Raw genomic sequence first — 141,872 nt, forward strand, 5'->3', positions numbered from 1 at the left:
AAACCACTGTCTTTATGTGTTACCAAATCAAATTAGTGTGGGTTTGTCTGGGAAAGTAAATACAATCCAACAGAAAAAAAAATATTAGGGACTGGGGAGAAGGCTCAGCTGTTAAAGGAGCTTGCTGACAAAGCCTGCTAGCTTAGGTTCAATTCTTCAGCCACCCATGTAAAGCTGGATGGGCATTCATTTGGCATGGCAAGACACCCTAGTATGCCCATATACACATGTGCAAATTAAAAAATTAAACCAGGCATGGTGGTGCATGCCTTTAATCCCAGCTCACTATGATTTTTCTTTTAAAAAAAGAAATATATTTAGGATTAGATAACTAGATAACAACATAAATAAAATAATCAAGAAAATTCAATTTAGGGCTGGAAAGATGGCTTAGAGGTTAAGGCGCTTGCCTGCAAAGTCAAAGGACCCAGGTTCAACTCCCCAGGACCCACATAAGCCAGATCCACAAGGTGGTACATGTGTCTAGAGTTCATTTGCAGCAGCTGGAGGCCCTGACATGATCATTCTCTTTCTTTCTCTCTCTTTCTCTCTCTCTCTTTCTCAAATAAATAAATAAATAATCACTATGTAGTCTCATGGTGGCCTTGAACTCACAGTGTCTCTCCTACCTCTGCCTCCCAAGTACTGGGATTAAAGGCATGCACCTCCACACCTGGCAAAATTAAAATACTTTTTTTAAAAAAGAAAGAAAATGGGCTGGAGAGATGGCTTAGTGATTATGGCAGTTGCCTGCAAAGCCAAAGGACCTCAGTTCAATTCCCCAGGACCCATGTAAGCCAGATGCACAGGGGGCACATGCATCTGGAGTTCATTTGCAGTGGCTGGAGGCTCTGGATTACCCATTCTCTCTCTCACTGTGTCTTTCTCTCAAATAAGTAGATAAAAATAATAAAATATAGAAAAAAAGAAAATCACACAGGCAGGCATAGTGGCGCATGCCTTTAGTCCCAGCATTCAGAAGGCAAAGGTAGGAGGGACACCGTGAGTTCGACACCGCTCTGAAACTACATAGTGAATTTCAGGTCAGCCTAGGCTAGAGACTCTACCTCAAAAAAACAAAACAAAACAACAAAAAAAAAAAGAAAGAAAATCAATTTAATTAATGTTAAACACTTTCTTTTTCATTTGATCTAAATAAAGGATTATAGGAGTATTTTTTTTTTTTTTGAGTTTGCTTATAGGTTTTGGGGGAAGGGTTATTGCTGCTTGGGAGGGTTGTTTTGTTTTAAGGGGGAGGTATTTGGGGATTTTGTTGTTGTTTTAAGACAAGGTCTCCCTATATACCCCAGGCTGACCTGGAACTCACAACATCATCCACACTGGTCTCAAACTAGTCTTCTGAGCAAGTGCTGGAATAACAGGTAAATCACCGTGTTCAGCTTCCTTTTTCCTACTGATGGTAAAATGTAAAACCTTGCTTCTACATTGCTGCAAGATAAGTCTTCACAAAGTTTTCATGAGAATAGTGATTAAGAGCAGTAAGATTTGTAATCTGACTAGCTGATTTCTAACTAGTTCTCTATAAGTACATTGCACTACTGTGTAACTGTGACCAAAATTACATAATCTCCGAGTCTTAGTTTCCTTAACCATAAAACAGGAAAAACTGTACCTCTCTCACAAGACTGTTGTAAAAATTAAAATACATTAAAAATTAAAACAAAATTAAAATTGTGGGGTTAGGCCGGGCATAGTGGTACATGCCTTTAATCCCAGCACTAGGGAGGAAGAGGTAGGAGAATCCCTGTGAGTACCAGACCACCCTGAGACTACAGAGTGAATTCCAAATCAGCATGAACTAGAGCGAGACCCTACCTTCAAAAAACCAAAAAAAAAAAAAGTTGGGTCGGGCGTGGTGGCACACACCTTTAATCCCAGCACTTGGGAGGCAAAGGTAGGAGGATCCCCATGAGTTCAAGGCCACCCTGAGACTACATAGTGAATGGAGTGAGACCCTACCTCAAAAAACAAAAAACAAACAGACAAAAAAAGTTGGGCTATAAAGATGGCTTAGTGGTTAAGGCACTTGCCTGCAAAACCAAAGGATACACATTCAATTCCCCAGTACCCATATAAAACCAGATGCACAAGGTAGCACATGTTTCTGGAGTGTGTTTGCAGTGGCTAAAGGCCCCAGGCGTACACATATTCTTTCTCTCTTTTTCTCTCTCAAACAAAATAGAAAAGAAAAACTGAGGGACTAGAGAGATGGCTTAGTAGTTACGGCACTTGCCTGTGAAACCTAAGGACTTAGATTTGATTCCCCGGTACCCATGTAAACCAGATGCACAAGGTAGGGCATGTGTCTGGAATTCATTTGCAGTGGCTAAAAGGCCCTGGAGTGCCCATTCTCCATCTGCCTCTTCCTCTGCCTCCCCCATCTCTCAAATAAATAAATAATTATTTTAAAGTGAATTATTAGCCAGGCATGGTGGCGCACTCCTTTAATCCCAGCACTTGGGAGGCAGAGGTAGGAGGATTTCCATGAGTTCGAGGCCACCCTGAGACTCCATAGTGAATTCCAGGTCAGCCTGGGCTAGAGTGAGACCCTACCTCAAAAACCAAAAAAAAAAAAAAAAAAAAAAAAGTGAATATTATTATGAACACTATCTACCCTCTACACCAAAATATTCAGTGACTTGCCAATGCCCAAAAATAGCAACCCATGGAACATCAATAGAGTGAAACATGCTTTGAACGCATGATGACCTCAATCCTCTAAAAATTGCCATGGAGGGGCTGGAGAGATAGCAGTTAAGGCATTTGCCTGTAAAACCAAAAGACCCAGGTTCAGTTCCCAAGATGAAAGCCAGATATACAAGGTGGCACATGTGTCTGGAGTTTGTTCGCAGTGGCTGAAGGCCCTAGCACACCTATTCTCCCTCTCTAATAAATAAAATTAAATAAATTTTTTAAAAACACCATGGAGGGGCTGGAGAGATGGCTTGATTAAGTGCATATCTGTGAAGGACCCTGGTTTGAGGCTCAATTTCCCAGGACCCACATAAGCCAGATGCATAAGTGACACATGTATCTGGAGTCTGCTGTCAGTGGCTGGAAGCCCTGGCGTGCCCATCCCCCCTTTTCTCTGTCACTCTCAAATTAATAAATAAAAATAAACAAAAAAATATTTTTAAAAAACCACTATGGATAGAGTATTGCCAAAGCTCAGCAAGGTGAAGAACCTTGCCTGGTTTCATTTGCTAAGAAGCAAATCCCTCTATCAGAAACACAAGCTCTTTCTATCACCTCACACTATAGCAAGATAAATACCTAGTTGCTTTCAAGGTACCTTCTTGCTTTCATTCTAGTAACACTTTCCAATCATAATCTGACCTTTTCTTATCTATGTAACTTGGAATTCCACTCCTTAGCGTGAAGATGCTCACAAACCAGGCTGAGATAATCATCATCTTCCCCCTCATATTTGGTTAAGGACCAAATGTGCATCACAGCACTTGTTTGATGTGATTCAAGGTGTTTTGGTTGTTGTTGTTTTGAGTAGGGTCTTGCTGTAGCCCAGACTGATCTGGGATTCATTATGTAGCTCCTGGCTGCCCTCAAACTCACAACAATCCTACCTCTGCCTCCTGAGTACTGGGATTAAAGAGCATGTGCCACTATGCCTGGCTGTTTCTTGAAAGCTTATTTAATTCTGATGAAAATATTAATAGGGATTATAATATTCACATTTTCCTTGCACTTCTGCAGAATTATCAATATTGGTATTCTACCTGCCCAATCAAGCCTACAGTAACATATGCCAAAACAAGCATTGTTTTGCCCTCTCTGTTTTCCTTACTTGTTTGTATTGTGGCTGCTGTTAACAATATCTAAAATCGTATCTTCTGTTGCTAAATTTTATGTCTTTTCACAAACTTCTTCCTCTTAAAAACATGACAACTGCAACTGAAAATGTCTTCTGTTTCTTGTTTCTTTTTTCATCTTAAGAGCAGAGGCTTCAAACTAAGGGAAGATTACCTCATTTAGAAATATGCTCCTTAATGCCTTTAAATCCTTTTAAAAAAATGGCACTGGGGGCTGGAGATGTCTCAGTGGTTAAATGTTTGCCTGCAAAGGCAAAGGACCCAAGTTCAATTCCCAGTCCCCATGTAAAGCCAGAGGCACAAGGTGGCACGTGTGTCTGGAGTTCGTTTGCAGTGGCTGGAGTCCCTGGAGCACCCACTCTCTCTCTCTCTTTCTTTCTCTCTCTCTCTTTCTCTCTCCAATAAATAAAATTATTTAAAAATATTACTAGGATCCGGGTAGTGGCACACACCTTTAATCCTAGCACTTGGGAGACAAAGGTAGGAGGATCGTTGAGGGTTCAAGGCCACCCAGAGATTACATAGTGAATTCCAGGTCGGCCCAAGCTAGAATGAGACCCTAACCCCTACCTCAAAAAAAAAAAAAAAAAAAAAAAAAACACCAGAGCTGTGTTGGTATGTGACTTTAATTCCACCACTCAGGAGGCAGAGGTCGGAGGATCACCATGAGTTTGAGGCTACCCTGAAACTACAGAGTGAGTTTCAGATTAGCCTGGTCTAGAGTGAGACCCTACCTCAAAGAAAGAAAAAAAAGATACTAGGGATAGAACCCAGGTCCTCCTGCATTCTAGCTAAGTACTCTACCAGTGAGCTACACCCCTCCCTGCCCTCAACTTTTTGGGGGAAATGTTAGATATCAGTAAAAACATATTTGAACACCTGTGTTTTGGCTGTTTTTTATTTGCAAGCATCTGGGTTTACATGGGTACTGAGGAATCAAACCTGAGTCATTAGGCTTTGCAGGCAAGCGCCTTAACTACTGAGCCATCTCTCTAGCCCATTTTTTTTAGGTTTTTTTTTTTTTTTTTTTTGGTTTTTCGAGGTAGGGTCTCACTCTGGTCCGGGCTGACATGGAATTAACTCTGTCATCTCAGGGTGGCCTTGAACTCATGGCGATCCTCCTACTTCTGCCTCCCAAGTGCTGGGATTAAAGGCGTGCGCCACCATGCCTGGCTTTGGTTTTGGTTTTTTAAGGTAGGGTCTCTAGCTCATGCTGACCTGGAATTCACGATGTAGTCTCATCGTGATGTGGCTGGTATTAAAGGCCTGTACACCACGCCTGTTTTTTGTTTTTTTTTGTTTGTTGCTGTTGTTTTGTTTTGTTTTAAGAATTTTCCTTTTACCTTCAGTTGGTTTCAGCAGGAGCTGCACCATTTCCTTTCACCACACTTTATCACCAATGACTTTGGATTTGGCTATTTTCACCTAGAGCTGGACTTCCACCAAAGAGTAGTACTCAAAGCCATCCTAAATTCTAGTGCATGTGGGAAAATAACTGCTGACCAGATTTACATCATGGATTGACGTTCTCTGAAAATTTATTTATTTGTTTGTTTTAATTTTGTTTTGTTTTGTTTTTGAGACAGTGTCTTACTTTATACCAGACTGACCTGGAATTCACTATGTAGTCTCAGGCTGACCTTGAGCTCATGGCAATCCTTCTATCTCTGCCTCCTCGGTGCTAGGATAAAAAGTATGCGCCACTATGCCTGAAAAATTTATTTAATTAAAAAAAAATTTTTTAGCCAGGCATGGTGGCGCACATCTTTAATCCCACCCCTCGGGAGGCAGAGGTAGGAGGACTGCCATGAGTTCAAGGCCACCCTGAGATAACAGAGTGAATGTCAGGTCAGCCTGGACCAGAGTGAGACTCTACCTGGAAAAAAACAAACAAAAAAAATTTTAGAATGCTCATTCTTTTTTGTCGTTGTTGTTGTTGTTGCTTTTGTTTTATGTTTTATGAGTCCAGGCAGACCCGGAATTCACTATGTAGTCATAGGGTGTCCTCGAACTATGGTGATCCTCCTACCTCTGCCTCCCAAGTGCTGGGACTAAAGGCGTGTGCCACCACGCCCAGCCACAGAATGCTCATTCTTTTTTAATATTTTATTTTTATTTATTTAAGGTAGAGACAAATAGGCAGGGAGAGAGAATGGACCCTCCAGCTGCTACCAACAAACTCCAGACAATGTGCGCCCCCTTGGGCATCTGGCTTACATGCGTTACTGGGGAATCAAACCTGGGTCCTTTGCTTTGTAGGCATGCACCTTAACTGCTAAGCCATCTCTCTAGCCCTATTTTTTAAAGATTTATTTATTAATTTTTGATTTTTCGAGGTAGGGTCTCACTCTGGCCCAGGCTGACCTGGAATTCACTATGGAGTCTCAGGTGGCCTTGAACTCACAGCAATCCTCCTACTTCTGCCTCCTGAGTGCTGGGATTAAAGGCGTGTGCCACCACGCCTGGCTCATTTATTTTTCAATATCATCCCAGAGAACAGCTATTTCTAGTCAGGAACTGTGCTAAATAAATCATTTGTGAAAGGACACAGGAGATCACTCCACATGAATATTACCACAACTCGCTTTGATAACCACTTCTCAAATTGGGATTGGAGAGGAATCAGTGAAAAAGAATTCAGAAACTAGCCCAATGATGGTGGGGGAGATAGCTCAGAGATTCAGAGTGTTTCCTACACAAGAATATGGGCCTTGGGCTGGAGAGCTAGTTTAGCAGTTAAGACACTTGCCTGCAAAGCCAAAAGACCCAGGTTCAATACCACAGGGCCCATGTAAGCCAAATAGATGCACAAGGTGGTGCATGTATTTGGAGTTCTTTGTAGCGGCTGAAAGACCTTGACGTGCCTACTATCTCTCTCTCTCTCTCCCTTCGTCTCTGCTTCTTTAGTTCTGTCAAGTAAATAAATAAGAATAAAGGTATTTTTTAAAAGAATGAATGTGGCCCTGAAGGAGGCCTGAGACCACTGAGTTTGACTCCAAAGCAACCATGGATATAGCTGGGTGAAGCCATACACCTGTAAGTCCAGTTCTGTGGGGAGCAGACACTGGGGAGTCTCTGGGCTCACTAAACCACCAAAGATCGGGAATCTGTGAAGAGACCGGTCTCAAGGAAACAAGACGAGTGATGACAGAAATCACCCGAGGTTCTCTTCTGGCCTTCCCATGGCCAAGGTGCACACATCTGCACACACACATGCAAGCACCACACATCTCCTACATGAGCACACGCAAAAGAGAGAGAGAGAGAAGCTAGTACAATGAATGAGTTCAAACTTCCCTAGCTTCAGCAGATATCTATGTGGGTTAAAAATACGAGTGACTTCCTCCATGAAGCCTAGACTGATTCGCAGCCTTTTCAAGGAGAACTCAGAGATGTTCTTCAACTACCTTGGGGCTGCCTTATTTAGGGGTCTTCATCCTGTCACCCGTGTGTTTCGAGACAAGACAGATGCCAGGGAAAAGGCCTCCCGCGCGACCCCTCGCCCTTACCTCTGGGCACCCCGCCATCTTCCCTCGGCCTCAACCCCCTCGAGACTCAGCCTCCAGCCAAAGCGCTTCTCCTCCTCTGATTGGCTCTCCCAGGGACGTCTGGCCAATGGGAATGACGTATCCTGGCGGACGTAGGCCTTGGCACGCAGAGGAAGAAAGTCGTCGGGCAGCACGACGACGACGTACTAGCGCGAGGGTGGCCGCGCGCGGTGAGTGGCCCGCACCGCGTGGACTGTGGCTCTCGTCACCACCACCCGGTGCATGTGGGTGCGGGAGACTCACGGTGGTACGAGGACGTCCGGGGAGACTGCAGAACCCGCGTGGGCAGAGCCGGAGGTATCCGTGAGGGTGAGCCCTGACGTCGGGCCTTCTTTGTCTCCATGCTCCATTCCCAGAAACCTTCGCGCCAAAGGGTTCTCCTCAAAGAAGTTGGGCCCGGGTGCCCATTTTTGCAGGGCCTTCTCTGACACCCTGTTTTCTCTGCCAGCCCTCATTCCTTCGTTTCTGGGCCAAAAGGAGAACCTCTCAGCCTCTTGGCACGAGGCTGGACATTACGAGGAAGCAAGGCACACCGCACAGAGGACCCCGAGAAGACAGACGGGACAACAGGAGCAGATCCTGCTGCAAAACTGCCAGGTTAGGTCTGGAGGAAAGGCCAGTGTTTTGGAAAGCTTTCCTAGCACCCTTGAAACTGATGTCTATGTCATCCACGTGTCACATGTCATATGGCTGGGAATGTCATATGGCTGGGATGGGAATTGAGTCGTCTGTTTTTCCCCGTAGTTATGAAACGCAGGCGTTCCTCATACATGCTAGGCAAGTGCCATATCACTGAGCATGTACACCATCAGTTTCCTTTTTTTGTTTGTTTGTTTTATTTGGAGGTGGAGTCTCACTAAGTTATCCCAGAGTGAACAGGAGTTTTCAGTCCTCCTGCCTCAGTCTCCTGAGTAGCAAATCCAACTGACTCTGCCCTTTCTTACCTTTCTCTTTTTTTCCCCAATAGTTTTAACATCAACTTTTTGGACCCTCAGTGCCACCTAACAGAAAACTTCATGCCAAGAAAAAGAACACAGCTGTGCAGTGAGTAGCCTCCTGTGTATGTGTGTGTGTGTCCGCGCGCGAGCACTTGCAAGGGGGCGTAACACAAGCTCACTTTGATGAACTACATTTGAACCAACGATTTCAATCTTCTTATTTCTTTTCTTTTTTTAATTTCCTACTTATTTAATTTATTTATGAGAAAGTCACTCCACTCTGTAGCTCAGGCTATAAAACTGCATAAACCAGGGTGCCCTTGAATTCATGTTGATTCTCCTGCCTCAGCCTCTCTAGTGCTGGGATTGCAAGTGTGAGCTACTCAGTGTCCTTATTCCTGTGTGAGATCTTTCTTTATTGTGCACCCTCTGCTGGTTAGCATGGTAGAGTGAGTTTAGAGAAAGAAGGTGTTCTAGAGACAGTTTTACAGCCAGCATTGTCTTTTTAATAGTGTTAAATTGAGGGTAATGCACTGGAATGTGGTGCTCAGGAAGAATGTGAGCTGTTTGCACTTTAGGAGTTGAGTCTCAGGGTTAATATGAATGAGAGAAGTGGAAGGATAATAGTAAAAGTTTCCTGCCATTTGATGAACATAATTATTTAGTGCTAGGCCATCCACTGTGCTACGAATTTTGCCTCTACTGAGTTATTTAATTCTTTTTGCATGTTTGTGCATGTATGCAAAATGCGTGGAGTGTGTGTGTATGTGCATGTGTGCAGATGCCCACACCCTTTGAAAAATGTCTTCTTCTATTGCTTTCTGACCATTATTTCCTTGAGACAGTCTCACTGAACCTAGAGCTCCCTGTTTTTCAGGACCAGGGAGCCCCTGTAATCTTGTGTCTCGTCTCTACCCCCTCCACCTTGGGATTTCAGGCATACACAGCCATACCTAGCTCAAATCCAGGTCCTTATGTGTGTGCAGCAAGTGCTTTTGTTCACTAAGCTATTTCCCCAGCCCCTAATTTCGGTTGATTTTATTTTGGTTCTATTTTTTGTTGTTGTTGTTGTTGTTGTTGTTTTTCTGTTTTCCAAGCTAGGGTCTCACTCTAGTCCAGGCTGACTTGGAATTCACTATGTAGTCTCAGGGTGGCCTCGAACTCAGGCGATCCTCGTACCTCTGCTTCCCAAGTGCTGGGATTAAAGGCGTGTGCCACCACGCCCGGCTATTTTGGTTCTATTTTTAAAAAATATTTACTTATTTTTATTTATTTGCAAGCAGAGAGAGACTAAAGAGACAAAGCGAGAGAAAGAATGGGTATGCCAGGGCCTCTGGCTACCACAAATGAATTCCAGGTGCATGCTGTACTTTGTGCATCTGGCTTTATGTGGTTACTGGGGAATTGAACCTGGGTCATTAGGCTTTGCAGGCAAGCAACTTAACTGCTGAGCTCTCTCTCCAGCCCCCAACTTTTTTTTGTTTTTTCGAGGTAGGGTCTCACTCTGGCCCAGGCTGACCTGGAATTCACTGTGTAGTCTCAGGGTGGCCTTGAACTCATGGCACTCCTCCTACCTCTGCCTCCCAAGAGCTAGGATTAAAGGCGTGTGCCACCACGCTTGGCCCCCAATTAATTTTTAAAACATATTTTATTTATTTGTTTATTTGAGAGAGAGAAAGGGAGGAGGGGGAGAGAGAGAGAATGGCCTCCAGCCGCTGCAGACAAACTCCAGACGCTTGCGCCCCCTTGTGCATCTGGCTTATGAGGGTCCTGGAGAGTCGAACCAAGATACTTAAGCTTTGCAGGCAAACAAACCCCTTAACCGCCAAGCCATCTCTCCAGCCCCCCAACTTATTTTTTAATAAATATTTTCATTTATTTATTTGTAAGCAGAGAGAGAGAGAAGAGAGATAAACAGAGAGAGTTAATGAGCATGCCAGGGTCTCTAGCCACTGGCCAGATGCATGTTCCATTTTGTGAAGCTGGCTTTATATGGGAACTGGAGAATCAAACCTGGGTTGTTATGCTTTGCAGGCAGGTGCCTTAACCACTGAATAATCTCTGTAGCCCCCAACTTATTTTTAATATTTTATTTATTTATTTGCAAGCACAGAGAGAAGAGAGACAGAAATTTTTATTTATTTAATAGAGACAGACAGAGAGAGAGTATGGGAGCACTACAGCTTCCTGTCACTGCAAACAAACTAGAGATGCATGTGCCACTTTGTGCATCTGGTTTACATGGGTACTGGGGAATTGAACCTGGGCTGTCAGGCTTTGCAAGCAAGCACCTTAACTGCAGATCCATCTCTCTAGCCATATGTGTGTGTATATATATATTTTTGGTTTTTCAAGGTAGGGTCTCACTCCAGCCCAGGCTGACCTGGAATTCACTATGAAGTCTCAGGGTAGCCTCGAACTCATGGCAATCCTCTTTTTTTAATCATGTCTAAGTAACTTTATTCAAGATTTTGACAAAAAGAAAAAAAAAAGATCCCCAAAGTAATATAAATTTAGACACTCTTAAAAAGTTTGGATGTGCTGTGCAATTTCTAAATAAAACTAATTTCAGTTTCAAGTCAGCATTAAGTAAAAAACTGAACAAATTTTGTAAATCATAAATACTGTTTTCCTTAAGTTCATGATATTTTCTGAGACATGTTAACAACTTAGCTTTCTTTTCTTTGATACTAGTATTTGAAATAATTTTAGCATGGTTTACATCCATAAGATCTAATTTTATACTTATCCTGAATATCTTATTGTAATTAAAATAAAAACTCAGAGGCTACATCCCAATTATTAAAGGTAGAAGTGAGACTAATTGAAAATTACCACAAAAACACCACAGTAACTGTCACAAGGTAAGATCATGGCAATCCTCTTACCTCTGCCTCCCGAGTGCTGGGATTAAAGGCATGTGCCACCACTCGTGGCTTACCCCCCATATATATATATTTATTTTAAAGATTTTGTTTATTTTTATGTATTTGAGAGCGACAGACAGACAAAGAGGCAGATAGAAAGAATGGGCGCGCCAGGGCCTCCAGCCACTGCAAACGAACTCCAGATGCATGCAAAATGTACATCTGGCTAACGTGGAGCCTGGGGAATCAAGCCTCGAACAGGGGTCCTTAGGCTTCACAGGCAAGCGCTTAACCGCTAAGCCATCTCTCCAGCCCCCCTGCCCCTTATATTTTTAAAAAATATTATTTATTTATTTGCAAGCTGAGAGAGAGAGAGAGAGAGAGAATGAATGAATATGAATGGGTACACCAGGGCTTCTAGCCACTGCAAACAAACTCCAGATGCATGTGCCACTTTTGTGCATCTGGCTTTACATGATTACTGGGAAATCTAACCCAGGTCATTAGACTTTGCAGGTAAATGCCTTAACTGCTTATCCACTTCTCAGTCCATTTTTTTTTTTTCCCAAGCAGAGAGAGAGAATGGGCTTGCTAGGGTCTCCAGCTGCTGCAAACAGACTCCAGATGTGTGCTCTATTGAGTGGTTTTATATGGATACTAGGAAATTGAACTCAGGTCATTAGGCTTTGCTGAAAAGTACCTAAACGGCTGAGCCATCTCACTAGCCCTATTAGGGTTCTTTTGAGGGTTCTTTTACCCTAGCCCAGACTGACTCAGAACTCACTGTGTAGTATAGGTTGGTCTCTAACTCAGCTAAGGATCACCCGAACTCCTTGATCCTTCTGCCTCCACCTCCCAGGTGCTAGAGTTACAAGTATCCTCCACCATGTCTGACTCACTTAATTTTTTTTTCAAGGTAGGGTCTCACTGTACTTACCCTAGCCCAGGATGACTTGGCACTCTCTACTCACAGGACAGCCTCAAACTCACAGCTAGCCTCCTACCTCTGCTTCCCAAGTGTAATGCTGGAATTAAAGGCATTTATGTGCCACCATGCCCTGCTTTTTTTTTTTTTTTTTTTTTTTTTTTTTTTTTTTTTTTTTATGTAGGCTTTCACTCTAGCTCAGGCTGACCTGGAATTTACTATGTAGTCTCAGGGTGACCTCATGTTCATGGTGATCCTCCTACCTCACTTAATTTTTTTTAAAGTCCTACAAGGTAAGTACCATATTAGTCACATTTCTTGGATGAGAAAAGTGGGACTCTGAGAAGTTAGGTCACCTGGATGAGATTATATAGGTAGGTTAGGTTCAAGCCTAGATTTATCTGAGCTCCTAAATAACTACCATGGTAATATTCTTTCTTGAATAACTTATGGACTAATGTTTCTTCAACTCATGCTATTATCTTTTACCTTCAAAATTTCCCTTCCATTTTACAGACAAAAAACAAATTAGGTGTAGCTACACCTCTGAAATATATTTTCTCACCCACAGGAATCTAATCTGTGAAAACCTAGAAGGTTTAACCAAAAACAACATGTGCTCTCCTGCTAGCTCTAAAATCCTGTACAGGAACCCCAGGTTCCTCCGGGTGGCTTTTCTGCAGCTTCACCACCAGCAGCAGAGTGGTGTGTTTTGTGATGTCCTTCTGCAGGCAGAAGGTAAGAGTGGGGATTCAACTGAAAACTTGAGAATAAGATAAGGCCATAGGTGAACAACAAAACCAAGAAAATGCCGGTACCTTCAGAAGTTGCAAACTGTTTGGTAGAAAGCTATTTGTTTACAGGACTTTTAGTTTTGGGGATAGGGGAGAATTGGGGCCTTCAAACCATTATGTAACTGAACATACTTTGAGTTTACCCTTCTACCTCTACTTCATTTTTTTTTATTTGAGAGAGAGAGAATATATGGGTGTGCTAGGGACACCAGCTTCTGCAAGTGAACTCCAGATGCATGTGCTAACTTGTGCATGTGGGGAATAGAACCGAAGTCATTTGGCTTTGCCGGCAAATGTCTTAACCACTAAGCCATCTCTCTAGCCCTAAAGATTTTTTATTTATTTATCTATTTTTTTAAAAGTTAATTATTTTTTAGCAACTTCCATGACTACAAACAATATCCCATGGTAATTCCCTCCCTCCCCCCACTTTCCCCTTTGAAACTCCATTCTCCATCATATTCTCTCCTCCTCTCAATCAATCTCTCTTTTATTTTGATGTCATCATCTTTTCCTCCTATTATGATGGTCCTTTGTAGGTAGTGTCAGGCACTGTGAGGTCATGGATATCTAGGCCATTTTGTCTCTGGAGGAGCACATTGTAAGAAGTCCTACCCTTCCTTTGGCTCTTACATTCTTTCCACCATCTCTTCTGCATGGACCCTGAGCCTTGGAAGGTGTGATAGAGATATTGCAGTGCTGAGCACTCCTGTCACTTCTTCCCAGCACCATGATGCCTTCTGAGTCATCCTAAAGTCACAGCCATCTGAAAAGAGAAGGTTCTCTACCAAAAGTAAGAGTAGCATTAATATATAGGTACTAACATTAAGAGAAGTGCTTACTGGCCAGTTTGATGAGTATAGTATATACATTTACCCAGACAGCAGCAGACATTACACCCCTAGGGTTCATAACTACCCCTGTTGTAGGTTTTTAGTATCAGGGATGTATTCCCTCTCATGGAGTGGGCCTCCAGTCCAATTAGAGGGCAGTTGGTTTCCACCATGACAGACATGCCTCTATTGTACCCATTCATCCCTAAAGATTTTTTGTTGTTGTTGTTTATCTTTTGAGGTAGGGTCTCTGGCTGACCTGGAATTAACTATGCAGTCTCAGGGTAACCTCAAACTCACAACAATCCTCCTACCTCTGCCTCCCAAGTGCTAGGATTAAAGGCGTGCACCACCACATCTGGCTGCAAGCAAGCATCTTTAACCACTGAGCCATCGCCCCAGCCCATGACTAGTTATTTTTGTTGTTGTTGTTTGTTTGTTTTTTTCCCACTAAAAAATAAAAGTGAGCTGGGCATGGATCACTGAGAGTTTGAGTCCACTCTGAGACTACATGGTCAGCCTGGGGCCAGAGTGGGACCCTACCTTGAAAAACAAAAACAAAAACAAAAAAAAATCATCAAAAATAAAAGTAAGGGGCTGGAGAGATGGCTTAGCTGGTAAGCACTTGCCTGTGAAGCCTAAGGACCCTGGTTTGAGGCTCGATTCCCCAGGACCCACGTTAGCCAGATGCACAAGGGGGTGCATGCGTCTGGAGTTCATTTGCAGTGGCTGGAAGCCCTGGTGCGCCCACTCTCTCTTTCTCTCTCTCTGCCTCTTTCTCTCTGTGTCGCTCTCAAATAAATAAATAAATAAATAAATAAAATAAAAATAAAAGTAATCTGGGTGTGGTGGCGCACAGTATTCTGAAGGCAGAGGTAGGAGGATCACTGCAAGTTTAATGCCAGTCTGGAACTTCACAGTGAGTTCCAAGTCAGCCTGGGCTAGAGTGAGATCCTACCTTGAAAAAAAACAAATATATAAAATACATAGAAGTAGCTGGCCATGGTTTTGCACGCCTTTATCCCATTCGGGAGGCAGAGGTAGGAGGATCTCTGTGAGTTCAAGGCCAGTTTGAGACTGCATAATGAATTCCAAGTCAGTCTGGGCTAGATTGAGGCCCTACCTCTACCAAAATAGGCTGGGTGTGGTGGCGCATCCGTTTAATCCCAGCACTCAGGAGACAGAGGTAGGAGGATCACCTTAAGTTTGAGACTACATAGTGAATGGGTCAGCCTGGGCCAGAGCGAGACCCTACCTCAACACAACTAAACAAAATAATAATAAATAAATAGTAATAATAAAAATGTATAAGTTGGGCATGGTAGTTCATGTCTATGATCCCAGCATTTAGGAGTTTGAGATAGAAAAATCACTATAAGTTCAAGGCCATGGGTCTGGGGATAATGCTCAGTGGTTAAAGGTACTTGCTTGAAAACCTCCCAGTACAGGTTCAAATCTCCAGGGCCCATGTAAAGCCAGATAACAAAGAATGGTATACATACCTGGTATTTTGTTACAGTGGCAAGAGGCCAAAGGCCCACACATATATGCCAGTAAATAATATTTTCTTAAAATTCAAGGCTACATTGTGAGAGCCTGTCCACAAAAAGCAACTTTAAATTTTTATTATTTATTTATTTATTTATTTGAGAGCAACAAATAGAGACAGAGAATGGGCATGCCAGGGCCTCCAGCCACTGCAAACTCCAGACGCTTGCACCCCCTTGTGTATCTGTCTGGAGTGGGTCCTGGGGAATCAAGCCTCAAACCGGGGTCCTTAGGCTTCACAGGCAAGCGCTTAACCACTAAGCCATCTCTCCAGCCCAAAAAGAAAATTAAAAAAAAAAAAAAAAAGCAAGCAAGCAAGCAAACCAACAAACCTAGGGGCTGGGGAGATTGTAAAGTACTTTCCATGAAATCATGAGAACCAGAATTTTGATCCCCAGCACCCATGTAAAATCTGTACACAGCAGTGCACTTTTTTTTTTTTTTTTTTCTTTTTCGAGGTAGGGTCTCACTCTGGTCCAGGCTGACCTGGAACTAACTATGTAGTGTCAGGGTGGCCTCGAACTCACAGTGATCCTCCTACCTCTGCCTCCCAAGTGCTGGGATTAAAGGCTGCGCCACCACGCCCGGTTTAGCAGTGCCCTTTTGTAATCCCAATACTGGGGAAAAAATAGATGATCCCTGAGGCTTGCTAGCTAGCTAGTCTAGCCACATCCATAAGATTCAGTGTGAGACCTGGTCTCAAAAGGTCAGTTGGGGGCTGGACAGATGGCTTAGTGGCACTTGCTTGCAAAGCCAGAGACCCCAGGTGTGACTTTCATGTACCCACATAAAGCTAGATGCACAAGATGGTGCATGCATCTGGAGTTTGCATTGGCCAGAGGTCCTGATACACCCATTCTCTCTCTGCCTCTCTCTCTCTCTCTCATGTATATATATATTTTTGTTTGTTTGGTTGGTTGGTTGGTTGTTTTTCAAGGTAGGTTTTCACTCTAGTCCAGGCTGACCTGGAATTTGGAATTCACTGTATAGTCTCAGAGTGGCCTCAAACTCACAGTGATCCTCCTACCTCTGCCTCCTGAGTGTTGGGATTAAAGGCATGCAACACCACACCTGGCTCTAAATAAATTATTTTTTAAAACATAAATTGGGAAGGCACTTGCCCACAAAGCATAATTACCCAAGTTCAATAAGTGGTGCATATATATGAGTTCATTTGAAGTGGTGTGAGGCTCTGGCACGCCCATTCTTTCTGTCTCTCTTTATCTCTCTCGGCTTGCAAATAAATAATTTTTTTTTTTTTATTTGAGAGCGACAGACACAGAGAGAAAGACAGATAGAGGGAGAGAGAGAGAATGGGCACGCCAGGGCTTCCAGCCTCTGCAAATGAACTTCAGACGCGTGCGCCCCCTTGTGCATCTGGCTAACGTGGGACCTGGGGAACCGAGCCTCGAACTGGGGTCCTTAGGCTTCACAAGCAAGCACTTAACCACTAAGCCATCTCTCCAGCCCTAAATAAATATTTTTTAAGTTGAAGACTGATTATGGCAAACACCAGATAATGACTTCTGGTATCCATACATAACACATGTACACCCATATGGCATATATGCTCACCACACATATGCAAAAAGAAAAGAAAAGAGAAAGAAAGAAGGAAGGAAGAGGGAGAGAAGGAAAGGAAGAAAGAAAGGGAGGAAGGAACTAAGCTTGGTCGTGGTGGTTTACAGTTCTAATTCCAACAGTCAAGAGGCTAAGGCAGGAGGATTGGGAGTTTGAGGCCAGCTATATAGCTAGACCCTATCTCAAAATAAACAAAAAATAACTGTAAAGTTTAAAGTTTTGTTTGTTTTTTGAGGGAGGGTCTTGTTCTAGTCCAGGTTGACCTGGAATTCACCATGGTGCCCTCTAACTCAGGGTAATCCTCCTACCTGGGCCTCCCAAGTGCTGGGATTAAAGGCCCAGCCTAATTTGTGTGTGTGTATGTATGTGTGGCAGATGTGCTCACCCCATGTACATGTATGCAGATGCCAGAGGAGGATGTTGGATATCCTCTATTGCTCTTCCACCTTATTTCCCTCAGTCACTCACTCACTAAACTTGGAGCTCTCCATTTTTCAGTTAGACTGATTGACCAGAGAATCCAGTGATCCTCTGGTGTTCACCCCTCAGCACTGGGGTTATAGGAATGCACAGGTATTGAACCTAGTTCCTCATGCTTACACAGTAAGAAGCACAGAGCCATCTCCTTAGTCATTTGTTTTCTTTAAACAGAGTCTCATGTAATCCAGGCTCCTCTTGAGGATGTCCTTAAACTCCTGATCCTTTTAACTTTATCTTTCAATTCCTGGGATTACATGTATGCCCCACCTTGCCCTGCTAGGACAGGGCTTTTAATGTCCTAGCTACAGTGTGTTACTGATACTATTACATTTCTTTCGTTTTTGAGGTAGGGTCTCACTCTAGCTCAAGCTGACCTGGAATTCACTGTATTCGCAGGGAGGCCTCAAACTCTTGGCAATCCTCCTACCTCTGCCTCCCAAGTGCTGGTATTGAAGGTGTGTGCCACCATGCCTGGTCCGTTTTCTATTTTTCCTTTTTTTTTTTCAAGGTAGGGTCTCACTCTGGCTCAGGCTGACCTGAAATTCACTCTGTAGTCTCAGGGTGGCCTCAAACTCTCAGCGATCCACCTACCTCTGCCTCCCGAGTGCTGGGATTAAAGGCGTGCGCCACCACGCCCGATGGGCAAGATATTTTTTAAAGGATTTTATTTTTATTTACTTGACAGAGAAAGAGGGAGAGTGAGAGAGAGAATGGGCATGCCAGGGTCTCCAGCTATTGCAAATGAACTCCAGACACATGTGCCCCCATGTGCATCTGGCTAATGTGGGTGCTGGGGAATTGAACATAGGTCCTTTGGCTTTGCAGGCAAACACCTTAACCGCTAAGCCATCCCTCTTCTTTTTTTTTAATAGGATCTTACTCTAGCCCAGGCTGACCTGGAATTCACTATGTTGTCTCAGGGAGGCCTTGAACTCAACGGCCATCATCCTACTTCAACCTCCCAAGTGCTGGGATTAAAGCGTGTGCTACCATATCCGGCCTTCATTTTTTTAAATTTTCTTTTATTATTATTATTTTACTTTGGCTTTTCAAGGTAGGGTCTTAACTCTAGCACAGGCTGACCTGGCACTCACAATGTGGTCTCAGGTTGGCATTGAATTTACAGCAATCCTTCTACCTCTGCCTCCTCCAAGTGCTGGGATTAAAGACATGTGCCACCATGCTTGGCTTCTTTTAATTTTTATTTATTTGCAAGGAGAGAGGGAGGGAGGGAGGGAGACAGGGAGGGAGGGAGGGAGGGGGGAGATGGAGAATGGGTTCATTAGGGCCTTCTGCCACTGCAAATGAACTCTACATGATGCGCTCCTCAGTGCATCTGGCTGTACATGAGTATTGAAAACCAAACTCTGGTCGCTAGGCTCTGCAGGCAAGTGCCTTAACTGCTGAACCATCTCCCCAGCGTGCTCTTTTTTTGTTTTCTGAGGCACAGTCTTGCTGTAGCCCAGGCTAACCTGGAATTCACTGTGTAGTTTTGCGGTGGCATCAAATTCACAATGATCCTCCTTCCTCTGCCTACCAAGTGCTGGGATTAAAGGCATGCACCACTACACCCGGCTTCCAGGCCTCTTTAAAATTTTTAAAAATATTTGAGAGGAGAGAGAACATGGCACAGCAGGTCTCCCACTGCTGCAAACACAAACTCCAGACATATGTGCCACTTTCTGCATCTGGCTTTATGTGGGTACTAGGGAATCAAACCCAGGCCATCAGGCTTTGCCAGCAAGCACCTTTAACCACTGAGCCATCTCTCCAGCCCCATGTAGTCCAAGCTGGCCTCAAACTCATGATCCTTCTGACTCCGCCTTCCTCCCAGTGCTAGGATTATAGGCATGTACCACCACACCCAGTTTCAGTAGTTGGCTATTGTATGCCAAACACCATGCCACCTTACACATCACAAAAATAAAGTCATTTAGCAGCTGGGCAATTAAACCCAGGTAAGCAGGCTTTGTTAGCAAGTCATTTAATATCTGATCCAGCCTCTTAATTTTCTTTTCTTCCTTTTTTTGGGGGGGGGTAGTTTTTCAAGGTAGGGTCTCAACTCTAGTCCAGGCTGACCTGGAATTCACTATGTAGTCTCAGCGTGGCCTCAAATTTACGGCAATCCTCCTCAAGAGTGCTAATGCTGGGATTAAAGGCATGCACCACCATGCCTGGCTTAACTTAATGTTTTGAGACAGGATCTTATCCTGTAGCCTTTGCTCTGATCCTTTTGCTTTAGCCTGACAAATGTTGGGATTATAAATGTATGCCACCATGCCATCTGTGACCCCTGTTTTGTCAAGTATTAGATACATACGTCAGTAAAAAAAAGTCTCATGGTCCCTATTTTCACTAAGCCCATGGTGCAAAGCAGGCAATTCCAATACAGATTAGTACTGTGATCACCACAGAACACCTTTCTGTGCCCAGGAGCACTTAACTCAGACTTGCAGTGGGCTAAGAAAGGTTTTCTGAAGGAAGTAATGTGTAAGTTAGAAAGTTAGCTAAGCCAAAGGTAATGGCAGAAGGTTCCAGGGAGACCGAAGAAACATTTTTCCATAGAGGCAAACTTTGGGTAGTAGCTTATTCTTAGTTCATGAACATCCTAGTATGCTAACAGGTATGTGTATTTCCCTCCAGGTGAAGCAGTCCCAGCCCACTGCTGCATCCTGTCTGCCTGCAGTCCCTTCTTCACAGAACGACTGGAGCAGGAAAGGCCAGTTCAGGGCTGTAAGGTGGTATTGGAGCTTGGAGGCCTGAAGATCAGGACACTTAGAAAGTTGGTGGACTTCCTGTATACCTCAGAGATGGAAGTATCTCAAGAAGAGGCCCAGGATGTACTTTCTGCTGCCCGGCAGCTCCGAGTATCTGAGCTAGAAACCCTTCAACTAGAGGGTGGAAAGTTGGTGAAGGCCCCACAGGGCCGAAGACTAAACAGAGAATGTTTACAACCAAGTGTTGCACCAATCTCTGCCAGAGTGGTGGCACCTGGCCGCCGCCCACGAACTCCACTGCCTGTTACCCAGACTCCCTGTCCTCTTGGGACAGTGAAGTTGAAGTCCTTAGGGGAGGAAGATGAGCCCCATAAGACCAGTCTACCAAATGCAGATAACTTATCAGAGAGTCTTATGATGAAGAAAGCCAGAGCCTGTCCAGTTGTAAAAAAAAGCTCATCTCCATCAAGCCACAATGTGGGGCCTAAGGAGAAGAATGACCCTGCACTAGGTCCTACAGCACTTTCCCCTCCTAGCCTGTACCCTTCTGTGAATGAACGACTGTTGCCCAGAAAGATCAGGCTAAGTCGCTCAAAGCCATCTCCCCATGTCTGTACATCCAAGCCTTCCAGCACAGTAAGTGGACCCGGTTGTGCGCCCCCACCCCCAGGGAGGCGTCTTTGGAGGCAGAGGAGTGTAAGTAAAGCCACTCAGGGAGTAGAGGAGAAGTCAGGCATAGCCAATCCTTTACAGAGCACTCCAAGCCCACCAGGCATTGGGAAGACAGGTGGGAACAAGAAGCGCAGCCCTGAATTCAGAACACCCAGCTCAGACTCTGCAGAGGAGGGGCAGATTGGGAGAGTGAAACTTCGGAAGATTGTCAATGGAACCTGCTGGGAGGTGGTACAAGACCCTCCTCTCAGAAACAATCAAGACAGCCCTCAGATCTTAGAAGAGCCTCCAGGAACTCACTTCTCTTCAGTTAATGAACAGGAACTATCTGATCAAATACATTTGTGTCAGGATTCCCCTGAGAGCTCTCGGCTACAAGACATTCTGCTGTCTGCTAGCCACTCCCGGGAACACCCTGCTAAGTCTGAGTTTGGGTCCAGTCCAGGGCTAATTGGGAAGGAATCCTTGTTGAATATTGACTGTGGAGAGAGCTATGCATTTGATATGACTCTGCTAGGGCAGCCCTGTGAAGCTGAGGAGTATCGAATCACAAGTGCTGCAGCCACCAGTGAGCTGGAAGAGATCCTGGACTTCATGCTGTGTGGCTCAGATGTTGAGCCAGCTGTAAGAGCTCTGGAGAGTCCTGGGCCTGAGAGCTGCAGGACCCCTAGTTATCACCTGACAGAACCAGGAAAGAACTGGATTGAAGAGGAAGAATGGTGTTTGCCAGACATGGACCTCTGGCCTAGAGAGCTCACAGGATTGGAAAAGGAACCTGTTGGTGAGAACAAAGAGCCAATTGAGCCCTTCAGTCCCCTTGTCATGACTTCTGAGAACAAAGAACCAATTGAGCTCCTCAGCCCTCTTGTCATGCCCTCTGAGGTGAGTAGAGAGGCACTTTCATTGAGAAGCTCTTGGACTCCAAACCTTGAAATCACCAACTCCCAGCCACTGGATGGTCAGGGAGATAAACTTCTCCACTTTGTCTCCCATGACCCTCCCCAAAGGTCTTACGATCTCTCACCTCCATGTTCAAACTGGGCAGAGACTGGGCTAGACATGTCCTTAAGCATGGATGAGGTATTGTACCATGCTCCTAAGGCAGGAAGTGAGGTAACTGGTAACTCTGAGCTGCTGGACCCACTTCCTGATAGCCCTGAAGATGAAGAGATTGATGTGGTGGACTGGACAGCAGAGGGGAGGCTGGGGCCTACTCCCTCTGTGTGGCCTGACCCTTCTTCAGAGTCAGAAACAGAGGTAGATATACTAACATAGTGGAGGCAAGAGGTTCAAGTTAGGGACCCTCAGAGGGTGAGGAGTGCTGGCCAACAAAAGGCTTAAAAGCTAGCATGTGTACTCTTTGGCATAAAAGGTAGGTGTACCCCTGGCTTTTTCTAGGTTCCCTTCCCTCCCCAGGCCTCAAAAAACAGGTGGTTAAAAAGCAGTACCATGGGTAGGAAATTATGAACTTAAGCTATCCTATTTTTTTGTAATTATTTTTCAGTTAAGTGACAAGTGAAATAAATTGTGTGGTCCCCAGCTACAGTGAGTGAGGAGGAGTAAAGTCCAGGTCTCTCCATTCATGAGCTATCTAGTCCAGGCAAACTCAGGAAAACCTAAAACACAATTTGTGGTTGGGTTTTGTTTAAAGATGTTCCAAAAAGTGACATTACATTAGGTAAAATACTTGTATGTGTGAGAATGGAATCATACCAAGTTGTTCAGGCTGACTTTGAACTTTCAATTCTACCTCAGCCTCCTGAGCAGCTGGGATTATAGGCTTGTGCCACCAGGCCCAACCTATGGGGCTTATCATTGCCAGTATGGGAAGTACAGAAAAAACCTCCAGACGGGCCAGGAAGATGTATTGCCATCATCAATTCCAGGAAGTGAGTTGAAGATAGTCTCTTTAAAAAAAAAAAAAAAAAAGATTTACTTTGCATCCATACTATCTGTTTGCTTTTTTTTCTGGCTTCACGTGGGTACCCAGGAATTACATATCAGCCAGCAGGCTTTGCAAAAAAGCGCCTTTAACCACTGTGCTATCCCTGTTTCATCCGCTGTTTCTGTGTTTTACAAAGGTCTCATATACACAAGAATGGTCTTTAATTCTTGACCATCCTGCCTTAGCCTTTAGGAGTGCTGAAATCAGACATGCAGCATCACACCCAGCAGTTTTATAAATTTTTCGTGTTCTTTACCAGCTCCAGACTAAATGGTAACTCTGGCCTATGAAAAATACAAGAATCATTAACCCCACGAGGCTAGTTTTGTATCTCTCTTAACACGAAATTTCAAGTTTACTCTTACTCAGATATTTTATTTCAACTTTTATTAAACCAGATGTGAACACTTTCCAATGCCTTACTGGAGAGTTGCCTCACAACTGAACCATCTTTTCTGGAAAGGAAGAAACTAGGGCTTCAGGTACATAACTGAAGTTTGGTCATGTCCCGTCATACATGCTCCAACATCACCAGGGACTGAAAGCTGCAAAAAGGGGAGAGTTTAGTGAAGGGGAACAGAGGTCGCTTCCGGTACCTATCCCGTCCCATTTCGAACCTCAGCGTGAGAACTTCAAACTCCTCTAAGAAAGGCACTTCTTCAACACTTCCACTACTTCTTGAGGGTCGGGGAATTTGAGTTTTCGAGGGGGGCCCCTCTTAATCCCAGTCCAGAGCTCGGTACCTGAAAAAGCGCAGCACATACCCGATTACCTCCCCGAAACCAGCAGCTGAAAGTAGCGCTTCCCTCCAGCCCCAGCCGGGGTGCCCCACTCACGGGTGCCGTCCGGCCGCAGCAGCGTCACCTCGAAGCTGCCTCTCCGGGGCCGGGAGGGGTTCACCCTCACTGCCAGCTCCGGGGCCTCCCCGCGCAGCGCCTGGCTCACAGCAGCCGCGTGGCGCCCGTACACGCGTCAGCTCGTGCTACCGACAGACAGACGAGGGTTGCGGGTGGGGAGTCCCAGGTTAAGACGCCGCCCCCGGCCCCGCGACACCCCAGACACCTCACCAATGCTCAATGACAACGACCGCGCCTTCCGCTTCCTCCCCGCCGTTCGCCAGCTTCTCCCGCTTTTCCGAGTTCGCTCCCAGGGCGGCCTCGACCTTCCGCTTCCTCCTGCGAGGAGCCATGGTGCTCAGAACCGGAGGCAGGACGGTAGAGACTGGAGCGTTAAGCCAGAAAGCGGGTTGCTGAACCCCAAGGCGCAGCCCCTAAGCTTAGTAAAGAAAGAGCGGAAAGCGTGGCCCGCTGCGCCCACGTGGTCTGGAGGCGGGACCTTCGGTCACAACCACTCTGCCTTCGCAAACCGGGGGTTACCAGAGCAAACCATTTGCCTCGGCTTGAGATGGGCACACACCCAGCACAGGGCTTAATGTTCTGTAAACAAGCCTAGTTTAGGGTTTCCCATATTTACGACCCACCCACCAACCCTCTTCTCTGAAATCTGCGGTTTAATCCCAAACCTACTTCCATGCAATTTATATGCACAAGATTACATGCATGAGCTAACTCTCACCAATTTTACTTGGTGAAACCTAACAGAATGGCCTATGATATTAAGTGGGCTTTGAACCACAGACCCATTAATGGTGTTAGGGAAATTGGTGTTATTCTATGCCAACGCACCGATATTTTAGGGGTGTCCCCAGTCTTATGAAGTCAAAGAATTAACATTCAGAGACCAAAGGGTAAAATTTATAGGGTTTGTTTTTTTTTAAATATTTATCTGGGAGAGTGGAGAGAGAGAAAGTGCGGGCCAGGGCCTCCAGCCACTGCAAACGAACTCCAGATGCTTGAGTCACTCTGTGCATCTGGCTTACGTGGGTTCTGGGAAATCGAAGTGAGGTCCTTTGGCTTTGCAGGCAAACGCCTTAACCACTAAGCAATTTCTCCAGCCCCCTATAGGTTTTATTATGGATAAAACTTACAGGCTGGAGAGATGGCGTGGCGGTTAAGGTGCTTGCCAGTATCCACACAAGCCAGATGCACAAGGTGGCGTATGCATGCCCATTCTCTCTCCCTTTCTCTCAAAAAAAAATTTTTTTTGGATTTTTAAAATTTTTTTAATTTTTATTTTTATTAACATTTTCCATGATTATAAAAAAAATCCCATGGTAATTCCCTTCCTCCCCCCTGCAACACTTTCCCCTTTGAAATTCCATTCTCCATCATATTACCTCCCCATCTCAATCATTGTACTTACATATATACAATATCAGCCTATTAAGTACCCTCCAACCTTCCTTCCTCTTCCCTTTATGTCTCCTATTTAACTTACTGGCCTCTGCTACTAAGTATTTTCATTCTCATGCAGAAGCCCAATCATCTGTAGCTAGGATCCACATATGAGGGAGAACATGTGGCACTTGGCTTTCTGGGCCTGGGTTACCTCACTTAGTATAATCCTTTCCAGGTCCATCCATTTTTCTGCAAATTTCATAACTACATTTTTCTTTATTGCTGAGTAGAACTCCATTGTATAAATGTGCCACATCTTCATTATACACTCATCAGTTGAGGGACATCTAGGCTGGTTCCATTTCCCAGCTATTATAAATTGAGCAGCAATAAACGTGGTTGAGCACGTACTTCTAAGGAAATGAGTCCTTCGGATATATGCCTAGGAGTGCTATAGCTGGGTCATATGGTATCTCTCAAATTTTTTTTTAAATTTTTTATTTATTTATTTGAGAGCGACAGACACAGAAAGACAGATAGAGGGAGAGGGAGAGAATGGGAGCGCCAGGGCTTCCAGTCTCTGCAAATGAACTCCAGACGCGTGCGCCCCCTTGTGCATCTGGCTAACGTGGGACCTGGGGAACCGAGCCTCGAACCAAGGTCCTTAGGCTTCACAGGCAAGCGCTTAACCGCTAAGCCATCTCTCCAGCCCATCTCTCAAATTTTTAATGCCAGTACTCAAGGTAGGAATATCACCAGGAGTTTGAGGCCACCGTGAGACTACATAGTGAATTCCAGGTCAGCCTGAGCTACATGAAACCCTACCGGGAAAACACAAAAACAAGCCAGGCGTGGTGGCACACACACCTTTAATCTCAGCACTAGGGAGACAGAGGTAGGAGGATTGCCCCGAGTTCAAGGCCACCCTGAGAGGACATAGTGAATTCCAGGTCAGCCTAGTCTAGAGCAAGACACTAATTCGGAGGGGAAAAAAAAGAGCTCATGCCTAAAACATGAATGGGATTGCCAGAAATGGGGAATTCCAGAATTTAAGAGAAATACGGAATGCAGAGCTCAAGCCCAAAGAGGCAAGAGGACGTTTGAGAAGCCAGAACTTCAGGAAGGAGTAGTACAGACAGCTCTTGCCCCAGAGAAGGCTGGAGTGGGTTGAGACCCAAAGAAGAACCTTATCAAGGTTCTGGATGGAGCCTGAATTGATCAGCCAACAGAATTCTCAATGGCATCTCAAGAATCTCAATATTCTAGACAGGGTGCAGCCTTCTCAGAAGGGGGCAATTGTCCTGGGGAGGGACTCAAGTTGAGTTCAAGGACAGAGAATGGAGACTCCTCACTGCAAAGAAAGGCATTTGGGGGCTCTATCACCTTAAATTGCCTTAATGGGAGGGGGGAAAAATTAAGGAGCCACGCACAGTGGCAAGCACATGTAGTCGCGGCTACTTGGACAATTACACCGGCTTCTGCAACAGAGCAAGACCCTCTCCTCCAAGTTTTTAGTTGTGGTATAGTTTAGCATGTGGAGACCCTGGATTCAATTCTGGCATCAAAATATACGAACAGTTCCTCTGAAGTTGCATTTTTTTTTCTATATACAATTTTTATTTTTTGGTCGGTTTGGTACCTGCACTGTGTGTGAAGTGTATACACATGCATGCAGTTATGTACATACAGATGGAGGCTAGGAAAGGATGTTCAGTGCTCGCTACTACTTTATTTCCTTACAACAGTCACTGAATCCGGAGTTCACCATTTTTCAGTTAGACTGGCTAACCAGTGAGCCCGAGATCCTCCTGTTTCTGCCCTCCTTATTGCTGGGGTTACATGCATGCTTCCACAAAACAGATTTTTACAAAGGTGTTGGAGATCAAACTCAGGTGCTCATGAGTGCACAGCAAACAAGGCTCTTACCCACTGAGCCATCCCTCAAGTTGTAACCTGACTTTTCTAATACAAGAAAAACACAGAGAAGCAATCAAAAGAAAAACGCTGGTCCTCTTTATTATGGCAAATGATCAACTGGACATGAACAGTGACAGAAGAAGACAACTGTCCAGTCCAGGGGCTCTCTCCTCCAGGTCCGACCAAAGGAACATCTCAAGTTTTCATTCCCCTTTCTCTAAATTTCCACAATATAGGAAGATCAATCAATACTATTTTCAGTGATGAAAACTCTGGTTGATGGCATCTGCTTGGGATCAGTGGTAAGTTTAGGATCGAGTTTCTTAATGAATGTCATAGATCAAGCCAGAAGGGCCTAAGGAAAGCAAGGGTCCTTGAGAAGAAAACCTTAGTGCTCTGTACTCTGGCATCTAACATTAAGAGTTTTAGTCTAGGTTTCATAGGTCTACTAGGAGGAATACTGAAACCACAGATTTGAGGCGACCACGTAGTGGACAGCAGTTTACACACAGACTCAACCTTGAAAGGACCATTTCCATTTCCATCATATGAGATTTCTCTCTCAGAGAAACAGTTGGCCAGGGCAGATCAGGCCTTCCAGTAGAGTGCTTGATGATTCCCCGAGAATGCCTCTTCAAAATCAGAAGCAGGACCAGGCCTCACCCTGGCACAGCCAAACAAAAGAAACAAACAAAAGGCTGCCGCCTCTAGGCAGGCTTGTGGTAACAGCAGGGGCAGGGCCTCTAAGGTGCCCAGCATTGACTGGAGAGGAAGCAATGACAAGGTGGGGCTCCTATTTGTCCTTCTTGCTTTGCTCGTCCTCTACTGGCTGCTCCTCTTGTATATTATCTCCACCTTTTGATAGCTTTTTGGCTCTTTGGTATAACTCATTCAAGTTGAATTCCCGAATCACATTTTCCTGTGCAGAAGAGATGCTTTCGTCAGGGTCTGGGTTGAAAAGCAAAGTTCAGAGCTTGAGAATAAAAAGTATTTAGACAATGTAAGAAAGGGGGAAAGAAGATGGGAGAAATATGCTCAAATAACTTGTACCTAACTGCCCACAGATGAAAAACACCCACCTTAGAGAGAGACTGTGTCCTTTTCTTCTTAATTTTAGTTTTGGTTTTGTGAGGGAGGTTCTTGCTCTAGCCTACGGTGACCTGGAATTCACTATGTAGTCTCAGGCTGGCCTCAAACTCATAGCGATCCTCCTACCTCTGCCAGCCAAGAGTTGGGATTAAAGGCATGTGCCACCACACCTGCCTTTTTTTTTTTTTTTTTTTTTTTTTTTTAGATAGAGTCTCATTGTAGCCTGGGTTGTCCCCTATGTAACCAGGATGATCTTCTTTTTCAAGGTAGGGTCCCAGTCTAGCCCAAGCAGATTTGGAAATCACTATGTGTCTCAGGCTGGCCTCAAATGAACTCATAGCAATCCTCCTACCTATGCCTCCCAAGTGCTGGGATTAAAGGCATGTGCCATCAGACCCAGGGTATGGAGTGATGGCAACTGAACCCAGGGTTTCATGCATCCTAGGCAAGCACTCTACCAACTTAACTGAGCTATATTACCAGCAAAAATTGCATGTTTACCAATATTTATTCTCTAGTCCAGCAGGTCTGCATATAAATTTGCTGAAAGAGCTAACTAAGAATAAGGTATAGTAACTAGTCTCTATTTTCAAAACTAGTGCACATCTGGGTGTGGTGGCACATGCCTTTAATCCCAGCACTCTGAGACAAAGGTAGGAGGATCCTACAGGTGAATTCCAGGTCAGCCTGGACTAGAATGAGACCTTACCTCGAAAAACCAAAAAACAGCTGGGCATGGTGGCGCATGCCTTTAATCCCAGCACTCAGGAGGCAGAAGTGGAGGATCACCATGAGTTCAAGGCCACCCTGAGACTACATAATGAATTCCAGATTAGCCTGGGCTAGAGCAAGACACTACCATGAAAAACCGAAAAGAACAACTAGTGCATAAATGACAGATCTAGGACTCAAATCCAGATTATGCTTAAAGCCCACGAACTGTTTTAGATACTTCTTTAAACCATGACCCATTTCTTTAGGTACCTCAGAGAAGGTCCAAGAGACAGCTCGTCCTTTCTTATCAATCTGTGGCCGCCGCATTACCTCCTTGCCACCTTGGAACAGGATCAGGGTAGGGAGTTGCTTGGTGAGGGGTGATGTGCTTACTTTGTACCTACAGAACCCAGAAAAGACTCTGTAAATGCACCAGTATACACTGCTATATGTAATTCCCTGCTCAGACTGACAAACCCAGGTCTACATACCTTGTACTAACATCAGTGTAGCGTCCAACATCCACCTTCCCAAAATTTAGCCCTGTACAGTTGTACCTATGAAGAATATATTATTTAGCATACTTAAAAATGAAAGAAAGGAAGAAGTGGAAATATAGATATCTGGAGAAGGAATGGGAAACAACTTTGGTTATCCAAATTTAAAGCCAAAACAGAAAGAAGCTATAATATTTTATTTCCACCATGTCTCCCTTTGCACTACTCACTTGAGGGAGAGGTCAGCATAAATAGGAGCAAATGATTGGCAGTCATTAGACCAATTGGCAAAGAACTCCACAATCCAAGTGACTCTCTTGTCCCGTTCCAGTTCTTCCTGCCAAACAATGGGAAGAGTGTGGGCTGGACCACATAGGTATCTGGGAAGGTTCATATCCTTATCCTGGCTCTCCCCTGGCTCCACAATAAACCGTGGTGTCAGTGCCTCTAGTCTAACATTTTATTTTTTCTTTCTCTTTTTTTTTTTTAATTTTTTACCATACTGGGATTGGGCCCAGGGCTTTGCACATGCTAGGGAAGCACTGTACTATAAGCTGCATCCCCAGCCTTTTATTTATTGTTTATTTTGAGAGCAAAAGAGGCAGAGAGGAAAAGAATGGGTGCACCAGGGCCTCTAGCTATTGCAAATGAACTCCAGATGCATGTGCCACCTTGTGTATATGGCTTATGTGGGTCCTGGGGCATTGATCCTGAGTCCTTAGGCTTCACAAACAAATGCATTAACCACTAAGCCATCCTTCTAGCCTTTTTTTGGAAAAGAGGTCTATGTAAACTCTGACTGCCTGGAACTCATTATGTACTTTATTCTAGCCTCCATTTGTGGCTATCCTCCTGCCTCAACTTCCTGAGTACTAGGATTACAGGTATGCACCACCACACTCAGCTGCTGACTTCCACTTTGAAGCACTGTTGCTACTCCTGGCTGATGAACACAGAGTGCAAAATCACAAACTAGGAACTCAAGAAACAAACAGAAGGAAGGACACTCACATCAATGGTTTTATCATTGAAATACTTGATGTACTCAGGACCCATATACAGAGGGGGTTTGCAGGTCATCAGGAACACTGAACAAAGAAAAAAGATGTCAGAGAAGAAAACACATAAGGCCTTTTACAAATTTACTTCTGAACCCATTCAGACATTTCAGCTGCCAAAGAGTACTCATTTTGTGAGCATATATAGAACACTGGCAAATTGTCTCCCCCCAGACCCAAAATTGCCTGGATATCCATGACCTTACAGTGCCTGACACTACCTACACAAGACCATCATAAGAGGAGGAAAAGATTATGACATCAAAATAAAAGACTGATTGAGATGGGGAGGGGATATGATGGAGAATGGAGTTTCAAAGGGGAAAGTGAGGGGAGGTAAGGCATTACCATGGGCATTGTTTACAATCATGGAAGTTGTTAATTAAAAAAAAAATTGAAAAGAAAAAAAAAGCAAATTGTCTTTTTCTTTATAGTTACAATTTAATACTTTTTAAAAATTTATTTGAGAGAGAAAAGAGATATAGAGGAGAGAATGAGAATGGATGCACCAGGGCTTCCAGCACTGCAAACAAACTCCAGATGCATGTGCCACCTTGTGCATCTGGCTTACATGGGTCCTGGGGAATCAAACTAAAGTCCTTTGGCTTTGCAGGTAAATTCCTTAACTGCTAAACCATCTCTCCAGCCCATATTCCTTCTTCTTAACATGCAATTTCTTCTTTTAAACACAAAAGGGCAGGATATTAGTGGGGGAAGTGGGATGGGAGTGCACAGAGGAGCTGGGAGTAAGAGGGGGAGAAGAATAAAAACAAATTGTGAAAAAAAAATTTTAAAGGACTAGAGAAATGGCTTAGTGGTTACGGCACTTGTCTGCAATGCCAAAGGACTCAGGTTCAACTCCCCAGGACCCATGTAAGCCAGCTGCATAAGGTGACATGTGTCTAGAGTTTGTTTGCAGTGGCTGAAGGCTTTGGTGCACCCATTCTCTCTCTCTCAAATAAATAAATAAATAAAAAAGATTTAAAAAAAAAAGAGAGAAAAACTATGCTTTAAAAAAAATAAATCAAAAGAGTCAGGTGTGGTGGCACACGTCTTTAATTCCAGCACTCAGGAGGCTAAGGTAAGAGGATCCCTATGAGCTCAAGGCCAGCCTGGAGCTAGAGTGAGGTCCAGATCAGCATGGCCTAGAGTGAGACCCTATTTCTAAAAAGCAAAAAAAAAAAAAAAAAAAAAAAAAAAGAAAAGAAAAAGAAAAAAGGGGGTCTGGAGAGATGGCTTTGCGGCTAAAGCAGTTGCCTATGAAGCCTAAAGACCTATATGGTCAACTCTCCAGATCCCATCTTAGCCAGATGCACAAAGGTGAGGCAAGTGCAAGATTGCACATGCCCATTAGGTGGCATCTGAATTTTTATTTCAGTGGCTGAGGCCCCAATGCACCAATTCTCTCTCTGTTTCTCTGTCTCTCTCTGAAATAATTTCCTTTTAAAAAAGGGGGGGGGGGCTGGAGAGATGGCTTAGCGGTTAAGTGCTTGCCTGTGAAGCCTAAGGACCCCGGTTCGAGGCTCGGTTCCCCAGGTCCCACGTTAGCCAGATGCACAAGGGGGCGCACACGTCTGGAGTTCCTTTGCAGAGGCTGGAAGCCCTGGCGCGCCCATTCTCTCTCCCTCTATCTGTCTTTCTCTCTGTGTCTGTCGCTCTCAAATAAATAAATAAATAAATAAATAAAATTAAAAAAAAATTATTTAAAAAAAAAAAGGGGGGAGGGCTGGAGAGATGGCTTAGTGATTAAGTACTTGCCTGTGCAGCCTAAGGACCCTGGTTCAAGGCTCAATTCCCCAGGACCCACATTAGCCAGATGCACAAGGCGGGGGGCATGCATCTGGAGTTCATTTGCAGTGGCTGGAGGCCCTGGCGCGCCCATTCTCTCTCCCCAGGCCCCCTTTCTATCTGCCTCTTTCTCTGTCTGTCACTCTCAAATAAATAAATAAAAATGAACCAAAAAAAAAGGGAAGAGAAAAAGGGCTGGAGAGATGGCTTAGTGGTTAAAGTGTTTACCTGTGAAACGTAAGGGCCCAGGTTTGATTCCCCAATACCTACGTAAGCCAGATGCACAAGGTGGCGCAGGCATCTGTTTACACAAAATGGAACATGCATCTGTAGTTCATTTGCAAGAGATGCTGGCACACCCATACCCATTCACTCTCTCTATCTTTCTCTGCTCACAAGTAAGCTAAAAGACTATTAAAAAGGGGAGAAAAAGGGATGTCTTAGCAGATAAGGTGCTTGACTGTGAAGCCTAAGGACCCATGTAAGCCAGGTACACATTGTGGTGCATGCATCTGCAGTTTATTTGCAATGATTGGAGACACTGGTGCGCCCATCCTCTCTCAAAAACAAAAAACAAAAAGCACAACAACTGATAGTTATCTCCAAATCAGAAATGTGCTAGCATATGTTGCCCACCTACAGTCTTAGTGCTCAGGAGGATGAGGCAGGAGAATTGCTGAAAGTCAGTTTGTGCTGACTACATAGTGAATTTCAGGCTGGCCAAGGATACATACCAAAACTATGTTTCTAAAAGAAAGAAAAGAAAGAAAGAAGGAAGGAAAGGAAAGGAAAGAACAACAAAAAGGTAACATTATGATGTTTTTTTCTGGTGTACATTTTTGATATTGTATGCATTTCTTCAATTAATGTGTACTCCTCTCATATTAAAAAATAAACCAATTTAAAAAAAAACACAACAACTGGGTATGGTGATGCACACCTTTAATACCAGCACTCAGGAGACAGAGGTAGGAGGATTGTCATGAGTTTGAGACCACCCTGAGACTACCAAGGGAATTCCAGGTCACCCTGGGCTAGAGTGAAACCCTACCTAGAAAAATAAAAAAAAAAATAAAAAAAAAAAAGCCAGAATGAATGATACTTAAATCTCTGTATGGAATAAAATATAGTCTCTATAGATTCTTATCACCTGAGCTACACATATAATTAATTAGGTGCAAGATGAGCATTCACTTGCAGCAACAACAGACCCTGGCATACCCATAAACACATGAGCACGCGTATGCAGAAAATAAGCCAGGTGTAATCACCCTTGGGAGGCAGAGGTATGAGGATCACTGTGAACTTGAAGCCAGCCTGGGGCTACAGAGTGAGTTCCAGGTCAGCCTGGGCTATAGTGAGATCCTGCCTCAAGGGGAAAAAAGGAGGGGTGGTAAGGAGAAACCTTGTTTGGGGTTGGCATTTGGTCCTCAAAGTAAAGTCTTTATCAAGAACTTTATTATTTTGATTTTCTGTGGTTAAATTTTTATTCTTCTACTTAAGCATGTGTATGTATGTATGGGCCACCAAGGTCTCTTGCCACTGCAAACATCCATCCAGCTTTATATGGGTAACTGGGGAATTGAACCTAGGCTTTGCAAGCAAGTGCCTTTAATAACTAAGCCATCTCCCCAGTCTGTATTTTGATATTATTATTATCAAAGAACCTAAATATAACAAGGGCAGTTTCCTCACCTATGCAGAGTGTGATGTACAGCAGACCCATGCGAACATCCAGACGAAAGAAAAGAATTGCATTGGCCACTTTACTAAACATGAAGATGTTGCCCACATGTTGCTCCACAGTGACTGAAACACAAGAGATGTCACAGGTCAAGTTGGTTATAGGCTCCTGAACCTCATTCCCCATTTCCTGAGATATTTTGAAATGGGAGTACGAAGATGACAGAAGTCCAAGTTCAAACTTAGCCTTCACATGAAATGTGGGATGGGTTCACTAAATAATGCTCCTCCCATAACATAAAAAAAAAAGGTACCTCCACAGGGCAGTAGACCTAACCGAGTCACTGAGAAGCAGTTTAAACTTACTGGATCTGCGGTTCTTCATCATCACAATGGCACTGAGGAACATCAGGATCTCCACTTCTCTCTGGAATATAATCAGTGACAAGAATGCTGTAAACACAGCTGATGGGAGACAAGGCAAGAGAACCAAATTGGTAATGGGAACAATAAAAAAGTAACTGGCCGGGCGTGGTGGCGCACGCCTTTAATCCCAGCACTAGGGAGGCAGAGGTAGGAGGATCGCCGTGAGTTTGAGGCCACCCTGAGACTATATAGTTAATTCCAGGTCAGCCTGGGCTAGAGTGAGACCCTACCTCGGAAAAAAAAAAAAAAAAAAGTAACTGGAATTGGCTAAGGTAACACTGGAAAAGCAACAGAAGAGCTAGGTTTACTTCTATCCTGACCAAAATGGCTGATGTCTTTCAAGAAATCCATTTTATGATTTCTTTTCTTTTGCTTTTCCTCGTTTTGCTTGCTTTATGTTTCTGGTCTTTTTTTTTTTTTAAGGCATGACTGAGTGCTGGGATTAAAGGCATGAAATACTATGCTGGGTAGTTTTGTTTTAAGACAGGGTCCCACTCACTCTGTAACCTGAAACTATGTCACTGAGTAGCCCAAGCTAATTTAAAACTCAATGCAATTTTCTTCCTATACTTCCTGAGTGCTAGGATTAGCACCACACCCACCTACTTGGGAAGCTTTCTTAATCCAGTAATACAGTATATGACTATCCATTTGAAGTTAAATAATTCTGTCCACCCACATTTACAGTGATGATCCATGTACTTCTGTTATAATTCCAGAGCTGAAGAGGCTTTCAGAGCAACTTGGCTTATAGATCATTCTCACCTTCTAGAACGTAAGTACCAAATGAGCAAGAGTAAAGGTTGCAAGAAAGAATAGTTAGGATACTGGAGAGAAAATGCATGGGGCGAGGGGATACTATGGATATATATGCACGTTTGTGTACACATGCAGCGTGCAACAAATAGCATGGGTCTATTTTTTTTCTTTTCTTGAGACTACTCTCTTAACTCACTCTAGCCTCCAATTCACGTCAGTGCTAGGATTACAGATATATACCACTACACCTGGTGAAACTTACAAACACATAAGAGAACTAGGCTTGGAGGCAATTCTAGATAATTGAACAAATAAGTGTTCCTTGAGGGTGGTATGGGGTCTCCACACCCAATCCCCCATAACTCCAACCTATACTTCCCTCTTCACCTGTATCCTTTATAATAAATCAGTAAATATAAAAAAGTTTCCACTAAGTTCTGCAAGCTACTCTAACAAATTAGTCAAACCAAAGAAGGGATACTGGGAACCCTAAATATAGTCAGTCAATCAAAAAAGTATAAGTGCTGGGCTGGAGAAATGGCTTCCTTAAGGTGCTTGCTTGCAAATCCAAAGGACCCAAGTTTGATTCCCCAAGACCCATGTAAACCAGATGCACAAGGTGGCATATACATTTGGAGTTTATTTTCAGTGGCTACAGGCTCCCACGTGCCCATTCTCTCTCAAATATATATATTTAAAAATGTACAAACAACAATGTATTACTTCTGATTGGTATCTGATATGCAGGCGATCTTGTGGACTGAGCCTTCAACCTATAGAATCTGACACTCTTCAGGAATATAATACTTAAAGTGAATTGTATGAGAGGTCATCCAGCTAGTATCTGCTACAGAAATAACCAATTGTTGGTAAGAAAAAAAATCATTATATACCTTTTGTGATGGTTTGAATGAAATGGACCCATAGGCTCATGAGTTTTCAATACTTGTTCCTCAGCTGCTGGCAGTTTGGGTGGAGTCTTGCTGGAGGTATGTTACTGAGGCAGACCATGAGGTCTATTAGTTTAGCCACACTGGGTATTCATAGACTAGCTCACCTCCCAGGTGGTGTGACAAGATGTGAGTCCCAGGCTCTGTTCTATCATGCTTTCCCTGCCATGCTGAAGTGTCCCCTTGAGACTATAAACTGAAATAAAACGTTTTCTTTCCTTCATCAGCTGCTTTTTAAAAAAATTTATTTTATTTTGAGACAGACAGACAGAATGGGTACAGCAGGGCCTTGGGACCCATGTAAGCTAGATGCACATGGTGGCACATGCGTCTGGAATTGTTTGCAGTAGCTGAAGGCCCTCCCACCAGCTGTGTTTACAGCATTCTTGTCACTGATTATATTCCAGAGAGAAGTGGAGATCCTGATGTTCCTCAGTGCCATTGTGATGATGAAGAACCGCAGATCCAGTAAGTTTAAACTGCTTCTCAGTGACTCGGTTAGGTCTACTGCCCTGTGGAGGTACCTTTTTTTTATGTTATGGGAGGAGCATTATTTAGTGAACCCATCCCACATTTCATGTGAAGGCTAAGTTTGAACTTGGACTTCTGTCATCTTCGTACTCCCATTTCAAAATATCTCAGGAAATGGGGAATGAGGTTCAGGAGCCTATAACCAACTTGACCTGTGACATCTCTTGTGTTTCAGTCACTGTGGAGCAACATGTGGGCAACATCTTCATGCTTAGTAAAGTGGCCAATGCAATTCTTTTCTTTCGTCTGGGTGTTCACATGGGTCTGCTGTACATCACACTCTGCATAGGCTCTGTCTGCCTCTTTCTCTTTCTGTCTCACATGAACAAAACAATTTTTTTCTATCAAATAAAGCACTAAAACTTTCAGGTCTTCTCCATTTACTAAAATATTTATTATTATTCCCTTATAATTTTGAATCCCATTTTCTTTAAAGTGAGAAAACATCACATAAGGCAGCATGATGGTGCATGGCTTTAATCTCAGTACTTGGGACACAGAGGTAGAAGAACAGCTGCAAGTTTGAGGCCAGCCTGAGACTACATAGTCAATTCCAGGTCAGCCTAGGCTAGTGAGACCCAACCTCAAACAACAACAACAACAATAACAACAAAAATCATATACCAATTGGCTAGAGAGATAGCTCTCATTAAAATACATACATACATACATATGTAATTTTTTTTTTTTCAAGGTAGGGTCTCACTCTAGCCCACGCTGACCTGGAATTCACTATGGAGTCTCAGGGTGGCCTTGAACTCACGACGATCCTCCTACCTTTGCCTCCCCAGTGCTGGGATTAAGCTCATTAAAATAATTTTTAAAGAAGGCTGGAGAGATGGCTTAGTGGTTAAGGAGCTTGTCTGCAAAGCCTAAGGACCCAGGTTCAATTCCCCAGAACCCACATAAGCCAGATGAACATGGTGGCACATGTGTCCAGAGTTCACTTGCAGTGGTTAGAGGTCCTGGCATGCCCATTCTCTCCCCTTCTCTCATAAATAAATTTAATTTAGTTTAATTTCTTTAAAGCAGTTAAGTGCTTGCCTATGAAGCCTAAGGACCCAGTATTGAGGCTCAATTCCACAGGACCCATGTAAGCCAGATGCACAAGGTGGCGCATGCATCTGGAGTTCATTTACAGTGGTTGGAGGCCCTGGTGCACCCATTCTCTATCTGCCTCTTTCTCTCTCTGTCACTCTCAAATAAGTAAATAAAAATAAAACCATTAATAAAAAAATGGGATCTTTTTTGATTTTTTTTTGTCTTATCAACATAAGTTATTTAATAAAAGCAAGCTACTGAGCAGGATTTATTTTTTTTAATTTCATGCTTCAAACTCACATTGTATGCATTAAGTAACCCCATCATTTCTTTTGAGGACCTCTCCCACTCTTGGAAGTCTTCCTTGATTTCTTTAATCTACTTTTGCCTTGCTTAATAAGATTTCCACATTGCATCAGAATTTGGAAAATTACAACTTAGCTAATTTTCCTTGTCAACAGCAAAATACAGGTATCAAATTAGTAGCATCAACAGCTATTAGTATTTTCACCCTTTAGGTTGAGATTACACCTTTTCCCTTAGTCTCCCTAAATTGCACTTAATCACCAAAAGCATCAGAGCCACTGGAACCAAGCACTGTCTCATCAGGATTGGTGAAAACAAAAATGAATCTTTGGGTTTAAAGACTGGGGAATAGAGTGGAGATCCTGTACTAAATTTTAAATCTCAAAAATAGGAAATGTCCTAGCAGCTTAAATCTTTTAATATAAGCTTAATATTAGGTTTTACTTTGATATGTAGCTTAAAACCAAATCAATTGTACATACACTGGCACTTTAGCATGAGGATAAGCTTCTTTAAAATAATTGGGGACCTTTAAAATTAGGCCCTTGTAGAAAAAAGTCCATGGTCATACATCCAGCAAATTCATACTAAAATAAGTCTTTGTAGGATGAAAGAAAACGTTACATATGTTACAAGCTTATTATATGTATTTACATGGCTCTTTCTTCTCTAGGTACTTAAATCAGTTTAAAAAAAATTAGTCCGGGGCTGGAGAGATGGCTTAGCGGTTAAGCGCTTGCCTGTGAAGCCTAAGGACCCTGGTTCAAGGCTCGGTTCCCCAGGTCCCACGTTAGCCAGATGCACAAGGGGGCGCACACGTCTGGCGCGCCCATTCTCTCTCTCTCCCTCTGTCTTTCTCTCTGTGTCTGTCACTCTCAAATAAATAAATAAATAAAAACAAAAATTAAAAAAAAAATTAGTCCGTCTGCAGGCAGATGCATATCCACTATACTTAAGAAACAGACAAAGCCAGGCATGGTGGCACATACCTTTAATCCCAGCCCACTTGGGAGGCTGAGGTAGGATCACTGAGTTCAGGACCAGCCTGGGCCAGAGTGAAATCCAAAAAACAGGGCCACTTGGACATAGACTGTTTTATTCTAGCAAGCCTGACTGACCTTCACACATACACCAATTAATAAGTACAATTTAGTAAAATGATAACTTTAGTAAAAATTCATTTTCTTTTGGCAGTTAGGTGCCTTTAGGACATTTAATTTCCTAATGTCTACATTTTTCAGTCAGCTATAACCTGACTGACTGTAAACTACTGTCTCCACAATAGACAATTTTAAAAGTGCTATTTCCCAAATCAACCTGAATTGTTCACTTGTATCAAGTACAATTATTTAAATTGCACTGATATGTCACCATGCAAACAGCACATAAATGATAGTCTTGATTATACTTGTAAATTACAAGTTTTACCTCTTTAAGTCAATTTGGTTCAGACCAATTCATGACTATGTAAACAGTGCTAAATTTAAATATTAGTACTTCATCTTAAACTTGTACTTTAAGTAAGATTTTAAGTTGAAATGTCATTATTTCCTTATCTGAAGGATTAAATGAAACTGGAACCCAGTGGTTTGGTGGCTTGGGAAGAACACTTGGTGATGGTGGCTCAATAAACTTGGCTCCAGCATAGTTCTGGTTAGTTTGAGATTTAAAAAGCAAACTGGGACTTGATAGACTAGAGTTCCAATTTGGATTATTAGAAAAATTGTTCTTCCTGCCAGGTGCTTGCTGATGATTTGTAACTATGTCCTCATTCTTTTTTCTTGTGAACAATCTTCATCTGGGAATTCTGATCCTTAGTCTTCTGTCTAGTAAGCTGCTGTTGGTTCTTACTAACGTTTCTAGATTGAGGGTCTGGAATGTTATACCTCTCTCCACCACCCATCATTCAGCTTCTATGTCACCATTCAGTGTGGTTTTCAGATTGCAGGAATTCCACTACTTGTCCTCTTCCTCGCTGCCAAGCCCAGGATAATAGATGCTGCTTTCTGTCAGACCCTAGTTTTCATGAGCCAATCTGCTGAGTTCAGCCTAGGAGCTGAGGCCAACATCTGAGTCTCCTCAGCACACAAGTTTGAGAGAAGTCCTAGCAACTTCCAGCTGACTGCCACGTGGAGGGGCCAATCCAGGAAGCCTCCCTCCCTTTCCAGGGAGAGCCAAGGTTCCGATGGATCGCAGCCCACCAGCACCTCCGAGCTAGCGAGCAGGCCACTGAACTCTCCTGTGTCTACCAACAAAAAATGCAAAAAAATGGGATCTTTTGATGCAGAATGTGTGGTGATACACACCTTTAATTCCAGTACTCAGGAGGCAAAGGTAGGAGTATTGTAGTAAGTTCAAGGTCAGCCTGAAACTACACCGTGAATTCCACTTCAACCTGAGATATAGAGAGACCGTATCTCGAAAAGAAAAAGCGGGATAGTGGTGGATCTTTTGTTGTTGTGGTGGCACACACCTTCAATCCTAGTGCCTGGGAGGCTGAGGTGGAAGGATCTGTGAGTTCGAGGCCAGCCTGTAGCTACACAGTGAGCTCCAGGTCATCAGGGGCTAGAGTGAGACCCTACTTCAAAACAAAAGACAACTGCCTTGTTTGATCATCAGCATCTCAAAAAAAAGAGTAAACTAAACTAAACTAACTAACTAAATAAATAAATAAATAAAGTTGCCTGTAATCCCAGCACTTGGGAAGCAAGAGATGATCATCACAAATTGGACCCCAGCCAGGATTAAATAGTGAGACCCTACCTCAAAAGGAAAAAGAGGGAGCCGGGTATGATGGCACATGGCTTTAATCCCAGCACTCGGGAGGCAGAGGCAAGAGAATTGCTGTGAGTTCGAGGACACCCTGGGACTACATAGTGAATTCCATCTACCTTGAAAAACAAACAAACAAAAATGTGTGAAAGGGAGAGAACGAGAGTGTAAAAGCAAAGGAAGGGGGTGGGAGGGACGGAGGAAGGGGAAGTGTATGCAGGTAGTTTCAAATTTCACTCACTAGTTGAGTGACCTTGGGCAAGTCACCTAATTGCACCGCGATCAATTTGTTAAAATGAATGGATATACTACCATTCGCCTAGTCGCCCTCACTGGCTCCTTGGAAGGCTTTCAGGCCTGTCCAACCCGCGGCACAGGACAGCTATGAATTCGCCCAACACCATTAACACGTTATGTGACTTTTTTTTCCTTTAGCATTTTCTTTTTTAAATAAAAGGATCGTGCGGTTCTCAAGCGAGAACTCTAGATGACAACATCGTGTCGCAGTGTCAAAAGGTTGGCCTCGCCTGGAGGGTCGCTGCAGAAGGCTGTAGTGGTACTTAAAACTTGGTTGGGCCATGGCAGGAATGAATGGTGCGACAGACAGAGGCGTGGGCTGCGTGAGAAGACCCTGGGCAAAGCGGCACAGCCTCGACTAGTGTGGTCCCCGTTTCTCCCACCTTAAGCACTGATTCAGATCGGTCCCGGCCGGGGCTCTCCGCTCGCGTCTGAGAGCCCGCTCCACCCCAAGCCCCAGCCCCAGGCGTCCAGGAAGCTCGTGCGGGCAGCACCCGCCGGCGCCGGGCCTGTCAAGGTCGTGGGCTGCGGACGCGGGCGCTCACCCAGTCAAAGTCACACGGGTTGCCATCTTCGCGCTGCGTGGGGAGACCGTGGCAGAGCGGCGGCAGTTTCCTCACGAGAAGAAAAGCGGCGGAGAGTAGGGCAGACAGGAGACAGTAAGGTCGGGCCAGCCATCGGGAGAGCCGGGGCACGGAGTACAACAAGGCAATCAGAGGCGCCAGGACCGCCATCTTTTCCAGACGCCTGGTCCCGCCTCTCTCACCATGGAGACATCTGTCGGGCCAAATCTCAGCTGCAATACCCTGGACCCGGATGTAAATCTCATTGGCCGCGCGGTAGGTCAGGAAAAGCCCTTGCTACTCTACTGGTCAATAATCTAGCCAGTCGTCTCATTGGGTGTGCGAGCTGTCAGAGAAAGACTTTAGCGAGCCCTTTCTGGACGCACTCAAACAGCGACGGAAGTAGTTTCCGGAAGGAGGCGGGTGGGGCCTCACTCCTCCAATGGCAGCAAAGTCTCAGAGGAGGGCAGTACCCTGTAAAACTGTTGTCCAATAAAGTTCATTAACGCCCCATACCGAGGCCTCGCCGCAGTGGCGGTACGATGGAGAATTTCACGGCGCTGTTTGGGGCTCAGGCTGATCCCCCACCACCCCCAGCCGCCCTAGGCTTCGGCTCAGGAAAACCTCCACCCCCACCTCCGCCTCCAGCGGGTGGGGGACCCAGCACGGCTCCGCCCCCAACTGCGACCTCGGCCCCTACGGGCGCAGAGAAGTCTACGGCGGGTGGTGGCCCTTTCTACCTAATGCGGGAACTGCCAGGTGAGTGGTAGGGTCTAAACCAGCTAGTCAGATCACAGATTAGATGATGGGTGTGGCTATCAGCCAGCTGTCAGGATACAAAGTAACCTAAGCAATTTGTGGCTGGTTGATGCTGGTTGAAATCGGAAGGATTTGGGTTCACAATCTAAGGGATGACTTGAATTCTTAGGGATGGATTGTATATGGCTGGGTGAGTGTCTGTGATCTCTGGGAACGGGCTCTGTTCCCAACGTTTGTGACACCACACACACACACACACACACACTCACACTGAAACCGTTTTTGGAACTCAAATTTAACATTCCTGGGGGACCTATTAGGATAGGATTTAATTTAAAGCCTGCCACAAGCTTACTGGTTTGTGGCAAGTTCCCTTCCTTGTTGAAAAGTCAAAGAAAGGATTAAAATTAAATCGATTTTTTTTTTGTTTGTTTTTAGGGGGTAGAGTCTCTAGTGCAGGCTGACCTGGAATTCGCTATGTTGTCTCAGGCTGGCCTCGAACTCAAAGCCATCATGCCCGGCTCAATTCTTTCATTCATACAGTTATTTGGAAATTGAGTTGAGTGTCAGTGGTAGCACAGTTGCCTCACATCTATGAGCCCTTGTTTTCACTGCAAGTGCAGGAAAGACAGTGTGTAGAAGACTGATAAAATACTTGACTTTTTAAAGTTTACATTTTACTAGAGGAGCTAAGTATAGACCAAAAAAAAAAAAATAGTGATTAATCCTGTGAGATAACAGGATAGCTAGAGTGATGACAGAACTTTTTCTGAATAGATAACGATTAAACATAAAGTAGCTATGCATGAATAGGAGATAGCTACTTCTACATAAAGAAATGAGATTGGGCTGGAGGGTTGACTTAGCGGTTAAGCGTTTGCATGCAAAGCCAAAGGACCCAGGTTCAGTTCCCCAGGATCCACGTTAGCCAGATGCACAAGATGGCACACGTGTCTGTAGTTTGTTTGCCATGACTAGAGGCCCTGGTGCACCCATTTCTTCTCTCTCAAATAAATAAATGTAAAACAAATTTAAAAAGAAAAACAAGCATAAGAACAAGTGCCTTAACTGCTCTGCCCTCTCTCCAACCCGAATGAAGCATAAGGAAATGATCTTGCCTAGCGTATTCTGTTTATATTTATTTAGATCAACCAGTCTGCATATATTTGCGGTGAGACAAGGAGCAACTAGTAAGCCTGGTTATTAAGTGGCTTATTTTCATTAGGGATGCAAAATATGTGTCCTAAAGATAGTGTTATTTCCTATTTATGCCAGTTTCATTACTTTGTGGTCATGACTTGTATTAGCAACTGTGACTTAGGGAGCAATATTAAGAACTACCTGAGCCGGGCATAGTAGCGCACGCCTTTAATCCCAGCACTCGGGAGGCAGAGGTAGGAGGATCGCCATGAGTTTGAAACCACCCTGAGACTACATAATAATTTCCAGGTCGGCCTAGACTACAGTGAGACCCTACATTGGAAAAAAAAAAAAACTACCTGATGTTTTTGTTGTTGTTTTTGTTTTTTTGAGATAGGGTTTCACTCTAGCCCAGGCTGACCTGGAATTCACTTAGTCTCAGGGTGGCCTGGAACTCACAGTGATACTCCTACCTCTGCCTCCAGAGTGCTGGGATTAAGGGTGTGCACCATCACACAAGGCTTCCCTGATGGTTTTTTTTATTTATGAGAGAGAGAAAAAGGGAGAGAGAGAGAATGGGCGCACCAGGCCCTTTAGCCTCTGCAAAGAACTCCATACACATGCACCACTTTGTGTATCTGGCTTACATGGTCCTGAGGAACCGAATCTGGGTCCTTTGCCTTTGCAGGCAAGTGCTGTAACCACTAAGCCACCTTTGCAGCCTTTATTTACTTATTTATTTATTGGTTTTTCAAGGTAGGGTTTCATTCTAGCCCAGGCTGACCTGGAATTCACTATGTAGTCCTCAGAGTGACCTTGAACTCATGGCAGTCCTCCTAACTCTGCCTCCTGGGTGCTTATTTTATTTTTTACTGTCTTCACTAAGACATCTCCCCAGCTTTATTTTCTGATGGTTTTTAAACTGTTTTCTTATCCAAAATGACAGCAAAAATAAGATGCAACTTGAACTGAACCTTGAAGAATTCATATAGGTGAAAATTAGGAAGAACCTGAAAGGAAATAGGGTAAGGATTTTTTTTCCTAGGAGATACAGAGACATACTTGCATGGGTTAGGAATTTTGCATAGAATAATATTGATTAGGCTCCAAAACTAAGTCGAAGTAAAATATGATGAGGCCTTAGTGGCAACAGAATTTGAGCTTTTTTTTTTTTCTTTCTATACTGGGAATCAATCTCAGGGCCTTGCACATGCTAGGCCAGCACTCTACCAGCCCTATCGAGATTTTTTAAAATTATTGTTAACAACATATTTCGTATGGACACATGTGTTGGTACCTTCTTTTCCCTCAGCCCTGCCCCATTCCACTGGGAACCCTCCTCAGTGAGGTATTCCTGTATAGGGTTGCGGGTTATGTGTTGTCGGAGCAGCAGAAAGTTATTTGGGGGGAGGGATGCCTCTGGGCATGATGTCTCAAGCGGTGGCTCCTACAATCTTTCTGCTCCCTCTTCTGCAAAATTCCCTGAGCCATGGTGGGTAAGTTTTAAGTCTATATCAGTGATGAGCTCTTAGGAGCTTATGGATCTCTGCTCTGGTAGGTGTTTTTTGTTTTGTTTTGTTTTGTTTTTTCAAGATAGGGTCTCAGGCTAGCCCAGGCTGACCTGAAATTCACTATGCAGTCTCAGGGTGACTTTGAACTCACAGCAATATTCTCTCTGCCTCCCAAGTGCTGGGATTAGTGATATGTATCACCATGTCCAGCTTTTGAGATTTTTTTTAACTTTTTTTTTTTTTTTTTTGAGGTAGGAACTCACTCTGAATTAGGCTGACTTGGAGCTGTATAGCCCAGGCTGGCCTCAAACTCACCAGGATACTCCTTCCTCACCCTTCCAACCGCTGGGATTAAGATTTAAAAAAGAAAAATTGGAGAGAGAGAGAATGTGAATGAATGGATGGATGGATGGATGTGCCAAGGCCTCTTCACTGCAAATGAACTGTAAGTGTGTATGCATCTGGCTGTACATGGTACTGGACAATCAAATCCAGACAGATGGGCTTTGTAAGCAAGTGTCTTTAACCACTAAGCCATCTTCTCAGCCCAGCAAATGAGATTTTTGAAACAAGGTCTATTGCTTTCTAAAAATACCTAGAGAATGAGTGCCATATATTGAAATAGAGATAAGGGCAGGATTTAGTGTTTCAAGAAAACCACTCACCAGGCGTGGTGGCACATGCCTTTAATCCCAGCACTTGGGAAACTGAGGATGGAGGATCACTGTGAGTTCAAGGCTACCCTGGAACTACATAGTGAATTTCAAGTCAGCGTGGGCCACAGTGAGATCCTACCTCAAAAAACAAAAAACAAAAACCAGGAAGTTGAGCTCTTATTTTTAAAATACATTATTTATTTATTTGAGAGAGAATAAGAAAGAGGCAGATAAAGAGAATGGGTGCACCAGCACTTCTAGCCACTGCAAACGAACTCCAGACACGTGTGCCCCATTGTGCATCTGGTTTACGTGTGTACTGAGGGTAATCAAACCTGGGTCCTTAGGCTTTGCAGGCAAATACCTTAACCACTAAGCAACCTCTCCAGCAACCCCCCCACCTCTTATTTATGTATGTACATTTGTATGTATTGATTACAACAGGACTTCATGGAAGTCAGGATGGCCTCAACCTTTTTTTTTTTTTTTTTTGCTTTTTCAAGGTAGGGTCTCACGCTGGTCCAGGCTGACCTGGAATTAACTATGTAGTCTCAGGGTGGTCTTGAACTCATGGCGATCCTCCTACCTCTGCCTCCTGCGTGCTAGGATTAAAGGTGTGCACCACCAACATTCTCATATATGACAATGACCTTGAATTTCTAATCCTCCAGCCTCCACCTCTAAAATGCTAGAATTACAAGGATGTACTACCTTGCCAGGCTTCAACTTTTTTAGAGGTCATAAAAAGCAGTAAGTGCAAGTGGATGGAGTAAGACCTGGATATAGAGAGAAAGTACCTACTTATTTAATAAATATTTATTGAGCAGTTACTTTGTGTACTGTGCTTGGCAGTAGCAGTACACGAACAAGATATCATCTCTGTGCTCACAGTTCAGAACATGAAGTGACTAATAGTAAAGAAGTCACTTTTGTTATTTCTACCCTGTCCATAATAATTACTAATGAAGTTATTAGATATTTCTACTTGCTTTTTTTTTGTTTATCTTTTTTATTTTGTTATTTCAAGGTAGGGTCTCACTGTAGTCCAGGCTGACCTGGAATTCACTATGAAGTCTCAGGGTAGCCTCGAACTCACAGTGATCCTCCTACCTCTGCCTCCCGAGTGCTGGGATTAAAGGTGTGCACCACCACGCCTGGCTAGATATTTCTGCTTTTTAAATATGCACATGTATGCCTGGTGTAGTGGTGCACACACGCCTTTAATTCCAGCACTCGGGAGGCAGAATCGCTGAGTCCCAGTCCAGGCTGGGACTATAGAGTGAGTTTCGGGTCACCCTGGGTTAGAGTGAGCCCCTACCTCAAAAAGATCTTTTAAAATGTGTGTGTTAATGTATATGCACAGGTACATGTGCATATGTAATACACCTATTTTTTTTTTTTTTTGAGACATGGTCTCTCATTGGATGGGAGCTCACCAATTAAGCTAGACTGGCTGGCCATAAAACCCCAGGAATCCCCGTGTTTCCACTTTCTCAGCACTGGGATTACAGGGGCATGTTACTATGCTGGGCATTTCTACATGGATTCTGCATTCAACTCAGGTATGTGAGACAAGGTCTTTACCAGCTGAGCTACTCTGTAGCCCCTAGATTTTTCTGCCCTTGCTCTTTGGTATTTGTTAAGTTACTAATACATATTTGAAAAAGTCAGTCATGGGCTGGAGAGATTTCTTAGTGGTTAAGGCACTTGCCTACAAAGCCTAACAATCTGAGTTGGATTCCCCAGTTCCCACTTAAAGGCAGATGCACAAAATGGTACATGCATCCGGAACTTGTTTACAGTGGCTGGAGGCCTGGTGTGTCCATTCTGTCTCTGTTCTGGGCCTCTTTTCTCTCTGCTTAAAAAAAAAAAAGCCAGGGTTGGAGAAATGGCTTAGCCATTAAGGCACTTGCCTGAAAAGCCTAAGGGCCTGAGTTTAGTTCCCCAGAACCCACCTAAACCAGATGCACATGATGACACATGCACCTGGAGTTGGTCTGCAGTGGTTAGAGGCCTTGGTGTGCCCATTCTCTCTCTCCTGTATTTCAAAGAAATATATATATATTGAGGTAGAGTCTCACTCTAGCCCAGGCTGACCTGGAATTCACTATGTAGTCTCAGGGTGTCCTCAAAGTCACAGTGACCCTCCTACCTCTGCCTCCCAAGTGCTGGGATTAAAGGTTTGTGCCACTACACCTGGCTTGGGTTGGATATTTAAAGAAACAGGTGGGGGCTGGAGAGATGGCTTAGCAGTTAAGCGCTTGCCTGTGAAGCCTAAGGACCCCGGGGTTGAGGCTCGATTCCCCAGGACCCACTAGGACACTATAAAGTGCATATAGGGGCTGGCAAGATGACTCAGCAGTTAAAGGCACTTGCTTGGAAAGCCTGATGATCCCGGTTTAATTCCCTTATACACATGTAAAGCCAGATGCACAAAGTGGTGTGTGTATCTAGAGTTTATTTGCAGCAGCAAGAAACCTGGCCTGCTCACCCCTTTCTGTCTCACACACACAAGTAGTTTTTTTTTTGTTTTTGTTTTTGTTTTTGTTTTTAAAAGCACTTAGGCCAGGCATGCCTTTAATCTCAGCACAGGAGGCTAAGGTAGGAGGATTACTGTGAGCTTAAAAAAATAAAAATCTGGGCGTGGTGGCACACACCTTTAATCCCAGCATTTGGGAGGCAGGAGTAGGAAGATTGTCGTGAGTTTGAGGCCATGCTGAGACTACAGTGAATTCCAAGTCAGTATGGACCACAGTGAAACCCTACCTTGAAAAACAAAAACAATTTTAAACTAAAAAAAAAGTTCTTAGAACAGTGTGTCATGCAAATTATTCTAATTAGTCTAAGGAAAAATGTTTTTCTTCTGTGGGCTAGAAGAACAATCTCCATTTTTGCCCTACTTTGCTCTTTTTCTTGTTGATTCTTACTTTCTTTTTACTATTATTTTTGTGTATGTGTTTGTTAGGGGGAGGGTAGTGTTTGAGACAGGATCTAAATAACCCAGTCTGGCTTTGAACTCACAACTGTCCTGCCTGATTGCTGGAATTACTAACGGGTGTGTACCATCACATCCAACTGGTATGTCATTATAAGTTATGTTCCTCATCTCTGAAGTGCTTAGGACAGGAATGTTTCAGATTTTGGAATATTAGATTTTTTTCAGTTGAGTATCTCTACTTCAAAAATATGATTTGTTTTTTGTTTTGTTTTTTTGAGGTAGAGTCTCACTCTAGCTTAGGCTGACCTGGAATTCAGTCTCAGGGTAGCCTCAGACTCACAGTGATCCTCCTACCTCTGCCTCCCGAGTGCTGGGATTAAAGGTGTGCACTACCACTCCCGGCAAAAATCTGATTTTGTTTTTTTGTGTGCTGGAGTCAAGTATTTTCAGGTTCTCAGATTAGGATGCTAAACCTGCATTTCCTTTTGGTGCTTCTTCATAAATAAATTAAGAATTATAAAAGATTATTTGCATTAAGCAGTAACAGTGATTCAGTACCTCTGGCACTAACCTCTTCATTTTGTTTTCTAGGCAGCACAGAACTGACAGGCAGCACCAATCTGATCACACACTACAACTTGGAACAGGCCTATAATAAATTCTGTGGCAAGAAGGTGAAGGAGAAGTTAAGTAATTTCCTGCCTGATCTGCCAGGCATGATTGATCTGCCTGGTTCCCATGATAACAGCAGCCTCCGCTCCCTCATTGAGAAGCCACCTATTCTTGGTGGTTCTTTTAATCCTATCACAGGGACAATGCTGTCTGGCTTCCGCCTCCACACTGGCCCGGTGAGTTCCCCTCTTCTTCGGGAAGGTGGTAAATGGGGAGGCCTAAATGCATGGAGGTAGTTTTCTGTCCATATCTGTTTCTTCCTAATTTATTTAGCCTAACAGATGGGAGTAAAAGAATTCCCCCCTCTGCTCACCTGGGCCTTCCTTTGGTTCCTTCAGTTGCCAGAGCAGTGTCGTCTGATGCACATTCAGCCTCCCAAGAAGAAGAATAAGCATAAGCACAAACAGAGCCGTACCCAGGACCCTGTTCCCCCAGGTAAGCAACAGCTGTCTTCAGAGCAAGGAAACTGACCTGATTCTGGGGTATGGCCGTCACAATTAAATCTAGACTCTCAAATTCTCCTGTAGAAGAAAGTAATGCATTGGAGTCTTTTGGACATATAGGTACTTGGCACAGCAGGTCTGTCAGCATTTTTGCATCCTTTCTGGCCACAGAGGAAAAAGCATTTGCCCCTGAGGAGAGTTTCTGTGGGGCCATAAGATTTCATAGCAGAAGATTTTGAATTCAACAGGTGATAGATGCCTAATGTCTCCTACAGAAACACCATCTGATTCAGACCACAAGAAGAAGAAAAAGAAAAAAGAGGAGGATCCTGAACGGAAAAGGAAAAAGAAAGAGAAGAAGAAAAAGAAGGTAAATGGATGCTTGTTGATAAAGCTAAGTGAGTCTTCCCTCTGCAATTTTTTTTTAAATAAAAAGAACTTTATTTTTCACAGTTGTAGAGGTTGATTTCATGTGTTCCTACATAATATCATCTTAGGTATTTGCTTTATTTTGATTATTATACTAGGTTACATAAGGCTATTTTCTTAAGTATATATTTTAATCATTTTTATTTACTTATTTGAGACAGAGGGGGAGAGAGAGGATGGGCGCACCAGGGCCTTTAGCCACTGCAAATGAACTCCAGGTGCACGTGCCACAATGTGCATCTGGCTAACGTGGGACCTGGAAAAATCAAACCTGGGTACTTATGCTTCTCAGGCCTTAACAGCTAAGCCATCTCTCCAGCCCATACAAGGCTATTTTCATGCAAGTATGTAATGTACTTTGAGTATGTTTGAGTAGTCCTTTGTCTCAAGTTGGACCAAGCTTAAAAACTCAAGAGGTTTATTATAGCACTGACTAAGGCTAGTTCCTGTGTTATGGTTTCTTTTTTTTAATTATTTTTTTATTTTCAAGGTACTTGAGATTTAACTAGGGCCTTACTCATGCTAGGCAAGTGTTTTATCACTGGGCTAAATACATAGCCTTTTAGTTGTGTTTGAGCCAGGGTCTCACTCTAGCCCAGACTGGCCTGAAACTCATAGTCATTCTCATACTTCAGCCTCTTCAGTGCTGGAACTAAAAGCGTGTGAAACTACGCTTGGCTCACAGCCCTGTTTTAGAAAAAAAAAAAAATTTTTTTTTTTTTTGAGGTAGTCTCACTCTAGCCCAGGCTAACCTGGAATTCACTCTGTAGTCTCAGGCTGGCCTTGAACTTAGCCTCTGGAATACTGGGATTAAAGGCGCCACCATGCCCAGCTGAAAAAGAAATTTTGAGAGGTGTATCACTGTATTGCCCTGGCAGGCTTTGAACTTGGTAATCTTTCTAACTACCTTAGCCTTCCAAGTAGCTGACGTTACAGGCTTGACTCTTTAGTTCCTAAATTTTCTTACTCTTTGTCTCCTCTAGAACCGACACAGTCCAGACCACCCAGGGATGGGCAGCTCCCAGGCCAGCAGCAGTAGTAGCCTCCGTTAACAGGACCACTGGACTGCAAGGATGGCTTTTCCTGTTTTACTGATGAACCTGCTGACAAAGTTATCTTCCAGGCTCTTGGACATTGCCTTGGGGCATCGGCAGCTGGGACAGGACCAGCTCCTATTGAGCCTGATTGTTATTAATACACATTAGAAGACAGAAGGCCTGCCTTTTTAAGACTCAGCCCAGTTGGCTTTCTCATGGACATTCCTATTCTCCCAGAAAGCTGTTCTTTTTTTCCTTTCCCTGTTTTTTGCAGTTTGTCTGATTTCAGGACTTGTTAGATTTTTTTCTTTTAAAAAATTGCATTTATTGAACTGGCTAAAGTGTGGCTCCCTGTTAAGAGGTAAGTGCCTTTCTATGAGAGTCAGGGTTTAAGAGAAGATATAAGGGATACTCAACAGGCAGGGAAATCATCAAAATAAGATTGGGGAATATGGTCTAAAAATGAGACATAGCTTGATAATACTTTTACACAGTAGACATAAAATAGCTTGCCCATAATGTTCAGAACCAAGTGCACGGATAAGATAAACACTTCTCTTATTCAAGAAAATGAAAGCTGGGTGTGGTGAAACACACCTTGAATCCCAGCACTTGGGAGACAAGAGGTAGGAGGAAGTGAGTTCAAGGCCACCCTGAGAATACAGAGTGAATTCCAGGTCAGCCTGGGCTAGATAAGACCATCAATATATATATATATATATATTTGGATTGTTGTGGGAAAACAAGCTTTCTCTTGTTTTTGGACAGGGTCTTATGTAGCCCATCCTGGCTTCTAGCTTACTGTGTAGCTAAGAACCTTGAACTTCAGATTCCCCTACCTCTACCTCCAAAATGCTGGAATTGCAAAATGTGAGGCACACATCTGATTGGGCCTCAGTCAAGATACTGTTTCCACTGGGCGTGGTGGCACATGCCTTTCAATTTGAGTTCAAAGCCAGCCTAAGGCTACAGAGAAAGTTCCAGGTCAGCCTGGGCTCCAGTATAAAATATATTTCCAAACTTCTAAGAAAAGTAACAACAAAACAAAAAAAGAAGCCGAAAGCAGCTATCAAAATGTAAAACAAACTGGACATGGTGGTTCATGCCTTTAATCCCAGCAGAAGTAGGAAGATAGCTGAGTTCAAGGCCACCCTGAGACTACATAGTGAATTCTAGGTCATCCTGGGCTAGGGTCCCTTGGTTTTGCTGGCAAGCACCTTAACTGCTAAGCTATCTCTCCAGCCCTTTTGTGGGTTTTCAAAGTAGGGTCTCCCTTTAGCCCAGGCTGACCTGAATGTAGTCTCGGGGTGACCTCAAACTCAGCAATCCTCCTAACTCTGCTACCTGAGTGCTGGGATTAAAGGTGTGGATGACCATGCCCAGTTTTCAGGAATTTTCAAATTAAACAAAGACCTGCTGGGCATAGTGGTATATGCACCATTGATCCCAGCTCTGGGGAAGCAGAGGGTAGGAGGATCACTCTGAGTTTGAGGTCAGCTTGGACTAAAGTGAGAGTCTACCTTGAAAACAACAAAAACCAACAAAACCCATTATTATAAGTAATTAATTGCTTAAAGATGGGCTGAGATCAGAGATGAAGTTTTCCTTGTGATTACTTTCCACCAAAGATATTCACCAGCTTTAACCAGATAACACAACACAAGTCATGGGGAGCTGGTTAGATCAGGATTTCTTTTTATTCCTTGTTGGTTTAAAATGGCTAGTCAGAATAAAAAATAATAGGACCTCTATCTAGAGGCTGGGGTCTTCCCTATTTAGAGATTAGAACCCAGGTACTCCCTCTACCCAGCACCATACCGAGGTGGGCTAAGGGGTAACTCCCCCAAGGGACTATTGGAGGGGCAAAGGCCTGCCACTCCTTCTCTCTATCCCATTTTTGGCATATGATGAATATTGCATTTTGGATTCTCTCCTGGCCTTGGATTTTAATATAGCTGAAAGCTATATAGGAAGTGTTGTAAGGGGTCACTGTAATCCCCTTTACAAGAATGGGGACTGCCCAACAGTTTAAGCTAGGCCAAGCTTTGCTCCTGATCCACCACTACCACCAATGTCATACAGCTGTGACCTCTTTTTCCTGGGAAATTAGATGCCAATGAGCCTCCCCTTATCTGACCAAGACCACAGACTCACCTCTCCCCAGGTTTCTTTCCTAATTACATAGCACCAACAGGGGGTGCTATTTCCTTAGTTGGTAACTGGGACAAGAGAGGGAGCCATGGGAAAAAGGAAGACTTCAAAGTCTCTTTTCCTGCTGGCCTGAGGGAAGGGGAAAAATAAAATCTCCCTCCTTATACATATATATATGTACATATATGTATATATACATGTACATATGTATCTCTCCCTCATTCTCCCATCCCAGGATAGATATATAATTTCTTTGATATTTATAATATATATATATGTACACACACACCTTGTAACGCAGAAGAGGAAAAAAATAGATTCCGTAACAATAATAAAAAAAATTATTTCTGGTTTAAAAATGATCTGGTTCCCTCCAGGGCGAGCAATTGCACAAGTGTCCGCTGAGTCTGGTCCAGGGATTAAGGGAAGGTCTTAAAAGGTCAAAGGGGGTTGCTACCCCAGTCTCAGGGCCCCAATTCTCCAACTCCCCAGCCCTGTGGCATTTTATAAAACACTCCTCATTCTCTTGGAATCAGTGGTTTAGAAAATGTCCATGCATGGTAGGGGAGCCCCTTGAGGGAAGGAAGGTGGCCATCTGGGGCCCTTTGGTGTAGGTGCAGAGGCATGGGGGAGGAGAGACATTGAAGGCTCACACGGAAATCTCATAGGTGGTACCACCCACCCCTGACACCTTCTTGACTCCTCCCCTTGTGGGACTACTAAGTGGTGGCTGGCCAGGGGAGGCTGAGCCTATATTCTTGGGCTGCCCGTTGGATTTGCTGTAGGTGGTCTTGAGCTGTATTTCATCTCTGGGGAGAAGAAAGAGACAAATGTCAGGAAAAAGGGTACAAAACACAGAGCTCAATACATGCTTTTATATCCAAATATCTCACTTGCTTTGTTGCCATACTTAAAGTAAGCCCAATTGTCCCCTCCCCAATTTATTCCCAACAGCAGCTATCTCGCAGACTTAAGTCTAGGGCAAACAATACTTTTAGGAAGATAGCATTAGAGGAAAAGTATTAAGCTTCTATCTCTGCAGAGGAATTGCCCAAGAAGCCTAAGAAGCCCAAGAAGGCAGTTCCCAGGATGCCATGGATCTGCCTACACTAGAATGATGTACACTCAAAGCCCTGATGTCTTCGAGGGAGCATGCTAATTTAAGTTGGCCAGGATTGGACAGATACTTACTTGGGTGTCAATAATGGCTGCAATGCAACTTCCTCTGTCTCAGAGACACCAGGTGGGGCTTTTTGGCTGCTGTAAGACATTGATCGGCCCAGATATGGGGCAGTTGGGCCTGGTTCCGGTGACCCTAGTCCCCGGCCCCTTAGCCCATCTGGTTTGCCAAAACGGGGAACAGCTGGGCGTCCCAGTGGAGTCTTGCCCAAGGGCGATCTCTTCGAATCATCTGAGGAGGAACTAGTACGAGGGGCATGGCCTGAGCCTGGAGTTGACTGAATGCCCGAGTCCCCCAAGCCTGGTTCTTCCTCATGGCCCGCAAGTGGGGGTGACTGTCGTAGCAGCTTCTCTCGTTCCTGAAGGGAGGCCACAATATGGCGTGACAGATTGTCGTAACGGACTGGTGAGGGCTCCCGGTGTGTTGGACCGGTTGGCACCAAACGTGGGTGCCGCTCAGCTTCCCGTTGCTGGGCCAGCCGGGCTGAGAGGAAGGGAGAAGTATATCCTAAAGGTGGATCTGGCTCAGGCCCTGCCTGCACTGACTCAAAATCAGGGCTGTCTGAAGGAGTGAGTAGACTGTCATATGACAGGCTTCCATTGCGTGTCTGATTGGCCAGGCTCTTATAGGAGGTGGAAGTGGTGCCCTCTGAACGAATAGACTGCAACTGGCCCAGCTCAAAGCCTGTGCCCTGGGCTGACTTGAGGCTGGAGGAGCGTGAGCCACTGGATAGTGGATCAAAATGAAAACTTTTGCCAAAGGTGGGAGATCGGAAGCTCTCTGGCTCCAAGCTTGGCTCTGAGCGGTAGCTGGGATGGCGGCTGCTTTCTGCAATTGAGGTTGGCTCCTTCAAGCTGTCCCCACGACTCAACTGAGGAAAAGAGTAAACAGTCTTAGTACTCTTCTTGTGACAGTCATTAGGCCCCAGAGTCTGAAGTCAGTCAAGAACAGAATTACAGGCCAGTAGCCCATTTCAAGCTTTGATGTTATGTGGTTTAACCCTTAACAAAAATTTGTAAGTTGGAACAAGTATCTCATTTTAAGATGTAGAAAATAAGCCTTAGAGTACTATAACTATGGCAGCAGAACTGAGTTTTGAAATCAGGTCTGACACTATAATTAGTACTTTTACCTATTATTCTGCACTGTTTCTCTTTTGATGAAGACTACAATACCAGGGCAATTCAAAGCCATGAATGGCATCAATCAGTAAAATGCCCTTGGTTTTCTTCCCTTCTGCTTTTCCAGTCCATCTAGCTTCTTTTTCCCAAGAGTTGGCATATGTTATGGCCCCACTTCTTAAAAATACCTTGGCGCTGGAAGAATGAGGCATGGCGGCTGATGTACTGCTGCTACTGTAACCTGGCCGATACTTGTACATGGTCGGTGTGGGGGGGCTGTCCTTCCCCAGAAGGCTACTATCTGCAAGGGAGAAAAATGCCCAAGAGTACTTCTTTTACAAGTTGCTCTTTATCTTTCTGAAGTATCATGAAGGGACAAGATAGAAACAGACATATCCAGCAAAAGAAAGTGAAAGTAAGATTTTGCTACAATACAATAAAGGCCAAAGATTCAGCTGGGCCTGGTGACGCAGGTCTATAATCCCAACTACTCAAGAGGCTAAGGTACAATGACAAAGTTCAAGGCCTGCTTGGTCTACAAAGTAAGTTCAAGGTCAGCCTGTATGGTTCAGTAGAGTCTGGCTCAATAAAAATATTATGTATCCATACTCAACTTTACAGATGCACCTTCAGAAATTGGAGTCAGCACACAATCCTCAGCAAATCTATTTCTCAAATGATGTGTTATGTGATACTCTCTTTGGAAACAGCTGCCAACTGGTGACTATAACAGCCATGCCAGTCTCATTGTTATATCTGTGAATTCAGAAATCATCCTTACATTTTTGTATCTGCTCATGTGCATCCTGGAAAGACTACTGCAAGTTGGGTTATGAACAGAACTTTGGAGTATCTCATGAGTAATAACCCTGCTGCTCAATACTTACGAGAATCCTGTATTTTAAGAAATTAGTCCTGCTGGGCATGCTAGCGCACGCCTTTAATCCCAGCACTCGGTAGGCAGAGGTAGGATGATTGCTGAGAGTTCAAGGCCACCCACCCTGAGACTACATAGTGAATTCCATGTCAGCTTGGGATACAGTGAGTTGCCTTGAAAAAAAAAAAATCCTATGCTAAATCCTGATGGTGTCATCAATGGAAACCACCACTGTTCTTTAAGTGGAAAGGATTTAAACAATAAAAGAAAAATTATATAAGGCAAGGGGTAGACCTTGAGTGCTTGCCTACTATGCGTAAGGGCCTACGTTCAATCCCCAGCACCATCAAAAAAGACTAATTTACAACTTATGGTGGGTGAAATGCACCAAACACACTTAAAAATTTTTCTGGTCTGAGGCTGACAGTTTTGCTGGAAAAAATTGCTGTTAAATGGCAAGCCTTTTCTAGTTCTACAAAGAAAACTGCTCAAGTACCGCCTGCTAGGCACTTTGAGCCACAACACAAATGTCATCTCCCAGCCCTTGCCTATCTTTTCTTTACTGTGTGTGATGTGTGAACATGTACTTGTAGATACACATACCCCATTTGTATGTGTGCCAGAGACTATCAAGTCTCCTTCTGTATTACTTTTCCACTATGTTTCTTTGAGACAGTGATCCTTACTAAACCTGGACCTTATCAGCAATCCTGTCTCCACCTCCCTCAGCACTGGGATCACAAGCATGCATGTAGGTGTTGGTGATCAAACTCAGGTCCTCATACTTGCATAGCAAACACTTTTACTGATGATTCATCTCCCTAGCCCTCCTGCCTGTCTTATGTTGTGGTGTGTGTGTGTGGTTTTTTTTTTTCAGTTTTGGAGGCAGGATTTTCCTCTAGCACAGAATGACTTGGACCTTACTAGGTTACTAGCCTCCCAAATTCTGGGATTAAAAGCAAACACCACTACACCCAGCTTTCCTATCTTTATTACATCTGACAGGAATAATCTGCTTGTTCTTGCTTCTAGGATCTCGCAAATCAAGGCAGCCCTTACCCTCATTAGTAGCCAGGCTTAGGTGTGTTCGCAGCCCGGTGTAACGGCTCAGGTCTGGCTTAGGAGGAGGCGGAGGTTCTGCATCTGCAGACTGGCTCTCTGTTATCTCTAGGCTTCCTTTAGACTAAACAGAAAAGGGAGGAAAAATCAGATTTGGAAAGCTATGAATTAAGGCAACATTGAGTTGGTATAAAAGAAGTTCTGGGCTGGAAAGATGGCTTAGCAGTTAAGCGCTTGCCTGTGAAGCCTAAGGACGCCGGTTCGATGCTTGATTCCCCAGGACCCATGTTAGCCAGATGCACAACGGGGCGCACATGTTTGGAGTTCATTTGCAGTAGCCGGAGGCCCTGGCACGCCCATTCTCCCTCTCTCTCTCTCTCTATCTGCCTTGTTCTTTCTCTGTCACTCTCAAATAAATAAATAATATATTTAAAAAAAAAAGTACTGGAGAGTCAATTGTTTCTAAACTGAAACTGGAAGATAAGGCATAATAATAGTTTATAGCTTTACTTCCCTAATTCCTCACCTTAGTTCTCCTCAGTTCTCCCTGGATGCCATTATCCATGATCTTCACAGTTATCTGCCCGTCTGACACTTCTGGTCGAAGGAAAGGAGGTCTGATTACAATTGTCTTCTCTTTCTTTGGTCTCCCCAAATACCTGAGTACCAAGAATGAGAAGGTTTTCATTTATTCATTTCATTCAGAAATGTCTACTACCTGCCTGAGTGTAAGCATTTTACAAACACATCCAATCATGAATTGAAGTATAACTCAGTAATAGAGAGGAGGACTCTGGGTTCCATTTCCAGCATCAAAAAACGGTCCTTTTTGGGGGGCAAATGGCAGCAGATTCCAGGGAGACTCAAACTCACCAAAGTGCTGACATTAAGTGACTGTTGAGTGCTTAGCATTAAATGAGGCATCTCTATCACACCCTGAAAGGTTCAGGGAACACTGGAAAAGCGGGAATAGAAAGAATATAAGAGCCTCAGAGTGGGGAGGGGTACTATGGGGCACTATCCTACGAATAACCAGTGCATTCATTACACCCACAAGACCTACACAATATGGAGCTCATCAACACTTCAACATGGGGAGCTAGCTGGAAAGCAGTAGTTCAGTGGGATGGGAGAAAGAAAAAACAAGTAATGGGAGGGAATTATGATCAAATTAAAGCATGTGCATATATGGAAATTCCCAGTAAAATAACTCCTAGTTGCATTAATACCTAAGCATTTCTAATTAGAACTTGTTAAATTTAAGAATAGGACTGCAGGGGTGGCTTAGTGGTTAAGGCATTTGCCTACAAATGACCCAAGTTTGATTTCCCAGGGCCTACGTTAGCCAGATGTACAAGTCTGGGGTTTGTTTGCAGTGGCTGGAGGCCCTGGCGCACCCATTCTCTCCCTCTCCTTTCTCTGGCACATAAATAAATAAATAAAAATAAAATATTTTAAAAAATAAATATAAGAATAAAGTCATTTAACTTTTTTGTTTGTTTCTGTTTTTCAAGGTAGGCTGGACCTGAAATTCACTATGTAGGCTCAGTGTGGCCTTGAACTCATGGCAACTGTCCCACCTCTGCCTCTGAAGCACTGGGATTAAAGGCATGCGCCACCACACCTGGTGTCAGTTAAATGTTAAAAAAAAATTGTGGTGCACACCCTTAATGCCAGCACTTTGGAGGCAGAGGTGAGAGGATGAGGATCACTGTAAGTTCGAGGGCACCCTGAAGCTACACAGTGAATTCCAGGTAAGTCTGGACTAGAGCAAGATCCTACCGCAAAAAATACCCCAAAATAAAATTTAGTTAAAAATGTAAAGACAATCCTACCAGGCTACTATAAATGTTAGCATTAAACTAATTTGATTTCATAAATATATGCAGTAAGACTAGATCTTTATAGGCAGGTCCCTAGCTCAAGGCACCATGGAGTAAACCTGCTAAGCCTGAAATCTCAAAAGATATTTAGCCATACCTAAAGAGTACAACTGAATTCACAAGGCCCACCAAAGAATGGGCATTTCTCTTCTTTGTAGCACTTACCATGCTAAACAAATTCCTACAATGTTGTTTCCCAGTACACTTCCCCCATCCAGAACAAGCCCAAAGGACACAAGTTTGACCAAGCATGGATACTGGTCTCAAAGGGTGGATTACCTGGGTGCTGGAGAACTGCAAAGGACACGGCTGACGTTGTTACAGCAGCCATTGGTGAAGGGGTTTACACCTCCTCGGAATTTACCCGTAACCTAAGAGGAAAAAAAGAGCCAGATCCAACCATAAGACTTTGACTTCCAAAAACCAAATTCAAAGTAATGTCCACCCACTGTTTGGAGGGTACAAAAATGAATACAACACAAACCTACCATCCAGAACAAAGAATCAGGATAGTTCACTTAAGTGCATTTCCTGCACAAGCATGAAAGCCTGAGGAGGCCAGAGACCACCTGAGTTTAAATCTCCAGAAAAGTAGGTGGGCATTACTACATGCACCTGTAACCTCAGTAGGGGAGCTACTGAAAAAATGGCAAGCTCCAGGATCACTAATTGATTCTGAGTAAAACAAGAATGGATGGAAGAGATGGAGTGGGATACCCAATGTTCTGCCTCGGCCAACACAGGTGAGCACACCCTGCCACAATAAGGGCACGAGGACCTACACCACACAGAATGCACAAACTACACACACACAACCACCTGGGTGTGTTGGCTCACACCATTAATTCCAGGACTTGGAAGGCTGAAATAGGAGGATCACTGTGAGCTCAAAGCTAGCCTGTGCTACAGAATGAATTCAAAATTAGCCTATACTGAGTGAGACCCAAGCTCTCAACAAATAAAAAAAAAAAGAAAGGACTCTAGAGTCAGGGTCTTCTTCAAATACTACCTTTACCTCATGGGAACTGATGTTCAAGTCCCTTATATAAAATGGTACAGTATTTTCATATAACCTACATACATCTTGTACACTCCATTTCTCTATTACTCACACCTCACATAATGTAAGCATTATGTAACAATGTAAGTATTATATAAACAGTTATAGGGAATGATGCCAGGAAAAAATTCTATACATATTCAGTATAGATACAACCCCCCGCCCCCCACCCAAGCATATCTGGTTTAATCCATGGATGCAGAACAAAAAGACAATAGAAGTCTGGCTATACAAATAAGACACTGCAATTACAGTCAGCTATGATTATGTGTACAAAATTAATCTTTCTGTAAGAATTACTACAAGCCTCCTACAGTTTGTCCCAACTGTTATTATTTCCATAATTCTGAATATAAGTTGTATAGTATACAGTGAGCATTCAGTAAGTATTTGTTAAGAGGTGATGGGGCTGTACAGAGGACTTAGTGGTTAAACACACTGTTGCAAAGCCTAATGGTCTGGATTCAATTCCCAAGAGTGTAAAGCCAGATGCACAAAGTTATGCATGCATACGAAGCAGTAGTAGGAGGCTCTGGTGCACCCATCTTCCTTCTTATTCTTATCTCAAAACAATTTTTTTAATTTTTAATTTTTATTTATTTGAGAGCGACAGACACAGAGAGAAAGACAGATAGAGGGAAAGAGAGAGAATGGGCGTGCCAGGGCTTCTAGCCTCTGCAAACGAACTCCAGACGCACGCACCTTCTTGTGCATCTGGCTAACGTGGGACCTGGGGAACCAAGCCTCAAACCGGGGTCCTTAGGCTTCACAGGCAAGCGCTTAACTGCTAAGCCATCTCTCCAGCCCTCAAAACAATTTTTTTATTTAAATATTTTTATTTATTTGACAGAGGAAAAAAAGGGATACATAGAGAATGGGCACACCAGGGCCACTAGCCACTGTAAATGAACTCCAGACACATGCATCACCTTGTGGATTATGTGAGTGCTAGGGAATCGAACCTGGGTCCTTAGGCTTCACAGGCAAGCTCCTTAACTACTAATTCATCTCTCCAGCCTAGAACTCACATTTTATTACTGTACATCTCAATTACATTCTGATACTAAACAGATGAAGTTCAAACAAATTTTTTAAAAAATGGACTTAACCCATATTTTCTTCTCCCCCCTCCAAAAAAATAGGGTCTTATTATGTAGCCTCAGGCTGGCCTTTAACTCCCAATCCTACTGCCTTAGTTTACTAAGCCAGGATTACAATTGTGCACCACCACTCCTAGTTTTTTTATACTGAGGACCTAGGCCTAGTTCACCTACTACCCCTAATTTCTACATCATCATATAGATTACTGATTAAATTTCTATTTATTGAAGTATTATGCTCTATGCAGATAAGGGCCTCAGATATGCCCTGCTTTTTAGGGTTTTCCTATCAGTTCTCCATTACCTGTTCATTGGTTGTGCGTCCCCTAGCCACCAGCACCACATGAAATCCTGTGAGGCCAGCTACAGGGATAAAGAATAAGCCAGCCACACACATCACTGCCATTCTGGTGCCAAATAGTCAAGGAGAAAGAACAATGTCATCTCACCTTACCCACACCTATTGCAGCCAATTCCCATTTGATCTTTTTCATCACCTCCCTGCCCCAAACTCAAAGGCTTTGAAGGATACGTGACAGCTGTGCAGACCCCTGAGAGTTCCTCAATGGGGTAGAGGACATAGAGGAGGCCAAAGCCAAACACACCCATGATATGGGCTGTCAGGGAAAGGAGGAATAGGAAGAAATAACGATAGTTCCGGCGACCAATACAGTTGTTCACCCAGGGGCAGTGATGATCAAATTCCTAGGAACAAAAAGAAACAGGCTGAAAGGAATCCTTGGATTCATTTCAGTTGAAAAGAATAGAACTTAAGTTTTAATTTTAGCAATTTATGGTCATATTACTAACCACTTAAGTGGTTAAGGCATTTGCCTGTAAAGCCAAAAGATCCCAGTTCAATTCTCCAGGGCCCACATTAGCCAGATGCTCAAGATGGCGTATGCATCTGTAGTTTCTTTGCAGTGGCTGGAGGCCCTGGCACACCCATTCTCTTTCTCTCCCCCCCCACAAATAACTAAGTAAATAAAATATATTAATGAATGAATGAATAAATAAATACAATAGTATTCAGTTCTGGCTTTCATTTTACTTCATTGTTAATACCTTTAACCAAGCTAGACAACAAACAGACTAGTGAGCCAGGACTACACTTCTTTTAAAGTCAAGAATCTTGGGCTGGAGAGATGGCTTAGCAGTTAAGCACTTGCCTGTGAAGCCTAAGGACCCCGGTTCGAGGCTCGATTCCTCAGGACCCACGTTAGCCAGATGCATAAGGAGGCGCACACATCTGGAGTTTGTTTGCAGTGGCTGGAGGCCCTGGCACACCCATTCTCTTTCTCTCTATCTGCCTCTTTCCCTCTCTCTGTCTGTCACTCTCAAATAAATAAATGCAAATAAAACTAAAAAATAAAGTCAAGAATCTGATTTGTAATTAAGAAAACTTGGGTTGCACACTGAATCTTACTCCATGAGTGAGTGATCTTACCTCCACACAGTTGTCACAGACACTGCAATGGGAACATCTGGGAGGCCTATAGAAACGGCAGGTGGCACACCATTTCATGCGCACCTGAATGCCTTTGATCTCTACTGTTTTGTAAAGAGGAGCTCGGAAATCATCTTCTTTGTCTTCATCCTCCTCAGCTAGAGAGAGAGAAAAAATTAAAAACAGTGATACCAAAACTGTAGTTGGCACTAGAAACTTACTATTTAAAATATGACTTCTAGGGGCTGGAGAGATGGCTTAGCAGTTAAGGCATTTGCCTGTGAAGCCTAAAGTCCCAGGTTCAATTCCCTAGTCCCCATGTAAGCCAGATGCACAGGGTGGCACATGCACCTGGAGTTCGTTTGCAGTGGTTGGAGGCCCTGGTGTGACCATTCTCTCCCTATCCTGCCCACTTGTCTCTCTCTCTCAAGTAAATGAATAAATAAAATAATTTCAAATAAAATGACTTCTAGGGCTGGAGAGATGGCTTAGTAGTAAAGGCAGTTGCCTTCAAAGCCAAAGGACCCAGGTTCAATTCCCCCTCACCCATGAAAACCAGATGTACAAGGTGGTGCATGGTCTGGAGTTTGTTTGCAGCTGCTGGGGGCCACAGCATGCCCATTCTATCCCTCCCTTGCCCCTTTCTCTCAAATAAATTTTATATATAGTATGTGTTTTTGTTGTTTTGTTTTTTGAAGAAGGGTCTCTGTATCAGGCTGACCTTGAATTCACTATGTATTCATGCCTGGCAAATAAAAATATTTTAAAAAATGAAATAAAATATAACTTCTTGCTAGGTGTGGTAGCCTGAGACTACATAGAGAATTCCAAGCCAGCCTGGGCTAGAGTGAGAACCTATCTCAAAAAAAAAAAAAGGAAAAAAGAAAAGAAAAAGGAGCCAAGCACAGGCATGCTTTTAAATCCCAGCACTCAGGAGGCAGAGGTAGGAGGATTGCCATGAGTTCAAGGCCACCCTGAGACTACATAGTGAATTCCAGGTCAGCCTAGGCCAGAGTGAGATCCTACCTCGAAAAAACAATACAAAACAAAAAAGTAAAATATAGCTTCTGAGCCAGGCATAGTGGTACACACCTTTTTTTTTTCGGAGGGAGGGTCTCATTTTAGCCCAGGTTGACCTGGCACTCACTCTGTGGTCCCAGGCTGGCCTTAAAACTCTTACCTCTGCTCAGAAGGCTCAGAAAAACAAAAAATAAATAAATAAATAATATATATATATATATATCTTCTGCCTTTAAGGAATTCAGTACAGTGGATGAGAGACTAGGAATGTGTAACTATAATACTGTGAGAATTGCTTTGTAGGCACTGTGTGAACACAGATGAGAAGTACTTTTGTTTGTACTGGCAAGTGAGGTTCAAGAGAAAATGACTTAAGAGAAAGTGGCATATATATGCTGATATTCTTTAGTTTACTTATTATGAATATATCTTTTTGTTGTTGTTGTTGTTGAGGTAAGGTCTCACTCTAGCTCAGGGAGACCTGGAATTCACTCTATAGTCTCAGGGTGGTCTTGAACTCACTGCGATCCTCCTACCTCTGCCTCCCGAGTGCTGGGATTAAAGGCATGCACTACCACACGCAGCCTGATTATATCTTTTTAAAAAAATATTTATTTGCAGTCAGAGAGACAGAGAAAGTGGGCATTCCAGGGCTTCCAACCACTACAAAGGCACTCCAGATGCATGTGCCACTCCATGCATCTGGTTCCATGAGTACTAGGGAATCGAACCCAGGTGTTTTAGGCTTTGCAGACAAGTGCCTTAACCCCTGAATGATAATTTATGTATCAAAATACATACACAGCATTTACACATAATACTCCAGTCTCTACAACTATATGTCTCTAGGGAACCAGAAAGGTAACATCAACCAAGGGTTACTTTTAAGATATGATCTCTTATAATCTGGGCAGGCTTCAAATTCTAGCTGATGACAACGTTGAACTCTTGACCCTCCTGCACATAATACAGGCATATACCACCATGACTGTCACATCAACCTTTGTCTATCCCCCATACAAATATGGTACTTCAAATAGTTTTCTCTGCCCTTAATCCTTTTTTATTTTAAGCCAACTAACCAGGTTCCCTCAGTTTTCAATTACAACTATCAGAATCCATCCCATTTCAAAACTTAAGAGGAGGGCTGGAGAGTTGGCTTAGCAGATAATGCACTTGCCTGCAAAGCCTAAGGACCCAGGTTCAGTGCCCCAGAACCCATGTAACCCACTTGCACATGGTGTTGCACACATCTGGAGTTCAAGAGGCCCTGGTATCCCCATTCTTTCTTTCTAATAAATAAAAGTTTTTTTTTTAAAAAAAAAGAAATTTAAAAGGACATTATTTTCCCCCTTACATACAATGAAGTTTTGTTTTGTTTTGTTTTGTTTTGTTTTGTTTTGTTTTGTTTTGTTTTGAGGTAGGGAGGGTCTCACTCTAGCCCAGGCTGACCTGGAATCACTTTTGGATTAAAGGCATGTACCAGCACACCTGGAAGTTTATAAAATAATTTATCTAGAGGCACTGGGGAGATAACTCAGCAATTAAAAGGCACTTGCTTACAAAGCCTGCTGGTCTAGGTTCAAATTTCCAGCCATCCACATAAAAGCTGGACACAAAAAGTTGCACAATATTGCTGGAGACTCCACATGCTTGTGTTGCAAGGTCACTGAGAAATCAAGTTAGAACTGAGTTGAAAACCTCCTCCCTGTAGACCAGCTGATAGAAAGCTGGAAAAAGCTACACTGCATGCAGCCCTATGGGAGAAAGAAGCCATCAGTGGAGACAAACAACTGTGGGTACTGCAAGCCAGGACAAATGAGCCAACAGGTGCAGTAATCTGTTATGGGGTAAACCAACTACTCACTAATTGGACTGGAGGCCAACTTCACCAACTGATATAGAAACCCTATGATGGGGAGGTCATGAATCCAGGGGTATAACACCTAATGGTGTCTGGCTAAACAGCCTGGTAAGCACTTCTCTTAACATTCATATACATATATTAATGCTACTATCACTTCTGGATAGAGAAACTTCTCTTTTCAGATGACGGTGACCTCTTGGATGATTCAAAAGGCACCACAGTGCTAAGAAGAAGTGACAGAGGAGTGTCCAGCACTGAAACATCCCTATCACATCTTCCAAGGCTCAGAGTCCACTGCAGAATAGCAAAAGAATGTAACAGCCAAAGGAAGGGTAAGACTCCTTCAATGCAATCTTCCAGACACAGAATGCCTTGATATTCATGTCCTTGCAATGCTTGGTACTACCTACACAAGACCCTCATAATAGGAGGAAAAGGTGATGGCATCAAAATAAGAGAGACTGATTGCAAGGGAAAGAGGTATGATAGACAGTGGATTTGGAAAGGGACAGAATTATCATGGTTTATTATCTACAATTATAGGTTGTCAATAAAATAAAAGGTTTGTCTGGTGTTTGTTTACAGGAACAAACAAGAAGTCATGTACACAAAAGAAGGTTAAAAAATAAAAATGCTAGGGCCTGGAGAGATGATTTAGCTGTTAATGCAAAGACAAAAGGACCCTGGTTTAATTCCCCAGTACCAAGTAAAGCCAAATGCATAAGGTGACACATGCATCTGAATTTCCTTTGCAATAACTACAGAATGTTGCAGGCCCAATCTTTCAATCTGCCTCTCTCTCAATTAAATAAAAATAAAATAACCAGGTGTGGTGGGGCACACCTTTAGTCCCAGCACTTGGGAGACAGATGTAGGAGGATCGCAGTGAGTTCAAGGCCACCCTGAGACTACAGAGTGAATTCGAGGTCATCCTGGGCTAGAGTGAAACCCTACCTTAAAAAAAAAAAAAAAAAAAAAAGATAAATAGAAAACTGGCAGAGTGGCACAAGTGCCTTACCTGCTAAGCCTGCTCTCCAGCCCAGGCACATGCCTTTAATCCCAACACTCAGGAGGCAGAGGTAGGAGGATCGCCATGAGTTCACCTAGTGAATTCCAGGTCAGCCTGAGCTGGAGTGAAATCCTACCTTGAAAAACTGAAAAAATAAATAAATAAGTTTTCTGGGCTGGAGAGATGGCTTAATGGTGAAAGCACTTGCCTGAGAAGCCTAAGGACCAGGTTTGATTCCCTAGTACCCACATAAACCAGAGGCACAAAGTGGTGCATGCATGTGGAGTTCCAGATGCATGCACCACCTTGAGCATATGTACGACCTTGCGCATGTGTCACCTTGTGCATTTGGCTTACATGGGATCTGGAGAGTTGAACATGGGTCGTTAGGCTTTGCAGGCAAGCACATTAGCCGCTAAGCCATCTCTCCAGCCCTCTAAATACTTATCTTTATATTCATATATCAGTTCTGTTTTCAGCCCTGGTCAGAAAAGCATTTATTTGTTTCTCTGTGAGTATTCTCTACATGTGATGTGGAGGCCAGAGGAAAACTTTAAGGTACCTAGCAACATCTCTGAGACAGAGTCTCTTGCTGCTGCAAAGGAAACTGCCAGACAAATGTCTCTGAGCATCACATCCCATCCACCTTTTACATGGGTGCTAGGAAATTGAATCTGAGCTAGCAAGATTTATAAGCAAGTACCTGTAACCTCTGAGCCTTCCCCCTAGCCCCAAAACTTTTTATTTTTCTTTTCCTTTTTTTAGGTAGGGTCTTGCTTTAGCTCAGGCTGACCTGGAATTCACTATGTAGTCTCACGGTGGACTCGAACTCATGGCACTCTTCCTCCCTCTGCCTCCCCAGTGCTGGGATTAAAGGCATATGCCACCATGCCCAGCTCAGAAATGTTTTATTACTTTGTCTTTTTTCTTATTTGGCAGTGGAAGGCAGTCTATGCAGAGAAGCATAAGTAGTCAAGTGTGGAAAATAATTAGAACTGATGAGTGTTTGGCCTTATGAGGGACATACATCATCCCCTTAGGGCACAGGGAACATTGTGGAAGATACAATGGAAAGAACGTAAGAGTTGGAAGACAGGGAGGAACACCCTACAATACTGGCATCTAGACAAGACAAGGTCATTGCACTCATGAACTCATATTAGATATGGTTACCTGCACAAGATCTGCATATGATGGGGCCAGTCAGCACTCTGTTACTAAGTGTCTTAGAAGGCTACTCTCCTCCCCATTGAGCAATTAACAGATAGAAGCCACCAGGGAGGAGTAATTCTCCTCTGTGGTATAAACCACTGGTAGATGAGAAGGATTACAGAGAGACAGAGGGAGATATGGGAGGAAGGCAATAAGGACACATATAATCATAAAGTAATTTATGAATGAAAATGTCAAAAAATATATTTAGCTAGGTTGGTGGCACAAGCCTTTAATCCTAGCACTTGGGAGCCTGAGGTAGGAGCATTGCCATGAGTTTGAAGCCACCTATAGCTAGAGTGAGTTCCATGTCAGCCTGCGCTAGTGAGACCCTGCTTCAAAAAAGAGCAATTCGTCGGGCATGGTGGCGCATGCCTCTAATCCCAGCACTTGGGAGGACTGCTGTGAGTTCAAGGCCACCTTGAGACTACATAGTGACTTCCAGGACAGCCAGAGCAAGAGTAAGACCCTACCTTGGAAAAAAAAAAAAAAACTAACTAACAAACAAAACCACCAAGCACTCGGGAGGCAGAGGTAGGAGGAGAATCACCATGAGTTTGAGGCCACCCTGAGACTACGTAGTGAATTATAGGTCAGCCTGGGCTAGAGTGAGACCCTACCTCGAAAAACAAAACAAAAAAGAACAATTAAAATATATGTGCTTATGGGTTTTTGGGGGGGATATTTTGGTATTATGGCTCAGTTAAAAGATCTTGGATTATGGGGATGTTTGAACATCACTGGGATTGATAAAAACTACAGGGACTTTTAATTTGGACTGAATGCATTCTATTTTACATCATGTATGGATATCGGTTTATGGGGTCCAGAGGCGGAATGTGATGGTTTGAGTCAGGTGTCCCCTATAAACTTAGGTGATCTGACTGCTAGGTTCCCAGCTGATGGAGATTTGGGAATTAACGCCTCCTGGAGGCAGTATATTGTTGGGGGAGGGCTAAGGGTGTTATAGCCAGTTTCTCCATGCCAGTTATTTGGCATGCTCTCCTGGTCCTGTTGTCCAGGGGGTGATGTCCACCCTCTGCTCATGCCATCATTTTCCCTGCCATCATGGAGCTTCCCCCTCGAGCCTGTAAGCCAAAATAAACCTCTTTTTCCTACCAAAACAAACAAACACACACACACTCACACACCCTGGGCATAGTGGTGCATGCCTTTCATCCCAGCACTCAGGAAGCAGAGGTAGGAGGATCACTGTGAGTTCAAGGCCACCGACTACAAAGTGAATTCCAGGTCAGCCTGAGCTAGAGTGAAACCTTGCCTCGAAAAACAAAACAAAACAATAACAACAACACAAAAACTTAAAAATAATGGAAGGAAATAGACCATAGTATTAGAGTAATTATCACTGGGCTTTGAATTTACAGATGACATATCTTTTATGTGGCCAGATAGGGGAAGGGGCAGGGGCCTATCGTATACATGCATGTGGAGATGCATGTGCCCTGTACACACATGTACAGAGAAAAATGTAAGGTGATCTCCTCTTCTCAACTTATCTGCCTGTTTCCTTGAGATTTTCTCACTCAGCTCAGAGCTTCTGCTTTTACAATTTTCTCCATCAGCAAACCCCAGCAGCTCAGTGGTTAAGGCACTTGCCCATAAAGCTTAATGGCCCAGGTTCGATTCCCATTACCCACATAAAGCCAAATGCACAAGGCGGTATATGCATCTTGAGTTGTGGGCCCTGATATGCCCATTCATTCTTTCTGTCTTCTCTCTATCTCTGTTTGTAAATAAATTAATAAAAATATTTTTTAAAGTAATAAGAGGGCTTATTGGTTACAGCACATGCCTGCAAAGCCTAAGACCCATGTTCAGTTCTATGGGTCGCACTGTAAGCCAGATGCACATGGTGGCACATGCTTCTGGAGTTCATTTGCAGTGGCTAGAGGCCCTGGTGCACCCTTTCTCACTCACTCTCTATCTCCCTCCCTCTCTGTCTCTAATAAATAAATAAAAATAAATCTTTTTTAAAAATTAAAAGAGTAGTTTCATAAACAACAATTATTTCATCTGGGCACAGTAGCTCACATCTGTAATCCCAGCACTCAGAAGGATGAGGCAGGATTCTAAGAATAAGGCCACAGAATGAGACTCTGGGTCATCCTCTCTTCCCCCTTAAAATTTAATTTAGTGACTGAAACTATGGGAAATTTTAATTTATCATACTGCCAATAAGTCAAGTTACTTGATAAATTTTAATTCAGATCTGTCCCACATGTTCCTCCAACTAACCCTTCCTGTTCCCCCTTGAATGTTTTCTTTTTTCTTTTTTTTTTTTTCTTTTTTGGTTTTTTGAGGTAGGGTCTCACTCTAGCCCAGGCTGAGCTGGAATTCACTATGCGGTCTCAGGGTAGCCTCGAACTCATGGCAATCCTCTTACCTCTGCCTTCCAAGTGTTCGGGTTAAAGGCATGTGCCACCATGCCCAGTTTGAATTTTTTTTTTTCCTTAATAACAGTAAAGATCAATCAAGTCTGATCTTGTTTCTTTTCTAATCTCACTCTACTTTCTCTAGATAATCTCACTCTTGTTGCTTCAAGTACCACATGGCTAAAGACTTCTGGGGCTGAGGAGGTAGCTCAGTCAGTAAAGCAATAAAGCATGAGCACCACAGTTTCAGCTCTAACACCCATGTAATATACCAGGGATAGCAATGCATGTCTGTAATCAAATGCTGGAAAGGTAGAGACAGAAGGACCTCTGGAGCTTGCTGGCCACCAGCCAATCTAGCTAACTGAGTTCCAGGCCAATGAAACCCTGTCTTCAAAGGAGATGGTGCTCCTGAGGTTGTCCTTTGGCCTCCATACACACAAAATTTTAAAAAGACTCCCACATCAAGGTCTCTGACTACTCACTTCCCCACTGGGTAACTCTACCTACATGATTCCTAAGTATCTTTTTTTTTTTTTGGTTTTGAGGTAGGGTCTCACTCTAGACCAGGCTGACCTGGAACTCACTATGTAGTCTCAGGGTGGCCTCAAACTCACAGCGATCCACCTACCTCTGCTTCCCAAGTGCTGGGATTAAAGGCGTGCACCACCACGTCCGACTACCTAAGCATCTTAATTCAATGCCTGTGTCTCAAAGTATAGCTCAGTGGTAAGAGTCCTTGCCTAGCATGTGTTAAGTACCTGGTTTAATCCCCAGCATGAAAAATAAATTTAAAAAGCACAGCTAGGGAAGATTGCTCAGTGGTACTTGCTTGCAAACCCTACCCACCCAGATTCAATTTCCTAGTACCCATGTAAACTCAGACACAAAAAGTGGTGCATACATCTGGCATTCATATGCAATGGCAAGAGGCCCTGGCATAATCATACACATATACACATGCAAATAAATTTTTTTTAAAGCAAAAACTCAAGTTTGTCTTTAGAGTATTCTGTCTTGCCCCAGAACCTGTTTAACACTCATAGTTCATGTCATAGTTTATAAAAATCAATATCTAACTTATTTTACAAGTTAAGAACTCTGAAACTACCATGCAGTAATTACATCACCTTCCCATCTAGGTACTAAACAGGCCCCAAAGACAAGATCAGGCATGCTCACAGTAGTGTGGCAACAAATTTTTTTCACTCTTTGCTCTGCCTATTAAGCTGTCATGTTGACTGTACTTTTTAAAAAGCTGTAAAGGTAGCTTTGAACTCAAAATCTTTCTTTCTTTCTTTGTTTCTTTCTTTCTTTATTTTGCCTTTTGAAGTAGGGTTCACTGCAGCCCAGGCTGACCTGGAATTCCTACGTAATCTCAGGCTGGTCTAGAACTCAAAGTGATCCTATCTCTGCCTCTCAAATACTGGGACTAAAAGGCGTGCACCACCATGCCTGGCATGCGCCACCTTGTACATCTGCCTTATACGTCAATGCTGGGGAATCAAACCTGGGTCCTTTGGTTTGGCAGGCACGCACCTTAACCATTAAATATCTCCAGCCTGAATTTAAATTCTTACCTGGTTTGTATTATTGCCACAACCACACAAAAGCTATTGTCTACAAATTAGGAAATTTGACCTCAGCTAAAGATTTCTTAGTGTCAAAGAAAGAAACATTATCTATTTATTTGAGAATTAATCATTTAGATTTAGCAAAGAAAGTCCTTTATGACTGGACTCTCGGTATCTCTTGTCTCTTTTGTCCTACCATGCACTGTATCTTCTAGACCCACTGAGTTCTCCATTTCATAGCTACAAGCTTCAAAATACATTTCTTTTGCCTAAAAATGGCCCTCTCAGCCAGGCATGATGGTGCACACCTTTAATCCCAGCACTTGGGAGGAAGAGATAGGAGGATCTCTGAGTTCAAGACCACCCTGAGACTATATTGTAAATTTCAGGTCAGCCTGGGATAGACAAGACCCTAACTCAAAAAAAAAAAAAAAAATTACCTTCTTTAATCTTCTACTTGTTAAAGTCTTTCTCACTAACTCTGAGCAGCATGTCACCAATTCCTCTTGGTAGGTACAACTATACCTACAAAACCTAATTCATGCCTCCACTGTAGTTTGTACCTCTATTATAACTGTCTAATTCATTGAGTATTACTATACCTAGCAATATCACCTAACCTATATGCTATAAATAAATTTCTGCTGAATAACTAATAATTAAGTTAATTAAAAGTCAAAGTGTAGGCCAAGTGTGGTGGCACATGCCTTTTAATCCCAGCACTCAAGAGGCAGAGGTTGGAGGATCGCCGTGAGCTCAAGGCCACCCTAGGACTACGGTGAGACTCTACTTTGAAAAACCAAAAAAAAAAAAAAAAAAGTCAAAGTGTCATTACATTAAAAAGTATACAATAATCCTAGGATCCTATACAGGCCCCAGGTCAAGTGTATCTGCCCAAGTGATATTGTTTTTAAATGGCAACAGGAACTTCTAAGAGAGGAAAAGAATGACCTTACCTCGAGGAAAAATTCCTGGGTCCATGAAGGTGGCCATGCTGAAGTTGGCCAGCACAAAGAGAAACATAACCGCATTGTAGATGGGCACTGCAGGTGACACATACAGGCTTAGTCCTGGACACCTGTAGGCAATAAAGAAAATGAGGGCTACAGCTAGCACTATGAATATAAGACAGACATCAGTACAAATTGAGCCCTCATACCCATAAATAAACCTTGTGTGGTTTATCTTTGTTGCCCCAAATGACACTTACCCTTCCAACTAAGATGCCCACTTTCCTACGGAACTGCTCATCTCACAACATAGGAGAAACTGCTGGGTGTGGGGGCGCACACCTTTAATGCCAGCGCTCAGGGGTCAGAGGTAGGAGGACTGCCATGCATTAAGAGAGTTAAGAGGCTACCCTGAGACTACAGAGTGAATTCAAGGTCAGCCTGGGCCAGAATGAGACCCTACCTCGAAACACACACAGCCCCCCATATAAAAAAAAAAAAAAATGAAACAAACAAAAAGATATGAGAAGCTGGTCACAGAAGGAAAGGTAGGAAATCACTATGAGTTCAAGGCTTGTCTGGTGCTAGAGTTAGTTCCAGGTCAGCTAGAGAGAGACCCTACCTTTGGGGGGGGGGATATGATCTAAGACACAGAATCTCTCCTGTATTAAGCATGTACATGAACCTTTCATGTCTAATCAAATCAGACCTGAAAATTGGGGACTATGTAACTGACACCAGTAGACATACTCCTTCAGTCAATGCTCCTTCGCTGGAACAGCCTGAGGTTTCAGGATCCCAGTTATATCCCACTGACCTGTACACTGGCTCAAAGCATATGGATACTACCTGCCTTTCTAGTTCTCCTTCCTCGTTCTCACCTGGCTTTGAACCATACTCAACAGCCTAAAGTTTCTTCACTCTGTCAGATTTTTTTAAAATTTTTTTTATTTATTTATTTGAGAGCGACAGACACAGAGAGAAAGACAGACAGAGGGAGAGATAAAGTATTATTCACCTAGAAGCTAATCTAAAGATAAGGAGTTCTCTTTTTTCTTTTTTTTTTTTTTTAAATACCTTTTTGGAGAAGGGGAGAGAAAGAGAGAGAAAGAATATGAACGAGTATGGTTGCACCAGGGCCTCCAGCCACTGCAAATGAGCTCCACATGCATGTGTCAGTTTAAGCATCTGGCTTTTATGTGGATACTGGGGAATCAAACTCAGATCGTTAGGCTTTGCAGGCAAATGCCTTAACTACTGAGCCATCTCTCCAGCCCAGGAGTTTTAAAAAACAGAGTTAAGGATGAATTTCAGGACACACAAGAAAGATCAGCATGGTAATGCACACCTAAAATCCGAGCACATAGGTAGCTGAGCATAATTCCAAGTTTAAGAGCAGTGTGGACTACACAGGAAGAATTTTTCTCCAGAAAAAAGCAGCTCACTTGGGTGGCACATATAGTCAAAATTTGAATGATACAGGAATTAGCATAGTCCCAAATGATCTATATTAAAAAAACAACAACAACAATAAAACAGGGCTGGAGAGATGTCTTAGTGGTTAAGGCACTTGCCTGCAAAGCCAAAGGATCCAGGTTCAACTCCCCAGGACCCAAATAAGCCAGATGTACAAAGGGGTGCATGCATCTGGAGTTCATTTGCAGTGGCTGGCACACCTATTCTTTCTCTCTTTCTCCCCATGCCTTTGTTTTGTTTTGTTTTTCAAGGTAGGGTCTCACTCTAGACCAGGCTGACCTGGAATTCACTATGTAGTCTCAGGGTGGCCTCAAACTCACAGTGATCCTCCTACCTGTGCCTCCTGAGTGCTGGGATTAAAGGTGTGTGCCACCACACCCGGATCCATCCCTATTTCTATCTCTCTCGCTCTGAAATAAAAAAATAGTAATTTTTTTTAAAAAGCAAAAAAACAAAGGCAAGGAACTAGACTTCCTTTGACACCTAAAACTGAAGCAAATGGGGAGCTGTGGAGATAGCTCAGTGTGTTAAGTGTTTGCCTCATAAGCATGAGGACCTGAGTTTGATCTCTAGTATCCACACAAATACTGGACATGGTTGCTAGCATGCCTGTACTTCCAGTACTGGGGTGGCAGAGATAGGAGAATACATGCAGCATGCTGGCCAACCAGTCTGGGTTAATCAGTGAGCTGCAACCAACAAGAGACCCTGACTCAAAAAGGTGGACAGCATACCTAAGGAGAACACCTGGAATTGTCCTCTGGCCTCCAAAGGCACCTACACACCACTCACACATACACACAAACAAAATGAAAATACAGCAAAATAATAAGAGGAAGAAATAGAAGATATCAGACCAAATAAACCCTAAATCCTGTAAGAAAATGAAACTGGCCACATATACCCTGTGTTGATAGCATAGCACTTAAGAGTCATGCTCTACATGTGGCAGCACACACCTTTCATCCCAGTACTCAGGAGGCAGAGGTAGGAGGATCGCTGTGAGTTTGAGGCCACCCTGAGAATACAGAATGAATTCCAGGTCAGCCTGGGCTAGAGTGAGGCCCTACCTTGAAAAAACAGAAAACAAAAGGGAGGGAGGAGCCGGGCATGGTGGCGCACGCCTTTAATCCCAGCACTGGGGGGAGTGGGGGGCAGAGGTAGGAGGATTGCCGTGAGTTCAAGGCCACCCTGAGACTACGAAGTGAATTCCAGGTCAATCTGGACTAGAGTGAGACCCTACCTCAAAAAAACAAACAAACAAACAAAAAAATTTAAGGGAGAGAGGAAAGAGACAGAAAAAGAGTGCTCATGTACAAGGTTAAGTTCTGGTTCAAGCTCTTTTAAAATAGAAGCCTAATTGAAAGGTCTTCCACAGCTTTTCCTTTTACTTCTGGAAGAGATGATATCCTAGGAGTTTGAAGCTTTAGCAGAACTTCTGATGTGTACCTATCTTCATCAGTATTATCAACTCTCTCTTGTCTCAGCTCTAGGAAAACTTCCCAATACAAGACAGAAGCTAAATACCCTAATCTGCTTTGTGGCTAAGAACTAAATCTCCAGAATCAGGACAGCATCTGTCCTTGTCCCTTTTATCAGGACTGTCAGAAGACAGGAGTAGTTTAATGAAAGAAAGAAAGACTGACTGACCAGGAGAACAAGACAGTTTACACGTCTAGAAGACTAATCCATAGCATTCCTGAATTGTCAAGAATTCACATGACCAGTTCTCAATAAACAAAATGCACAGCCCTAAATAGTTATTCAAGACAGTTTGGAGGCACTGGGATTCTTAAAGATATAAATAAACACAAAAAAAGGTACAAATCTTTATTGCTACTATCCAATTTTTCAAATCCAGCCATTCATTTAAAAATGTACCAAGGAAGCTGGGCATGGTGGCACATGCCTTTAATCCCAGCACTTGGGAGGCAGAGGTAGGAGGATTGCCATGAGTTCAAGGCCACCCTGAGACTACATAGTGAATTCCAGGTCAGCCTGGGTTAGAGTGAGACCCTTCCTCAAAAGATAAAAATAAAATAAAAATACACACACACACACACACATACATTTACACACACATACTTAAGTATGTACCAGGTTTTACAGGTGGTATGGTGGTTTGATTCAGGTGTCCCTCATAAACTTATGTGTTCTGAATGCTATGTCCTCAGCTGAGGACCTACTGAAGGTGATGTATTATTGGAGGTGGGCTTATGGGTGTTACTGCCAGCTTCCCCTTGCCAGTGTTTGGCACACTCTCCTTCTGCTATTGTCCATCTGATGTTGACCAGGAGGTGATGTTCACCCTCTGCTCATGCCATCTCTTTTTCCCTACTATCATGGAGTTTCCCCTTGAGTCTGTAAACCAAAATACACCCTTTCTGCCCACAAACTGTTCTTGATTGGGTGTTTTCTGCCAGCAATGTGAAGTTGACTACAACATATGGCAAAGCTTTATAGATGGTAAATATCAATTAACTCTTTGCTTCCCTTGATTAAACTGTATACAACTGGGAGAGGACCTGTTTTGTCAAAAACAAAACAGACAGACGTGCAACCACAGTTCTACATGATCATCAAAGTCCTGTATAAAGCCCCTTCTTCCTTTGTGAATTTTTTTTATTTATTTGTTTGCAAGCAGAGAGAGATAGAAGAGATAGAGAATGGGCACTCCAGGGCTAGAGGAAAAGAACTCCAGACTCATGTGCCCCTTGTGCATCTGGCTCACGTGGGTCCTGAAGAATCGAACCTGGGTCCTTTGGCTTTACAGGCAAATGCCTTAACCGCTAAGCAATCTCTCCAGCCCCAAGAATCTTGTTTGTCTCACTCACCACCAATGCCATCTTTCCAGGCCCCTTTGTGAGTTCCTTAGTTCAATAAAGATGTCCCTTGCCGGGTGCAGTAGAACCTGCCTTTAATCCCAACACTCAGGAGCAAAGGTAAGAGTACCACTATGAGTTCAAGGCCAACCTGAGACTACATAGTGAATTCCAGGTCACCTGGGTTAGAGTAGACCCTACCTCGAGATTATGAAAGAAAGAAAGGAAGGAAGGAAGGAAGGAAGGAAGGAAGGAAGGAAGGAAGGAAGGAAGGAAGGAAGGAAGGAAGGAAGGAAGGAAAGATGTCCCCATATCTTAGCATGGCTTGAACATAAGAAGAACGAGTCCCAGCACAGCCCCACCCCAAAGCTTGACTTCCCAGGTTCCTCAGGAGGGAGGGAGAGAAACTGAAAACCAGTCATCCAGGTCAGAACCCCTCCCTAGTAGTTAAGCTGCCACTTCAATTTCCGCCTAAGGAAGAAGAGAAAGGGTGACTCACTTCACTCCTACAGCCTGGGAAGATAATTAGAAGGGAAAAATAAATTAAATCTTTAGAACACAGAGGTGTCCATGATTTAAAATTCCTAGAACTGGCCACTGTGGCATCTTGAGCATCTGAAATAAACAAGCAAAGCTACCTTCTATCCTAGAGGAAATCTAAAATGATAAAGATTGCCAGATTCTCAGCTCATTTCATAACCCAGCCACTGATTTCTTTTTGGTCTTTTAGATAGGGCCTTATTATGAAGCCTAGAGTTCCAAGCTGGCCTGAAACTCACTATGTAGCCCAAGCTAGCCTGGAATTCTTGATATATTTGCCTATCTTTAGCCTCAGGTGCATGGGAATTACATACATTTGCCACCCCGCCCAGCTCAGCTATGGATCCTTCAGATCCTATCATTTCTTCAGTTTTTTTGTTGTTGTTGTTTTGTTTTTTGAGGTAGGGTCTCACTCTAGCCTAGGCTGACCTGGAATTCATTCTGTATTCTCAGGGTGGCCTCAAACTCACAGCGATCCTTCTACCTCTGCTTCCCAAGTGCTGGGATTAAAGGCATATGTCACCATGCCCTGTCTTTCCTTTCTTCAGTTTTTTTCTTCAGCTTCATTTCCAAAGGAAATATCTCACTCAATTCCTTGCATATCCTGCCAACCTACCCCTGGATGATAAACTTTTCCTCTGAACTTTCTATCAGCATATCTCAGTGAAGTATGTAACTGTGGAAATGAGCTCCAATATCTACTGCCAAAATAAAGGCTACCCTCATTGTGGCAGAAATCTACAAGTGATTCAAACAATTCAACTTTGTGAACCTCCTGCTTCTAGCTGTAAACTCTGGTTGAAGGAACACTTCACCAGAGGCATTTGTAAGCATAGCCTGTTCCTGCCACATCCCATATTCTGCTTGACTTGAGAGGCTTTCCATTGCTGTAGTTACTTTTAGAACTGTGCCAGGTTCTTAGGTGACTACCCCAAATGGCCTGTTTGAATCTGTTGCCTTTGATGGAGAGAGATGCAGTCAGAGCTGAGGAGGAGTTAGAGCATGTCCTCAGTCTATAGCAATAATCACAGAGCACAGCAGCTTAGGGAGTGGCCATAGCCCAGAAGGCTGACTGACTCACTGATGGGATTCCCAGACGTAAACCATCTCAGGTAGAACAGGTTCTTCTGCCCACCATTCAGTATTCCTATTTTCAAGGCCACATAAAATTGGAAAGGGGGATTTCAATATCCATATTTCTGAAACCCTGTTCCCTAGCATTCCTTAATTCCTACTATTAAGACAACAAAGAGGTTTAAAGAGTCAAGCAATTGTAGGTTCTAAACCTGTCTCAATTCACATGAAACTTTCAAGTTTGACACTTTAGTTGTACAATATAGATATGAAGATAAAAGAGAATGTCTGAAAAGATCCTAGAATTCTTTTTAAATCAACTAGCTTAATATTCAAAATTCACTAGACAGAAGATACAAAAAAAATATTAAAAATCACCATAATCAAGCATTCGGGAGGCAGAGGTAGGAGGATCACCATGAGTTCAAGGCCACATTGAGACTACATAGTGAATTCCAGGTAAGCCTGTACTAGAGTAACCCTGACCCCGAAAAACCAAAAAAACAAACAAAAATCCCCACCATAATCAGGCTGGAGAGGTTAAGGGACTTGCCTGCAAAGCCAAAGGACCCAGGTTAGATGATTCCCCAGTACCCATGTAAGCCAGATGCACAAGATGGTACATGCATCTGGAATTCATTTGCAGCAGCTAAAGGCCTTGCCACCCCCATTCTATCTGCCTCTATCTCCCTATTGCTCTCAAATAAGTTAATTAGTAAATTTAACAAAAATCACCATCAATTATCATTCTAGCTCCACCTTTTTTTTTTTTAAAGTTTTGAACTACTGATTGGAATGTGTCCCATCAATGTTATTAGCAAGTTCCTGAGCCTTTATCTTTGCTTAGTTATTTATTTGAGGGAGAGAGAGAGAGAGAATGGGTGCACCAAGACCTCTAGCCACTGCAAACTAACTCCAGACACATGCACCACCTTGTTCATCTCGCTTACATGGGTACTAGAGAATCAAACCTGAGTCCTGAGGCTTCACAGGCAAGCACCTTAACCATTAAACCATCTCTCCAGCCCCGTCCACCTTCATTCCTTTAAAAAAAAAAAAAAAATATATATATATATATATAATTTATTTATTTATTTGAGAGAGATAGGCAGGTAGAGAGCAATACAGCGGAGAAAGAATGGGCATGCCAGGGACTCCAGCTGCTATAAAGAAACTCCAGAAGCATGTGCCCCCTTGTGCATTTGGCTTATGTGGGTCCTGGGGAATTGAACCTAGGTCCTTTGGCTTTGCAGATACTAGCATCTTAACCACTAAGCCATCTTGCTAGCCCTCCATCTTCATTCTTTTTGTTTGTTTGGTTGTTTTTTTTTTTTTGTTTGTTTGTTTGTTTTTTTGGTTTTTTTCAAGCTATGGTCTCCCTCTAGCTCAGGCTGACCTAGAATTCACTATGTACTCTCAGGGTGGCCTAGAACTCATGGCCATCCTCCTACCTCTGCCTCCTGAGTGCAGAGATTAAAGGCGTGCACCACCACCATACCCAGCATGTACCTTCATTCTGAGGGATTCAAGGATATTCTAAAAGAAGCACTGAGCTCCTAAAGAACAGGTCTATGCATTCCACTCATGCCAAGTGTATTACTTGAGCATATGTTTAGTGTTTCTTTTTTGTTTGTTTGTTTTCTTTGTGGGTTTTTTTGTTTTGTTTTGTTGTTTTGTTTTTTTGAGGTAGAGTTTCATTTTAGCCCAAGCTGACCTGGAATTCACTATGTAGTCTCAGGGTGGCCTTGAACTCATGGTGAACCTCCTACCTCTGCCTCCCTAGTGCTGGTATTAAAAGCGTGTGCCACCATGCCCAGCTTTAAATATTATTTTCATTTATTTATTTATTTGAGAGTGACAGGGAGAGAGAGAGAGAGAGACAAAATGGGTACACTAGGGCCTCTAGCCACTGCAAATGAAAACCAGATGCATGTGCCACATTGTGCTTCTGGCTTACATGGGTACTGGGGAATTGAGCCTCAAACCAGAATCCTTAGGCTTCACAGGCAAATGCTTAATCACTAAGCTATCTATCTCTCCAGCCCATGTCTAGTGTTTCTTGATGAGAAAGCTGGAATAAATGTCCAATTTCCTGCCTAGGTTTTCATCTAGAACTGCTTTCTTTAAAATTCTATGAGAGGGCTGAAGAGACAGCTCAGTAGTTAAGGCACTTGCCTATGAGGCCTAAAGACCCATGTTTGACCTCTCCAGATCCCACGTAAGCCAGACACACAAGGTGATGCAAGTGTGCAGTCACACATGTACACAGGGTGGCACATGTGCCTGGAGTTCAACTGCAGTGGCTGGAGGCCCTGATGCACCAATTCTCTCTCTCATAAAAAAAAAAAAAATCCTATGGGAAACAATTTCTCTTAAAACACTTGATCTGTGCTACTTTTCTGTAACCCAGACTTTACAGCAGCTGAACTATACACGTAGAACTGGGCACTTATTCTCAGGTGAGAAAACCATGTGGGAAGGATAGGAACAACCATTGCTCAATTAACGCCCTAGATCATGAGGCTACTCCCACTTAAATCAGGTGCTAACACCCCTGCATTTATGAAGGAAAGAAGAGAGAGCAATTGAAGTTGCCCATCTGTGTGGGTGAAAAGGTTGGAAGGAACCAGAGGCACAAAGTGGGAAGAAGCTAGCTATATCACGGATCACTGGAAAGACTTTCTGGGATTTCTAGTTTTGTTTTGTTTTGTTGGTTTTTTCCTGAGGTAAGGTCTCACTCTAGCCCAGGCTGACCTGGAACTCACTTTGTAGTCCCAGGGTGGCCTCAAATTCATAGCGATCCTCCTACTTCGGCCTTGCAAGTGCTGGTATTAAAGGCATGCACCACTAAGCAAGGCTGACTTTCTGGATTTCCAAGTGATCCTAAGACTAAGAAAGATGGCTCACCAGTTAAGATGCTAGCCTAAACCACCCTAATCTTTACCCTTTAGAGAATAACCTAAAGCAGAGCTCCTACCCCTGCTTCCTCTCTCTGTCCACTTTAAAACAGAGTTGACTAACTTGGTGCTAGAATAAACTTTTAAAAACCTCAATTTGATGATTTCAAATGGTATTGCTAGGAGCCCAGGAAGGTAAAGGAAGACACCAAATGCCTGTAAACATCAGCCTCATTAGAACCACAGCATTCCTACCTTTATGTTTTAGGCATCTTTTTGAGTAAGACCCTATCTTGAACTTTCCTACACCCCTCCCCCAACCAAAAAAAAAGTCTAGTGCCAGTCAGGTGTGGTGGCACACACATTTAGCATTTAGACCCAGTACTAAGGAGGCTGAGGTAGAAGAGTAACTGGGAGTTTGGGCCATCCTGGGCTAGAGTGAGACCCTGCCTGGAAAAATAAAAGTCTAGTACGTAACTGGGATGAGGTAGGTTAGTTTAGTAGATATTTTCCTATCCAAATAATGAGAAGAGAAATAAAATAAGATTCTCACCATTCCTGGTTTTTTTGTTTTTGTTTTTGGTTTTTCAAGATAGGGTCTCACTCTAGCTCAGGCTGACCTGGAATTCACTATGTAGTCTCAGGGTGGCCTCAAACTCATGGTGATCCTCCTACCTCTGACTCCCAAGTGCTATGATTAAAGGCATGTGCCACCACACCTGGCTCCTGTTTAGTTTTAATACTGGACAAACTATGACCCAGCCCTGGGGAAAAAGGGCTAAACTGTTTCTTTTCTAACTTCTCTAAATCCTTGGCCCTTGGCAAACCCATTCTCTTCCTCTCTATCTGCCTCTTTCTCTCTCAAATAAGCAAAATTTGAAGAAAAAAGAATCTGTGACTGGAGGAGACTAGCTCAGTGGTTAAAGGCACTTGCCTGCAAAGCCTGCCTGCCACCCACTTACAGCTACAATGGGCCTTCCTCTCCATTTATGTTGGACAGGTGCTCATCTGCAGCAGCAAGAGACCTTGGTATGTCTATACACACATACACATAACACATACATACAGGTACAAATAAATAAAATTTAAAAATATAAATCTAAGATTTGTACTAGGTATGGTGATCTGTAATCCAAGTGCCTGAGAGTTGGAGGCAGGAGATCAGGAGTTCAAGGGCAGCCTGGCCTACAAAGAGACCATATCTCAAAAACAGAATCTGAGGCTGGAGAGATGGCTTAGTAGTTAAGGCACTTGCCTGCAAAGCCTAAGACTCATGTTTGACTTTCCAGATCCCAGAAGCACAATTATGCAGTGCACAAGGTTTGCACAGATGCTGTACATGTCTGGAGTTCAACTGCAGTTACTGAGGCCCTGGTATGCCAATCCTCCTTCCCTCCCCCCCCCCCTCTCTCGTATTAAAAAAAAAAAGGCCAGACTGTTGGGCTTGACTCAAAAAAAAAGGCTAGAGAGATGGCTTAAGTGGTTAAGGAAGGCACTTGCCTGCAAAGCCTAAAGATCCAAGTTTGATTCCCCAGGTCCCACATAAGCCAGATGCACATGGGGATAAATGCATCTGGAGTTTGTTTGCAGTGGCTAGAGGCCCTGGCACACCCATTTCCCCCCCCAAATAAATAACAATGAAAGTTATGTTAAAAAAAAAATCTACCATAAACAAATGATCATAAATGTTAGCAGGGATGTGGAAAAAGAGGAACCCTTCTACACTGCTGGTGGGAATGCAATCTGGTCCAGCCATTGTGGAAATCAGTGTGGAGGTTCCTAAAACAGCTAAAGATTGATCTACCATATGACCCAGCTATAGCGCTCCTAGGCATATATCCAAAGGAATCATCTCATTTCCTTAGAAGTACGTGCTCAACCATGTTTATTGCTGCTCAATTTATAATAGCTGGGAAATGGAACCAGCCTAGATGTCCCTCAACTGATGAGTGTATAATGAAGATGTGGCACATTTATACAATGGAGTTCTACTCAGTGGTAAAGAAAAATGAAGTTATGAAATTTGCAGAAAAATGGGTGGACCTGAAAAGGATTATACTAAGTGAGGTAACCCAGGCCCAGAAAGCCAAGCGCCACATGTTCTCTCTCATATGTGGATACTAGCTACAGATGATTGGGCTTCTGTGTGAGAATGAAAATACTTAGTAGCAGAGGCCAGTAAGTTAAAAAGGAGACATAAAGGGTGGAGAAAGGAAGGGAGGAGGGTACTTAATAGGTTGATATTGTATATATGTAAGTACAATGATTGAGATGGGGAGGTAATATGATGGAGAATGGAATTTCAAAGGGGAAAGTGTGGGGGGAGGAGGGAATTACCATGAGATTTTTTTTTATAATCATGGAAAATGCTAATAAAAATTAAAAAAAAAAAACAAGCATAGAAATATAAGGATTGGCTGGGCATGGTGGTGCACGCTTTTAATCCCAGCAGTGGGGAGGAAGAGGTAGTAAGATCACTGCCTGAGGCCAGCCTGAGACTCCATAGTGAATTCCAGGTCAGCCTGAGCTACAGTGAGACCCTACCCTGGGGGGGGAGGAGGAAAATAAGGATTGTTAAATTCAAAGCCACCTTGTATTGCACAGTGAGATCCTGACTCAAACAAACAAAAAATTGCTTGATGCTGGGCATGGTGGTGCATGCCTTCAATCCCAGCACTCAGGAGGCAGAGGTAGGAGGATCATGATGAGTTCAAGGAGGCCACACTGAGACTATAGAGTGAATTCTAGGTCAGCCTGGGCTACAGTGAGACCCTACCTCCAAAAGCAAAATCAAAAACAAAAACAAAAACAAACAAACAAACAAAAAAAACTAGCTTGGACTGGGATGCAGCTTAGTGGGTAGAGTGCTTGCCTAGCATGCATGAGGCCCTGGATCCAGCCAGCACCACATAGAATGGGGAGGGAGCAGGGAGGAAGACAGGAGTGTATCAACACATTTTGCCCACTCTTTTAGCAAAGTGGCCCACACTTAGAAATCATTTTGGCATCTGAAGATCAATTTGGGGTTTCTCCTTCCTTTAATTTCACATTTATTTTCTTTTAGTTTTTTGCTCTAATTCAGGTTAATCTGGAATCCACTGTGTAGTCTTCAGGGTGGCTACGAACTCACAGTGATCCTACTTCTGCCTCCTGAATGCTGGGATTCCAGCGTTTCACATTTATTTTCTGTGTAACAGTTCCCATTCCAACAATTCCTGCTTTATAGTACAAATGGTTTTAGTTTTCTACCACTTGAGTTTCTTCCTCTTTCAAAAACCTTCCATATTCTGAATAGCACTTAGCCATCTGATATGAGCCTGACCCTTGTCAAAGTAAACTTTCCAGAATATCTGGCATGCCCTGATCATATCAAGAGCTAGCTGCAAATGGAGCATTAACTCACTGACTAAAAGTACAGGCTCTGAAGGTATGGGCTCATTTATAAACTGGAAATAGAAAAGATACTTGCCAGGAGCTCAACAACTACATATAGGGAATAAGAGAAAGGGCAAATCACAATCTCCTACAGTAACAATAGATGAACAGTCTTTAGTCTACTTAGAAATATTGTAGATCCTATTTCATAAAGGAATAATCTTTTACTGTTAACTACTTTTCCCAAAAAATTCAATGAATAGAAGTACTCATTTTCTTCAGCAGGAAAAAAAAAAAATCTGGGACTAGAGAGATGGCTTAGTGGTTAAGGTGCTTGCCAGCAAAGCCAAAGGACCTAGGCTTGATTCCCCAGTATCCATGTAAAGCCATATGCACAAGGTGGAGCATGTGTGTGGAGTTCATTTGCAGTGACTGGAGGCCCTGGCACACTAATTCTCTTTACCTGCCTCCTTCTCCCTCCTCCTCTTTTTCTTCTCAAATAAACAGACAAAAATTCTGGCCAAGATAGAAATGGCCTAGATATCCATGACCTCACAGTGCCTGACACTACCTACACAAGACCATCATAATAGGAGGAAAAGATCATGACATCAAAATAAGAGAGAGACTGATTGAGAGGGGGAGGGGGTATGATGGAGAATGGAGTTTCAAAGGAGAAAGTGGGGGAACAGAGGGCATTATCATGGGATATTTTTTATAATCATGAAGTTGTTAATTAAAAAAAAGTTTGGAAAAAAAATAATCCAGCCAGGTATGGTAACACATGTCTGTCATCCCAGCCCTCAGAGAATATAGGGCCAGTCTAAGCTACATAGTGAGAAGCACTATCTCAAAATAAAACAAAAAGATCTCAAACCTAGACTAAGATATCCTAAGGAAGTATTATTACTATTTGATTTTTTTTCAGGGGGGGTCAGGGTCTCACTCAGCCCAGGCTGAAATGGAATTCACTATGTAGTCTCAGGATGGCATCGTACTCACAGCCATCATCTGCCTCCTGAGTGCTGGGATTAAAGGTGTGCGCCACACCTGGCTAAGGCTGGCTTTTTTGTTTGTTTGTTTTTTGAGGTAGCCTAGGCTGACCTGAAATTCACTAGGTAGTTTCAGGGTGGCCTCGAACTCTCGGCAATCCTACCTCTGCCTCCTGAGTGCTGGGATTAAATGCATGCGCCACCACGCCTGACTTAAGGCTGGCTTTTAACTAATGGAAATCCTCCTATAGGTTTGAGCCATCAAGCCTGACCTCCCTTTACTATTTGAAAAGACTTTAGTCAATTCTGTTTTACAGAATTCCTACTTAGGCAGTTTTAAGCATCTCTGAAGGTTTCTTTCTACTTCTTTCCTAGCTGAGGATCACCTAATGATGGAGCTGGCTAGAAAATCATGAGGATGTCAATGATTCAAAAAAAAAAAAGGGAAGCAGGACAAAGGAGAGGACTCAACAGAATAAAATACATAATTAGGCTGAAAGGATATGCCTTTTCTCATTTTTCTTCTCTATTTCTGGGATACTGATATGTCTCTATCAGAAATCAACCAGAGAGAAAGCCCAGTCCTTCACCTCCCATGGATGCCCCACCCAGACACTTCATGGGGAAAAAACTCACGTGAAGGCAAAGAAGAGTGTTGTAGCTCCCACTAGGAAGATGGCAGCTGCTGAGACCGGTACATACTTGCTGGGTTTGAATCTCTTTCCAGACTCTGAGGGCATGTTGGAGCTCTGATGAAATATCTGCCCTGCCGCATAGCCCAGGCCCACACAGCGGCAGAACAGACAAGAAAATGGGAAGAGGGAAAAAGAGGGAGGAAACTGGGGAAAACAGAAAATATCAAATTATCACCCTTCCCCCTCCCAAATAAAAATGAAAGTCAAAAGATCTCAAATGAAGGAAAGCACATGGGAGGGGGAAAGGTGATTTCTACTGATGAATTACTACCTCCCCAGAAAAAAGTAGAAGGGGAGATTAAGAAACGCAACTTGTATAGTTTAAAAATTGGAGATAAACAATAGGCTGTACACATGCAAATTGCAGGTGGAGACATGGAAAGTCAGACAAATCAAGGTATAGCTCATGGATAGAGACAAGTCTTCGGAAGTTAAGGAGACAGTATCAGGGTAGGGCAGAAACCTCAGAAAAGGGACAATTCCTCTGAGATACAATAGTACCCCCACAACAACCACACTTCCACAAAATATGAGCTGCACCCAGAAGTGGCGTGCCCTAGTTTCTAATTTTATCCAAGAAGAAACTTGGGACCCCTTCTGGCTTTAAAGAGAAGCTGTTTTCACTAGTCCTTGTCCCTTTTCAGCAGTCTTCTTAATGCCACCACGCTCACACCTTGACTTCACCAGAGCTGGTAGTATGACAATGGTGTTTAACTTTTCTCTCTTGATGGCCACAGTTGGACAACAGCTGCTACAGGACTGAGTTGTTAACCCTTTTCTTTGAAGGCAGAGAGAAAACAGACAGCAATACTGTCGTTTTCAATCTCTTCTTGTTATTCCCAAGCCCTTTAGGGGCTCCGTTTCCCATAGAGTTCATGCAAAACTAAAGGAAAATGTAAAATCCTTGAAGCCATGTTCTTCCCAATAAGCAGAATAAGATGAATAAATTCCACTTGATAGTTTAAATGATCATTGTGGATAAAAGGAACATCCCAAAGATGTCCCTGTTTCCAGGTGAGTCAAAGTCTCTGATCTTCTTCCTCAGTCTTGGGCTTCCTGGATGCGGAGCTCAACCAGGTTATGGTGTTTCACCTAGAGAAAACCAAATAATTTTTATCAAAGAAATACTTTCAGGGCATTTCTTACGGACACCAAGACTAAAACCTTACAGGCCACTCTGTTAAAAAGTACCTTCTGAGGGTTGGAGGGATGGCTTAGCGGTTAAGTGCTTACCTGTGAAGCCTAAGGACCATGGTTCGAGGCTTGATTCCCTAGGACCCATGTTAGCCAGATGCACAAAGGGGCGCACGCATCTGGAGTTCATTGCAGGGGCTTGAGTCCCTGGCATGCCCATTCTCTCTATATATTTATCTGCCTTTCTCATTCTGTCTGTTGCTCTCAAATAAATAAATAAAAATAAACAAATTTTTTTAAGTACCTTTTGAAAGAAAAGACTATCTTCCACCTCACTTATATATATTTGAGAAAGAAGCCTAAATGGGGATGAAAATGGATTCAGAGTCCTTCACCTGTTAAAGTGCTGTTCTGATTGTTAGAACATACTTGAGCTAAGGTCACCAAAGGAGTAGCTCTTATAAGGAGCCCTTCTCTCAACAAAAGGGCAGTAACAAATACAAATAATATAAAAATCTAAAAACAAACAACAGCACTGCAGTGAAGGACAGTACAGATTTCTCTTTCAACAAAGAGTATTTATTGCTACAATGAAGAAAGTAATCTCAAAATTATGACAGCAACTCTCATTCATTTCTATGTGTCTCTTTCTATGTCTATGGTTTTTAGCTATAAACTCAAAGAAGCTAAATTTTTGGCTTTCTGCAATCACCCATTAAGGGATGTGGGCAAGAAACAATTTTGCATTAAACAAATGAACTAGGTACATCACAGGAATAGGTCCTTTTCTTCCCAATTCAGTAGTTTTTAATTCTTAACATAGGCCTATTAGTAAGTAAGCTGAGTTCTACCTAATCTAATAAGTTTAAGAATAACAATTACTTTTGTTGCTCATAGTAACAAAATAACACCAGTACCTATATCTTCATGTTACAGTATGCTTTTCATCTAGTGATCTCAAAGCATTTTACTCACATTATCTGGTGACAGCATCTCTTATTCCAACCTGTAAATTGAAGGCTAGAAAATGCTTGAGGCCATTCCACTCAATTACTTGAGCAGCCAGGTTCAGGACCCAAGAGTTCATAAGCCCCTTTGCTGACATAAACCATTTCTTTCTACCTCGTTCTTATCCACCATACTACATGCCCAGTGATAATTTGGAATCTGCACACTAACAATTTCACTTAAGTGAAGAATTTTTTAGAAAGCAGTTTTAAACTGGGAGTGGTGAATCATGCCTATAATCCCAGCACTTGGGAAGCTAAGATAAGATTGTTCATGAGTTCAAGACCAGCCTAGGTTAGAGTCAGACTTCAACAACAACAAAAGAGCTGATCATTTGCCTTTAATCTCTGCACTCACTAATCTGAGGAAAGAGGATCCATGAGTTGAGGCCAGCCTGGGATTACACAGTGAATTCTAGTTCAGCCTGGACTACAGTGAGACCCTACCTCCCACCCCCAGAAGGGGGTGTGCTGGGGAGATGTCTTAGCAGTTAAGGTGATTGCCTGTGAAGCCTAATGACCCAGGTACAACTCCCACAGAACCCATGTAAACCAGATGCACAGGGTGGTACATCCATCTGGAGTACCTTTGCAGTGGCTAAAGGACCTGGCACGCCCATTCTCTAATAAATAAATAAAAATATTTGTAAAAACTGTTTTCCCTTCAAGTAGTCTACTATTGGATATTAAAAGTATCTAGGGCTGGAGAGATGGCTTAGTGGTAATGGCACTTGCCTGCAAAGCCAAGGACCCAGGTTTGAGTCCCCAGGACCCACAAGCCAGATGCACAAGGTGGTGCATGTGTTTGGAGTTTGTCTGCAGTGACTAGAGGCCACAGGCTCATCCTCTCTCTATTTGCCCCCCCCAATTAATTAATTTAAAAAAAAAACTAGTGTCAGTTAATGAACTACAAATGTGCCCTAGAATTTATCACTTCCTCTTACCTGTAGTAAGAAGGCAAAGAAACCAATCTTCAAGACTCATTACCTCTTTAAACAGTGTTTCAAAGAGCCAAACAGAAATGCATGAAGACCCAGAGATGACAAGGTAGTTTTACAATCCTAAATAGATCTTTATTCCCTGATTTTATGGCTAGTTCTGTTTCCTATAAGAAACAAAGTCCAACCTTTCAAATCTAGGCCTAAGTAACCTTGTTAATGGGAAGAAGCAATTTCTTCATCTACAGACAGTACTCTAAAGGCAAGTATTCCCCTCAAAATCCCCAAAATTATAAAATATGGTAAACTATACATCTGGGGTGTGGAGAGACAGCTTAGCAGTTAACATGCTTGCCTGCAAAGCCTAAGGTTCGATTCTCCAGTAAGCCACGTAAGCCAGATACACAAGATGGCACATGTGTCTGGAGTTCGTTTGCAGTGGCTAGAGGACCTGGCATGTCCTCTCTCGCTCTCTCTCTCAAATAAATAAATTTTAATTTTTTAAAATAAAATTACACTTCCTGAAGATCATATCTACAGTTAGGATAGCATTTAAAATCATATATATTTAGATTATACTTTGTACAGAAAAACAACTACATGAGCTAATATTGCCAGAGCAAAGGCAGTCATATAAGGCTGCCCTTTTGGGGACTATAATATTGGAATATAAATGAAATCAGTATCTGAGCTGTTAGGGGAATATATATTAGAAGGGACCAGATAAAATTCAAGAACAGACTGAGTATTAATATATACACACCAAGTCTTAACCAGGAATGGTGGCTCACACCTTTAATCCCAGAGCTTGGGAGGCAGAGGCAGGAGCAATAACACTACAAATTCAAGGCCAGCGAGACTTTGTCTCAAAAAAAAAAAAAAAAAAAAAAAAAACCCCACACACACACCAAGTCTGGGCTGTGTTGCACTTAATAGGTATGAAACCGGAAGGGTGAGTGTGGTAGATCAGTCACACTCAAATGGATCCACACCAGTATCAGCAAGTGTACAAGAATGCTTATGACACATTCAGGCCTAATCATGGCTAGAAATACGTAAACATAAAACAAACAATACTTAGTCTGAAGGATTTAATATGGCTTAATGAGAATACTTCCCTAAAGGAGTGAATGGGTATGAGCGACATAAATTAGTGTTAGGCAGGTATGTGGTGGCACACACCTTTAATCCTAGCACCTGAGAGACTAAGGTAAGAGGACCACCATAAATTCGAGGCTAGCCTCGGCGACATAGTGGAGCTTCAGGTCAGCCTGGGCTTGAAACTCTGCCTCAAAAATAAACAAATAGGACTGTATATATGGCTTAAGGATTAAGGCACTTCAAAGCCAAAGGACCCAGGTTCAATTCCCCAGGACCCACGTAAGCCAAATGCACAAGGTGGCACATGCATCTGGAATTCGTTTGTAGCAGCTGGAGGCCCTGGTGTACCCATTCTCTCCCCCCCCCAAATAAATAAAAACAAACGTTATAGTACAGTACAGTAAACTTCAATTTAGCGATACCATGGAATAATCTACATGAAGCTATCAGGGAAATACCCAAGCTGACGTTTAGTTTAGAGAGTATTATCATTACAGATTGAGGTCGCCAAAGTACATGTCAATATGAATTCTCATCATTCAGTCCTAGGAGACTTGATACAGGGTACACAGACACTAGAATAAAAGGATGGAGAGGCAAATATAAGATCAACCTGGACAAGATGGCATTAATCAGGAAGTGAAAAATCCAAGGCACTAAAGTGATCTGCAGTATAACATGTATCTAATTGTACAACTGCTTCCAGAAACTTTAAGTCACTTTCTTACTTCAGTGTTTCCATTTGGTCACTTGAGTAAAACACTTTCACCTACCTACAGGGAGATGTCTATAGATAAAATAATGGCAAGCACATCCAAGTTCCACTTGTAACAAGTACAAAGTACTAAAAGGCATGGAGTACCTGGTTGGCTGCTGGGGGCAGGAGGGAGGAATCGGACCGATGGGGAAAAAACAAATGATAAAACGAAGCTTGAACCAAAATAAGTATCAACAGAGTGGGGTGAAAGACTCGAGAGACAGACCGGTAAAAGGCCGTAGCGGGAGCAAGGTGAGACCATGTTTGGGGCTGACCACCGCTGGGCCAGGAGGGACGGGATCCACAGAGGCCGAGCCCACGGGGGCCAAGCGGCGGCGCAGCCCGGGGGCGCGGGCCGGGGGCGGAAGGGGCGGCGGCTGGGTGCCAGGCTCCGAGAACCAGGTCCGACGCCGGGCGGCCGGCAGAAACCCGTTCCGAATCCCGGCGGCTGTAGAGGTCCCTGGGCCTCTGGCCGTCGTCTGTTTCGGGGTCTAAAAGGTCCGGCCGCGATCGAACGACCCGGCGGGGGGGGATGGGGCCTTAACCTCCTCCCCCGTCGTTGGTCCCCCTTCCCTAGAGGTCACTCTCCCCTCCCACCTCAGCAGCCAGGCACTTCCGGTTCCGCAGGGGCCGGTGTCCCCGACACTCACCCCGGCAAGGTACCCGTCACAGCTGCCGCCGCTGCCGCCTGCCAGCAGTGCCGTCCGGCCTCTGAGAGGCAGCGCGCGGCCCCCGCACGCTCCACGCCCGCCCCACTCTAGCGCGCTCCCGACCGGCGACACTCGTCTTCCAGCCGGCGCGCGTCCGTTGCCCTCAGTACCGGGTCTGAAGCCCTCCCGACGCTCCCATTGGCTCCCTGGCTCGGGCACGCGCGACGTCTCGCGCGGGGCACGTTCCTCTCATTCATGCGGCTCGCGTCGCCGCAGACGCCTCCGCTCACTCTTCCATTCACCCACAGCCCCCACCCCCACGCCGCTCAAGACCGTGCGCGCGAACCCCGGCGACCGAAGCGACCTCGCGTTCCGATTGGCTGCAAGAGCCCAGCGCCGCACGTACGCAGGGGCGCGGGAACGCGCACGCAAGGCCGTGGGGTTCTGGCGACGACTGGGAGAGGAGTATCGAACTGCGCAGGGTTGAGGATGAGGAATCGGCCAGGCATGTTTTTCTCCTTTTCTAAGTCCCTTTTTCTATTCGTAGCATATGCAAGCAGAAACTTTCAGGAAAAATTCTGCGTTTATGCTGGAAGTACTCAGAAAGGAGCAGCTTTCCTTTCTCAAATCACTAACCCTCCCCACGGAGTAAATATGGTACAGTCCAGATAGGCTTCTGGCGTAGCCAATCACAGAATAGGACTCGCAATCTTCCTGTTTCGCCCCTTCACGCATTGGCCAACCTAGTGTGACTGGCTAGGCCTCTCCATCTTTTTTTTTTTTTTAATAGCGAAAACTTTATTTAAAACAAACTACTGGAGAACTCTGTGAGGCAAGCTCTCTAGGTCCCTAGCCGAATTCCTGGATGGTGGAACAATCTGAGCTGTGGCTCACACTTGGAGAGCGGCGAGCCTAGAAGAGCAGTGTAGGGCAATGGCCCTGCCAAGGGCTGGAATGAAGATGATGGAGAGTTGCGACCAGCCTTGGCGCCATAGTGCCAGCCGTGGGGAGTGCTCGCTTAGCGAGTCAGTGGCAACCCCCAGCAATACGCCCCTTCGTGCTCTTGGTTCTCCACTGTTACACCGAGGATGGTCGCCTTGACCTCACCCAGTTTGAGAATACAGGCTGAAAAAGAAAAGAATTCTAGAATAGCTCCTGTCCCTGGCGAGCTGGTAGCCAACTCTCCGAGATCACAGCGTTACACTTTGCCCTAATTAGCCCAGGACAGCTGCGAACCCAGAAGCATTGCCACATGTCCCCTCCTCACTCAAGTGCGAGGCCATTTCTCACTGAAAAGCAGCGTTATTACATAACAGACCTTCATAAAGGCCTTCCACCAGTCACTTCTGTAAAGCCAAGATCTCACGTGTCAAATGTGATTCTAAACTACTATCTGCTCTGTTTTGACTTCAAAAGGAAGCTTCAGGGGCTGGAGAGATGGCTTAGCGGTTAAGTGCTTGCCTGTGAAGCCAAAGGACCCTGGTTCGAGGCTCGATTCTCCAAGACCCACATTAGCCAGATGCACAAGGGGGTGCATGTGTCTGGAGTTAGTTTGCAGTGGCTGGAAGCCCTGGCACGCCCATTCTCTCTATCTCTATCTCTCTCTCTCTCTCTCTCTCTCTCTCTCTCTCTCTCTCTCTCTACCTGTCTCTTTCTCGCTCTGTCACTCTCAAATAAATAAAAATGAACAAAAATAAAAAGGAAGCTTCATTTCCTCCACTTCACAAACTGTCCAATATCCGTAAGCAGTAATGTCTCTTGGCCCGACAGTACCAAGTGAAAAACAAAAGCCTTCCATCATCCAACAAGAGGTACTCAATACCTCTGGGTCACTAGGGACATTAGACTACTGGATTCTAAGCTCCTTTTTATAGCTGGATGAACACTGTGATAATTTGAATGGATGATCCTCAATATAAAGTTTGTAATTTAGATCTGCAGCCACCTGACTGGAGGAGGTATCATGGGCTAGATCCTTGGAATTCCAGTCTAAAGATATGCAGAATGCTTGAGCTTTGCCTGGAGTTCCTAAGTGTGCTTGCTGGTGTGGCTTTTTCTCTCTCTGCTTGGACCTGTTAGAGTGGGACATCTTCTTCTTCCATTATAGAACTTCCCCTCTATCTTCAATAAGTCCCTTTCTCCATAACTGCCTGGTTTGGAAGTTCATCTGAGGGATGCGAAGCTGTCTGCTACAAGCACTAACAAGGGTATAATCACTGTCCCAAGGCTTAGAGAAAGATTTCATTTTCTATCCAGTTTTCTTTAGGGTCATGCAATGTGAAAGTATGTTTTATAAGACATGTTTAAAACTGCCAGCCACTTCGGAATAATCCAGAGTAAAATACAAATTAAAAAGCCAGGTGCATAGGCTTGGGAGATGGCTCAGCAATTAAAGGTGCTTGCTTGCAAAACTTGCAGCCCTGAGTTCAATTTCTTAGTATCCAACATAAATCCAGGTACACAACATGGCAAAAGCATCTGGAGTTTGTTTACAGCGGCAAGAGGCCCTAGCATGCCCATACTCACTATCACACGAACTCTCTGCAAATAAATAAATACTTAAAAAAAAATTAAAAATCAGGGCTGGAGATGGCTTAGCAGTTAAGACGCTTGAGGGGCTTGCCTGCAAAGCCTGGAGACCTAGAATCAATTCCCCAGTAAGCTAGATGCAAGGTGCCACATGTGTCTGGAGTTAGTTTGCAGTGGCTAGGGTCCCTTGTGCACCCATTCTCTGTCTGCCTCTCTGTCTCTCCTTCTCAAAAAAATAAATAAGGGGCTGGAGAGATGGCTTAGCGTTTAAGTGCTTGCCTGTGAAGCCAAAGGACCCCAGCTCAAGGTTCAATTCCCTAGGACCCACATAAGCCAGATGCACAAGATGGCACATGCATTTGGAATTCGTTTACAGTGGCTGGAGGCCCTGGCATGCCCATTCTCTCTCTCTCTCTCTCTCTCTCTCTGCCTCTTTCTCAAATAAATAAATAAAAATAAAAATTTTAAAAATAAATAAATAAAATATTTAAAACTTAAAAATCAGACACAGTGGTTTACACCTATAGTCCCAGCACTTAGGAGGCTGAGGTAGGATTTCTGACAGTTCAAAGCCATCTTGAGCTACAGAATGAGTTCCAGGTCAATGTGGGCTAGAGTGAGACTCTGCCTCAAAATATCAAAAATGTAGACTAACCAATAGGACATCCAGATTTTTATACTTGAAATAATTTATTTTTATATGAATATCAAGTAATATATTTTTTCCTAGTGGGTTTTGGTTTTTGTTTTCTTCAAGGTAGGGTCTTACTCTAGTGCAATCTGTCCTGGAATTCACTATATAGTCTCAGAGTGTCCTTGAACTCACAGCGATCCTCTTACCTCTGCCGCCCAAGTGTTGGGATTAAAGGTGTGCACCACCGCACCTGGCTATCCTAGTGGCTTATATTTTTTTACTTTTATTTTTTTTGAGACAAGGTCAGGCTAGCCTTAAACTCCTGCCTCTACCTTCCAAGTGCTTGGATTATAGACCACACCCTGATCAGTTCTTAGATAAAACCCAAGGCTTCATGCATACTAGGCAAGCACTGTACCAACTAAGCTACCTCTCCAGCTCTCTAGTGTAGTTTAAGCTTTTTATAAATCCTCTTCACTACCATTTGCTCAGGCCTATAATCACTTTTCATCTTAGCAAAAAGGAGTGACCTCTTCCCTCCTTTCCCAGTACTGGGGATTCAAGCAGGACCTAGATTATGCCAGGCAAACATCCTACTGAATGAGCCATATCCACAATCCATAAATGCTCTTTTTGCATCTAATCCACCACCATTTTCTTTTCCCTACACCTCGATACTCACTGCCCTTTTGTCCTCATGCAGTGTTTATGATTTAGGCTGGGGATGGAGCTTGGTGGTGGAGCTTGGGTTTAGCAATTTGCAGGGGCTGGATTCAGTGCCCAAGTCTCTTGTGTTCCAGTCCTTCCCTTTGTGTTCTGAATCTCATTTCCTGCACCCCTGCTTTGTCTTCAGCTCAAGACTACACTTTTCAAGGTCAGTACTAATATGTCAGTGCTTGTTGGTCCATAGTGAAGTCTCCTTTTGCTAGCTCCTATTATTAACTTTTCTTTGAAGGTGATGCTTGCTGGGGATTAAACCCAAAGAAAGCCCAATAGGCAGGAGCTGTACCACCAGAACTATACCCCAAATCTGACTTTATTTTTTGAGGTAGGGTTTCATTCTAGCTCAGGCCCAACTCTGACTCTTAATTCTATCTTTGCATCCTTCTCATTTCTATTGATGCAGCACCTAAATTACTTCATCTAACCCCACAGCATTTAATGCTTTCGTAGATCAGTGGCACTCAAACACTCCTGCTATTCCCCTACCTGATCTTTGCATTTCCCTAATCTTAGGAGGAATTCTAGGGAGGAAAAAAAGCACTGTTGGTAGATTACTTCTATAATCCCAGTAGACCTAAAATAAGAGGATCCCATATTTGAGAACAGCCTAGGCTAGTGAAACTGTCTCAAAAAAAAAAAAAAAGCCAATCCAGGTGTGGTGACACCTTGGCACATGCCTGTAATCAATCAGAACACTTAGAAAGTGGAAGCAGGGTTACAACGTCATTCTCAGGGTTCATGGCAGTTTTAACACTAGCTGAGATATATGAAACCCTGTCTCAAAAAAAAAAAAAGTTATCCTTGATTCATTTTTTTTTTTTAATTTTTTTTGAGGTAGGGTCTCACTCTAGCCCAGGTTGACCTGGAATTCACTATGTAGCTCAGGGTGGCCTTGAACTAAGGGTGATCCTCCTACCTCTACTTCCTGAGTGCTGGGATTAAAGGCATGCACCATCACGCCCAGCCTTGATTCCATTTTCTTTGCCTTATCACTCATAAGCAAGTCCTGTCCATTTTACAATAAAACGCCAAAGCATAAATGGTAGTGCTCACCAGCTCTACCTCTGCAGCCTAACCTGTCGATTCTCACTTTGAGACTACCAGAGAATCATCCTTTGTGCCCTTTCTTCTCCAAAAGCTTTCCCTTTGTAATCAGCTCTCCATACAGCAAAGATCTCCTAACGTGGATCATGTCATTCCTCTGCTTAATCACCCTCTCCCATGAACTCCTACTGCTCTTAGGATAAGATGCCCTGCTTTATCTGATCTTTCTGGCTCTCACTAGCCTCATCTTTTTAAAAAAATATATTTATTTGCAAGAAGAGAGAATATGAGAATGGGTGTGCCAGGGCCTCTAGCCAGTGCAGACTCCAGATACATGTACTAGTTTGTGCATCTGGCTTTACGTGGGTACTGGGGAATTGAACCCCAGATTGCTAGGCATTGCAGGTAAATGCTTTAACCACTGAGCCATCTCTTCAGTCCCCTAGCCTCATCTTTTGTCACCTCCTCTTACTATTCCAGCTACACTGGCTTTTCCCTTCATTAAACTTAGTAAGCTTCTCTTTATTACAATTTTGCAGCTTCCTTCACTAAGGTTTTGCCAAAGCATCACTTAACTTTTTCAAATCTTACTCGAAATGTATACTCAGGAAGGGCCTTTCCTGACCAATCTAAAGCAGCTTCCCCATGACTCTGCTCTTTATCCCCAAATTTAAGCCAATGGGCTGAGGTGATATCTCAGTGTTGCATGCAAGCATGAGAAGCTGAGTTCAATCCCCAGAACCCACATGGTGGGCTGGAGATGGTTTAGCAGTTAAGGTGTTTGCCTGAAAAGCCAAAGGACTCAGGTTCAATTCCCCAGGACCCACATAGAAGAGACGTATGCATCTGGAGTTCGTTTACAGTGGCTAGAGGCCCTGGCACACCCATTCTATGTCTCCTCTCTATCTCTCTGCTTGCAAATACATAAATAAAAAATTAAAAACAATGTCACATATGGGTAGCACACACCTGTAACTTCAGCACTGGAGAAGGGGATACAAGAGGTTCCCTAGGTATCCCTAACCAACTAGTCTAGTCTTTTATTTATTTATTTTTCAGAAGTAGGGTCTTACCGTAGCCCAGGCTGACCTGGAACTCACTATGTAGTCTCAGACTGGCCTCAAACTCAGAGCAATCCTCCTACCTCTGCCTCCCAAATACTGGGATTAAAGGTGTATGGGGGCTGGAGAGATGGCTTAGCGGTTAAACGCTTGCCTGTGAAGCCTAAGGACCCCGGTTCGAGGCTCGGTTCCCCAGGTCCCACTTTAGCCAGATGCACAAGGGGGCGCACGCGTCTGGAGTTCGTTTGCAGAGGCTGGAAGCCCTGGCGCGCCCATTCTCTCTCTCCCTCTATCTGTCTTTCTCTCTGTGTCTGTCGCTCTCAAATAAATAAATAAAAATAAAAAATAAAAAAATTTAAAAAGGTGTATGGCTACCACTCCCAGCAGCTAGTAAACTCCAGGCCAATGCAAGATCCTACTAAAAAAGAGGTGGATTGGGCTGGAGAGATGGCTTAGCGGTTAAGCGCTTGCCTGTGAAGCCTAAGGACCCCGGTTCGAGGCTCGGTTCCCCAGGTCCCACGTTAGCCAGATGCACAAGGGGGCGCACGCGTCTGGAGTTCGTTTGCAGAGGCTGGAAGCCCTGGCGCGCCCATTCTTTCTCTTTCCCTCTATCTGTCTTTCTCTCTGTGTCTGTCGCTCTCAAATAAATAAATAAATAATTTAAAAAAAAAAAAAGAGGTGGATGATATTTTTGAGGGTAATATCCAAGATTTTCTCTAGCCTCATGTGGTCATGCAACCACACACTTATAAACACACATACATCTACATCTTCCCCCAAAACAAAGAAACCATCATAAAAACTTTGTTCACAGGTAGGTTCTGGGCTTCCCTTCCTCTAAGCATTTTAGAAGAAAAAAACCTTTCCAATAGTTTCTATAATGCTTATGGAGAAAATATTTAAGAAATTACACCAACTTCCATAATATGGCGAAATTATTTATTAAATTTTTTCAAGTTTGAGATTTATTGGAGGGAGACCCTCTAAATCACTTTGACCCTAAAAAATGAGAAAACAAGAACTATATAAGGACTGTAAAGTGGTGTTGAAAAACACCCATGTAGTAGCACAGGTCTTAAAAGAGTATTTACATTGGCACCTTGGGTAATCTAAAAAAGCAATTTTGTGGCTCTCCTTTTGGTCCCAGATTACAAAAGTTTGGTTACTACCACCTGTTTTAAGAGGTAGAACATATGCCTTCTACCAGTCCATTTTCCTGGCTAGCTGGCCTCAACAGAGTCTCATATCTCAATCCATTTGCCTTTGATGATGGCCAGATCTCTACGGCACAGAAAGTGAGGCTTCTTGCTGACATTACTTCAGATCCATGAACCGGATATCCATGATGAGAAGATAGTTCTTAGGTAGTGGGCGGGGGGCTGGAGACAGCACAGTAAACACCTGATGTTCCAGGTCCACACTGGTCACCACAATGAAGCCAGCCACACTGGTCTCAGAAAGGTTCTCTTCTGTACCCTCAGCAGTGCTAACACTCAGTAGATGGTGCACCATATCTCGGCCAGGGGTGACAGGAACTAACTTGAGTTGATTGTCTTCCTGAGACATGCCCAAAGGTAAGCAGGAGTCTGGGATGGTGGGTGCCCCAACTTTGTATATTTTCACATCTGAAAATTTGACATTGAAGGCGTGGGGATAGAAACAGCCTCGGAATCCATAGAAATACTCACGAATACGCTCATCCCTGCATTCCCGCCGGAAGTCCTTAGAACGTTCTACCACACCCCCTGATTTAGGGAGCAGCACAGTGCGCACAAAGTGAGGCAAGTCCCGTTTCAGCTCATTGTACAGTCGTTCTTGATCCAGAACCACAACCACATCCACCTCAAAAGCTGAAGCTGCATGCACCAGGGCCTGGTAACCAGAGCCCTTGACCCAGCCACAAGTGTTAATCACACAGCCACTCACAGATGCCCTTCGGTTCACTTCACACCTTTGGTTGAACACATCTGCTAAACGTGATGTAATCTGGAAAAGAATCAAGACAACAAAAAATAAGTCTACAACTATTTTGTCTTCCTTTGGGATCAGTGGGATTATATATGAGAAAAATGATTTTGGGCAATGCTAGGGATCCAACCCAGGGCTTTGGCACATGCTTGGCAAGTGTTCACCTTGAGCCCTATTATAGTTACCTTAGCATTGCTGGGACAAACTAGACCAAAGGTGGCTGATGAGGAGAAAGGGTTTATTTTGGCTTATAGCCTCTAGGAGAAGCTTCATGATTGCAAGTGAAAGCATGGCATGAGCAGAGACTAGACATCACCTCTGGACAGTAGGTGGAAAACAGCAGGAGTGTGAACCAAACCCTGGCAAAGGGCTGGCCTGAAATTTACTATGTAGTCAGGCTGGCCTAGAACTCATGGTCCTCCTCCTACCTCTGCCTCCCCAGTGCTGACATTAAAGGCATGCACCACCACATCCAGCTGTGTTTTGTTTAGTGACAAAGAGTCTGGGTATATAATTCAGGCTAGTTTCAAACTCCTACTCCTCCTGCCTCAGTATTTCAAATGCTAGAATTATAGGCAAGAGCCACCATGTTGGCTAAAAATTATTGCAGAGAATGGGCACACCAAGGCCTCTTGCCACTGCAAATGAAGTTCAGACACATGCCCCATTCTGTGTCAGACATTACATGGGTACTGGGAGATCAAACTTGGGTCATCAGGCTTTGTAAGCATGTGCCTTTAACTTGTAAGCCCTCTCCCTCCAGCCCTGAAACTGCCTTGCTAAAAATATATATAAATATATGTATATGTATATATATATATGTATGTATGTATGTATGTATGTATGTATGTATGTATATATATTTATGCCTGCACGTGCATGTGGAGGCCGTACTAAAGTCCCCTCCCAGTTTCCTACCAAGATGATAGTAACCTTTCCCTCCAACCCATCTTAGCTCCAGCTCTGACCTTATTATAAAGCTTGATATTGGTGCCAGGAGTGGTGGAGCCAAAATGATATACCAAAGGAGCCTGGATGGAGAAACCTTCTTCAACATCTGCTGGCCGCTCAATGTACAGGGCACCCATAGTACCAGGGATAGACACAGAGCCCTGGCCCACATCCAGCTCCACGTAAGTAGGACGGCGGCCCAAACGAACTCCATAGTTGAGTAGTAGGCGACACACGGTGGACTTGCCCACGTCAGTGGGACCCACTACCATCACTCGGGGACCTCGCTCTTCTTCTTTTTCCGCCTGCCTCCGCATCTGCTCCAAAGCTGTGTGAGTGTTGAGGTAAAGCAACATAGGTGTGTCTTTAGAGACATAAGCCACCTCTGTACGGCCACTCAACTGCAGAGAACAGCCATGCCAAGTGAAAACAGCCACCTTGGCACCAGCATCAAAGGTGAACTTTTTGTTTCGGGTCAGCTCCGTACCAAAGATCTCCGCCATGCCACTCAACAACTCCAACTGAACTGACTGGGATGCCTCCACCTCAAAGCGAAGTTCTGTTTCTCGCTCAAGTTCAAATTTAGTCGTTGGCTTCTTGTCATCGTTGGCTTCCTCTCCCATCTTTTCTGTATAGCTGCTGTACCTAGACCACAAACTAAAGATTAGATAGGGCTGGAGATATGGCACAGCAGTTAAGGTGCTTGCCTGCAAAGCCTAACAAACTTGATTCCCCAGTACCCATGAATAGCCAGGTGCACAAACTGGCACATGCATCTGGAGTTCACTCCCCCCACCAATAAATAAAACATTTAAGAAAAATGATTAGATAAAAACCATAAGTCAACTGGGCACGGCAAAGCATGCCTTTAATCACAGCACTAAGGAAGCAGAGGTAGGAGGCTCCCAGCAAGTTCAAGGCAAAACTGGGTCTACAGAGTGAGTTCTAAGTCATCTTGAGCTAAAGTAAGATCCTGCCTTGAAAAACACAACAACAACAACAAATCACCAAGGCCCCACTTCAGTGAATGTTTCCCCTTATCTTACTTTTTCTCCATATTTCTTTTTTGTTGTTGTTGTTTGTGTGGGCCCAGGTGTATATTCAGTTATGCATGTATTTGGTTGCACATATGTCTGGAGTCATAGGGTCCACAGTGTCCTTCTCTATCATTCTCTACCTTATTTTCTGAACTGAACCCGGTGCTTACCAATTTGGCTAGACAAGGAAGGCAACAAACCCTCAGGATCCTCCTGTCTCTGCTCCCCAGCCCTGGAATTACAGGTGCCACCACGCCCAACTTTAGTATGGGTGCTAGGAATCTAAAATCAGGTCCTCATGCTTGCACAGCAAGTAATAAACCACTAAGCCATTTCCCTAGCCCCTCCATATTTCCTATTATCATCTGTCTCACTATATATTTGTATGCTGTCTTTCTCCTCCCACTAAAAGGTCACTTTTAGTTTTTTGTTTGTTTGATTTTGGTTTGTTTCGTTTTTTTTGTTTTTTATTTTTCGAGGTAGGGTCTCACTCTGGCTCAGCTGACCTGGAATTCACTATGTAATCTCAGGGTGGCCTCAAACTCTTGGCAATCCTCCTACCTCTGCCTCCCGAGTGCTGGGATTAAAGTCACGTGCCACCACGCCCGGCTTTGTTTTTTTTTTTTTTTTTTGAGCGACAGACACAGACAGAAAGACTGACAGAGGGAGAGAGAGAGAATGGGCGCATCAGGGCCCCCAGACCCTGCAAACGAACTCCAGACACGTGCGCCCCCTTGTGCATCTGGCTAATGTGGGACCTGGGGAACTGAGCCTCGAACCGGGGTCCTTAGGCTTCACAGGCAAGCGCTTAACCGCTAAGCCATCTATCTCTCCAGCCCTGTTTTTGTTTTTTGAGGTAAGTGTTCAGTATGTAGTCTCAGGCTTACCTCAAACTCACAGCAATTCTCCTACCTTGTCCTTGAAACTGCTAGGATTAAAGGTATGTGTCACCACACCTGTGAACGATTATGTTTTCTATTATATATCTAGTACCTAGATCAGTAGGCACCTCGATTTTTTTTTTTTAAAAAGGGAGCAGGGCATGGTGGCACAGGCCTTTAATCCCAGCACTTGGGAAGCAGAGGTAGGAGGGTTGCTGTGAGTTCGAGGCCACCCTGAGACTACATAGTGAATTCCAGGTCTGCCTAGGCTAAAGTGAGACCCTACCTCGAAAAACAAACAACAACAAAAAAGTGAGGTTCTGGAGGGATGGCTTAGTGGTTAAGGTGTTTGCCTGCAAAGTCAAAGGACCTAGGTTCAATTCCCCAGGACCCACGTTAGCCAGGTGCACAAAGGTGCTCATGTGTTAAGTTCATCTGCAGTGGCTGGAGGCCCTGGCACACCCATTCTCTCTCTCTCTATCAAATTAATTAATTAATTAATTAATATATTTAAAAATAAATATTTTTTTAAAGTGAATGAATGAATGAAGGAATCAGATATAATGGAGAAACTCTCTACAGACTGACAGGAGACTTGATCTTCACTCTCTCTTCATCGTTCTCTGGTACATGCCAGACTTCAAGACAACAGACGCTCACTCCCCAACTATTACTTAACAAGAAAGAAAAGGGCCTCTGCAATAGCATGTAAACAAGAAACACCCGAGATGGGGAGGTGGCACACACAGTGGTTTAAGCGCTTGCCTGCAAAGTCTAAGAAACAGCGTTCGATTCCCCAGTACTCATGTAAAGCTAGATGCTTAAAGAGGAACATGACTGGAGTTTATTGGAGGGGAAAGAGGCCCGAGTAGGCCCAAACTCATTCTCTCACCCACAAATCAATAAATCAAAATAAATGAATAGGACACCGATGTAACTGGATCTGGGAATCCTAGAGTGTCCGTAAATCACTCACTTAATCCTTACACCTTTTCCTCAGCTCTCAACTAGAGACACACTTCCCTACACACACAGCTGTTGTGCGATAACAGGGGCTTTGGGAAGTGAAAATGCGCTTTGTAAACTAGGCAACGCCAAAGAAACGTGAATAATTACTTCTGATCCTGACCCGCACCCCAATCAATTTGCCCAGATCCCAAGGAGACATTCGCGTCCTTGAGTTTCTTATCTCACCTGCACAGCCACAAGAAGGATAAGCCCAGACGCCTCCAAACAGGACCTAAGCGGAACCGCACGCCGCGTTCTCAGATACAGACGTGCTGGAAAGCAAACGCGGCTCGTCTCTTGAACGGTGGGAGGAAGCGCGGCCGCGCAGTCCCTGCTGGGACTGCCGGGAGGTGAGCGCGCGTCGCCGCTCGGCCTTCTGGGAGTTGTAGTTCCAGGATTGTGCGCGTGACGCCAGAGGTGGACGGGGAGGTGCAGTCATTGTGCGCGAGCCAGCGGGGGGAGGCCTGGCCTGGACGCTTGCGCGTGGGGGCGGGGACGCAGCCGGGGCGTGCCAGTTGCAGAGTCCCGCTCCACCTACGGTCTAGAAAGGCGAAGGGTTGGACTAAAATGAAGAGCGCAAGCTGTCCGGGTCTTCTGCCTGCCTAGACCACTAGCCAGAAAGTGGGGAAGTTAAAACCCAGGTTGGGAGGGAGGAAAGCTAGGGGTATGGGAAGTGGGGAGGAAAACAGTCCGCTTGAGGCTACGCAGAGCTGACTTTCTGTACCCGACAGCACGTAGAAGTCACTCAGAGCCGGGCGTGGTAGCTGGCGCTCGCCTTTAATCCCAGCACCTGGGAGGCAGAGGTAGGAGGATCACCGTGAGTTCGAGGCCACCCTGAGACTCCATAGTGAATTCCAGGTCAGACTGGGCTAGAGTGAGACCCTGCCTCCAAAAGACAACAAAAAAGTCACATCACTCAGAATGGGGCTAGAGAAATAAATGGCTTAGCGGTTAAAGCCAAAGAACCGAGGTTCGATTCCCCAGGACCACATGCATACGGTGGCTCAAGCGTTTGGAGTTCGTTGGCAGCGGTGGAAGCTCTGGCACACCCATATTCTCTCTCTCCCTGTCTCTCAAATAAATAAATAGAAATCACTCAGAATTGTTATTCTTTCGGTTTTATTTATTTTTATTTATTTATTTTTATTTTTTGGTTTTTCGAGGAAGGGTCTCACTCTGGTCCAGGCTGACCTGGAATTCACTTATGTAGTCTCAGGGTGGCCTCGAACTCTCGGCGATCCTCCTACCTCTGCCTCCCGAGTGCTGGGATTAAAGGCGTGCACCACCACACCCAACTTCTTTCGGTTTTATTTTGATCTTACTATATAGCCCAGGCTAAGCTACCCTCAGACTCTCGGAGATACTTCTCTCTCAACCTCCTGAATGCTGGAATTACAGACGTGAGCCACCAAACCCAGCTGAAATTGTTTTCTTTAGTAAAAGAATAAAATCCATAGCTGGGTGCAGTGGTGCAAGCCTTTAATCCCAGCACTCGGGAGGCAGAGGTATGAGGATCGCCGTGAGTTCCAGGCCACCCTGAGACTCCATAGTGAATTCCAGGTCAGCCTGGGCTAGAGTGAGACTCTACCTTGAAAAAACATTTTTAAAAAAATCACGTATATCATCCAGTTACCATGTAAATTATTCATTACCCAACAATCTCTCTCCCTCCTTCCCCATCCCCCCCCAGCCCCTAATCATAATTGTTTTCCTAGGAAAATTTCTTGATGTTTATACAAGGTCAGTCATTTGCCCAGTAGGACCAACAGATCCAGCCATGACTATAATCCAGTGTTCATGAGCTTGGTCTTTGGAAGCTTGAATTGTATGCTTAATGTGTGACTTTGGGCAAATCACAGGCTTCCTTTCCCTGAGACGTTCCTTGACTGTAAAATGGGGATAATAACAGTATCCAACCTCTTAAAGTTGTTTTGAAGATTAGATGGGATAATACATGTAAAGCACTAAGCACAATGCCTATAATACAGAAAGTATCTGATGTAAGCTTCTAAGTTTTTATTATAGGCTGGGAAAGCTGGAACAGTATCATCTATTTATACAATACTTTACATTTTTCTTATTTTTCTTTTTCTTTTCTTTTTTTTTTTTTTTTGAGGTAGAGTCTCATTCTGGCCCAGACTGACCTGGAATTAACTGTGTAGTCTCAGGTTGGCCTCAAACTCACTGCAATCCTCCTATCTGTGCCTCGAGAGTGCTGGGATTAAAAGTGTGTGCCACCATGCCAGGCTTACTTTACATTTTTCTAAATTCGTTCAGGTCTCTTGTTTCACAGCATCTCACAAAGTTAGCTTAATTATCTCTGATTTCATTTGGGAAGGACACTAAGATAGGCAAAGATACTTGCCCAGTCATTCAGTTATTAGTAGAGGTATGACTCTGTGATAGCTGATTTCAACTGCCAACTTGATCAAATTATTAAACACTAGGGGCATAAATGAGGCATGTCTTTGGCTGTCTGAAAGAGTGTTTCCACCGAGTTTAACCCTGAATGTGAACCATACCATTTCCATTGGCTCAATAAAAACAGAAAAAGAAAGACCAGAGAAATGGCTTAGCTATTAAGGTGCTTGCCTGCAAAGCCAAAGGACCCAAGTTTGATTCCCCAGGACCCATGTAAGCCAGGTACACAAGGTGGCACATGTGTCTGGAGTTCATCTGCAACGGCTGAAGGCCCTGGCATACCCATTTTTCTCTTCTCTCTTTGCTTCTCTCAAAAAAAAAAAATATATATATATATATATATATTAAAGCCAGGCATGGCGTTGCATGCCTTTAATCCCAGCACTTGGGAGGCAGAGGTAGGAGGATCACTGTGAGTTTGAGGCCACCCTAAGACTTCATAATGAATTCCAGGTCAGCCTGGACTAGAGTGAGACCCTACCTTGGGGAAAAAAAAAAAAAAAAAAAAAGCACCAGTATTCTCCCCTGTCTGCTTTGGGATCTGTCCATATCTAAGCAAGCTCCCACCACAGATGTAAGCCACTCCTACTGCCATGCCTTTCCTACCACCATGCTGGACTCTAGCCCCTGAACCAGGGGCCAAGGTCAGCCATTCCTCCCCTTAAGTTCCTTCATGTCAGGTGTTTGGTCATAGCAATGAGAAAAGTAATAAATACCAAGTCAAACCAAGAATTTGGCAATCTGAATACAATTTTAGTAATGGCAGTTATATAGATGTCAGATTCTGTTCCTTGGACTTCACAGGTATAAGCTCATTTAATTCCTGAAAGAATTTTGTAGAATAATGGTCATTCCCATTTTAAATTTACTTACCAAAAAAAGGGGGGAGGGGGAGGCTGGAGAGATGGTTTAGCAGTGAAGGCACTTTTCTGCAAAGCCAAGGATCCTGGTTCTATTCCCCAGGACCCAGGTAAGCCAGATGCACAAGATGGCATATGTGTCCTGAGTTCATTTGCAGTGGCACTCCCATTCTCATTCATTCTCTCCCTCCTTCTTTCTCTCACACAAATAAATAAAAATAAAATATTTGTTTTAAGGTGAGGGGCCGGGGAGGTGGCTCAGAGGTTAGAGGTATTTTCTTGCAAACCTGGCAGCCCAGGTTTGATTCTCCAGTATCTACCACCTAAAGTAAGATGCACAAAGTAGTACATGTGTCTCAGTTCATTTGCAACCCTAGCATGCCCATTTGCTCTCTCTCAAGTCAGTCAATAAGTAAAAATATATTTAAAAAAAAAAAGAGCTGGGCGTGGTGGCACACACCTTTAATTCCAGCACTGCGGAGGCAGAGGTAGGAGGATTACTGTGAATTCGAGATCACTCTACATAGGGAATTCCAGGACAGCCTGGACTAGAGTAAAACCCTATCTCAAAAAACTAAAAATAAATAAATAAATAAAATAATAGTGAGTACTTTTTTCATCCCGCTCATCTGATGAATACAGACTGAGGATCTTGGGACAACTTTCTGATCTGCCTTTCTATGGCTGGCCCACTTAGCATTGACACTTCTCTGAGGGCTTGTTTTAACTTTTTTTGTTTTGTTTTTCAAGATAGGGTCTCACTCTAGCCCAGGCTGACTTGCAATTCACTATGTAGTCTCAAGGTGGCCTCAAACTCATGGCGATTCTCCTACCTCTGACTCCCAAGTGCTGGGATTAAAGGCATGCGCCACCACGCCAGGCTTTTTTTTTTTTTTTTTCTTAACAAGAAGGGTCTCACTTTATCCCAGTCCAGGCTGACCTAGAATTCACTATGTAGTCTCTGGGTGGCCTTGAACTCACAGAGATCATCCTACCTCTGCCTCCCAAGTGCTGGGATTAAAAGTGTGCACTACCACACCCAATTTATTTTAATACCATGCAGCCATTAGTTATTCAGTTAACTGTTATTGTATGTGCTGATCTTCTACCTTCAGAATTTCATGTCTTGAGCCTCCAAGTCTCAACTTTCTGAGGAACTCTCCCTTTTCCATATAACCTGTCTCCTAGATTTTTTTTTCTTCCACACTCTCGCTTAAGCCAATGTCTCCCAAATACCTGCAAGTCATCTTTATGTGGATATTGTATAACCAACCATCTCCAGTTGATTTTAGGAAGAACCCTCCCCCGCTTCAGACTGCTCTCCACTTTGCTTCTTAGACAAAGAAAAAAGGACACAACATTTAAAACATCTGCTTGCCCACACTCTCCCTTCTCACTTCAATCTTCACCAAGCACTCCTGTCATTTACTTCCCACCAAAAAGGATTCTGTCCTCATGTGTCCTTCTCTCCAGCTAAATCTTTGATCACTTTGGTGCTTCACTGATTGAAATTCCTGGCAATCATTTTTGTTCCTAAACTTTAAATCCATGCTTTCAAAAGTAGTTATTGCTGAGAGTGGTGGCCCATGCCTTTAATAATAACACTGGGGAAGTAGAAGTAGGAGAATTGTTGTGAGTTCGAGGCCACCCTGAGACTGCATGGGCTAGAGTAAGACACTACCTCAAAAAACCAAACCAAACAAAGAAAAAAAAACCCAGTGATTATTGGCCAGACATAGTGTGGCACACACCTTTAATACGTAGCACTCAGGAGGCTGAGGTAGAGGATCAATATTGAATTTGAGGCCAGCCTGAGACTACAGAGTGAGCTCCAGGTTACTCAGGGCTAGAGTGAGACTCTGCTGGAAAACAAACAAAACTAGTTATCATTGCTCTTATCTCTTCAAGACTGGCTCCTCAAATTCATCGTTCATTTCCTTATTTGGTGCCTGGATATTCATATTCTCTCTCTTCTTCCTTCTTTCTTCTTTGTTGGTTTGTTTTTGGAACAGTATCTCAGGCCAGGCTGTCCTCAAACTCATGACAATCCTCCTGCCTCAGCTTCTAAATACTGGGATTACAGGTATGAGCCACCACTTCTGATGTCTTTCTTTTCCCCATTCTTCTCAGCTACAAACTTTTGTTTGTTTGTGTTTTCGAGGTAGGGTCTCACTCTAGCTCAGGCTGACCTGGAATTTACTATGTAGTCTAAGGTTGGCCTCAAATTTACGGTGATCCTCCTACCTCTACCTCCCAAATGCTGGGATTAAAGGTGTTGTGCCACCATGCCCAGCTCCAAACTTCTTGTACTATCTCTCAAGATACACACTTTGTGAAAAGAACAAAGATATAACAACAACAAAAAGATGCACACATTGTGGTCCACTGCTTTTTTAAATTTTTTTTAAAAATTTATTTACTAGAGATGGCTGGGGGGCGGGAGAATGGGCATGTCAGGCCATTGCAAAAGAACTCCAGATGCATGTGCCATGATGTGCATCTGGCTAACATGGGACCTGGAGAACCAAACCTGGGTCCTTGTCTTCGCAGGCAAGTGCCCTAACCACTAAGCCATCTCTCCAGCCCACTCATTGTGTTTTCTGAATTTACCCTAACCCCAGAGTGATTCCTAATTTCCTATTCAGAATTCCTTTTTCTTCTTCCCAGCAAGCAATTGCTATTACCTATTTTTCCTGCCCTAACCCCTCCCCTCCCCCTCCTTACAAGTGAAAGAAGAATAAACCAGCCACAACACTGTTTTCTAGAAGGCCTTGTCTTTCAAATTTTTCATTTTCTTTTCTCTTTTTCTTTTTCTTTTTTGAAGTAGGTGTCTAGCCCAGGCTGACCTGGAATTCTGGAATTTACTATGTAGTCTCAGGGTGGCCTCCAACTCACAATGATACTTCCACCTCTGCCTCTGAGTGCTGGTGGCACACGCCTTTAATTCCAGCACTCTGGAGACAGAGGTAGGAGGATCACCCTGAGTTCAAAGCTACCCTGAGTTTACATGGTAAATCCCAGGTCAGCCTAGGGCTACAATGAGACCTTGAAACACCGAAACAAATGAAAAAACAAACCCTTAAGTTTTTGCCTACCTAAGTGTCACTTGCCTTTGATCCCAGGCCGAAGTAGAAGAATGTGTGAGTTCAAGTGCAGCCTGGGGCTACAGAGTGAGTTCAAGGTCAGCATGTAAGTTTCTTCTTAGGGGATATACTCTGGGTACACATATTTTGGTGACATAAACACTATACAGCATTCTATGAAAAGTTTGTGAGCCAGATGAATTTCAACTGGAAGCTGATGAAAATAGCAAAGTAAAATATAATTTCTGGGCCGGGCGTGATGGCGCACGCCTATAATCCTAGCACTCAGGAGGCAGAGGTAGGAGGATTGCCGTGAGTTCAAGGCCACCCTGAAACTCCATAGTGATTCCAGGTCAGCCTGGGCTGGAGTAAGACCCTACCTCGAAAAACCAAAAAAATATATATAATTTCTGGGCTGGAGAGATGGCTTAGCAGTTAAGGCACTTGCCTGCAAAGCCTAGCAACCCGGGTTTGATTCCCCAGTACCCATCTAAAGCCAGACACACAAAGTAGCACATGCATCTGGAGTTTATTTGCAACAGCTAAAGGTCCTGGCACACCTATTCTCTCTCTCTGCTGGGGAATGGTGGTGCATGCCTTTAATCCCAGCACTAGGGAGGTAGAGGTAGGAACATTTGAGGCCAGCCTGAGACTACATAGTGAATTCCAGGTCAACCTGGTCTATAAGCCTTAGAGTGAGCCCCCCACCTCAAAAAAAAAAATACATATAATTTCTCCATAAAACATAAATCTGGCATCATGTCTTAATTTAATTTAATAGTAGGTCCTCTCTGGGCTTAAGTTGAGAATGCAGTTTTTGTTTGTCTGGCTTTTATTTATTTGCTTAGGTTCTTACCACGTAGCCCAGACCTGCTCTCAAATTTGCAGTCCTCTTGCCTCAGTGTTGCAAGTAAACATTAATTCAAAATAGAAAGAAGGGCTGGAGAGATGGCTCAGCAGTTAAGACACATGCCTGCAAAGCCTAAGGGCCTGAGTTCAGTTCTCCAGTACCCACATGAAGCCAGATGCACTTGATCTGGAGTTTGTTTCAGGAGCTAGAGGTCCTGTCATACCCATTCTGTTTCTCTCCTTCTGCCATTTTCTCTCACTCTGTCTCAAATGAATAAATAATAAAAAAATAATAATTTTGATGCAAGCCCAAATGACTGGCTTTTTTTTATTTTTATTTATTTATTTGAGAGTGACAGACACAGAGAGAAAGACAGATAGAGGGAGAGAGAGAATGGGCATGCCAGGGCTTCCAGCCTCTGTAAACGAACTCCAGACGCGTGCGCCCCCTTGTGCATCTGGCTAACGTGGGACCTGGGGAACCGAGCCTCGAACCGGGGTCCTTAGGCTTCACAGGCAAGCGCTTAACCGCTAAGCCATCTCTCCAGCCCTTTTTTTTTTTTTTTTTTCGCAAGATAAGGTCTCACTTTAGTTCAGGCTGACCTGGAATTCACTATGTATCCTCAGGGTGGTCTCGAACTCATGGTGATCCTCCTACCTCTGCCCCCCAAGTGCTGGGATTAAAGACATGCACCACCACGCCTGGCTTTAAAATATTTTTTTTAAAAGAAAGACTACTGACATAATGAACCCTGTTATTTTGTATACTAACTTAAAAGTTTATATAAACATCTAAAAAATGGTCTACATCTCTAGTCATCATGGAAATGCAGATTAAAACTATGTTGAGATTCCATCTCATTCCTGTCAGATTGGCTACCATCTGGAGGACAAATGACCATAAATGCTGGCAAGGATGTGGAAAAAGAGGGACCCTTCTATACTGTTGGTGCAGTGTGGTACAGCCATTGTGGAAATCAGTGTGGAGTATACTGAGACAGCTAAAAATAGATCTACCATATGACCCAGCTATACCACCCATCTCACTACTTTAGAGATACTTGCTCAGCCATGTTTATTGCTACTCTATTCACAATAACTAGGAAATGGAACCAGCCTAGATGTACAACTGATAATGAGTGAAGAATGAAGATGTGGCACATTTAGACAATGGAGTTCTACTTAGCAGTAAAGAACAATGAAGTTATGAAATTTGCAGGAAAATGGATGGATCTGGAAAGTATTATACTTAGTGAGGTAACCCAGGCCCTGAAAGCCAAATGTCACATGTTCTTTCTCATATGTGGATCCTAGCTACAGATGATTGGACTTCTAGGTGAGTAAGAAGAAAACTCAGTAGCAGAGGATAGTCAGCTAGAAGAGATATAAAGGGAATAGAAAGGGGGGGGATCTTAATAGGATATATATATATATATATATATATATATATATATATATATATATATATATATATACACACACACACACACACACACACACACACATACACATACATACATACATACATATAAAACAGATTAATAATGGTGAAATGGCCTAAGTGAGGTCAGGGGAAGAGATTGAGGAAAGGTGGAGGGGGGCCCTAATCAAAATCTAAGAGGATATAAATAAGTCATATGGAAACCTACATTTTTGGACATTGGAACACTCAGGAGCCATAGATTGTTGCTAGAAAATTTTCAGTGCCAGAGATGGGAAACCTTCCAGTGAGGTGTTGGTCAAGGAGGTCCCTGATGACCCCAAAACATTATAGGCCATTGCTGAGGCTCTTGGTTTCCCACCAGGAATAGATGGTAAGAACCTATTGCTGAAGACTCCACATACTTGGGCTCAAGGTTACTGAGAAATCCTACTGGAGCTGAGCTGAAAACCTCCATGTAGACCAGCTGACAGAAAGTTGGAAAAAGCCATGCTGCATGCACTTTAATGGAAAAGAGAGAAATCACCAATGAAGATACTCAACAGTGGACGCTGCAAGCCTTAGATTTGGCCAGCTAGGCCAAATGAGCCAACGGGTGCAATAGTGACATGTCTGTTATGGGGGAAACCAACCGCCCTGTACTTTGACTTTGACTGGAGGCCCACTCCATGGGAGGGAATACATCCCTGATACTGAAAACCTGCAACAGGAGCAGTCATGAGCCCTAGGGGTGTAATGTCTGCTGCTATCTGGCTAAATGTATATACTATGCTCACCAGACCTCCCAGTAAGTACTTCTCTTAATGTTCATACCCATATATTAATGCTACTATCACTTTTGGTTAGAAAAGCTTCTCTTTTCAGATGACAGTGACCTTGTGCTGACTTAGAAGGCACCATGATGCTGGGAAGAAGTGACAGAGGAGTGCTCAGCACTGAAATATCTCTATCACACCTTCCAAGGCTCAGGGTCTATTGTGGAAGAGGTGGCAGAAAGAATGTAAGAGCCAAAGGAAGGGTAGGACTCCTTACAACGTGCTCCTCCAGACACAAAATGGCCTGGATATCCATGACCTCACAGTGCCTGACACTACCTATACAAGACCATCATAATTGGAGGAAAAGATGATGACATCAAAATAAAAGAGAGACTGATTGAGAGGAGGAGGGAATATGATGGAGAGTGGAATTCCAAAGGGAAAAGTGGAGGAGAGAGGGAATTACCATGGGATATTGTTTACAATTATGGAAGTTGTCAAAAAAAAAAAAAATAGGGCTAGAGAGATTGATTAATGGTTCAGACATTTGCCTGAAACAGCCTCAATCCCTCTGCAGGAAATAACTATTCTTAGCTTCTCCTGGCAAAAGAGGAAAGGTAAGTGCAAAGAGTATCAGGCACTTGCCTGTGGTTCCTGGTGAGTAGTTGGTGGACCTAAGATTTCAACTCGGGTGTTTTGACAACTAAAGCCAGATACTTGGTTCTCACCTGAAGATGCCACTTGACTGATTTCAAAAGCCCCTTCTGGCAGCACTCTGCGCCAGGCACTGCAATCCTGGGATACAGAGAAGTTTCTAATGACTTGCCTCAGAAAGTTTATAGCCCACTAGAAAGCACATAATTTGTGTCTGCATTCATGAAATAGAATTTTGGAGGTAGATAAGAGGTTTCTATATGCAAGATGCCATATTTGGTCTATGACTTCTCTAAAGGGGGTATTCAACGTTTAGACTTTGAAGGTAGGAATTTGTAATGTACACGTTTTGGGGCCCAGTTTTCCATCCATGACTATAACTATATCCTTCTTCACCCTGCTTCAGGGCTGGTGTCTGAGCTGAAGTGAGGAAATGTGACATGTTGAGTGTGTGTCTACTTCCTGGCTTCTGCTGTCCACATCCATCTCTTGCTTCACCAGTCTTGCAACCTCCTTTCTCCAGCCCTGCCACTGTTACTCCTTTGCTCAGCCCTGCCCTTCCCTTAGGTTCGATCTCCTTGGCCACATAGCCTTGCTTCTTTTAACAACTTACCTCTCTTGCTTTGGCCTATCCCTAGCACCTGTCACTCCCAAGCCATCCCTCTGCTCTCACTCCCCAGCCTTGGTCCCTCACTGCCTGCCCCCTCCTTCCCTCCCAGCCCGCCTCCTGTGTCTCCCAGCCCTGCTCTGACGTGGGAGGTGAGGGGGTGGGGGGATGGATGACTCACAGTGTTATGATGCAGCCTCACAACACACAGCCACATTCACCCTCAGACGGAGGTACAGAGCCAGAGGCAACCTCTGGCCCCCAGCAGTTGTTCCGCTTTGCAGCCTCAGTCCTCGGCCCCCAACCTTCTTTCCCCAATCCCATCCCCTTCCCCACTGAAGGAGCCGAAAGAGAAGAGAGAAGAGTGAGCAGAGAGATTGAGAGATAGAGAGAGAGATAGACGGAGATCTCTGGAGCAGACCTCAAGGTGAGGGGGCAGCCCTTCTCCAAATGAATTTTACCCCCTTTGCAAATTTCCCCTTCCTGCTGCGTGTTGCTTTCCCCTCTTTGCAAAAGCATTATTCATCCACCCTTTGTCCTCCCTTCCCCCTCCCCGCTGCCTCTGCTCCTCTCTGGGCTCCTCCATCGCTCGCCCAAGCTCTGACGATTCTCGCACTTGATTTCCCGGCAACTTTGGCTGCAGCATCAGACACCACTGCTTATTTATTTATTTATTGCTTTTTTTGCTGCTGGTGCAGACCCCCAAAGCCCGCCCTGAGAGCTGGCAGCGCTGCTAATTACTTGGACCATACCATAATGAAAATACCAGCCCAGGGGGAGGCAAAGCCTCAAAGCAGATGAGAACATCCATTGTGAGCAGGCGTCCCCCTCCCCCGCTTTATTTTTCCTGAGTGGCACGGGATTTGCACCTGGTTCCTCAAGCCTCCACTGTCAGCTGCCAGTCCCCCTCCACCCTCACCTCTTCGCTACCTCCCCCCAGTCCAGCTCCATCTCACATCAGGGAAGCGTCTTTTGGACTAGACTCACCTTTTGAGGGTTTTACCCCCCCAAGTCATTTGTCCGATTTGCTTCTCTTGATCAGAGATGGGAGAAGAAATGACCCCAACTCTCCCTTCGGCGATTTTCTGGTCTTTACAGTCTCCCCTGTGCTGGACAGGGAAGCTGGGGAGAGGGAGGGAGGTGTGACAGTCGCACGGAGGCTGGCGAAGGAGCCTTAGAAAGCCGGAGCTGGAGCTAACATCCTCCTCTGGACCCTTGAAAGTGGTTGTTTCCAGGTGGTTATGTGTTGAAGGGGAACGCACAGGCAAAGTTTAAGGCAGTGAAGTGGATTATGAACTGTAGTCTCCTCGAAAGGAGGGCCCAATGTCACCCTGAATTCAGCCCAAGGTGTCTTCTTGGGACTCAGCCAGGTGGAGAGGAACTGAAAATGAAGATGATCTCGTTCAGGGGGCTATGTGTAGATACTGCCTGGCAGCCCCTGGGGAAAATGGAAAAGTAGGGGTGCTTGTGGCCACCACAGAGGACAGGATGGGAACAGCCTTTTGGCTCTAGCAACCGGAGCCACACTGCTTCCTCTGCTCAGTGGTCTAGCACCACCGGAGCACTCCGTGGGCACCTCTGAAAGCCACCCATCATGGTAGGGGATGCCTGGGACTGAGAAGGCAGCACCTCGCCTGCTTATCAGAGCAGGCAGAGGACACCGCCCTCCTATCCTCTGCCTGCAGCACCCCAGCCACGCGGAGCAGATGCCAGCACAAGGTTCCTCATCGGAACCCAGCACTTAATTTCATCTTCAGTCACGCAGACTCACTGGTGTTTGTCCCAGCTCCTGGGAGAAGGGAGAAACATGTTCTGCCTGGTGCATGCAAGCCCAGCTTTGAAAAATAAGGAGTCTCCTTACTCCTTCCTGTGGATGGTGCTGTTAGGGTATCTCACACAGCCCAGAAGCCTGGCTTTTGGTCCAGTTGTGGGAAAATTATCTTATCTCCTAGGGCTGTATGCCTACACCTTTAACTCAGGGCTAAGGCAACAGTAAGTGAATAGTGACGAGAGGCTCAGAGGCTGAAAAGCCTGCAAGGGCTCCCTCAGGGCCAGGATGAGTAGTCAGGGATACAAGATGGGCCAACAGCCCCTTGTGAAGGAGACAAAGTCCTAACGGAGTCCCAGAATGTAGGACCCAGCTCCCGCACAGAACTGAAGCCAGGGCTGTGTACCTGCCTGCTGGTCCCCACCTCTCAGAATATGTACAGATTGTGTTGCAAATGGCAGCCATCAGAAAGAAAACAAACCCCAACTTTTAGGAGGCCCATAGCCTACTAGTGTGTTAGGGTGCGGATCCTCACAGAATTGCCAAACACAGGAGGGTTTGGCTGCTGCTACCAGGGCAGCGTCTGTGACAGCAGGCAGCTCTCGATGGAAATGGTGGAGACTGCTATTGCCCCAGGAGAGATATCAAGTCCCTGGCCATGGCATAAGAAGCCTGGAACCGCTGCCAGAGCAGAATAAGACTCCAGAGAACAGGCAGATGGTACAAGTGGAGGCTGAGGAGGGTTGGTGGTGATGGGGAACGCAGTGGTACAGGTGAGCTGAGCCTCATCTTCTCTACCCACTCAGGTGTGGCTCCTCATGAGGTCACAGCTCCCCTGATGCACGCTCCCTTCTTGTCAGGTGACTTCCATTTCTACTTGGTTCTCGTCTGGGGGGGCCCTGGCCGGGCAGCCCCCCCACACTCCTCCTGCCCTGAAACACGGCTCTAGCCAACCTGCTCCGCTGCTTCACCTGCGACCGTCTCTGTGGGGGCTGCACGGCGCCAGCCCCTCCAGCCCGTCAGGGCATCGTCCTCCAGCCCGTCATGCCCAGCTGTGACCCGGGCCCGGCCCCCGCCTGTCTGCCCACAAAGACTTTCCGCAGCTACTTGCCCCGCTGCCACCGCACTTACAGCTGCGTCCACTGTCGCGCGCACCTGGCCAAACACGATGAGCTTATTTCCAAGGTAAACACCGAAGTGGGGGCCCGCCACTGCCCTACTCCCACTGCGGGCCGACGGCAAGGCAATGGAGTGCCTGCTCTCCCTCTCATCCTAGCCGGGCTGGGGGATACCCAGTGGTCACTGTCTATCCTGTCTCCACAGTCCTTCCAAGGGAGCCATGGCCGAGCCTACCTGTTTAACTCAGTGTGAGTCTACCTCTTTCTTTGTGGGTGTGTGCTGATATGTGCAAACAACCTTAACTCTGTGGAAAAAAAAAAAAAAGTTGAGCCATGAGAAGGATCTGGTAGTTTGACTTTACCTCCCACTTTGTGAAGGGGATCAGGTCTGCAGTTTTGTGGAAAAGGCACTAGTCATTAACGGGTGGGCTGCTGAAGGCAGGGCTTCTAGTTCTTTCCAGGAAGTCCTCTGGGACTGGTTGGGGGCTGAACTGACAAAGCAACCCTACTGGGTGCTGGGTCCTTCCTGTTTCCTGAGACAGGGTCAACGTGGGTTGTGGGCCAGCTGAACAGCGTCTCCTGCTCACCGGTCTGCACTCGGTAGCTGACATTTTCTGCGAAAGCTGCAAAACCACACTAGGCTGGAAATATGTAAGTACTTGGGGACTTGTAGACAGTGCTCATACCCCCTCAACAACCCATGACCACACGCCAGGTCTTTGTACGGTCAAAGGTGGGAGGCTGGCCTCGTTGGGGTCAGTGGGGCCTGGAGGGGAGCTTTTCCCATTTCCCCTGCTTTCTTTTCCACTAGGAACAAGCATTTGAGACGAGCCAGAAGTACAAAGAAGGGAAGTACATCATTGAGATGTCACACATGGTGAAGGACAACGGCTGGGACTGAAGGGCTCAGGCAGGCTGTGCCCTTCCTCCGCATGCCCCACCCCCCTCACACCTGACCCCTGGCCCTGCAAAGCAGTCCACACCAGCATGAGTACCACCCACCCCTGAGGAAACCCGGCTCCAACCAATGTCTCCCTTCCTCTACCACAGCACCACCACGCCCCTTTGGAACAGGGGTCTGGAGTACCCCAGGGGTGGCCAAAGCTCAGGAGTGGGTAGCAGTCAGGGAAATACACAAGGGGGGTAAGGGGATGGTTGGGGGCACTGAAGACTGGAGTTTGATGGCAGAGTGTGGACTCAGGCAGATAAGACCGTAGGAGTCATCTGACCCACCTTTTCTTTTTCTTTTCTTGGAGTCTACAGGAGAAAACTTGGGTGGTGAGGCTAGTAGATCCTAGGTCACAGAACAGCAAAGGCTTGGGCTGGAGTGAAATTTTAGCCTGAACCTCAGAAGCCCAGAGTCTGACAGTGAAGTTCCCACCACTATTCATGGAAACTAGGTTGGGTGCAAGCGGATGGTTAGAAGGGGGGTAAGAAAAAAAGACAAAAACCCAAACCCCAGACTCTAAGTCAGGGACGGGGGTTTTCACACCCCTCCACCTGATTACCTTGGCACTAAAGAGGCACTTTTGAGTATGTAACCTTTGCCATTGGGTGGGGTGGGAGACGCTGTCCCAGGAACAGCCCCCGCCCCGAGCTGGCTATTGCCAGAGCCAGAAGTCTTGATGGGCGCTCTCTAAGGCTCAGCCACTGCTCCCTGGGACCCAGTCCCTTGGAGGGGAGGTGGATCATCAATGCTGCGGGACCAGTCTTTCCCGTGGCTGCCACCAGCGAAAGAAACTTTTGTATGATAAAGTGTTTGGGTCTATTTTTAATAAAAGGGGAAAAGCAACTGTGTGGCATTGTTTTAGCTTTTCTTCGTGTTCCTACCATGCATTTGACTAGCAGACGTCAGTATCTGTGGGGCACGCTGGATTTTTAGACCGCTAGAGGGCAGCAGTTGTTTGTTAAGATCCTCCAGGTTTAGGAAAAGGTAACGGAGTGTGGGGGAAGATGTATTCCAGGGCACACATCCAACACTCTCCGCGTCTTAACTATCACCAGTGAGTTCACCTTTGCCTGGCTGAAGAATAGCCAACTGGATGAAGCTTATCCCAGAATGTTCTCTTTTGTCATGTGTTAGCTTTCTAGCCTGGTTCTGGAATGTTCTTACTCAGCTCCTGGACACTTAAGGCTAAAACACAAATGATCTGAGTTGCTTCTCTGTCAGTTAACCTAAAATAAAAAAAATAAACAGTTCAAAGTTGTAGAATCGATGCCACAGTGTGACAGAAGCAACACGAGGGCAGGGATAGTGATGTGGAATCCCCACCTCTTATTTTGAAATGCCTAGCACCAGGGCAAACTGCACATATTGTAAAAATCACCCTTTGTAAGCTACATTATTTCTAGACCTATTCTCCATTCATTGATACTGCACATATTTATACAGCGACCAGTATTTGTCATACATGCTGACTTGGAGGTCTCAGGTAGTGGGAGGAAAACAATCACCAGTGCATGGTAAGGGCTCTTGACAGGAATAGAGGAAACCAACCCAGAGAAAGCCTAAGCTTGGACTTGATGAGTTGAGGAAGGTTTCACAGAAGAGACTATGATTAATGAGGAGAGCAATTTAGAACTGTTTGAGCGGCTCAAGCTAATTTGAGGAAACTACATTTACTGCAGCTGGACTAGAGGTGCAGGTGGATGGAACACTGAGGACAAACAAAACAGGCAAGACATTATATATTTGTATTATATATGATGCATATAAATATGTACACATAGAATGAATCTAGATTTCATCTCAATGGTTCTACCAGTGGTCCTAAAGAAATATGCAAACTTTTTTTTTTTTTTTAAGGTAGGGTCTCAATCTAGCCCAGGTTGACCTGGAATTCACTGTCATCTCAGAGTAGCCTCAAACTCATAGCCCTCCGCCTACCTGTCTCCCAAGTGCTGGGATTAAAGGCATGCACTACCATGCCTGGCTGGACAAACTTTTTTTTTTTTTTTTTTTGAGGTAGGGTCTCACTCTGCCCCAGGCTGACCTGGAATTCACTATGTAGTTTCAGGGTAGCCTCGAACTCATGGTGATCCTCCTACCTAGTTCTGGGTTTAAAGGCATGTGCCACCATGCCTGGCTAGACAAACTTTTTAAAAAATAATTTTTTAAACCTTCAGCTTCTGTGTTTGTGTGTATGTATGTGCCAGGGCCTCTTGCTGCTTCAAGCAAACAAACTTCATATTCATGCACCAGTTGATGCAACTGCATTTTTTTTCCAAGGCAGGGTCTCACTCTGGCCCAGGCTGACCTGGAATTAACTATGTCATCTCAGTGTGGCCTCGAACTCACGGCGCTCCCCTTACCTCTGCCTCCCAAGTGCTGGGATTAAAGGTGTGTACCACCACGCTTTTTTTTTTTTTAAACAAGAGTACCATCATCAAAGGAATGTTTGTGCCCAGAAAGAAGGTTCAAATAGTTCTAAATGACTAAAGAAATGTAAAGTTAACTAGATCATCTCCAATGCTGTTAACATCAGAATGGGGAGACCTTGTGGGCAGGCTGAAAACAACTGGAAATCACAGGTGAGGAAAGGGCAAATTTAAACTAGGAACTCCTAAGGACAGGGAACAGGGTGGGGGTGTCTGGTCCATCCTTCAGCTGCTACATACCTAGTGATCAATGCTCATGTTCTTCTCAGTATGTAGCAGGGCCCTCACCCCATCTTCCAGGCCCAGCTCCCACACCAAGGGTAGCTAGCTCCAAACTCTGCCCTGGCACAATTAGCTGCTTTCTTGAAGAAACTTCCCCAACATGCTGCTTTATTTACTGTAACAAGTTCTAAGGAAACCCCCTAGGCCCTGTGGGAAACAGAGAAATGCAAGTAGTTACTTTCAAATCCCTTGTAATCTCTCCTGGAAAAGTCATCCTGTGGGCTGGATCCTATGTAATCTCTAAGGTCAGGTCCGGTACCAGGCAGGTCTATCCTCAAGAAGCAGCATGTGATCAAGTCATGCTGAGAACTATAGGTAGAGGGACAAGGAGATGTCTTTCCATGTCCTTCAAGGTAGGAAGGAGCTAATAGGTATAGGTTATAAGGGCCATCCGGGTCTTTTTGCCCAAGGATCCATCCTTTTAGCCCTTTTCCTGAATACTTCCTTCTCAGAGGTACTCTCGGGATCTTATAATTTCCCCAAATGTCACCCACTCTCCATCCCAAAGTGCATCTATTTGGGAACACAACCCATCGTCAACATATTTATCCTTAGATATCAGAATATATCTTCATATAACCAGCAGGTGGCACCCAACACTGCCACCCCTGGGTTCAGGTCAGATCTACTAAAAAGATGGGTTCCCCCTCCAGCTCAGGGCAGCACTGTATCTAAGAGCTTTATTACCTTGGCCGAATAGTTTCAACTTTTCTGGCCCTGTTTTTTTTTTTTTTTTGGGGGGGGGGTTCCAAGGCTGAGGTCTCACTCTAGCCCAGGCTGACCTGGAACTCACTCCATGTAGTTCCAGGCTGGCCTCAAACTCACAGGGATCATCCTACCATTGGGATTAAAGGTGGGTGCCACCACAAATTTTTTTTTTTTTTAAGTTAACAAATGGATATGCTGGAACCCACCAAGAAGTTGGTAGGAATCGCGATGATGTACGCAACGTCTAGCCCATGTATGGTACACAGAAAGCGGCACCATAAATGTGAGCCATTATGAGGCCTGCTAAGATTTCCCTCTACAACCCAGGTAGCTGACTGGTGCCTGGATGGGAGAAGAGAGTGCTGAGGCGGCAGCCGGCGCTGGGTAGCACTACAAGGCCGATGCCCTTTTAACATTGCACTGCTCGTGATAGGCGCAGACAGTAGCACAATGTGAAAAGAGCTCCGGCCGGCAGCAGAGGCACGCCGGCCCCGCCCCCGCGCCCCTTCGCCCAGGCCCGGCCCGTTCAGCTCTCGGCCTTTCTTTGCTCCTATCTCCACTACAGCCTTCCGCACAGTATTATTCCTCCACTTTTCTCCACTTCTTTTTGGTCGTCGTCTTCACTCCTTTCCAGTTCGTGCTTCCCTTTCCTTGTGGTGGTAAAGCCCCATGAAGCAGCAGAAGGGATTCCTAGCCTGGCACATATTCCTCAAAGGTAGTAGGGTTTAAAAAAAAAACAAAAAAACTCTTGTCTCAGACACTGGCATAAGGTTGTTTCTCTGGATGTCTTTCTGCCAGCAATCCTTCCAGAATTGTTTGACACACACAAGACCACAGCGCTCTCTGCTCTCCCCTGTTCTAAGACACCGTAAGTTTCCATAAAGGGGCCTTACAGATCTCAAGGAAATGTAGTTACAGGCCCCAACGCAGAAGAAACTTCTCCATCTGGAGGTGCAAGCAGCTTAAACTCACCCTCCATCTCCTTTCTGAGGCCTTCAAAGCAATGAATGGATTTGGCATTAGGCAAATTGGACATTCCCTGTCTCTGCTGAATTAGGGATAAGCTTTCACGATAGTGGGGTCAGATGGTCTTCCCCTCCAGTCCTGACTCTAGTTAGGAAGTCTTCACACTCATCAAGTCCTTCCCATCCCATCCTAGGGAACCAAGCCCAGGACAATGGAGACTTGACTAAAACGCAATGCCAGGTGGTCCTGGTAGGACACTTGGATATTCAAAGGCTCGGATATTGGATATTCAAAAGTTCTAGAGTCATTCCAGCTACAGCCACTGCCCCAGAAGCCTGGTGAAGTGTGTGCATCCCAAAGCGGCAGAGGTTGAAGGGCGACTCCTCACGCATTGGAGCAGACTCTGGGAGACCTCCCCACTCACTCCACAGCCAACAGGAAAAAATGGAGGACCGACTTCCAGTTGGGAGCTCTTCCTCTGGGCTTCCCCTCCAGCCTCCTCCCACCCTCTCAGGAAGCATGAGAGGTTCTCTCCGGCTTTCCCAGGCAGAGTTTGTTCCTGTAATCTGCAAACACCAGGCTCTGCCTCACAGTTTGCACAGTTCTAATGGACGGAAACCAAGGCCCAGCTAGGGTCAGTCACCAGATCGCTCTGCTCCCTGGGTTGGGCAAGCCAACTAGGAACGAGACCAGGCCAACAGAGAGCACAGGGGCAAAGACAAGAGACTACCCATTACGCTTCACAGAAGCCAGAGGAAGATTCTTTCCTTAAGGAGTTCCCACATCGCCCCTTGGATAGCGAAGAGGGGGAAGACTGGGGCTCAGGGCTCCTTCAGAGCTCCCACCCCCCAACTCATTCCTAGGAGGGGCCCAGCGAGTCACCAGCCAGCAAGACCCCTCCCCCACCTTGGGCCTAGGAGCCATCCCCCAGCTCCTTCCAGAAGCGGGTGTAGGAACAGAGGAGGAAATGGGGGAGGGGAGGCCCTGGCTCAAGTTCTCTCAGCTCCCCCTCCTCATTGGCCACCATCTTCCGGCCCCAACCCTGCAGAGCAGCAGGGGATGGGGCCCAGCCTGTGGAAAGGAGAGAAAGGGCAGGTGGGGGGTTAGCTGGAGCAGCAGGGGCAGGGGGCTGGCTCCAACTGTCTCCTCCCGGCCCCCCCCTTACCCGCAGCCATGGCGACGGGAGGAGGAGACCTGGAGGGTCCTGAAAGCCCAGTTCGGTGAATGGGATAAGAAGGGCAGCTGGAAGTGTGGGGTGAGGGGCGCTCTCTTGACACCCAACTGTGCCCCCCACACCTCGAGGCTGGACCACACACGCGCGCGCGCGCGCGCACACAAACTCTCAGCCTTGCTCGCAGCATAACGCACCCCTTACTACGCTCCCCGGCCAGGCTGGAGCTCGGCTCCGCGTCCTCGCACCCCACAGCCAGTAACCAGCGCCAGCCTCTCACCCGAGCAACGCGTGGGTTACACCCCACAAGTTGTAGCGGTGCACAAGCCCTCCTCCTGCCCTCGAAACACACCCTCCAAGTCCCCTGCCCCCCCACGCCCTCACCAGGCCAGGGACTGGCAGATGGCCTAAGCTCAGCCGGCCCTGCACAGCCCCCCACCATCCCACCACGCCCCCCACGGGAAAATGACAGTGAAGTCACCTCGGAGAGACACGCCTGGTGCTCTCCAGGTATAGTGTTTGGAAAGGGGGGAAAAAGATAATAGAGAAGATGCCCACGAGCGGAGAATGAGGAGGGAGGGAAAGCAGGCGAGAGAAAGAGCCCAGAGCACCCCTCCCCTCGCCAAGAGAAGAAAACCGAAAGCCGGCGTTTACCCTTCTGGGAGCTGCAGATACCTACACATTGCTCTTCTCACGTTCCTCTGCCTGACACCTCTTCTTCCCGGGCTCTTTCTCTGCCTTTCCCTCCCTCTTGGCTCCCCTCCCTGGCCTCGCTCCCCTTCTCACGCCCTCTCGCGCCCCGCCAGCCCCAGTCCCCGGCCGGGCGCGGGTGCCCCGCGGACACCCTTCCGCCCGCCGGCCGAGGACCGGGACTCCCGGGCGGGCTGGCCGCGGTGCCCCGTCTCTTTGGCCGATCTGGCTCCTTCCCCCCTCGCCCCCTTTCTCCTTCCACACTCCCTGCCGTCCATCTTGAATACTTGGGATTCTTGAATGGAGTGAGCAGGATCCGCACCCCCAGGCTCCCATTGGCTGTGGGTTAACCCTTTTTGAAACGAGATCCTCCCTCCCATTGGCTGCCAGGCTCCCCTCTTCTCCCCCAACCCCCATTTTCTCCGCCTACCTACAGCCCCGCGAGGTCAGGGCGCTCCTGGACGCCCCCTCCCCCCGGCCCCTCGCCTCCTACCCCCACGCCAGGATGCCCCTGCCCGCGCCCTTCCCTCCCCCCTCCCCCCCCCCACGAGGCTGCAGGTGAAGGCAGATCCAATTCCCGCCAAGTATGGCCCCGGGGCTGGGCTGGCAGCAACCCTGCTCTTAGATGCCCCTTTTGCCGGACTTGGAGACCTCGGAAGATGTACTAGGGGCAATTTCCTGCTCATCTCCGACGCTTCGTGGACGAGAATTACTTCTGTAACGTTCGTAGCCTTATAGCATTACCCCAAGGCGATGCCAGAGCCTTCTGAACATTCGCACCCCCTGGGCTGGTCAGGAAGTTGGCAACTCCACAAAGAGGAGCTGGGTCTCTTCAGAGGAGCTAATTCCCTGAGTGCCTCAGGGCAAGACTGACCCGATCAGGAATGTACAGCATCTGGAGCTCTGTCCACTCACAAACATCCCCTTGGACCAGCCCTGCCCCCGCCTGGGTGGACAGGCTTGCCCCAGCCAGGGGCTCTGACTTGGAGGAGCCCAGAGTCTCCACTATAAAGGGTAGCAAGCTTTAAAGAGGGCGATGTCTCAGGTTGAGAGTGAGGTAGCTTGGTTGTAGGCCCAGATCTGCCCGTAACAAGCATGCCACCCGTCACAGCCCTTCTCTGGGGCCCCAGTTTCCTCTTTCGCCCACAGTGGACCAGGAGCAGGGCTGTCCTATAAATTTCTATTTAAGATGGAAATGCTTCTATATGTTCGTCATCCAAGGTAATAACCACTAGACACGTGGAGCTATTGAGCATTTGAAATGGGGGTAGAGTGAAGAATTGGCTGGTTTTTGTTGTTGTTGTTTGTTTGTTTGATATACTTTATTGTGTGTGTGTGTGTGTGTGTGTGTGTGTGTGTGTGCGCGCGCGCGCGCGCGCGCGCATATGAAGAACAGAAAATAACCTCAGGGGTCATCCTGAGGCACATAGTCCACTTCCTTTGAGACAGGGTCTCTTTGTCCTGGAACTAAATAATTAGGTTAGACTGGCTGGTGAGCAAACCCCACTGAACCTCATCTCTGTCTTCCCAGGTCTGAGATTACAAGCATCAGCCACCACACCCAGCATTTGGGCAATTTTTATGAGGCAACACGCATATATATTCATACAAAATAAAGTACCAGTATAAAAGCCAGTTCCTCACTATAGCTACATTTCAACTACTGAGGACTGAGCTCAGATTTTCATGCTTTTGATGCACTTTCCTGACTCATACACACACACACACACACACACACACATATACACAAAATATGGGCATGCCAGGGGTTCTTGCAAATGAACTCCAGATGCACTTGCCACTTCGAGCATCTGGCTTTATGGGGGTACTGGGGAATCAAACCTGAGCCATCAGGTTTTACAAGCAAGTACTTTTAACCACTGAGCCATCTCCCCAGCCCAAGAGTACCTTTTTTTTCCGAGGTAGCATCTCGCTCTAGCTCAGAGTGACCTGGATTTCACTATGTAGTCTCAGGGTGGCCTCAAACTCACAGCAATCCTCCTACCTCTGCCTTCCAAGTACTGGGATTAAAGGCATGCACCTTAATGCCCAGCCCCAGAGATACTTGATAATGGCTTATGGTTAAAGGTACTTGTTTGCAAAGCCTGATGGTCTGGGTTTGATTCCCCAGTACCCATGTAAAGCCAGATATACGAAATGGTCCATGTGTCTGGAGTTCATTTGTAGCAGGCCCTGGAGAGCCCATTCTCATTCTCTATCTCTCTCTGCTTGCAAATAAATTTTTAAAAAGTTTTAAAATTATTTATTTGCAAACAGAGGTAGAAAGAGAATGAAAGGAAAAGGGAATGGGTGCACCAGGGCCCCTGCCACAGCAAACAAATTCCAGATGTGCATGTGCCGTAGTGTGTATCTGGCTTTATGTGGGTACTGGGGAATCAAACCCCAGCCATCAGGCCTTGCAAGCAAATGCTTCTAACCTCTAAGTTATCTCTCCAGCTCTGCTTGTTTGCTTTGTGAGATGTCACTAGGGTAGTTCTAGATGACCTGAATGGAAATCATGATCCTCCTTGTCTCGGCCTCCTGAGTGCTACGATTATAGGTGTGCACTATAACTGGCTATCACGGCGTTTAAACTTTTTTTTTTTTAAATTTATTTGCAAGCAGAGAGAGAAAGAGAATAAGCATGAAAGGTCACTCCAGAGCCTCCAATCCCAGCAAACAAATTCCAGATGAATGTGCCACTTTGTGCATCCAGCTTTATGTGGGTACTGAGGAAGTGAACCTGGTTGTTAGGCTCTGCCATCTCTCCAGCTCATCATGACATTTTTATATGTGCATTGAACATACTTTGGTCATAGTCACCCCCAGTTGTGCTAATTACTTTTAGATAGCCACAAGTGACTCATGGCTACTATATTTGAATCTAGAATCCTTGTCCTGATGATGAATAACAGTGTATTATTGGGTTTTTGTTTGTATGTTTTGTTGGGGCCTTTTCTTTCTTCTTCTTCTTCTTCTTTTTTTTTTTTTTTTTTGTTTTGAGGTAGGGTCTCACTCTAGCTCACACTGACCTGAAATTCACTATGTAGTCTCAGGGTGGCCTCGAATTTACAGCTATCCTCCTACCTCTGCCTCCCGAGTGCTGGGATTAAAGGCGTGCACCACCACACCCTGCTATTTAATTTAATTTAATTTTTTTTTTTTCAAGGTAGGGTCTCACTCTAGCTCAGGCTGACCTGGAATTCACTATGTAGTTTCAGGGTGGCCTCGAACTTATGGCAATCCTCCTACCTCTGCCTCCCAAGTGGTGGGAACTATGTATTTTTTGACTTGGTGTGCCACATGGGAGCTGGGGTAGAGATTACTCAGTGTGATACTTAAGGACAGTCAATTTATGGGGGGGGCACATTAGGTCCTCCAACCATCATGTGAAATTCCTAGTCTTCAGCACATGCCAGAATTACAAGAAAATAGGCACAGGCTGGATTTGGTGTTATATGACAACAATCCCAAAATTCATACTGCAAGTGTGTGGCTAGCCTGAACTTCATAACAAGAACCAGAAAGAAAGGAAGGAGAGAGGGAGGGAGGGAGGAAGGGAAGGGAAGAGGAGGAGGAGAAGGAGAAGGAAGAAGCACCACCGACCCCCCCAAGTTCACCCCCTGAATCAATGTAAGTGAAATACCTTGTGGCATCTCCCCCACGAGGAGAAGCAGCAGCTGAGGGACTAGGGGAAAGTGACTCTGGGTTCACTAAAATTAGACAGGAAATGGGTTCTGGATGTCTAGTGTTCACATAGCTATAGGCTGCTGTGTTCAGGACTCTACCCTAGCCCAGAGAGAACTACCACAGGGTACTGGTAAAGGGGATGGATGTAGCATCTGAATGTGTAGGATGTCTGCTTCCAGAAGGTTCTCTGATAAATAAGTGTTATATAAAAGGAAGACACCAAGCTGCTAGGAAGTGGCTGTCTTCAATAATTCTTCTCCTTCTTCTAAGGTAGGGTTTTGCTCTAGTCCAGGCTGACCTGAATCTCATTATGTAGTCTCAGGCTGGTCTTGAACTCATGGTGATCCTCCTACCTCTGCCTCCCAAGTGCTGGGATTAAATTCTTGTGCCACCAAGCCCAGCTCAATACTTCTATAGTACCATGTGAGATTGCTAGGTGTTCTCTGTGGTGAGAGACAGGTAAATTCAGAAGAAAAAGAAGGGCTTGGGACTAGGGAGGTGGCTCAGCTATTAAAGGCACTTGCTTGCAAAGCCAGCCAGCCCTGGTTTGATTCCCTAGTACCCATGTAAAGCCAGATGCACAAAATGGCACATGCACCTGGAGTTTGCAGCAGCAAAAGGTCCTGGCATATTCATTCATTTCTTCTCTCTTTTTCTCTCTCCCTCCTCCTAAATAAATAAATCATTTCTTTTTAATTTTAAAAGAGGAGAAATAACTGGGCATGGTGGTACATGGCTTTAATCCCAGCATTCAAGAGGCAGAGGTAGAAGGATTGCCATGACTTCAAGGCCAGTTTGGGACTACAGAGTAAGTTCTAGATCAGCCTGGGCTAGAGTGAGACCCTACCTTGAAAAAACAAATTAGAAGAAGAAGGAGGAGGAGGAAGGGGAGGAGGAGGACTTACTTCCAAAAAGGCATGGAATACAACAAGGATCCCTGGTGCCACGTGGTGGCACATGCCTTTAATTCCAGTACATAGTAGGCAGAGGTAGTGAATTCCAGGTCAGCCTGGAGATGCTACCTCGGAAAGAAAAAAAGGCTCCCTGGAAGCAGCAGCAGCCACTTGGTGAATAAGAAAGATTTAGACACAAGATGATGGGTGAGGAGGGCAAGTGCTGCTGAGGATGCTGAGGAGCAGGATCAGCACAAAGGAAGTGTGGGATGTGTTTAGGATTGGCTGGACATTCAGTGGGCACCTCGGATGAATGGAAGGGAATAGAAAGAATGGAAAGGCAGGCTGGGGAAGAGTCTAGATTCTTTTTTTTTAATTTTTAAATTTTTATTAACATTTTCCATGATTATAAAAAAAATATCCCATGGTAATTCCCTCCTTCCCCACCCCCACACTTTCCCCTTTGAAATTCCATTCTCCATCATATTACCTCCCCATCACAATCATTGTACTTACATATATACAATATCAACCTATTAAGTATCCTCCTCCCTTCCTTTCTCTTCCCTTTATGTCTCCTTTTTAACTTACTGGCCTCTGCTACTAAGTATTTTCATTCTCACGCAGAAGCCCAATCATCTGTAGCTAGGATCCACATATGAGAGAGAACATGTGGCGCTTGGCTTTCTGGGCCTGGGTTACCTCACTTAGTATAATCCTTTCCAGGTCCATCCATTTTTCTGCAAATTTCATAACTTCATTTTTCTTTACCGCTGAGTAGAACTCCATTGTATAAATGTGCCACATCTTCATTATCCACTCATCAGTTGAGGGACATCTAGGCTGGTTCCATTTCCCAGCTATTATAAATTGAGCAGCAATAAACATGGTAGAACACGTACTTCTAAGGAAATGAGATGAGTCCGTTGGATATATGCCTAGGAGTGCTATAGCTGGGTCATATGGTAGATCAATGTTTAGCTGTTTTAGGAACCTCCACACTGATTTCCACAATGGCTGGACCAGATTGCATTCCCACCAGCAGTGTAGAAGGGTTCCTCTTTTTCCACATCCCCACCAATATTTATGATCATTTGTTTTCATGATGGTGGCCAATCTGACAGGAGTGAGATGGAAACTCAATGTAGTTTTAATCTGCATTTCCCTGATGACTAGTGACGTAGAACATTTTTTTAGATGCTTATATGCCATTCGTATTTCTTCCTTTGAGAATGCTCTATTTAGCTCCATAGCCCATTTTTTGATTGGCTTGTTTGATTCCTTATTATTTAACTTTTTGAGTTCTTTGTATATCCTAGATATTAATCCTCTATCAGATATATAGCTGGTGAAGATTTTTTCCCATTCTGTAGGTTGCCTCTTTGCTTTTTTTACTGTGTCCTTTGCAGTGCAAAATCTTTGTAATTTCATGAGGTCCCAGTGATTAATATGTGGTTTTATTGCCTGAGCAATTGGGGTTGTATTCAGAAAGTCTTTGCCAAGACCAATATGTTGAAAGGTTTCTCCTACTTTTTCCTCTAGCAGTTTCAGAGTTTCAGGTCTGATGTTAAGGTCTTTAATCCATTTGGACTTAATTCTTGTGCATGGTGAGAGAGAAGAATCTATTTTCATCCTTCTGCAGATATATATCCAGTTTTCAAAACACCATTTGCTGAAGAGGCTGTCTCTTCTCCAATGAGTAATTTTGGCATTTTTATCGAATATCAGGTGGCTGTAGCTACTTGGGCTTAGATCTGGGTCCTCTATTCTGTTCCACTGATCTACATGTCTGTTTTTGTGCCAGTACCATGCTGTTTTTGTTACTATGGCTCTGTAGTATAGGTTAAAATCAGGTATGGTGATACCACCAGCCTCATTTTTGTTGCTCAGTATTATTTTAGATATTCGAGGTTTTTTGTGATTCCAAGTGAATTTTTGGATTGTTTTTTCTATTTCCATGAAGAAAGCCTTTGGAATTTTGATAGGGATTGCATTAAATGTGTAGATTGCTTTAGGTAAGATTGCCATTTTCACAATATTGATTCTTCCAATCTAGGAACAAGGGATGTTTCTCCACTTTCTAGTGTCTTCTGCAATTTCTCGCATGAGTGTTTTAAAGTTCTCATTGTAGAGATTCTTTACTTCCTTGGTTAGGTTTATTCCAAGGTACTTTATTTATTTATTTTTTTTTTGATGCAATTGTGAATGGGAGTGATTCTCTGATTTCATCCTCTGTGTGTTTGTTGTTAGCATATATGAAGGCTACTGATTTCTGTGTATTTATTTTGTATCCTGCTACATTGCTGTAGGTTTTGATCAGCTCTAACAGTTTGCTAGTAGACTCTTTAGGGTCCTTTATGTATAGAATCATGTCATCTGCAAATAATGATAACTTGATCTCTTCCTTTCCAATTTGTATCCCTTTTATGTGTGTCTCTTGCCTTATTGCTATGGCTAAGACTTCCAAAACTATATTAAATAAAAGTGGGGACAGTGGACACCCTTGTCTTGTTCCTGATTTTAGTGGAAAAGCTTCCAGTTTTTCCCCATTTAGTAATATGTTGGCTGTAGGCTTGTCATAAATAGCCTTTATTATATTGAGATATGTTCCTTCTATTCCCAGTCTCTGTAGGACTTTTTTCATGAAGGGATGTTGTATTTTGTCAAATGCTTTCTCTGCATCTAATGAGATGATCATGTGATTTTTGTCCTTCAACCCGTTTATGTAATGGATTACATTTATAGATTTGCATATGTTGAACCATCCCTGCATCTCTGGGATAAAGCCTACTTGGTCAGGGTGAATGATCTTTTTGATATTCTCTTGTATTCTGTTTGCCAATATTTTGTCGAGAATTTTTGCATCTATGTTCATGAGGGAGATTGGTCTGTAATTTTCTTTTTTTGTTCTATCTTTGCCTGGTTTTGGTATCAGGGTGATGCTGGCCTCATAGAAGGAGTTTGGTAGAATTCCTTCTTTTTCTATTTCTTGGAAAAGCTTAAGAAGCAATGGTGTTAGCTCTTCCTTAATGGTCTGGTAAAATTCAGCAGTGAATCCATCTGGGCCTGGGCTTTTTTTAGTTGGGAGATTATTGATAACTGTTCGGATCTCCATGTTTGTTATAGGTCTATTTAAGTGATTAATCTCAGTTTGATTTAATTTGGTAGGTCATATATATCAAGGAAATCATCCATTTCTTTCAGATTTTCATACTTTATGGAGTATATGCTTTTATAGTATGTCCCTATGATTTTTTGAATTTCTCTGAATCTGTTGTGATGTTACCTTGTTCATCTCTGATTTTATTAATTTGTGTCTCTTCTCTCTTACTTTTGGTCAGATTTGCTAAGGTTTTATCAATCTTGTTTATCCTTTCAAAGAACCAACTCTTTGTTTCATTAATTCTTTGGATTTTTTTTTTTTGTTTCTATTTCATTAATTTCTGCCCTAATCTTTATTATTTCTTCCCATCTACCGATTTTTGGTTTGCCTTGTTCTTCTTTTTCCAAGGCTGTAAGGTGAAGCATTGGGTCATTTACGAGTCTAGATTCTTAAATACATTCCTGTAGGCATTACTCTGCTCTAAAGACATCATCTTTCTTGAAGATGTCCTTCCCCTTTTCTCCACCAAAGGCACCCCTACTTCTTCATTCAGCGGCCCCAGTGCCTCTTCTACTCTCAGCTCTCTTCTGCATTTGTCTTGGTCTGCAAAGCAAATATCCTCCTTGTTCCACAAGCATCTCCTGGGGACAGAAGCAGCTCCAGTTCCTCATGAGAGGATGGACCCTCATGGGTCCCTCTTTGGCTCAGTCTCATGTCTTTGCATTCCCAGTGTCTAGGTATGACCTGCATAGACTTCCTTTTCCACTAACAACTTCCAATGCCCCTTCTTGTTCCCATCCCTTCTAAGGAAAAAATGTGGACCAGGAACAGCTCAACATGATCTAACCTGTGACAGGAGTGTAAAAAGTACACACAGGAGCAATTTGGCATTTAGCTACCCTACTCCACCTTCATGTACTTCTCTCTTATGGGAGTTCTGGATGCACCTGTATATTCTACTCTGCACTTTCTCCCATCCCCATAGGCCAAGTGGGTTCTTACTCCCATATTTGAGTACAGCAAGAGAACTATCATGTGAGACTATGGGCTCCAGACTTCTGCTTCTCAGAAGGACAGAGTCAGAAATATTGGCAGTAGCCGGGCGTGGTGGCACACGCCTTTAATCCCAGCACTCGGGAGGCAGAGGTAGGAGGATTGCCATGAATTCGAGGCCACCCTGAGACTCCATAGTGAATTCCAGGTCACCCTGGGCTAGAGTGAGACCCTACCTCGAAAAACCAAAAAAAAAAAAAAAAAAAAAAAAAAGAAAGAAAGAAAGAAGAAATGTTGGCAGAGTTGTCTCTCTGCTTAAGCATCAGTGGAGGGAAGAACTTGTTTGTTACTAATATGGTCCCTACCTCACTGAAAGAAGTTTCTTCATGTGAGCCTCTTCAGTTTCCCCTCTTCCATCAATAAGGCTCCTCTTCATCTTCATTGTCTTGCTTCTCTCAAATGTTTCTTTTTTTGTTTTTTCAAGGTAGGGTCTCACTCTAGCCCAGGCTGACCTGGAATTCACTATGTAGTCTCAGGGTGGCCTCGAACTCTCGGCGATCCTCCTACCTCTGCCTCCCAAGTGCTGGGATTAAAGGCGTGCGCCACCACACCTGGCTCAAATACCTTTCTAAAGGTTTATTTAATATTTTATTTATGATTTTTTTAATCAAAGAGAGAAATTGAGGGAGGGGGAGGGAGAGAATCAGACCACCAGGGCCTCCAGCCACTGAAATTGAACTCCAGACATGTGCGCCACCTTGCATGCATGTGCGACCTTGTGCGCCACCTTGCGTGCATGTGAGACCTTGTGCGCCACCTTGCGTGCATGTGAGACCTTGTGCGCCACCTTGCGTCACTGTGTGTCTGGCTGATGTGGGACCTGGAGAGTAGAACGTGAGTCCTCAGGCTTCACAGGCAAGTGCCTTAACTGTTAAACCACCTCTCTAGCCTTCAAATACTTTTTTTTTTTTTTGGCCAGGTGTGGTGGCAGATGCCTTTGATCCCAACATTTGGAAGGCAGAGATAGGAAGATCACTGTGAATTAGAGCCTAGCCTACTACAGAGTGAGTTCCAAGTCAGACTGGACTTGAGTAAGACCCTACCTCCAAAATTATTATTATTATTTTTTTTAGTTTAGCCTTTATCTATTCCATAAAAGACTACAACCTGGGCCTTTGGTGAACTTTCTAATTTTCTGGGAATCCTGGTCCAGTCCCTCTTGGGTAAGAGCTCCATATTTTTTCCTCTCTTTAACCTCTATCCTCCTCTTAGGCTCTATAGTCACTATAATAAACTCTTTCTAAACCTTAAATTTTTTTTGTTTGTTTTTTTGAGGTAGGGTCTCGCTCTAGTTCAGGCTGACCTGGAATTCACTTACATAGTCATAGGGTGGCCTTGAATTTATGGCGATCCTCCTGCCTCTGCCTCCCGAGAGCTGGGATTAAAAGTGTGTGTCACCACGCCTGGCTCACCTTAAAAATATTTTTATTGATTATTTATTTGCAAGCAGAATGAAAGAGGGTGGGGGAGAGGGAGAGAGGGAGATAGATAGACTCACTAGAGCCTTCTACTGCAAATGAACCGCAGACACATGTACCAACCACTTTGTGTATCTGGTTTTACATGAGTCCTGGGGAATTGAACCCAGGCTGTCAGGTTTTTGCAACCAAGTGCCTTTAAACTCTGAACTGTCTCCAGCCTTGTTTTATTTTTAATAGTTTCTCTGATGTATCACAGTTGGCCTTCAAACTCGCTATGTAGCCAAAGATTACCTTAAATTACTGATCCTTCTGCCTCCATTTCCTGAGTGCTGGCATTGCTGGTACGTGCCTGCACACCTGGTCTATGCAGAGCTGGGACTCAAACCCAGAGCTCCGTGCTTGCTAAGCCTGTACTCTTATCAATGAAGCCTCATCCCAAGCACCTCTGAAACACTTTTATGCTTGGCACTGACTGTATGGAAGGCTTCTCAGCTGGGAAACTACTGGCCTCTAGGTACTCACAAGTAGAGGGCTACACTGCAGACACAGGGGAGTCACGCTGCATCAGGTGTCCTCATACATGCACACGCACACACACGCACGCACACACACACACACACACACACACACACACACAATCTTTTCTAGTCAGGCCTGGTGGTGCATGCTTTTAATCCCAGCACTGGGGAAGCAGAGGTAGGAAGATCACTGTTTGTTTGAGGCCAGCCTGAGACTACATAGTGAATTCCAGGTCAGCCTGGGCTAGAGTGAAACCCTACCTTGAAAAACCAAAACCAAAACCAAACCAAACCAAACCAAACAACAGCAACAAAACCCCTTTTCTCTGAGGCGTGTTCCTTTCCTGGAGGTCTGGACCCCATCTGGCCTCAGCAGTTGCCCTAGTTAGCACGTCTCCAACCCCTTTCCATGACCTTTCCTTAGGGCAAGGGTCAGCAAAGTACAGCCACAGGCTAACTCCTGCCTCTGCCTATCTTTGGGCTCATAAAGTTCACTGGAATACAACTGTACTCCTTTTTAAGAAAATATTTTATTTATTGATTTATTTATTAGAAAGAGAGAGAGTTTCACGGAGAGAAAGAGAGAGAGGCTGAATTGGTGCGCTACGGTCTCCAGCCACTGCAAATAAACTAGACACGTGCACCACCTTGTACATCTGGGTTCCATGGGTACTAGGGAATTGAACCTGGGTCCTTTGGCTTCACAGGCAAGCATCTTAAGTGCTAAATCATCTCTTCAGCCCTGTACTCCTTTTTTTAATTTAAAAAATATTTTATTTATTTATTTGAGAGAGATATACAGAAATAGGCAGGGAGAGAGAGAGAGAGAGAGAGAGAGAGAGAGAGAGAGAGAATGAGTGCACCAGGGCCTCCAGCCACTGCAAACGAACTCCAGATGCATGTGCCCTTCTGCATCTGGCTTATATGGGTCTTAGGGAGTCGAACCTGGGTCCTCTGGCTTTGTAGGCAAACACCTTAACCGCTAAGCCATCTCTCCAGCCCTGTTGTACCCATGGTAGCTTTCTATAGCCACTATATGGCAGAGTTGAGAGGTTGCAACCGAGACCATATGGTTGCATATTTACTTTCTGGTTTTTCTTTCTTTATTAATTATTATTATTATTTTGGTTTTTCAAAGTAGGGTCTCGTTCTAGTCCAGGTGGACCTGGAATTCACTATGTAGTCTCAGGGTGGTCTGAAACTCACAGTAGTCCTCCTACTTCTGCCTCCTGGGTTCTGGGATTAAATGCATGTGCCGCCACACCCAACCTGCTCTTTTAAAAAATATATATATTTTTTTAATTAATTAATTATTTATTTATTTGAGAGTGAGAGACACAGAGAGAAAGACAGAGGGAGAGAGAGAGAATGGGTGCGCCAGGGCTTCCGGCCTCTGCAAACGAACTCCAGACGCATGCACCCCCTTGTGCATCTGGCTAACGTGGGACCTGGGGAACCGAGCCTCGAACCGGGGTCCTTAGGCTTCACAGGCAAGCGCTTAACCGCTAAGCCATCTCTCCAGCCCTAAAAAAATATATTTTTGAGCCAGGTGTGGTGCCACACACCTTTAATCCCAGCACTCAGGAGGCAGAGGTAGGAGGATTGTCTTGAGTTCCAGGCCACCCTGAGGTTACATAATAAATTCCAAGTCAGCCTGGGCTAGAGTGAGACCCTATCTTGAAAAAAAAAAAAAAAAGTGTGTGTGTGCATGTGTGTATTTATTTATATGAAATAGAGAGAAAGAAAGAAAGAGGCAGAGAGAAAGTGGTTATGGGTACACCAGGGCCTGCTACTGCTGCAAACAACCTCCAGATGCTTGGGCCACTTTGTGCATCTAGCTTTACATGGGCACCAGGGAACTGACCTGGGACCATTGGGCTTTACAAGCAGGGGCCTTTTACTGCTGAGCTATCTTTCCAGCCCTACTTTGTTGATCTTTGCAACAACAGTTTACTGCAGGAGCCGGGCATGTTGGCACACACCTTTAATCCCAGCGCTCAGGAAGCAGAGGTAGGAGGATTGCCATGAAATCAAGGCCACCCTGAGACTACTATATTGGGAAATCCAGGTCGGCCTGGGCTAGAGTGAGACCCTACCTTGAAAAATTAAAAAAAAATGTTTATTGCACACTTAGCTGGTGAGTAGTTTTAGACCCTGTTATCTTAGAAAGATGTACTAGAACTCAAGAAAGGCAACTGAGAAGGAGCTAATATGATGGCCATACCGGAAATCCTAGCATTTATAAAGCTAAGGCAGGAGAATTGTCTTGAGTTCCAAGCCAGCCTGGACTACATAGTGAGTTATAGGCTAGCCTGAGTAACATAGTCATACCTTATCTCAAAAAATAAATAAATAGGGGGTTAGAGAGGTGGCTCAGAGGTTAAGGTGCTTGCCTGTGAAACCTAAGGACACAGGTTTGATTCCCTAGTGCCCATGCAAGCCAGATGCACAAGGTGACACATGCATCTAGAATCCATTTGCAGTGGCTAGAGGCCCTGGCACACCCATTCTCTTTCTCTCAAATAAAGAAAAAAGAAAATGAATATTATAAAAATAAACAAGTGGAAGAGAAAGAAAAGACAAAAGGAAGAAAGGCAACTAAAATGTCTGAGAAACAACAGTATAAGAATACAACCGAATGGAGAGATGGCTTAGCAGTTAAGGTGCTTGTCTGCAAAGTCTAAGGACCCAGGTTCAATTTCCCAGTACCCACGCAAGCCACATGCACAAATTAGTACAGGCGTCTGAAGTTCGTTTTCAGTGGCTGGAGGCACTGGTGCACCCATTCTCTCTCTCTCTTTCTGCCTCTTTTTCTTTTTCAAATAAATAAATAAGTGTTTTTAAAAAGAATACAGCTGGGTGCAGTAGCGCATGCCTTTAATCCCAGCACTTGGGAGGCAGAGGTTGGAGGATTGCCATGAGTTCAAGGCCACCCTGAGACTGCATAGTAAATTCCAGGTAATCCTGGGTTACAGTGAAACCCTGCCTCGAAAAAACAAAACAAAACAAAACAAATCAAGTCAAATAAAATAAAATGAAAAATACTGCCCAGATGTTTACCTTAGCCTGTGCTGTGTTCAACTCTTCCCTCAAACTGTCTCAAATAAAATTTTCATATGCAGGCTGGAGAGATGGTTTAGCAGTTAAGGCACTTGCCTGCTAAGCCTAAAGACTCCTTCAGCTCTCCAAGTCCCACCAGATGCCCAGTGATGCAATCATGCAAGGCTTCATATGGCCCCAGGGGTGCTGACACAGCTGGAGTTTGATTGCAGAGGCTGGAGGCCCTGGTGTGCCTATTCTCTCTCTCTCACACACTCTCTCTCATTCTCACATTAAAAAAAAAAAAAAAAAAAAAATTCCACATGCTAGCTGGGCATGGTGCTGCACACCGTTAGTCCCAGCACTTGGGAGGCAGAGGTAGAAGGATCACCATGAGTTCAAGGCCAGCTGAGACTGCATAGTGAACTCAAGGTCGGCCTGGGCTAGAGAGAGACATGCTAACCTTCACTGGTATGACATCGCTCCTTTGTGTCTGTGCCCATTATTTATTTATTTTTATGTGTGCATGCATATGTGTTCTGATACATGTGCGCTCGTGTTCAAGTGTATATGGAAGCTTCCAAAGGCAACTTCGGGTGTTGTTCCTTAGGCTCCTTCTCTCTCTTTTCAAAGTAGGGTCTCACTCTAGCCCAGGCTGACCTGGAATTCACTATGTAGTCTTTGGGTGGCCTTGAACTCACCATAATTCTCCTATCTTTGCCTCCTGAGTGCTGGGATTAAAAACGTGCACCACCACACCCAGTTTATATCTTCTACTTTTTTTGGAGACAGGGTCTCTCACTGGCCTGGACTCACCAAGTAGACTAGACTGGGTGGCCAGGGAGCTCCAGGCCTGTAGACATGTGCCTCCAGGGATCTGTCTCCATTCTCCCCGTGCTATGACTTCAAATGGGCCTTCCATCCGTGGCTGTGTGTGTGTGTGTGTGTGTGTGTGTGTGTGTGTTTGAGGTAGCCCAAGCAGACCTGGAACTCACTCTGTAGCCCCTGGATGGCCTTAAACTCTCAGCAACCCTCCTACTCAGCTTCCTGAGTGCTGGGATTAAAGATGTATGCCAACACCACGGCTCATAGCTGTTTTCTTTTTCTTTTTTAAAAAATATTTTATTTTTATTTATTTATTTATTTGACAGAGAAAGAGGGGAAGAGAGAGAGGGAGAGAATGGGCATGCCAGAGCCTCCAGCCACTACAAACAAACTCCAGACATATGTGCCCCCTTGTGCATCTGGCTAATGTGGGTCCTGGGGAATCGAACCTGGGTTCTTTGGCTTTGCAGGCAATGCCTTATCCACGAAACCATCCCTCCAGCCCTCATAGCTGTTTTCTTTTACAACATAGGTTTTTCATATCAAACTTAAGTCTTCATGCTTATAAGGCAAATATTTTAGCAACTGAGCTCTCTCCCAGGCCCCTGCCCATTTACTTTATTTTATCTTGATTTAAGTTTTGAAATGTATTTGCATGTGTGCACATGTATGCCAAGGTGTCTTGCCATTGCAAATTAATGCTCATCCAATTTTATATAGGTTGCTGGGAAATTGAACCTAGACCAGCAGATGTTGCAAGCAAGCATCTTTAACCCGTGAGCCACCTCTCTAGCCCTTATATTATTATTATTATATTATTATCATTATTATTGGTTTCTAGAGGTAGGGTCTTGCTTTACCACAGGCTGACCTGGAATTCAGTGTGTATTCTCAGGCTGGTCTCAAACCCATGGCTATACTCCTATCTCTGCCTCCCAAGTGCTAGGATTAAATGCATGCACCACCACACCTGGAATCCTTCTATTATTTATAATTAACACATAGTTGTGCATATTAACACATGTCTATTTATTACAGTGTGATTGTCAATACATGTTCACAATCTGTAATGATCAAGTCAAGATGATTAACATTTCCATCTATGTTCTTTTTCTACTTCTTCATAAAATATATGTTATTGGGAACCATAGTTGCCTTATTGTGCTTACAACACTAGGATTTATTCCTCCTGGCTAAATATATTTTGATACCCATTATTATCCACTTTGTATGCTCTCTATCCCTTACCAGGCCTAGCCTCTTAGTAATAATTCTACTCTTTCCTACTATAAAACCAACTTAAAAATTATTTAGTGCTGAAGAGATGGCTCAGTGGTCAAGGCACTTGCCTTCAAAGCCTAATGACCCAGGTTTGAATCCTCAGTACCCATGTAAAGCCAGATGCACAAGGTGGTCCATGTGTCTGGAGTTTGTTTGCAGTAGCCAGAGGCCCTGGTATGCCCATTTTTTTCTCTCCCTCTCTGCCTCTTTCTCTCTCAAATAAATAAAAAAATTAAAAATATATTTCATTATTATTATTATTAGTTTTTGTTTTCCAAGGTAGGGTCTCACTCTAGCCTAGGATGACCTGGAATTCACTATGTAGTCTCAGGGTAGCCTTCAGTACTGGGACTAAAGACTTGTACCACCACACTCAGCTTTATTTTATTATTATTTTGTTCTTTATTTATTTTTTATTTTTTTGGCATTTTGTTTTTTTTCTTTTTAATTTTATTTATTTATTTATTTGAGAGCGACAGACACAGAGAGAAAGACAGATAGAGGGAGAGAGAGGGAATGTGTGCACCAGGGTTTCCAGCCTCTGCAAACAAACTCCAGATGCATGCGCCCCCTTGTGCATCTGGCTAACGTGGGACCTGGGGAACCGAGCCTCGAACCGGGGTCCTTAGGCGTCACAGGCAAGCACTTAACCACTAAGCCATCTCTCCAGCCCTTTTCTGGCATTCTGAAGTAGGGTCTTGCTCTAGCTCAGGCTGACCTGAAATTCACTATGTAGTATCAGGGTGGCCTTGAACTCACAACAATCCTTCTACCTCTGCCTCCCAAGTGCTGGGACTAAAGGCATGTGCCACGAAGCCTGGCCTTATTTTATTTTTGAATTATTTATTTATGTATACTTGTGTGTTTATAGATATATACTGGCACACCAGGATCTCTTTTTTTAATGAAATCTTTCTTTTAAATATTTTATTTCTTTATTTATTTAAGAGAGAGAGAGGAAGAGGCAGAGAGAGAGAAAATGGGTGTGCCAGGGTCTCCGGCCACTGCAAATGAACTCCAGATGCATGTGCCCCCTTGTACATTTGGCTTAGTGGGTCCTGGGGTTGAACCGAGGTCCTTAGGCTTCCTAGGCAAACTCCTTAATAAGTAAGTCATTTTTCCAGCCCAGCACAACAGGATCTCTTAAGGGATACTACAAACAAATATCAGACACTTGTGCCACTTTTTT

General features: G+C 44.3%; 7 protein-coding genes and 1 pseudogene across 11 annotated transcripts; 3 read left to right on the forward strand and 5 right to left on the reverse strand.

Moving 5' to 3' along the window:
• The first annotated feature begins 12,740 nt into the window (after positions 1–12,740).
• Btbd18 (BTB domain containing 18) lies at positions 12,741–22,026 on the forward strand. Its single transcript, XM_045147674.1, has 2 exons — positions 12,741–12,864; positions 20,006–22,026. The coding sequence occupies exons 1-2, from the start codon at positions 12,741–12,743 to the stop codon at positions 22,024–22,026; spliced, it is 2,145 nt and encodes a 714-aa protein (XP_045003609.1).
• A 1,042-nt stretch (positions 22,027–23,068) lies between these two features.
• Positions 23,069–24,012, reverse strand: Selenoh (selenoprotein H). Its single transcript, XM_004667720.2, has 4 exons — positions 23,764–24,012; positions 23,533–23,678; positions 23,314–23,439; positions 23,069–23,241 (listed from the first exon to the last, which is right to left on the reverse strand). The coding sequence occupies exons 1-3, from the start codon at positions 23,883–23,885 to the stop codon at positions 23,339–23,341; spliced, it is 369 nt and encodes a 122-aa protein (XP_004667777.3). The 5' UTR covers positions 23,886–24,012; the 3' UTR covers positions 23,069–23,241; positions 23,314–23,338.
• A 2,911-nt stretch (positions 24,013–26,923) lies between these two features.
• Positions 26,924–41,652, reverse strand: Tmx2 (thioredoxin related transmembrane protein 2). Of its 3 annotated transcripts, none has more exons than XM_045154395.1 (8): positions 41,307–41,615; positions 34,046–34,106; positions 33,692–33,805; positions 30,162–30,238; positions 29,381–29,487; positions 29,145–29,210; positions 28,924–29,053; positions 26,924–27,769 (listed from the first exon to the last, which is right to left on the reverse strand). In XM_045154395.1, exons 1-8 carry the CDS (start codon positions 41,493–41,495, stop codon positions 27,644–27,646), a joined length of 870 nt encoding a protein of 289 aa, XP_045010330.1. In that variant the 5' UTR covers positions 41,496–41,615; the 3' UTR covers positions 26,924–27,643. The 3 variants fall into 3 exon arrangements, with proteins under 3 accessions (XP_045010330.1, XP_045010333.1, XP_045010339.1); XM_045154398.1 differs by having other exon boundaries at positions 27,695–27,823; positions 41,307–41,626; XM_045154404.1 differs by lacking the exon at positions 26,924–27,769 and having other exon boundaries at positions 28,961–29,053; positions 29,156–29,210; positions 41,307–41,652.
• Positions 38,989–39,850, reverse strand: LOC101598126 (annotated as a pseudogene).
• Positions 41,653–41,787: 135 nt separating the features above from the next.
• On the forward strand, positions 41,788–51,250 carry Med19 (mediator complex subunit 19). The gene is made up of 5 exons (XM_004667721.2): positions 41,788–42,083; positions 48,920–49,176; positions 49,339–49,435; positions 49,719–49,813; positions 50,856–51,250. The coding sequence occupies exons 1-5, from the start codon at positions 41,867–41,869 to the stop codon at positions 50,922–50,924; spliced, it is 735 nt and encodes a 244-aa protein (XP_004667778.1). The 5' UTR covers positions 41,788–41,866; the 3' UTR covers positions 50,925–51,250.
• Positions 51,251–52,582: 1,332 nt separating this feature from the next.
• On the reverse strand, positions 52,583–92,401 carry Zdhhc5 (zinc finger DHHC-type palmitoyltransferase 5). Its single transcript, XM_045154393.1, has 12 exons — positions 92,271–92,401; positions 86,625–87,775; positions 72,819–72,940; positions 62,788–62,945; positions 61,873–62,045; positions 61,645–61,747; positions 59,460–59,551; positions 57,824–57,956; positions 57,298–57,421; positions 55,550–55,662; positions 54,252–55,111; positions 52,583–53,869 (listed from the first exon to the last, which is right to left on the reverse strand). The coding sequence occupies exons 2-12, from the start codon at positions 86,726–86,728 to the stop codon at positions 53,710–53,712; spliced, it is 2,142 nt and encodes a 713-aa protein (XP_045010328.1). The 5' UTR covers positions 86,729–87,775; positions 92,271–92,401; the 3' UTR covers positions 52,583–53,709.
• Positions 92,402–99,186: 6,785 nt separating this feature from the next.
• Clp1 (cleavage factor polyribonucleotide kinase subunit 1) lies at positions 99,187–104,427 on the reverse strand. Its single transcript, XM_004667722.3, has 3 exons — positions 104,293–104,427; positions 101,198–101,825; positions 99,187–100,247 (listed from the first exon to the last, which is right to left on the reverse strand). The coding sequence occupies exons 2-3, from the start codon at positions 101,801–101,803 to the stop codon at positions 99,576–99,578; spliced, it is 1,278 nt and encodes a 425-aa protein (XP_004667779.1). The 5' UTR covers positions 101,804–101,825; positions 104,293–104,427; the 3' UTR covers positions 99,187–99,575.
• A 10,553-nt stretch (positions 104,428–114,980) lies between these two features.
• Positions 114,981–119,551, forward strand: Ypel4 (yippee like 4). 3 transcript variants are annotated; one of them, XM_045141851.1, is made up of 5 exons: positions 114,981–115,012; positions 117,408–117,732; positions 117,871–117,914; positions 118,208–118,316; positions 118,477–119,551. In XM_045141851.1, the coding sequence occupies exons 2-5, from the start codon at positions 117,592–117,594 to the stop codon at positions 118,564–118,566; spliced, it is 384 nt and encodes a 127-aa protein (XP_044997786.1). In that variant the 5' UTR covers positions 114,981–115,012; positions 117,408–117,591; the 3' UTR covers positions 118,567–119,551. The 3 variants fall into 3 exon arrangements, with proteins under 3 accessions (XP_044997786.1, XP_004667781.1, XP_044997785.1); XM_004667724.2 differs by lacking the exon at positions 114,981–115,012 and adding an exon at positions 115,020–115,206; XM_045141850.1 differs by lacking the exon at positions 114,981–115,012 and adding an exon at positions 117,149–117,320.
• Positions 119,552–141,872: the final 22,321 nt, after the last annotated feature.

This window comes from Jaculus jaculus, chromosome 1 (genome assembly GCF_020740685.1).
Source record: "Jaculus jaculus isolate mJacJac1 chromosome 1, mJacJac1.mat.Y.cur, whole genome shotgun sequence".
Taxonomy (NCBI): Eukaryota; Metazoa; Chordata; class Mammalia; order Rodentia; family Dipodidae; genus Jaculus; species Jaculus jaculus.

Excerpts from the sequence above, each read along its gene's own strand:
- Ypel4 (XM_045141851.1), top strand. The coding sequence starts at position 117,592 with ATGCCCAGCTGTGACCCGGGCCCGGCCCCCGCCTGTCTGCCCACAAAG. Across the intron at positions 117,733-117,870 it reads ACGATGAGCTTATTTCCAAG|TCCTTCCAAGGGAGCCATGG; the intron begins GTAAACACCGAA and ends CTGTCTCCACAG. Across the intron at positions 118,317-118,476 it reads CCACACTAGGCTGGAAATAT|GAACAAGCATTTGAGACGAG; the intron begins GTAAGTACTTGG and ends CTTTTCCACTAG.
- Med19 (XM_004667721.2), top strand. The coding sequence starts at position 41,867 with ATGGAGAATTTCACGGCGCTGTTTGGGGCTCAGGCTGATCCCCCACCA. Across the intron at positions 42,084-48,919 it reads CCTAATGCGGGAACTGCCAG|GCAGCACAGAACTGACAGGC; the intron begins GTGAGTGGTAGG and ends TTTGTTTTCTAG. Across the intron at positions 49,814-50,855 it reads AAGAGAAGAAGAAAAAGAAG|AACCGACACAGTCCAGACCA; the intron begins GTAAATGGATGC and ends TGTCTCCTCTAG.
- Tmx2 (XM_045154395.1), bottom strand. The coding sequence starts at position 41,495 with ATGGCGGTCCTGGCGCCTCTGATTGCCTTGTTGTACTCCGTGCCCCGG. Across the intron at positions 34,107-41,306 it reads ACCCGTGTGACTTTGACTGG|AGAGAAGTGGAGATCCTGAT; the intron begins GTGAGCGCCCGC and ends ATTATATTCCAG. Across the intron at positions 33,806-34,045 it reads GATGAAGAACCGCAGATCCA|TCACTGTGGAGCAACATGTG; the intron begins GTAAGTTTAAAC and ends CTTGTGTTTCAG.
- Btbd18 (XM_045147674.1), top strand. The coding sequence starts at position 12,741 with ATGTGCTCTCCTGCTAGCTCTAAAATCCTGTACAGGAACCCCAGGTTC. Across the intron at positions 12,865-20,005 it reads TGTCCTTCTGCAGGCAGAAG|GTGAAGCAGTCCCAGCCCAC; the intron begins GTAAGAGTGGGG and ends ATTTCCCTCCAG.
- Clp1 (XM_004667722.3), bottom strand. The coding sequence starts at position 101,803 with ATGGGAGAGGAAGCCAACGATGACAAGAAGCCAACGACTAAATTTGAA. Across the intron at positions 100,248-101,197 it reads ATATCAAGCTTTATAATAAG|ATTACATCACGTTTAGCAGA; the intron begins GTCAGAGCTGGA and ends ATTCTTTTCCAG.
- Zdhhc5 (XM_045154393.1), bottom strand. The coding sequence starts at position 86,728 with ATGCCCTCAGAGTCTGGAAAGAGATTCAAACCCAGCAAGTATGTACCG. Across the intron at positions 57,422-57,823 it reads GAGAACTGAGGAGAACTAAG|TCTAAAGGAAGCCTAGAGAT; the intron begins GTGAGGAATTAG and ends TTTTCTGTTTAG. Across the intron at positions 53,870-54,251 it reads CAGCCATTATTGACACCCAA|AGATGAAATACAGCTCAAGA; the intron begins GTAAGTATCTGT and ends TCTTCTCCCCAG.